Source organism: Nymphaea colorata, chromosome 12, assembly GCF_008831285.2.
Source record: "Nymphaea colorata isolate Beijing-Zhang1983 chromosome 12, ASM883128v2, whole genome shotgun sequence".
In the NCBI taxonomy this organism is placed as follows: Eukaryota; Viridiplantae; Streptophyta; class Magnoliopsida; order Nymphaeales; family Nymphaeaceae; genus Nymphaea; species Nymphaea colorata.
The window spans coordinates 12,483,226-12,625,512 of NC_045149.1; the positions used below are offsets into that span (position 1 = coordinate 12,483,226).

The 142,287-nt window shown below is 40.6% G+C and overlaps 1 protein-coding gene across 4 annotated transcripts; it reads left to right on the top strand.

Moving 5' to 3' along the window:
* Positions 1–9,093: 9,093 nt before the first annotated feature.
* LOC116265646 (tripeptidyl-peptidase 2) lies at positions 9,094–118,106 on the top strand. 4 transcript variants are annotated; one of them, XM_031646393.2, is made up of 35 exons: positions 9,094–9,546; positions 10,870–10,948; positions 11,038–11,111; positions 12,585–12,694; positions 12,782–12,862; positions 15,951–16,037; positions 16,117–16,259; positions 16,917–17,067; positions 17,623–17,745; positions 21,067–21,150; positions 21,251–21,438; positions 34,454–34,628; positions 34,730–34,851; positions 34,960–35,039; positions 35,394–35,452; positions 38,388–38,542; positions 39,614–39,792; positions 39,914–40,026; positions 40,092–40,262; positions 42,520–42,648; positions 42,787–42,887; positions 43,021–43,138; positions 59,842–59,921; positions 63,463–63,535; positions 63,982–64,067; positions 64,193–64,244; positions 64,307–64,361; positions 64,395–64,438; positions 64,551–64,622; positions 84,865–84,957; positions 89,744–89,839; positions 90,723–90,821; positions 90,946–91,029; positions 101,067–101,282; positions 117,613–118,106. In XM_031646393.2, the coding sequence occupies exons 1-35, from the start codon at positions 9,231–9,233 to the stop codon at positions 117,769–117,771; spliced, it is 4,047 nt and encodes a 1,348-aa protein (XP_031502253.1). In that variant the 5' UTR covers positions 9,094–9,230; the 3' UTR covers positions 117,772–118,106. The 4 variants fall into 4 exon arrangements, with proteins under 4 accessions (XP_031502253.1, XP_031502255.1, XP_031502251.1 ...); XM_031646391.2 differs by having other exon boundaries at positions 9,095–9,546; positions 64,307–64,438; XM_031646392.2 differs by having other exon boundaries at positions 9,096–9,546; positions 64,307–64,438; positions 101,085–101,282.
* The last annotated feature ends 24,181 nt before the right edge of the window (positions 118,107–142,287 follow it).

The window sequence follows — 142,287 nt, forward strand, 5'->3', positions numbered from 1 at the left end:
TTGGTGTAACCCATAGCTGCAAATTAATGCATCATAGCAACCTGCTGCTGCTATCAGCACCGCCGCTGCTGGTTCAACAACCAGTCCAAGCAGTGCAAATTGTTTTGATGAAGAGGATGTAAAAAGTGGATGAAAAATCAAACAGTTTGTCTAAGCTACTACTAGGATCCTCCATGGCAATGATGGACAGAAGGGTCTACCAACTGGTTGGGTTGATGCAGGCTCAAGGTCTTCCAATACCCAGTAGAGCAGAAAGTCTTCTAGTTTGTGTACTTTTCCCCGATTAGTTTGGATCAAGAAAATGAAATTCAAACCAGACAATGTGAATTTAAGGAGACGAATTTCAAATAGAAAAGTTGCATATGAAATAGACAGGGCAAGCAGAGCAGGTCCCCAGTATAATACTCCTGTTAGGTCTGTATTGGTCCCAAGTGAAATTCAGACAACTAGTTCTTATAGGACTGCAAGATTGATTGAAAAAAGGAAAAAAAGATAGGTCCTTTACTCCACTGCCAAGAAAGGGAAAAAAAAAGAAAAAAAAATTATTTGGAGCTTGACCAAGAATGTGGCATCAAGTGATTATAAATAGGACGTCTTGGTAGATCACAAAGAACTGTGACGATTACTGCTATGGAATGGTAAGAGCAGGCAGTTTGCATTCGGTAGAATGTTAGAAACAGAGTGAAGAGATAGGCCTCATAAAATATGCATTAAATGAAGGACACCAATGCATCCCTCTGCTCTTTAGCTTGACTCAGTAGATCCATGGAAGTGGTCCATTCTTGTGGCTCACTATGGGCTTGAAGACTCAAGATTTGACTTGGTTCAGGGAAGTAGTGAAGGGAGAAAAATAGAAAAAGATAACAGTGGGGTTGATTCGTTTGGATAAACTTTCCTTTTTCTTCCCTCTCTGTCTCTGCCTCTCTCTCTCTCTACAGTGGCGAAGAAGATCAGAAAACTTAAAAAGAAAAGAGGGCACACAAAAACTAGAGAGGGAGAAAGTGCAAGATCTAGTTTTTGGATGTGGGCTACAACAGCCAACCTTTCATTGCCTCTTCTTCTTTTCTCTTTTGGTGTAAAGCAGGGAGAAAGGCCTGTCGAGCAGGAAGTGGAAGAGTGTAACGCCCGTTATATTTTTGGGCAGGTCGGGTCGGATCGGGACCCAGACCCGGACCCACAGCTTACCCGCGTAAGAGCCCGACGAGGGCTGTTCTCCCTCGTCCTCCTCTCGCTCTCCCCCTTCTGTTGCCTCTCTTGCTGCTAGGGAGCTCCACGCAAAGAAGAAGAAGAAGACAGAGAGGTGGTGCCGACATCGGCGATGACGACGGTGACTGAGGTGGCGGCACTTGGGTAAACTCTTTTTCTCTCTCTCATGCTTTCTTTTCCTTTCTCCGCCACTCTCATGCTCCCTTGCCCTCTCTTCCACACGTTTCTCTTCCTCTCTCTCGCCACTCTCTTTCCCCTTTCCGCTAGCTCCCTCCCGCACGGTCCCTCCCCTCACTCTCCCACCGGCTCTCTCTCTTCTCTCGCGTCCTCTCCCCCTCACTGCCATTCTTCCCCATTTCTGTCTGAACCCTCCTTCCCTCGCTCTCTCTTCTGTCCGCCCCTTTCTGTCAGTGCCTCCCCTTGCCTACAGACTCCTTACGTGAGCTCTCTCCCCATTTTCTCTATTTGTTTTTCCCCTTTTTTCCCAACCGAGCACTCTTTCTCATGGATTTCATCACTGTTTATTAGGATTCTAGTTTGGGGAACGCGTTCTTCCCCTCGTATCAGTGTTTAGGTGGTGTTGGTGGTGGTGGCTTGGCACAATTTCTGCCATTTATGGACCAATTGTACGCTTGAGGTGGCTGTCGGAGGCGTCACAGCAGTTTGGACACTTAGATTGGGGTGAGCAAGGCCTATTTGAGCTTAGATTATTGAATATTATCTATGAGAACATGTATAATTATTGTTTAAGCATGCTAGAATCTAGAATTGATGATTTGGGATGCATGTTAGCGATTTTGTTTTTTGGGGGAAGAGTAGGATTATGTTGGAGAAGCATTGATTCATGGCTATAATGATCATTTGCGCATGATGGGTTAATTTTTGAAGCAATAGGGAAGCATGGTTAGGATTGTAGTGTTGTGAAGAAGTGTAGGACCGTTTTTGTGAACGCTTGGGAGCGTCTTTGTCGACATGGGTAGCATGTGCGGGAAGGAAGAGGGATACCTGTTGGGAAGACACCTTCACTAAGGAAGCAAAAGAGAAATGGATTTGTGATCGATTCAAATCGATTGGTGTGAAGCTTAAGCCTTTGGAGGTAACCTCTAGGGCTGAGGAAAGACCCTGTTGAGGGCTTTGTTGGTCGACACTACCCTTCGATACCCTCTTGAGGCAATGGCGTGTCTCAATGATTTTGTTTTATATTTGTTTTGATTGTGAATCTAAACTAGTGTAGAGTTTAGTCATTTACCACTTGCAGATACATCGGGCACGTCCCGTCGACTTTGAGCGACCAGTTTTGAAGCTCGAGGCATTTTGAAGAGTTTGTGAGCACGCCACAGGTATGGCAGCATTCCAGGCAAATCCCTGCCTGGGGCAAATGTATGAATGTGTGTTCCTAGGATCCACGATCCTAGGATTGTGATGCAATTGATTGACTGTTTAGTGAATGAATGTGGGTATGCATGTAAATCTTTTGATATATGATATGAATTGTTTTAGAAAGACTATGAGAAGTTTGTTTTGAAAATGTTACGTATTTGCATGTGCATGCTAGAATTGGGAACAGTTTAGGACAGATGAGGTGGGGTATCGAGTCGAGTGTCTCCTCGACCCTAATTGTGCATTAAAAAACATCCTAGAATGATAATTGCATAGGACAGCTACAAGCCAATCACAGATCGAGACTACTCTCTGTGGTTTGGCTAAGTTTTTGAAGATGTGATTGATATGATGAATGATGTGAATGTTTTGTTTTGTTGCATACATAGTGCTGCGGGCAATGATGCAAATAATGGAATTGGAGGGTAGTCGTACCCGTATTGTATGACGGCTAGCTATGACTGTTATTGTTATGTGTAGACCTCGTGTGGAGGCAATTGGAGGTGTAGGTGCACTCGTGAAGTGCACCAACCTCATGAGCTAGTCAGTCAGTTTGTGAATGTGTTAATCTAATGATAAGAATGAATGAATAAGAGATGAGATGCCAGTGGGATGTGGCTATGTGTTTGGGAGACATCCCGCTTGTGCCACTGGTCTCGCCTGTTCGGAGTGCAGGCGGTGCAAGGCCCCAGGGTTCTGTTGTGTGTTGTGCTTGGAGCGTTGGGCTCCCGCCTTCCCAACCTGGGTGTCCTAGAGAAGGCTGAGTATCTCTCCTTAGACTCCACACATCCATGGACAAGTGCTCTACCGCTGCAGCGGATGAAATGGATCTATATTGTTCTGGGCCACCACGGGGGTTGTCTCTCAGCTGTAGGCCGCCCGCAGTGTGCACGTGCCTGTGTTGCACCCACAGGAACTGTTAATACACTGAAGTTAATGAAAATGTATTGTATATGATTGATTGTACGTGATTGAGATGCATGTGATCGTTGTGCTTACAAATGCAAGTGAAATGTTTAAGCATGCCTTGAATGTGATTTGAAAGTTAGTTACTGTGGCCATTGAGTGGCTTTTATGTGCCGTGTCCTAATACGACATGATGATAAATGATCTTGATGTTTGTTCTTTTATTTGGGCCCTACCTAAGAGGGTTTGGTATTGTTCTGGCTTGTTGCCATACTGCAAAGGTTAAGCCTTCAGTTGTTTTCTTTTTCAGGTTTGGTGGACCAGGGGCAGCAGGTTGAGTAGATGGCTTCACTCACGTCCTACTGGGGAGGTTTTGGGATGTGTCTTTTGTAGTGCCAGCGCATCTTATTTTGGTTTTATTGATGTCTTGTTTTTGTTAGGCATCAATTATACAGTTTGGGGCATTTTTGTCATACATAGATGTGATTTTGTATGAATTGAAATGATTACATAAATGAAAGTTCGCCCCATTGTTTTGAATGGCATGACTCCTTCATTTTTGAATTGTTGAGTAATCTCACCTCAATGCTTTATGTTTAGAAAAAAAATGTTTGAGTGTCAAAAGGTCGGGGTGTGACAGTTTTGGTATCAGAGCCATGGCAAACCCCACTATGGATGTGAGTTAAAGCCTATCTGTGAAGCCGTGTTGCCCAGGTACGTATTTATTTGATTAGATTGTTATTGTAGTTTTGCTTTTACAAGTATAATTATTTAATGTGATCGATGTTTTGAATTTTGTGTTATGCACGTTGTGATTCGATTTGGGAGATTGGTCATAGACTGAGCTTAAAAATAAGGTTCTTGGTTATACAAATGGAATATCATTGTAGGGGTAAAAAGCGAGCTGGGCCGTCCACAGAGGCACATAGAGAGCCAAGTCTGGCCCATTTTGATGTGCATACCCCACGTGATGACAGTACGTCAGAGTACCAGTATACCCAACTGGGTGGGAGTGCTCAAACCCCACCAAGGCAGACTCCACCAGTGGATCAACAGACTATTTTGTTGACGACGTTGCAAACACTGACCTCGCTAGTACAGTCGATGGTCAATAATCAGAGGAGTAATGCATCTCCTTTAGGAAACACTAGTGCTCCACTCGGGAGAAGACAACGGCAGTGTCGTACCAACAGTTTTTGGCGAAGCAGCCGCCTATCTTTTCAGGAGGGGGTAGTCACGACAAGGCAAAAGAATGGATTAAAGAAGTGGAACGCGTTTTTGGGCTTCTGAAGGTGCCAGAAGAAGATAAAGTGAATTATGGCTCCAATTTGTTGAAGGGTGATGCCAAGAATTAGTGGCAATCGACTAGTGAGATCCGGTTTGTGGGCCAACTGTCAATCTCTTGGAAGCAGTTTAGAGATTCCTTCTTCAACACTTACTTTCCAGTGCATGCCAGGGACAAGAAAATGCAAGAGTTTTTCGATCTGTAGCAAAATCAAATAAGCTTGGAGGAATATATTGCGAGATATCGGCACTTGGAGGTGTATTGCCTGCACCTCTACACTACAGATGAGGCCAGAGCAGGCAAGTTCGTGAGTGGGCTGCGGGACAGACTGCGAAGCAAAGTTTTGACTAGTAGACCTCGTGACTTGGACGAGGCGGTCACCATGGCTAGATCCATAAAAGAAGACTGGGCAAGGACACAGAAGGATCACCACAAGAAGGCAGGCCAGCACTCACAGAGCGGGCGAACACAGGTCAAGCGCCAACACTTTGCAGGCAGGGCAAGGCTCTATGAGAGGTGGGATGACCGGACTTTCAGACGCAACTAGCCAACCCGTAGTGAGGCTACACAGGGGTCAGTGGCCACTCCGACTTCTCAGAGGTGCCCTACTTGTTCACATGTGCACCCTGGGAAGCCGTGCTATCGGGAGATCAGAGCTTGCTTACACTGTGGAAGGATGATGCACTTCATCAATGATTGTCCCTTAAAGAAGAAAAGAGAGTTGAAGAAGTCTGAGGTCGGTCCTTCTAGCGCACGACAGACGTCTGGACGGGTCTACGCTACTACGGTGGAGGAGCTTCAGGCACACGACCTTGTTGAAGGTACTTTACTGGTTGGTTTTCATATTGCTAGAGTGTTATTTGATGCTGGGACGACCCATTCATTTATATCTAGTCGATTTGCTACTTCACTAGAAGTGTCGGCTAGAAAGATGCTGTATGTTTTAAAAGTTGTTAGTCCTATGCATGCTCAAGAGTCGTGTAGTGAGTATCTACCTGATGTCGACGTGGAGATCCATCAACATCACTTACTTACATAGTTGGTGATCATAAGTCTTAGTGAATTCGATGTGATTTTGGGCATAGATTGGTTATATGCACATTATAGATTACAGGAAGAAGCAGATACAATTGTTGACTGATGAGATGCAACCAGTGGAATTCCATGCTCGTAAAGCTAGTCGAACTGACAAGATAATGGTTTCTGCATTGAAGGATAAACGTTTGATAGAAAATGGAAGTGTTGCTTTCTTGGTCAACGTGTTGACCCATGAGGTTGAACCAGTGAGATTGCAGGAGATTGCCGTTGTGAGTGAATATCCCGATGTGTTTCCTGAGGAACTGTCAAGTTTGCCTCCAACGCGAGAAGTGATTCAAGATAGAGTTGTTGCCAGGGACAGCTCCCATTTCTAAGGCACCCTACCGTATGACACCAGCAGAGTTAGGAGAATTGAAGAAGCAACTGCCGGAGCTCTTAGACAAGGGCTTCATCCGACCTAGTGTGTCACCTTGGGGAGCACCGGTGTTGTTTGTTAAGAAGAAGGATGGAACAATGCGCTTATCTATAGATTACTGCATGTTGAATCAAGTCACGATCAAGAATAAGTATTCGCTTTCAAGAATTGAAGACTTGTTTGATCAACTCAAGAATGCAAGGGTATTCTCCAAGATTGATTTGAGGACATGTTATCATCAGAGAAGTTTGTTTGGAATGAAGAGTGTGAGAAGAGTTTTCACACTCTGAAAGACAAGCTTACTACTGCCCCTATTTTGATACTTCCATCGGGTCATTCTGTTTTTGTACTATACATAGATGCATCAGGAATTGGTTATGGTTGTGTATTGATGCAACATGGACGTGTAGTGGCTTATGCATCAAGACAGTTGAAGGCACATGAGCAACACTATCCCACTCATGATTTGAAGTTGGGAGCAGTTGTGTTCGCATTAAAGATGTGGAGACATTATCTCTATGGGGCAACATTTGAGGTGTTTACAGACCACAAGTCATTGAAGTATATATTCTCTCAAAAGGATCTAAATCTGAGGCAACGAAGATGGATTGAATACTTAAAGGACTATGATTTCACGATATCATATCATCCAGGCAAGGCGAATGTGGTGGTTGATGCTTTGAGCAGGCAAGCTAACGTAACAATGTGCAGTATGTTCACTTGTTCTTGAAATTTCTTGCAAGATGCGATAGCGTGGCAGCCTCACCTTTGTGGCGAGAACAAAGCAACGATGAGTGCTGTGATACGACACCCTTTGATGGAAGAGCTTGTATTGAAGGAAAAGGAAGATCCTGATTTTGCTAACAACGTGGAAGAATGTAAAAATGTAGATGCTTTTTGGCATCAAGATGAAGACAGTTCTTTGCGGTTTCGACATAGATTGTGGGTCCCTAGAGATGTAAGGGTGAAGCGACAATTGCTTGACGAAGCTCATAAATCTAAGTTTTTTATACACCCTGGCAGTGCAAAAATGTTTCAGGATATGAGAAGAAATTTTTAGTGGCCTGGAATGAAGCGTGAAATTGCAGAATATGTAGCAAAGTGCTTAATTTGTCAGCGGGTCAAAGCAGAGCATCAACCGCCAGGAAGCTTGTTGCAGAGAATAGACATCCCAGTGTGGAAATGGGAAGACATTACGATGGATTTTGTGGTTGGTTTGCCACACACTAGAAGACAACATGATGCCATATGGGTGATTGTTGATCGACTGACAAAGTCCACTCATTTTCTGCCTATAAGAATCAGTCAGTCTTTGGAAAGTCTCGCAGATCTTTATATTGGAGAGATAGTGAGATTGCATGGAGTGCCAAAGTCTATCATTTCGGATTGAGATCCACATTTTACCTCTAGGTTTTGGGGGCAATTGCAGAGGGCATTAAGTACCAAGCTTAAGCTGAGCACAGCGTTCCACCCTCAAACTGATGGGCAATCTGAGAGGACCATTCAGACCTTAGAGGACATGTTGCGTGCTTGTACCTTAGAGTGAAAAGGAGAATGAGACAAACATGTGAAACTGACAGAATTTGCATATAATAACAGTTACCACTCTAGTATTGGGATGACACCTTTTGAAGCTTTGTATGGAAGGTCATGTAGATCGCCAGCTTGTTGGACCGATTTGGGCGATGGTAAGATTGAGAACCCTTTAGTATTGCAACACTACACCGACCAAGTGCAATTGATAAGGAAAAAGTTGTTGACTGCTAAGAGTAGACAGAAAAGCTATGCCGATATTCGACGTAGAAAGTTGGCTTTTGAGGTTGGTGATCATGTGCTTTTGAAGATTTCACCCACTAAAGGCGTTTTCCATTTTGGTATTAAGGGAAAGTTGAGCCTGAGGTTCGTAGGACCTTTTGAGATATTAGAGAAGATTGGAGATGTGGCATAAAGATTGACACTACTACTTGACTTGAGTCATGTTCATGACGTTTTCCATGTTTCCATGCTTCGAAAGTATATACCAGATCCTACGCATGTGATTGATTTTCAAGGTATTCAAGTGCAAGATGATTTGACAATGAAAGAGAAGCCTATTAGAATTGTGGATCAAAGAGAGCAAGTGCTTCGGACGAAGAAGATTTTTTTAGTGAAAGTGGAATGACAGTACCATGGATTGAAGGAGAGCACATGAGAACTTGAGGAGGATATGCGAAAGAAGTACCCACATCTGTTCTTACACTGAGATATGATCTAAATTTCGAGAATGATTTTTTTTTAGGAGGGTAGGATGTAACGCCCATTATATTTTTGGGCAGGTCAGGTCGGGTCGGGACCTAGACTCGGACCCGCAGCTTACCCGCGTAAGAGCCCAACGAGGGCTGTTCTCCCTCGTCCTCCTTTCACTCTCCCCCTTTCATTGCCTCTCTTGCTGCTAGGGAGCTCCACGCAGAGAAGAAGAAGAAGACAGAGGTGGTGCCGGCGGTGACTGAGGTGGAGGCACTTGGGTAAACTCTTTTTCTCTCTCTCGTGCTTTGTTTTCGTTTCTCCGCCACTCTCATACTCCCTTGCCCTCTCTGCCACACGTTCTCTCTTCCTCTCTCTCGCCACTCTCTTTCCACCCGTTTCGAATCTTTCAAATGTGAATCTCTTATGTGCAAAAAGAAACCATCAACATGCAAGAAAAAACATAACAGAAGCAGCATTTGAGAGCCTCACCAGACAAAAGGGATAAAGAGTTGGGTGAATAGATCCCATTTTAGATCCGGTAGGATGAAAAATTCTCCTGCTCACCAATAATATAATCCACAGTTTCGTACGAACGTCTGGTCCACATGCAAATATCGTGTTATCAGAACTTTCTCTCTGCGTCCACCTCATGCACTACCAGGAGTCGGATGACGGCGGGTTCAACGGAGCCAAAAGGATTCCGTTACAGGGAACCAGGCGCCATCCTGCGGCTCTGGAATAAAATATAACAAATAAGGAAAAAAAATAAACAACATGCCAGCAGCAATCATATATAATCTGGCCCTGCTCTCCACTGACAGCACACTGCCCGCGTCGTCTCCTCTCGTCCATTGTCGTCCGCTCAGAAGAGGAGGCGAAGGACCGGGGCGGTTGGAGCTTCCTGCGAGGGAGATGCCTTCTGCTAAGACCTCTGGGGACCTTCGCGAGGTGAACGGCGCCGTTCGATCGCTCTGCCTGGACGAGTCGACGTTCCTCGCGGCACTCATGCCGAAGGAGGAGATCGGAGCCAAACGGTTCCTCGAGGCGCACCCGGAGTATGACGGGAGAGGAACGCTCATCGCGATCTTCGGTAACTTAGTTTGTTCTTCCTAATGCGTTTTCGAAGAGCGTCATGGTGTCAGAGAAGGCAATGATGCATAAGAAAGGGCGCACGGACGAGCTTTCTACTGTTGTTATCACCTGTTGATATGTATTTCTCCTTGCTAGACCTAAAATTGTAAAAGCTTGAGAAATTTTGATGACGATATATACTCAGTCATCTTCTATTCTATTTTGTGGCCTAGTTTGCAGCTGTTTTGGATGTTAAACTGAAACAGACCGCAAAATGAGTTGGATATGTCATCTCTATCACTCAACTCAGTTTTGAGCTGATTTATTGCAGTTAGTATGTAGAGATTCAACACGAAGTTCAACTTTTGGACCTAGGGTACATCACGCAAGACTTGGGATGGGACTATTTTATTTTCTATTTGAGAAACTTTGATCTGTATATACCTGAATCTTTCAAAAGATTATACTCTATCTCTTACCCTTTTTTAGCTGGAGTGGTTAGCAAAATTCTTAATCATTGCACTGATCATATTGGTGAGTTGCTTGCTATTGGTACTTGAAAATGTCAGAATCCTGTTCTCATAACCAATAGATTAATACCCTCTTCATCTTTATTCTTCAAGGTTTGTAACTAAGGGTGCACAATGAGCCGATCTACTTGAGCTCAACTCATCTAAACTCAGACTCAAGCTTGATTCATTTATTAAAAAAGTCGAGTTTGAGTGAAAATTAAGCTCGTCTTCTTTCATGAGTCAGGCTCAATCCAAGTGAGCATGGCTCACCAAGACACTTGGAGCTCCTCTGTTCTCTTTTTCTTCTTAACAGACTTTTGATGATCACACCGCCAGCTTTGGTTTGGGGGTGGGGGAGGGGGTTTGTGAACAATATATATTTATTGTTTCTGTTCGTATTTTTCCTTTTCTTTTGTATTTTCCACTGTTTTCTTGTGTCTTTTTTTCTCTTCTAAGAGAGTCCGTTGGAGCCCCCAAAGGCTAGATTTCTAGCTGTTGGTGCCTCCAACAGCCCTTTTAGCTGCCTATTTGTAGGACCATTCTGGTCCTTTTTGCAATATGCTTCTTCGAAGCTTTATTGTTGAGGTTTTATGCTATTTTGTGCCTTATTGCACACTGCTTTTCTCATTTGGCTTTGCGAGTTCTCTTTTGAGAAAGTGTATGGTGTGAGCATGTATAGGTTTATATCTATGTCTGGTTTTTTTGCATGAACTTGTGCAGATTCTGATTTTTACTGATTATGTTTTGATCTTAGGGCATGTTCTTTGCGTAAGAATCCATCTAATCAAAATTTTTGGTCCTTATTATAATACCCTCCTCTTATGTGGCAGATTCGGGTGTAGACCCTGCCGCTGCTGGTTTACACGTTACGTCAGATGGAAAACCTAAAATTCTTGACATCCTTGATTGGTAACCTGGTCGCTCTGATTTGCTGGAATATCAAGCTACATTGCTTCTTATTCTGGTAACTAATTTGAAACTTGACATTCCTTTTGCAGCACTGGAAGTGGAGATATTGACACATCAAAGGTAGTTAAGGCTGATGCAGATGGTTGCATCATTGGAGCTTCAGGTTTTGTAAACAAATGTCTTAAGATCCACTCGATTTTATAAGAACAATTTATGAAGAATCAATTGCCAAAATGTTTCCTATTTGTTTGGTCGATAGCATTAAGTCTCTATGCTGACTGCATTCCTTTTCAACATATTTTGCCTTAGTTGTTAGAATCAATGTTGTTAAGTGTATCATGTAGTATTCGGCCGGAAGCCCTTCTCTCTTTCCCAATCTGCTGCAGCAAGGGCTGCCAGCCGGCAGCCCTTGCCCCCATTTTTCTATTTTTTTTTAAAATACTGTCATTAAAGTTGTTAAATCTTGCGGCGCTGTGGAAAATTGAACATTAAATTATTGAATAGCCTCATTAGTTGATTTTGTTCCTTCACCCTCCTGCAAGCAGCATTATGTAAGAAACTCTATCTGTAACCTTGGTGAGGAATGTAAGAATTTAACTTTATGTACGCCATGAAACGTTTTACATTACTCATAAAATAGCTCAGAAAAATATGATATGAAATAGGTTTTGCACGTTGCTTGGATTCTTTATCACTTTCTCACTTTTGATTAACATTGCCACATATACAAATAAATAAATAAATAAATATATACATATATATATATATATTTATATATAGTCGTGATACTAACGCATCACGTCGCCTCATTACGCATCGCCTCACCTCACAGGTTTAATGTTTCGCTTCGCCTCAGCGCATTTAACAATATTGGTCAAAATCCTAACTAGTTGTAGTGTTGTACAACTAGTCCTACTAGTCAATCAAGTTGGTTATCAACCGACTTGAGCTTCAAACCAACAACTACTTGGTCAACCTAGTCAATTTGTCAACCTTGATATTAGTCAGTCAATCAATCTCTTGCTTACATTGTCTACATATACATGTTTCTACATTTATTTTCAAATAAATGTAATGTAGGTTTCTGTACTTATTTATTTATGTACAGTCAATTGACTTTAGCCGAGTTGGACCATGTAGTCCTGATTAGCCTCAGCTGGTCTTTTTATGGTCGTGAACAACTTGTATCCGACTTCTGATTTTGACAGCCTACTATCTTGTACACATTAACATATGTGGATTAGAAGCACAACTTTAACAGTCCTTTTAAGTTTTAAGAAACCGTAAGAACTAGAACACATTGCAAGGACCTAATGTATGTTTAAAAAGGATGGTGTTATGATAACTAAGGTTCTTTGTCTAGTAGAGCTTGCTTCATTTTTCTGTCATTGACAAAAATTATGCTTTTGAGCATGAAGGCTTGGAAGCTAAGCATTTGGGCAGGATGTCATAAACACTGGACTAGTTTTCAATGTATAATTCATCCCGGTTTCAGCGTCTGTTGCTCATGAATAAATGTGGTGCACTTCTCCTCTTAGTTAGTCAATTGAGTTTTACTGAGATGACAATTGAATTTTACTGAGATGATAATGGCTTCATTTATTTGATGAAATATGATAATTTTCATTATCTGTAGGGGTTAAATTATTTATAAATCAGCAGTGGAAAAACCCTTCTGGAGAGTGGCATGTAGGCTGTAAGCTGATTTATGAGCTGTTTACAGATGCATTGATTTCACGTCTGAAGGTATGTGCACATTAGTTGAGAGGCTAGAGTTGACTTTCCAATGTATGTGTATATTTATGAAATAGTTTATTACTATGTTTCTGGCAGAAAGAAAGAAAGAAGAAATGGGATGAGAGAAACCAAGAAGCCATCTCGGATGCCTTGAAAGCGCTCAATGAATTTGATCAGGTTCTTATCAAACTTATGTTGGCCATGATGGGATGTTGAAAGTTGAAACAAGTGGGGTATTAATTAAGTCCATGTTTGTTTGGTTTCTACAACTTTTCTGTTATGCTGCAGTAAGCAAGCTAGCATCCACATTTTTGATTGGCCTTTACTAATTGCTGTTAGTTTATGCAAATTTATTCTGCAAGAAACACTGACAGGATCTTTGCCTGGAAGCATAATGGTCTGCACTTCACCAAAAATGAGTTGGAGACCCTTTCATTATTTAATGACTTTGGCAATGTCTTCTCCTACTATTTCAGTTCTATCCTTTTCTGATTTTCTACTTCACCCTTTTAAATTTGGAGGACAGATTATTTTTTGATGAGTATATAGAAGCTTGCCATTGCGTCCCTGAGTGCTCTTGGCGGTAAAATTATAGCAGAATGTCTCTTATCTCCCTATTAAAGCAATAGAATATTCCGTAGTTATATCACTTATGTTGTGCTTGGGAACATAGTCTGATGCATGCACGAGAATCATGTCTAGCTTTAAATGTAACACCCCAGAAGTATAGTCCCGTATCGAAGATTGTGAGGGATCTTCGAGGACTTATAAAAGGAGGCTTTAATGAGATGATTGTCCTGGTTCCTACCGCCTGCGCTCCGAACAAGCGAGACCAGTGGCGAAAGCGGGACATCTGCCAAACACATTGCCACAACCCACTGGCCTCTCATCTCTTATTCATACTTAGTTAACATTATGGAAACACAATCGACCAGCTAGCTCATGAGGTTGGTTCACTCCTCGAGTGCACCCATACTTCCAAATGCCTCCACACGAGGGCTACACATATAATTTACTTTCTTAGCTAGTCGTCATAGCAATACGGGTACAACTATCCTCTAAATCATTCATTTGCATCACTGCCCATGACAATGTGCATGCAACCAAACACAACATTCACATCAATTATAACATCAATCACATCTTTGAAAACCTTAGCTAAACCACAGAGAGTAGTCTCGATCTATGATTGGCTCGTAGCTGTCCTATGTAGTTATCATTCTAGGATGCTTTCTAATGCACAATTGGGGTCGAGGAGACGCTCAACTCGATACCCCACCTCATCTGTGCTAAACAGTTATCAATTCTAGCATGTACATGCAAATGCATCACATTTTCAAAACAAACTACTAATAGCCTTTCAAAACAATTCATATCATATATCAAATCATGTGCATGCATACATACATTCATTCACAAAACAATCAATCAATTCACATCACAATCCTAGGATCCCACGATCCTAGGAACACACATTCACACATTTGCCATAGGCAGGGATTTGCCTGAAATGCCGCCATACCTGTGGCGCGCTCACAAAACTCTTCACAATGCCTCGAGCTTCGAATATGGTAGCTCAAGGTCGACGGGACGTACTCGGTGTACCTGCAGACGTAAACAAAAGATAAGATTTCTACTAATTAGCTTATCGATCCAAACAAATATAAAACAAAATCATTGAGGCGTATGTCATCGCCTCAAAAAGGTGTCGACGGGTAGTGTCGACCTACAAGCCCTCTAATAGGCCACTTCCCAACATCTTGCCGTTGCTTGCTACCAAATGTCAAAACGCAATGCTTCGATCGATCCATCCTTAATACATTCTTTTGCCTTGTCTGGATTGCCTTCTCCTGTAAAGACATGCGGCTGCATTGCCATAAACTGTTGGTACGACACCGTCGTTGCCTTCTCCTGAAGTGGCGCAGTGGTGTCTCCTGAATGAGATGCATTGCTCCTCTAATTACTGACCATCGACTGTACAAGGGAGGTCGGTGTTTGCAACATTGTCAACATTATGGTCTGTTGATCCACTGGTGGAGTCTGCCTTGGTGGGGTTTGAGCACTCACACTAGTCTGAGCATTCTATTGCCCTGATGTACTGTCATCCACTGGGGTACGTGCATCAGAACGGGCCGGACTTGGCTCTCTTTGATCCACAATTCTAATAGGCTTTTCTTCCATTGTCAAATCATCTTGCACCTGAATACCTTGAAAATCAATCACATGCGTAGGATCTGGTACGTACTTTCGAAGCATGGAAACATGGAAAACGTCATGAACATGACTCAAGTCAGGTGGTAATGCCAATTTGTATGCCACCTCTCCAATCTTTTCTAATATCTCAAAGGTCCTACGAACCTTTGGCTCAACTTTCCCTTCACACCAAAACGAAAAACGCCTTTAGTAGGAGAAATCTTCAAGAACACATGATCACCAACCTCAAAAGCCAACTCTCTACGTCGAATGTCGGCATAGCTTTCTGTCTACTCTGCGCAGTCAACAACTTTTTCCTTATCAATTGGGGCGGGTTGGGATCCGTCGAACCAAGGACCCGAGCTCGGGAGTGGGTCGGGTTGTTACAGTGGTATCAGAGCAGTTTCAACACTCGGACCTGGGGTCCCACACGTGCGGACGCGTGTGCCTTAAGGGGGGTGGATTGTAACACCTCAGAAGTTTAGTCCCGTATTGAAGATTATGAGGGATCTTCAAGGATTTATAAAGGGATGCTTTAATGAGATGATTGTCCTGGTTTCTAGCCTTTTTAGGATTGGGGCCAAAATTGCTAGGGGGCGGGTTGGGATCCGTCGAACCAAGGGCCCGAGCCCGGGAGTGGGTCGGGTTGTTACAGTGGTATCAGAGCAGTTTCAACACTCGGACCTGGGGTCCCACACGCGCGGACGCGTGTGCCTTAAGGGGGGTGGATTGTAACACCCCAGAAGTTTAGTCCCGTATCGAAGATTGTGAGGGATCTTCAAGGACTTATAAAGGGAGACTTTAATGAGATGATTGTCCTGGTTCCTAGCCTTTTTAGGATTGGAACCGAAACTGCTAGGCGGCGGGTTGGGATCCGTCGAACCAAGGACCCGAGCTCGGGAGTGGGTCGGGTTGTTACATTAAAGATCTTAGTTGTTGGAACAATCTGCTGGCAGTAGGGCACTTGTTAGTTTCTGTTATCAGCTTTTAGTTTTTATATTCAATCTATACTTTGTGTGCAGTTTTTTGCTGTTTTCAACTATGTTCTCACCAGATGCCACAAATTTTGCAGAAGCATCCGAAAGCAGATAGTGTAAAGCTAAAAAAAACTAGAGAAGACCTCCAAAACAAAGTTGATTTACTGCGAAAACAGGCTGATGTGAGCTTCATCTTTGTAGTAGTTTATGCCTAGATTAAAAAAATATTCATGCTGCCCATTTCATTTTTTATTTTGCCAGATTTATGATGACAGAGGCCCTGTTATAGATGCTGTTGTCTGGAACGATGGTGATGTTTGGAGAGTTGCTGTTGATACCCAGCAGCTTGAGGAAGATCCGGAGTTTGGAAAACTGGCCAACTTCAATCCTATGACCAACTTTAGGTTGTGCAAGACTTGATGACTCCTCTGTTCTAGTTTGATTTATCCTTTGACCTCGTTGACTATCTCATGCATGGTTGACCTGTTTTAGAGTTGATCCACTTTATTTGTTTTCATTTAGTTTGTTGATTTTTGAAACCCTTTTTTTTTTTAAATTTCTTTCGGGTTTCTGTTTTGGACCCAAGGATCCAAACTGATCAGAGAACTCATATTTGATTGTATTATTGACCTTCTATCATTCATTTATTGAGGTTGATCAATGTGATTAGTCCTAATTTGCTTTATTAATTTCTCTACATTCCCTTCTTTTTCTTTCATTACTCCTGAAGTTCTTTTGAGATGAGTCACCCTAGGTTTACCGTGAGGAAAGCCTTCATATCTTGTGTTGGCGATTGTGTTAAGAAGTTCAGGAGTGCTATCAACAGCCTTCTTATCTTCTATTTGTTTTTTATAGATTAAGGCGTTTCTAAAGTCTCATTCTGGACTATGTCAAAAGCTGTGAAAGTTTCTTCTGTTCGTTATTATATCAAGTAATAGTTTTGTAGATCAGCTCACACGTCCAATGCAATGTCAGAAGCTGCAAAAGTTTCTCTTTTCATTATTATGTCAAAGTGCATGTTTGCCTGGATCAGCCATATTTACTATACCCTATCCTTGCAGGACGGAGCACAAGTATGGTATTTTTAGCAAATTGGATGTGTGTTCCTTTGTCACAAATATTTATGATGAAGGGAACATCTTAAGCATTGTAACCGATTGTTCTCCTCATGCCACCCATGTTGCTGGCATTGCTGCTGCTTTCCATCCTGAGGTACTACTATGCTTCCACACAATTTGCAAAAACAAGAAGCAACCCAAAAAAACTTTTTCGTTTATATATATATATTATCTACAATTTACAAAAACAAGAAGCAACCCAAGGACACCTTTTGGTGTGTGTGTGTGTGTGTGTGTGTGTATATATATATATATATATATAAGTCAATGCTGCCATGTGCCAGATAGTTGCTAGATGAGTAAAATTTAAAAATTCATTGCTAAAGGGATGATAATAAATGGTTGCTCAAACTAGCATAATTTGTTGTGGTATCATAAGCCGTGGCTAATACCAGGTCAGTGATTATTTTTTAGCGACAAATTCCAGTTTTAGCCATTCGGCAACATCAGACACATGGCAGCATTGAATTCCTCATATGTGTGTGTGTGTCTATATAAATGTTTCTGGACTGCTTTTTGTTTCCATAAATTAAGATTTACAATATTATTGGAATGAGTTTTTGAATTTTTGTTCCATTGATGGCTTATTCCACTAATGAGTATGGATTACTATTTTTTGATTTGTAATTGGGACTGAAATATACTGAAGGAACCCTTGCTGAATGGAGTTGCACCTGGCGCACAGTTGATTTCGTGTAAAATTGGTGATTCACGTTTAGGCTCCATGGAGACAGGCACCGGTTTAATACGTGCATTGATAGCTGTTGTTGAGGTATTTATTCATGGGGGATCTGATTGATTTGTAACCTAAAATGCAGCATGCTCCTTTTACATGCATCAGCATATATGCATGGATGACAGGCACTGATAGCAACCTTTTTTCTTGCTGTAGAAGGTATAGTTCTTTGTTGTACTTCTGACTCTTGATAATTTATGATGCAATGGCATATATTAAGAAAATATTGACTTTTACCTGGCCCTTTAACGGCATTTTTCCAAGTTGGACCAGTAAGAAAAAGTGTAGGATTGGCATTTTGTGCATTTGCATGTTCACACTTCACATATGAATGCATGTATATATGCAATTTTTCTACGCATTAAGGCTCCAGTGTTCCCATGTTTAGCAACTGTGAGGGCTCAATACATCTTCTGTTGACTGTTGTAACTCTTTCATGAGCTGAGAACATAAAATCTATGGTCAAAATAGAAGATTCTATACTTTTAACTGTAGGAATATGTGTCATGTATGAAAAGAAGAAAACCCCTCTTCCTTCAACTAATATCAATGTCCGATGTGCAAATCTAGCATTTTATCGACATTTCCATCCAGAAAATGACAAAAGCTCCCTTACACACAACTCCTAAGAGTGTCTGGCAGCTAAATCACATAGATTTGGGTGCAGATATGGCAAGTTTTATAAAATTTGGTTTGCGGTGGCGACAATAGTATGTATCTATATATATATATATATATATATATATATAATATAATATAATATAATCTATTATCTGATCAATTATTTTATAATTTTATTTTGTATATATATTTTGTCAATATTTTTGTGTAAATGAATTTTATGTTTAAATTATTTTAGTTTAAAATTTTATACTAAATAAAATTCTTTATAAAAGTTGTCGTTTTTCACCCTTGTTGTCTTTTCAAAAGGGACTTGGTGTCTTTTTCAAAATGTGACACCTCTCTTGTCCATTTAAAAAGTGCAATAATCAGTTATCATTTAAAAAGAGACTTGTGGTCCTTTCAGGTCTCTTGTTAAAAGATACTTGATTAGGTGAAAGAGACCTGTTTTAGGTCTCTTTAAAAAGACATATCGTCCATGTTTATAAGGATGTTATGAAAGTCAAGGATGTTATGAAAGTCAAAGATGAGAGAGAGAGAGAGAGAGAGAGAGAGAGAAGGTCAGAGGGAAAAAGAAAAGCAAGTGAAAGAATGAAAACGAGAAAGGAGAGAGAAAGATGCATGGAGGGGAAAGGAAAACAGAGAAAAAGATGGAGGAAAGAGAAAAAGGGGGGGGGGTGTTCTTTCTTTGTTCACTTATAGATGAGTTGGGTGCAGTTCTATGTCACACAAATGCACCATTTTAGGCATCACACTTATGTCACACAAATGCACCATTTTAGGTATCGCACCTATGTCACACAAATGCACCATTTTAGGCATCGCACTTGCATCAATGCGATGCTTCTGATTCGAACAAAGAATCGGGTGTCGTTGACCAATATCACTTTGTTTCGTTTTCCTCTCTTTCTCTCATATTTCACTTTTTATATTGTCCTTTTAAACAAGGACGATAAATTCTCTTAAGAGACTAGTCTCTTTTAAAAGGAGACATTGGTCAAAGTTTCTTTTATAAAGAGATTTAAAAGGATGAGAAGTTTCTTTAAAGAGGACAGATTCCTTTTCAAAAGGATAACAAAAGTATCTCATTTTGAAAAAGATACTTTGTCCTTTTTAAAAGGATAAGATGAGTGAAAATCGACAACTTTTTAAAAGAATTTTATCTAGTATAAAATTTTAACTAAAAATAGTTTAACTATAAAATTCATTTAAAATAAAATATTGACAAAAAACTGAAAAAATATACTTCAATAAAATTATAAAATAATTTGATGCTTGTGTTATTAGTTTCTCACTTATTTTATTTTTCACCCATTTTTAGTTTTTTAATTTTTTATAAAATTTATCGTATTTTTCCCTTTTTTTCAAGCTCGCCGTATTATACCCGAGAAAAACCTTACCATTAAAACTCCGAGACGTTGTCTATGACTACGGTTGAATATAACATAAATTTGTTTTATAATATATATAATTATATAAACGTGCTTTATCATTTTTAACATAGGCAATTGCAAAAAACATTAGCGAGAAAGCACACTTCTTGGTTTGATCCTATCAGCTTGGACAACCTTGATGTGCTAGAACCATGGGTTGACGAAGAGCCAACTATAATATTTGGTGATGATGATCTTCAGTGCTTCAATGTTGCAAAAGTTGCTGATGAAGGAGAGTCTGTTGGATATGTTGGTGAAAATGTTCAACTTCATGAAAATGACGATGAGGATGAGGATGAGGATGAGAATGAAGATGATGAAAATTAAAAATGAGAGTCGAGGGTGCTTTCATTATGATATTGTTATGAATTATGATTATGAATGTTTGTGAATGATAGATCATGACTTCATAGCTATAATAAGCCTATCATTCTGGACAACATGCTTTTATAAAGAACATATTTTTCTTAATCTTTCCTTATTTTTTCTTAATTTTTTCTTGTTCTTTTGAATTCAAACAAATTTATGATACATTATGATATTTTCTTTTTCTTTTGAATTCAAACAAATTTATGAAACGTTACGATATTTTATGATACAACGTATCTTAAAGCCGGACTGATACGGTTCACAATATACTTTTTACAACTTTGTATATATATTCTCCTGCCACACCTGCATGCAAAATTTTTTGAAATTGCTGCATCCTGCACCCATACCCACATGATTAAGGTGTAGTTAGCATCACTTGACTCACATCAATTGAGTTGGGTGCTGCACCCAGGGAAAATCCGCACCCAAATACGCGTCGACATGGGTGTGGCATCTAAAATGGCACGTCTGTGTGACATAGTCTAGCAGTCAAGTGCGAGGGGCGTTTCGTAACCCAAAATTGAAAGAACTTTGATTCTTTTTTCTCCACCATTCACGTATTGTACAATATGGAGTGCATCTCAGTGTATTATATGGTCCAGGCCTGCATCATATGATACAGGGTTATAGGGGTATAACCTAACAGTTCTGTCGGCCATTACAGTAGGCAAAACATTGTATCCAGTTGTGTGTGTTTTCATGCTACTCTCATACACATGGTGAGAGCCAAAAGGGATTTTACTTTCCCATTGAAAGCCTTGTCTAGTGCATATGATAACTTTATTGTAGTGGTGATAGAGCGAATGATATTTTTATTTTACATTTTTTAATATCGTTTCAATCTTATGGTTGTTCATGGTCTTATGGTTTCTTTTCTGTATGGTTGTGGTTTATTTTCATTAACTTTTTTTTTTTTTTTGATTCTATGCAGCATAAATGTGATCTTATTAACATGAGTTATGGTGAACCAACATTGCTTCCTGACTATGGGAGATTTGTTGATCTTGTAAATGAGGTGTTATTCTAATTCTGTTCTTTAGTAAGTTGTTTTCTCTATCTCTTGCAAATTGAAATTTTTACCTCTGCAAGACTTATTGGTTCGTTACTGGATGTAGGTTGTGGACAAGCACCGGGTAATTTTCATAAGCAGTGCAGGCAATAATGGTCCAGCATTGACCACTGTTGGGGCTCCTGGTGGGACAAGTTCTAGCATATTTGGTGTTGGTGCTTATGTGTCACCAGCCATGGCTGCAGCAGCCCATTGTGTTGTTGACCCGCCACCAGAGGGGTTAGAATACACTTGGTATGCCTAATTAAAATTCCAACCTTTGTAGTTTAATCTGCTCTAGCATTGAAACTGAAACTTTACATGAGTCCATTTGTCTTTTGCTTCTATCAAAAAGTCCTACCCCTGTGCTTATTGGTTGGTGCTTGAGAGGTCTTTCTGAGCAATATGATCATGCATTATTAATATCACTTGCTTCCTTGTTACGGTCAGGCTTTCTAAATTTTTTTACCTTTTTTGTGCTGGATGTGTTTTGAAGTGTTCCATTCAGCAGATTTTTGAAGAGTAAATGGCATTTTTTTTAATGCATGACTCTTCCCACGAAATCAGTTTTAACTGTTAAGATTTCACCATAACCTGTTCAAAGCAAGAAAAGATAAAAATGCAAGAGAAGAGAATCCAGAAAGTTGCACGTCCCAGGGCTGTGACAAATTGATTGTTTTGTAAAAGAGTGTATCCCTAAACGAGTACATACTAACATCCTTACAAAAATGGGTATTTATAAAACAAGTATACATACAACATATCCAAATCCAAATAATAAAACAAAATGTAATACACAACTTTTAACATTACCCATCAAGTTGTGCATAATTTTGAACCACAAACAACTCTTTTGAAAACCAAAACTTGTTATTGGTGAGACCCATAATAAACAACTATGCAACTTGATTATTTGATTGAATGAGGTGGGGCTTGATAGAAATCTAGCACCAATATCTGTAACCAGAAAACAGTACTCACGCAGGGAGAGAGAGAGAGAGAGAGAGAGAGAGAGAAGAAACTAAGGAGAAGAAGCCGTAGCCAAAATGGTTTGCACGGCCTCTATTTATAATCCCATTTCCAGAATTCCAAGAGTCTCCAATCTTAGAATCCTAAGAGATTTCACAAGCTCCAAGGACATTAATTACATCATAGAAACCTAAGAGACTTCACATATTACAAAGATATTAACTACAACATAGAATCCTAGGATGTTACAAGGACATTAAATATCTTAACACATTCTAAAAGGAGGTGAAATCCTAAGAGACTACTCTTCAACGTGCTGGTGAAATATTTAAATTTTAACACCCTTCCTCAAGTTGTGCATGGTTTTGCACCATGTACAACTTGCCTTTTAAAAACCAGAATCGTTCCTTTGTTAATCCTTTTGTAAATAAGTCTGCAACTTGTTCATCTGTACGAATATAAATAGGCTGAATCTCCTTGTCTTCCACCTTTTGTCTAACAAAGTGTTGATCAATCTCAGTGTGCTTTGTTCGACCATGTTGTATGGGATTAAAGACAATGTTAATAGCGCTTTGATTATCGCACATTAACATTGATGTTTTAATCTTTTCTCCAATGTCTTCTAGCAAATGTCTAACCCATGTAACTTCAACAGTACCTGCAGCCATGCATCTGTATTCAACTTCAGTGCTGGATTTTGCTACTGCCTTTTGCTTTCGACAACTCCAAGACACAAGATTACGTCCAATGAAAATACAAAAACCAGAAATGGACTTTCTTTGATCGGGATCTCCAGCCCAATCTGCATCTGTGAATGTCATAAATTGATGTCCAGTAGTTATATTTTCACTCTTACCAGAAACTAAGCCATCTCCTGTTGTCCCTTTAAGATATCTTAATATTCTTTTGACAGCATCCATGTGAGTATCTCTAGGTGATATTGCGTAGGATCTTCATATAACTCCCCATCCTGAGCACTTAGTCTTTGATTTAGAACACTAGGAGTTCCAACAGGCTTACAATCAGACATACCTGACTTTTTCAGCAGATCCAACGTGTATTTCTGTTGTGTCAATGTGAGGCGATTATTGTGCCTATCAATCTCCACTCCAAGAAAGAATCGTACATCACCAAGCTCTTTCATTTTGAAGTTTTGCATCATCAAAACTTTAGCTTCTTCTATGTGTTTTTCTGAATTGCCTGTGATAACAATATCAACATATATAAGAAGTAAAGTAAATATGTTTTCCTTTCGATAAATGAAAAGAGAGTGATCTAGAGGACATCTCCGAAAACCACATTCTTGAATCTTGCAGGAGAAACTGTCAAACCACGAACGTGAGGCATGTTTAAGTCCATAAATAGATTTTCTTAGTTTGCAAACCCATGCATGAGAGTCTTCTTTCATGTATCCTGGAGGTTGTTCCATATATACTTTCTCCCTTAAATCACCATAAAGAAAACCACGTCCATTTGATGTAGTCTCCATCCATATTCAACTGCCAATGATATAATCACGCGAATTGTTCTCATTTTGATCACAGGGCTGAATGTCTCATCATAATCTTCTCCATATTGTTGTGTAAACCCTTTTGCTACTAACCTTGCTTTGTGTCTTTCTATGCTGCCGTCAGGTTTGTATTTAGTTTTGTATACCCATTTGGAGCCCACTACGTTCTTTTCGTTGGCCTCGGAACGATCTCCCATGTTCCACATTCATGCAAGGCATCCATTTCTTCTTTCATAGCCTTTCTCCAATGATGTGCCTTTCTCCAATGATGTGATTTTGATGCTTGATCAAATGAAGTAGGTTCTTCCTCCTTGCCAACTTTTGCCATGAATAACTGAAAATCAAGTGATAAAGAATCATAGCTAACCCACCTGTGAATGGGATGACGAATGCGTTGGGATCTTCTAAGGTGGGGCATGTTGTCTTCTTCACTGTGAGCATCTCTGTCCCTTAGTCGTCGACTATAGATAAGACCCGAATAACGATGTGCATCGTTGCTCTGTTCTTCATTATTGCTTTCGTGATGACTTGATGACTGTGTTGGATCTTCTTGATTTTCACTTTGAGCCATATCCGACGATTGTATTGCTCTCTTTGGATCTTCATTTTGAGACACATCATTCAGGATCTGCATTGAATAACTGTGTACTGGTCCACAGATCATAAGATTCAATGGTCATAGGCATTTCATTTGTATTATCAAAACTATGTTCATCAAAAATGACATTTCTTGAAGTTTTGATACGTTTAGTTGTTGGATCATAGCATCGAAAACCTTTATATTCATCAGCATATCCAACGAATCTACATTGAATAGCTTTGTCTTGAAACTTGTTCCTCAAGGCAGCATCAACGTGAACATAGCATACACAACAAAAAACCTTCAAGTTCTTGTAATCAGGTTGTTTGCCTAAGAGTGTAAAATATGGCGATTTAGACATCAAGAGTGTCATAAGCAAACAATTTATTATGTATACAGCAGTATGGAAGGCTTCAGTCCACAAGGAAATGGGCACATTAGTATCATGCATCATGCTCATGGCGCTTTCAACTATATGTCGATGTTTTCGCTCAACTGCACCATTTTGTTGTGGTGTGTAAGGGCAGGAAATTTGTCTAGTTATCCCCTTTTCATGTAGAAATTCAATAAAATCAAGCGAGGAATATTCTCCCCCTCCATCACATTGAAAATGCACCACATTGGATGAAAATTTGGTTTGAATCATGGCATAGAAGTTTCGAAATAGGTGAGGTACTTCTGATTTGTGTTTCATGAAGTAAATCCAGGTGAAACGTGAGTAAGAGTCAATGAATAAGACATAATATCTTGACCCAGACATGGAATCAATAGGGGCTGGCCCCCATACATCAGAAAAAATAGTTTCAAAAGGTTTGGAAGCCTTTTGATTTATATTATGGAAAGGTAAAACATGCCTCTTACAAAGTCCACAACTTGAACATTTTTTGACACTTGAAGTAAGAGGTAAGCTTGATCTTGGAATGAGACTATCTGTGACAAATTTTTCAATGAAATGTCGACCACAGTGTCTTAGCCGACTATGCCACAGATCAGACTCCAAAAATTGGTTAGGGCCCCTTACTTTTGGTTGAAAATGGCAAGAACTTGGCCCTGATGACGCATTATGAGAAAGAGAAAATGTCTTCAATCCTATATCAAAAGTGGATGAATCCTTGAGTAGACATTCCTCGAGGACATACATATTCTCTTGACGCTCCCCTCTAGCGAACATTTTCTTCGATTGGAGGTCCTTGACATAGACAGAAGAAGGTGTGAATTCAACAGAAGAGCTTGTATCATCAATTAGTTTAGAAATGGATATGATGTTCTTTTTGATATTGGGAGCAAGAACAACATTAGACAGTGATAGAGAGGAGGATGACAATGGAATATGTGCATTTTCAATATGTGTAATGGGATGAGATTTTCCATCACCTGATATAATGCAACTTCTACCGTAATGAAGGGATAAGTTAGTCAATTTACCTGCATTTCCTGTCACATGGGTAGCTGCACCTGAATCCAAGAACCATTCTCCCTGCTCATTTTGCTTTATAGTCATTATTGAGAATACGGTCATCAATAGCTGTTGCATATCTTCAGCGGTGGATTTAGAACTTTGTCCTCCTTGTTTATAATCATGTCTTACCCCTTTGTTTTTATTTTGAGGATTAAACCAACACTGTGCCTTCATGTGCCCTTTCCTGTTGCACTGAAAACAAATTGGTATTTTTCTTGAAGTATCCAAAGGAGACATACCTTGGTTATGTGGTGTTGGTAGAATGCCACGACGACCATGGTTGGAGTTCCCATGGCTTTTACCAAACTTTACATTCATAGCCAACACATTTTGCGAGTTCCCTTGATCAGTCCTTTCAATGACTCTTTTCATATTCATTTCGTGTTGGAGAAGTTTACCTTGTAGTTCGCTGAAAGAAGGCAGAACAGGAAGGACCTTAAGAGCTGTAATAAAAGCATGATAATCATGCCCAAGTCCATTCAAGGTTTGCTGCACCTTGTCCTTATCAGAAATGTTATTCCCTGAGGCAGCAAGTTGGTCTGCGACGGCCTTAATACGACCCAAATAATCCATGATAGACGTTGAACCTTTGCTCAAATTCTGAAATTCTTTCTTTAAGTACATAATTCGAGCTTCTGATATTTGGGAAAAGGTATCAGCAAGGGTTTCCCATAATTCTTCTGCAGTACAATCATCAGAAACTGAAAGTAACACTTGTTGAGATAAAGTTGACAAAATATACGCAACCAGACTTTGGTCACGTCTCATCCACATAGCATGTTCAGGATTGCTGTCTTCATGAACAACAATAACTTCTCCTTCCTCATTTTTTATTTCCTACAAAACGGATATTGGTGGAGCCTTTGTTGAACCATCGAGATGTCCAAAGAGGCCTTGACTTCTTATGACAGGCATGATTTGCCTTTTCCAGATCAGATAATTCTCATGGTTGAGTTTTTTCGGTAATAAGGTGAGGAAGAAAACTTGAGGACATGCCAGAATGCGAAAGGTTTTCCATGACAGCAGAAAGGAAGGGTATATAGGTAGAAGATGAGAGGGAAAGAAGACACGATATAACAAGATGTGTCCTTACGTAAGCAAGAAGAAAAAGGAACAAGAATTGCGCAAGAGAAAAGTAAATTCAGGATAGAGACAAGATGAGAAAAGAGTTCTAACTAGATCAGACCTGTTTGGGCATTTCGTTTGGTAGAGATAACGTAACCTGGCGTTCTGATACCATGATAGAAATATAGCACCAATATCTATAACCAGAAAACAGTACTCACGCAGGAAGAGAGAGAGAGAGAGAGAGAGAGAGAGAGAGAGAGAGAGAGAGAGAGAGGGAGAGAGAATGAAAACAAGAAGAAACTGAGGAGAAGAAGCCATAGCCAAAATGGTTTGCACGGCCTCTATTTATAATCCCATTTCCAGAATGCTAAGAGTCTCCAATCGTAGAATCCTAGGAGATTTCACAAGCTCCAAGGACATTAATTACATCATAGAAACCTAAGAGACTTCACATATTACAAAGATATTAACTACATAGGAGACTTCACATATAACAAAGATATTAACTACAACATAGAATCCTAGGAGACTCTTTACATGTTATAAGGACATTAAATATCTTAACACATTCTATAAAGAGGTGGAATCCTAAGAGACTCCTCTTAAACATGCTGGGGAAGGATTTATATTTTAATGAGGCTCAATCTCCTTGTCTTTAATTTTCTATATGATGAAGTGCTCATATATCTCAATATGCATAGCCTTACCATGATAAGAATGGGTTTAAAGCATCTAGTAATTGGTTTTCTAACTCACGTAGTTCCCTAACCTTTGTCACTTGTGTAGTGGCAGAAGCCATTGTCCTATATTCTTCTATGCTACATCTGGCGACTGTCTGCTGTTTCTTATTACACCAAGAGAGAATAATTAAGACCAACAAAAACGTACTGACTTCCTATCATCTGCGTTGTAGAACAGGTTTGTGAGAATGTGAGAAAGAGAAGAATCAATTTTCATACCCTAATTTCACATTAATAAGGGATTAGGGGTAGCTACCAAAATCACATAAGCAGTACATAAAGTAAATTGAAAATATTAAAGAGAGCCTCCCATGTCCTATAAATATTTACCAAAAAGCCCATCACAATATGATATTTACTGTCAAGTGTTGACACTCCCTTTCAAGTTGGAGCATAGATGTTCATCATGCTCAGCTTGTTACAATGTCTTATAAAATCGGCTACGGGAAGATGATTCGTAAACACATAAGCTACCGCTTCTTTTGAAGTCAAATGGGCAGTGATGTGACTCATGCCTGAACCATATCATAGATGTAATGGCAATCAACTTTTATTTGCTTGGTTCTCATGAAAAAAGGGATTATTGGTAATATAGGTAGCTGTCTTGTTGTCACATCTCATCTTCATGGGTGACTTCACCTAAATGCATAAAGTGTGATAACTTGACGTTGCCACCAAACGTCAAAACTCAAGACTTCAATCAATCCATCACTAACACATTTCTCATTAGCTTTCTTTAGTTGACGCGTCTTTCCCGCAATTAAGATTCTCAACATACAACACATATGTACATCAATGGAAACATATTTCCCAAGCTCGTTAAAACAGTTCTAAACCTTCACCACAACATCACAATCTCTATTATGCTTCCCTATTGCTTCGAAAATTAACCCAACATGTTAGAGGAACCATTATACACGTAGATACTCGTCTTTCTCAAAATGGGCATAAACTTTCCCCAAAATAGCAACATTTCTAGCATGCACTTTAAATCATCAAATCTTTAGACTACCATGCTCAATCAGTAAATATACATGCTCCAACAACAAATATTCAACAATTCAAGCTCGATTAGGTCTCGCTCACCCCAATCTTAGTGTCCAAACTGTCGCAATGTTCTTGCCAGCCACCTCAAGCATTCGATCAAGTGCCAAAAACCCAAAATTGCTTGCTGCCATCGCCAACCACACGGCCTAATCGCTGAAAAAAGGGGGAAGACAGACTTCCCTAGTTGAAATCTAATCATCCAGCAATAAGTACGATGAATATCAACGAAAGGAAGATGAAAAGAGAGGTCTGCCGTGAGAAGATGTCACACCCCGACCTTTTAACACACAACCATTTTTTTTCTAAACTCCAACATTGAGGTGTGACTACACATCAGTTCAAAAAGAAATGAGCCAAGCAATTCAAAACAATGGGGCAAGCTTTCCATTTTATATAGCCTTTCAGTTCAACTGTACATTTGACCAAAAATGCCCCAAAATCAAAACATCAATGCCTAATAAAAAAACAAGGCATCAGTAAAACCAAAACCCGACGCGCCGGCACTACAAAAACCAAACCCAAAACCTCCCCAGTAGGACGTGAGTGTAGCCATCTGCTCAGCCTGCCGCCCCGGGTCCGCCAAAACCTGAAAAGAGAAACAACTGAAGGCTTAGCCTTCGCAGTATGGCAACAAGCCAGGAAAAGTCCAAACCCTCTTAGGTAGGGCTCAATTATACAATCACACATCAGAACAATCTATCATTATGTCGTGTCAGGACACGACATGCAGAGGTCACTCAATGGCTACAATAACATAATTTCAATCACATGCAAGACATCCTCAAACATGTCACTTGCATTTATAAGCACGACAGTCACATGCACATCAATCCTGTACATTTCCATCACATACATTTCAGTTTCAATACTATCAGTGAATTTACAGTTCCTGTGGATGCAAACACAGGCACGTGCACACCGCGGGCGGCCTACAGCCGAAAGACAACCCCCATGGTGGCCCAGAACAGTATGGATCCATCTATCTGCTTCAGCGGTAGAGCACTCATCCATGGATGTGTGAATTCCAAGGAGAGATACTCAGCCTTCCCTAGGACACCCAGGTTGGGAAGGCGGGAGCCTACGCTCCAAGCACATCACACAGCAGAACTCTGGGGCCTTGCACCGCCTGCGCTCCGAACAGGCGAGACCAGTGGCGAAAGCGGGACAACTCCCGAACACATAGTCACTTCCCACTGGCCTCTCATCTCTTATTCTTTCATTCTTATACTTATACTTGCACAAACACACTTAACTGGCTAGCTCATGGGGTTGATTCACTTCACTAGTGAACCCACACCTCCATTTGCCTTCACACGAGCATTACACATAACAACAACAGTTTTGGCTAGCCGTCATAACAAAATGGGTACAACTACCCTCTGTGCAATCATTTGCATCATTGCCCGCGGCAATGTGCATTCAATAAACATAACATTCACATTCATCATTATAACAATCACATCTTTGAAAACTTAGCCAAACCACAGAGAGTAGTCTCAATCTGTGGTGGGCTCGTAGCTGTCCTATGCAATTATCATTCTAGGATGCCTTCTAATGCACAATTGGGGTTGAGGAGACACTCGACTCGATACCCCGCCTCATCTGTCCTAAACAGTTATCAATTCTAGCATGCACATGCAAATGCGTAACATTTCCAAAACAATTACTATAAGTCTTTCAAAACAATTCATATCATATATCAATTCATGCACATGCATACACACATTCATTCACGGAACAATCAATCAATTAACATCACAAATCCTAGGATCCCATGATCCTAGGAACACACATTCACACCCTTGCCCAGGCAGGGATTTGCCTGGAATGTCGCCATACCTGTGGCGCGCTCACAACACTCTTCAAAATGCCTTGAACTTCGAATCAGGTAGCTCAAGGTCGACGGGACGTGCCCGGTGCACCTGAAAACATAAACAAAAGATAAGATTTCTACTAGTTATCATCACATTCCAAGCAAGTACAAAACAAAAGCATTGAGGCGCGTGTCATCGCCTCAAGAGGGTGTCGAAGAGTAGTGTCGACCTACAAGGTCTCCAATAGGCCACTTCCCAACCTCTTGCCGTTGCATGCCACCAACGTCAAAACACAATGCTTCAATCACTCCATCCTTAACACTTCTTAAATGCTTTCTATAGTTAAAGCGTCTACCCCAAAGATACATCCAATAAACGTATTCCCCCTAAATAACGCCAAAATACATTCATTCACAAAAGCATGCGCCACGTGCTCGCAACAACGGTTCTAAATCTTCCCCACAACATCTCAAATTTTACCATGTTTCCCTATTGCTTCAAAAATTAACCCATCATGCGCAAATGATCATTATAGCCATGAATCAACGCTTCTCCAACATAATCCTACTTTCTCCAAAAACAAAATCTCTAACATGTGTCCCAAATCATCAATTCTAAACTCTAGCATGCTCAAGCAGTAATTATACATGCTCTAATCGATAATATTCAATAGTTTGGGCTTGATTAGATCTTGCTCACCCCAAAACGAGAGTCCGAACTGTTGTAACGTCTCCGACAGCCACCTTAAGCGTCCAATCGATTCCCAACCAACAAAAAAAACGTGCCCAGTCTCCACCACCAACACCCCTAGTCGCTGCTATGAGGAAAAAGAACACTTCCCCCAAGCTGAAAATCGATCAACAGCGATAAGATTAGTGAAAACGAGTGCTCAGTTGGGGAAAAAGGCAAAATCAGATAGAAAATAGGGAGAGAGAGCTCACGAAGGGACCGTGTGGGCTGGGAGAGGCGCTGACAAAAAGGGGAGACAGAGAGAGGAGGGGTTCAGACCAAAAAAAAGGGGAAAACGGTGGTGGGGGTGAGAGAAGAGAGAGAGCAGGTGGGGGAGTGAGAGTGAGTGAGGAGAGGGATCGTGTGAAGAAGAGGGCACGAGAGAAAAGAGGGAGACGGCCAGAGAGAGTCATTCGGTTGAGAGGGGAGATGACAGCCAGTGGGAGAGGGAGGAGGGAAAAGAAAACGGGAAGAAGAAGAGGAGAGAAGAGAGGAAGAGGCAGGGGACGACAGGGTTCACCTCAAGCGCCGCCGTCGCCGTCGCCGTCGCCGCCGTCGTCACCGTCGCTGTCGCCGTCGCCGCCGTCGTCGCCGTCGTCGTCGCCGTCGCCGCCGTCGCCGCCGTCGTCGCCGTCGTCGTCGCCGTCGCCGCCGTCGCCGCCGTCGTCGTCGCCGTCGCCGCCGTCGTCGCCGTCGCCGTCGCCGCCGTCGCTGCCTTCTTCTTCCCTGAGTTCCAGTCGTGGGTAAGAGGCGATACAAGGAAAACGGGGGAGAAGAGAAAGCGAGGGAGGGGAGACGGTGTCGGGCTCCTCGCGCGTGGGGCTAGGGTTCGGGTCTGGACCCTGACCCGACCCGCTCTGCTCAAAACGCCGAGCGTTACAGAAGAAGGCAGTTGGCAAGGCAAAAAGGGAGGCTCGGCACAGGGGTTCGGTTGAAGGAGACTCGCACGGTTAGGGAGAGGGACCGGTCAAAGGGGAAAGACGGGCAGTGAGGGTGAGAGTGCGTGAGAAGGGAGAAGGAGGCGAGAGAAAGCAGGTGCGAGAGAATGAGGGTGCTGACAGTGAGGGGTGAGCGTGGGCTGAGCTTGCCCGAGCAGAGAGCGTGGGTGAGGGAGGAGGAGAAGAAGGAAGAAGGAGAAAGAAGAAGAAAGAAGACGAAAGAGGTAAAGGGAGAGGTCGAGAGGGCTTACCGGGAGCACCGCTGCCCTTCCTCCGCTGGCCCAGTCGTCGTCGTTGCCACTCCTTCCGCTTCCTGATTCTCTAGGTCGTGCGAACCAGCGAGAGACGAAGGAGGGGGAAACGCTGAGGAAGGAGGGGGAGAAGGGGCGTTGGGCTCCTCTACGCACGTGGAGCTCGGGTCCGGGTCTGGACCCTAACCCGACCCGACCTGAAATGACGAGCGTTACAGCTGGAGTCTATTCACACATATCTCCTAGCGTGAATAGACTCCTCCACATGTTCCGTTGCTGGAAATCAGTCAACTAGAACAGACGAGAAGAGAAGGAGAAAGAGACGGAAGAAGGGGGAGGAGAAGGCCTGAGAGCAGAAGGAGGGTCGCCGGCTGGTTGCTTCACGTCGCCAGATTCATGGACGTCCACTGCCTATCGCCGGCTGTTTGCTTAACGTCGCCAGTCACGTCCGCTGCTCTGATACCATGTTGCTGCCTTGACCCCAGGTCCGAGTGCTGAAACCGCTCTGATACCACTATAACACCCGACCCACTTCTGGGCTCGGGTCCCTGGTTCGACGGATCCCAACCCGCCTCCCTAGCAGTTTCGGTTCTAACCCTGAAAAGGCTAGGAACCAAGACAATCATCTCGTTAGTGACCCCCTTTCTAAACCCTTGAAGATTCATCACAATCTTCGATACGAGACTAAACATTTGGGGCGTTACAGAAAGAGTTGAAGTCATGAGAGTTGGGGAGAGAAAACTTACTTGATTCACTAACCCTAATCTCTATTATAAAGAGATTAGGGTAGAAAGGAGATTTACAGATTACATTAATCTAAAATAAAGAAAATATTAAAGAGGTCTTATAACTCTTTAATATTATATAGAACCACCTAGAAACATAAACTCCTCTAATTTCAACATAGGACAAGGCCAATGCTTGACCTCACCATTTCTATGGTATCTTAACTTTCCAAGGTCTTTGAGATCAAACTCTGAAGTTAACATCTTTTTCAGCCCTGTATCCTTTTCTTCATCATCTTGTGTAACTATCATATCATCCACATAAATTAAGAGAAGAGCAACCTTGTCCTCCATTTGTTTCACAAAGAGTGTGTGGTCTCCATTAACTTGATGATATCCATGCTTCTTCATCACAAGTCTGAGGCGCTCAAACCATGCCCAAGGAGGTTGTTTAAGACCATACAAAGCCTTCTTCAGTTTGCAACACTTTTCTCTTGTCTCATAACTAGGGAGCATACTCATATAAACTTCCTCTTCCAAATCACCATTAAGGAAGACAATCGATACATCTGCCACTCCTTTGACACTGTTAAAGCAAGAATCACTCAGACAATCTTAATCTTTGCAACTAGGGTAAACGTCTCTAGGTAGTCTATGATATACTTCTGATTGAAATCTTTTGCGACCAGCCGAACCTTGTATCTTTCTACAGATCCATCAAGTTTATACGGGGCCGTATCTTACGATATGTATCATCATGTTTCAAAAATGCGATACGATACACCACCTGTATCGTAAACAGGTGGTGTATCGTGCTTGTATTGCACGTATCGTACGATAGAGGCACTGTATCGTACGATACAGTTACGATACATTATGTACTTATGTTATGTTCCTTCTTGTGCTTTTTAGATTGATATTGACATATTGTTATGAATTTGATGATTATGAATGATGAAGTAATGAACCGTAACTTTATAGCAATAATAATACATGTTCTTTATGAAGCACATATTTTTCTTGATTTTTACTGTTTTTTTATAATTTTTTTGGACTTTTTTATATTTTTTATATTTTTTTTTAAAATACGATACAATTACGATATTTTACGCTATAACGTATCTTAAAGTCAGACCGATACGACTTACGATACGCTTTTTGCAACATTGCATAAAGTTACAAATAGGATGCACAGTACATGACATGGTCCTTTTTTACAATGAGAGGTACTATCCATCTTGCTTCTTCTTTCGTGCTTGCTTCCACTAATGGTATAGAAAACTGCAAGGCTAACACATTCTGCAGTGACATTCAAAACACTTGTTCTACATCTCTCTAAATTGACAAAATTGTTGCTTTTTCTCTGCCTTTTATCTCTCATTCCTTTCAACTTTTCGTTTCTGTTATTAAATTGGACAACTCTTCTACATGATAATACAGGTCTAGCCGAGGTCCAACAACAGATGGTGACCTGGGTGTCTGTATAAGTGCTCCTGGTGGTGCTGTGGCTCCTGTCCCAACATGGACATTGCAGCGGCGCATGCTTATGAATGGAACTTCCATGGCATCTCCATCTGCATGTGGAGCAGTAGCATTGTTAGTTAGTGCAATGAAGGTGATTTCAAAGTTCACCATCCTTCACTAATGGCCTGAATTCTGCAAGGTCACTGCTCAATCAATAGCCATGTGTTGCAAATTTATTTTTTGTTGTTGTAGGCTGAAGGTATCCCTGTGAGTCCTTATAGTATGCGTAATGCACTTCAAAACACTGCAATTGCAATTGGTAATTCACCGGAAGACAAACTATCTACAGGTGAAGGTCTGATCCAAGTCGACAGGTGGGTGTTTGTTGCCCATTTTTTTCCTTCTCTGGTGTCATATTGTCTGTATAATTTTGTTATGTACAAAAGATAGTTGCAACTCATGAAGTTCATACCTCTGTACAGGGCATATGAATATCTTCAACAGTCAAAAAGTCTTCCTTGTGTTACTTATAAAGCAACAGTCAGTGCATGTGGAAAATCAGGTGATTCCTTCAAAATGCTTCATGATAACATTTCAGTTTTTTTTCATGCTTCAAAAAGGTTTCACGATGTCATTTTGTTTTGTTTTGATATAGTCATGTTTCTGTGTCGCATGTCTACCTTTTTCTGATGTTTCTACTCCTCTTTTCACATTATCTGTTTTTCCTACTCTAACTGGTCTTCAATTTTTTAAAATTTTATTGTTCTTTAGTTCAAAGTTCTAACACGTCACATAAACAGTGTTAAAGTAGCTGCAACGAAAATGGATTATATACATGGCAGTTTAAAATTTCATTCCAACAACTCTTATGGGCTATTTGGTTTTCTTTTTGAACTAATATATTTATTTCTTTTAGGCCCCACTGCAAGAGGAATCTACTTAAGGGAATCTAGTGCCTCTGAACGGGCTACAGAGGTTCGACTTTGTATATTTGACTTGTTGCTTATTTACTCATACAATTCGATTTGTTTAATGTGTCACAATGTAGATACAAATTTTATGATTCATCTTTTTGGAGTTACACATTGCTGGTTTTAAAACCATTGTTGGGATTTTGCATTGAGCTTGTCTTAAAAATGGATGATAGATGGCATACCTTGTATCTCTATGTCTGGTATTGCCTCAAAAAGGTTCAATTGTTCTTTTTATGCCAAATCACTCAAAACTAAATCAGGAATAAATTTAATGGAAGCAAAAGCTTCATAGCTCCTAAGAATATATAAAAGAACAAGTCCCCACCCTAAGTCATAGTTTTATTCATCAAGGGGCTTTAGCTTCAGTCTCTCTTGTTGGAGCATTGATGGCAGAGATTGGAGGAAAAGGAAAGTGAAAAGAAGATTAGAACAGATATTAAGAAGTTGTTAATCTCTTGAGTTCTTGACTAGAAGAACAATTACTTCAGATCTCTCAGAGCATACCTTTCAGTGAAATTCTGGTCTCTTGCTTGATACAATATCATATTTTGACATCTCGTGATCTTGATTTGCAGAAAACAGAGGAATGGAAAAGAGATGTGTACAATGGTCGGGGAGGCAGCAATTGGGCCACCTCCTAACCCTAAATCAATAATATTAAACACATTTTACAGTATGGACAAGTATACCCTTCATCAGACAAACAAAATACAAGCCATTAGTAAAACAGTCCACCACATGTTTAAATAAGGGAAAGTGCACCTGGATTATACGTGTCTGGATCCAGATCCAGACATGTCAACTTCACGTTTTGACACTAGGTACCTTTTGGATTGGGTTTGGGTCAGACCCAGTTTGATCCAAAATTTTAAGTGAAAGGCTCGACCTTTCACTTTATGTTGTCATTGTTTTTAAAATTAATTTTTTGTGATCATTTGTATGAATTAGTGAACTTATAGACCATATTGTTGATGCATATCTGAACTTATAAAATTCTTTTGTTTCAAATTTGTGGGTCACCCATGATTAGTTACAAATATGTGTGTGTGGCCTTACCATACCCCCTTATCCAGACCTGTACCTCTGACCCATGTGACTTAATTTTGATGCACATGTTACACATTAAAATTCAATAAATCAAATGAAGCTTTCATTAACCTTAATTTAACTAACAAAAGTCTATAGTGATATGGAAAAAAGTGAAACCTCTAGCTTTAATAATAAAATTTGTAAGTTGCTAACCAACATGTTCTATGAAAAGAATAAAATTAATCATTTGCTATCTTGTTCTCAATACGACAACTAATTTGTTAGCTTACCATTTTACTCTAATCATATATGTCAAAAGTGCATTGTTTGCCTAATTGCTGCTCTGTGTCAAGCATTCATTGTTTGCTTGCATCAGGACACATCAATTTTTTCTCCTGTTTTTGTTTGAACCTGAAAGGCTTATTTTATTATACTTAAGACAGTTATCAAGCTGCATATGGGCAGACTGTTGCCCTTTGAGTTTTCGAAAAAGAATCTCAGAATTTCAAAAAATTATCTCCTGAATTTTTTATAAAGAATTACTGGTTCTCACGATAGAATTGTCTAGTTTGACCTCTGGGGTTGCCGAAGTTTGGTTACAAACAATCATTGTGCCCCTTCTTGTTCCAGTTTATTATAAGGTTTCACTGACATACCTTGTTTTTTCAGCTGTCCTCATTTGCATTTTTCTAATTTTTTCCCCTATTTGGTTCCATTAAAATGTAAACTATTGAGGTTATGAAGGATTCATTTAGAAACCAATGTTCGGGGTTCAATATGAATGTCAGAAACTGTTTAACAGGTGTGAGATTATGTATCTAAAAATCTAAACTTTATTTAGATTAGCATTATTAAAATTACATTCTGTCACATTTTCTACTTTTTCTCTGGACAGTATTAGTAGGATATTCAACATGAACTATTTGGAAAATGATTTCCTATTCAAGGCAGTCTTTCAACATTAGAATGTGCAAGGCTTCACTTCAAGTTCTATTAAAAACATCATATTGTGGGCGCAATTAATCATTTTTTGGTAGATTTGTGTTCATATCTTGCAGTTGGATTCTCAGATGACTCAATCAACTGGAAGACAACCCATGGTTTAGTCGCTTTTTATTTTAAAAGATTATCTGAATGATTTTATAACCAAGTATTTACGTAGCATGAGAAAAGACACCTCCATAAAATTGATGAAGTTTGGGTTTATTCTTTTCAATATCTGGTAAGTGAGGCAGCTTTTTATGATGACTGTAACCATCTTCATGGTTTAGGTCATAGATGGTGTTCTCCTCTGCCATGTAGTTGTTCAGAAACGTGTTCCAAATTTTCTGCTTTTGCGCTGGTTAGGCCTCATTTTCTCTTAGTATGAACAGAAGTCATAGTACATTTTAATTTATTCTTGTTTTTCAAGTGGTATGGGTTTTGTGAAATCTGCAGTTGTGAACATTATGATTCTTCATTTATTCATTTTTGGATAAACCTGTTGCCTCATATCTGAGCAAATAATTAGTTGATTGTCTGTAAAGGTTTTCCCATATAGTTGGCAGCTTTATAGGCAAGACCACGATAGCAGACAGCAATTTTCTTGGAACTTGTTGCCACAGCCTATGTAGTTCATAGTGCTTGGAGACATCTGAATAATTGACTGAATATGTGAATAATGTCAGACCATCCACTGTATATGTATATACTACTTTTTTTTTGGCTCTATTTTGCGCTTCAGTAAATCTGTTTGTGAGAATGGAAATCTACTCGTTAATTGAAAAGTCATCTTTATTGTGCTTGCATCTAAAAAAATTCTGACATGTTTGAACAAATGGTTCAGTATTTAACAGTTTCAGAAATTTTATGTTGAGAATGTGGAAAAAAGAATAACAGACTTGTAGTTTGCATTTCTTAAATTACAGTGGACAGTGCAAATTCAGCCGAAGTTCCATGAAGATGCGAGCTACATGGACCAGTTAGTTCCTTTTGAGGAATGCATACAGTTACATTCTAGTGAACCATTGGTCGTGCAGGCCCCAGAATATATTCTTCTCACAAACAATGGGCGCACATTCAAGTTAGTACTGTTGACTGAAAGAATCATTGATTTATAGTTTTTTAAAAATTATGACTTGTCCTTTTCCTTTTTCAAAATTTTCCCTGAGTGCACTCTGTTCTGCTGCTCCAGCTGAGTCAAATTTCTAGGAGGGGTTCTGCACCTTTCACGTGTGATTCTCTTCCGAGCATTACTTTGGGACTTTAATTGATCACTGAGTTCAGAAATCTGTTAGAATAGAAAAGCCATTGGGTTTAATACTATACCAAAATTCAAACCTGTTTTTTTGATTGGTTGTTGCTTTCTTTCTGAATCTGACTGATTGCAGTTGGATTCAGGTTTCAAATTGCTTAACATCAAAAGTCGTTGAGATCCCTCTTTGGGAAAGGCTCTTTGGTCACCCCTCAAGTGGAAATAATGGAACCATAGTTACAAAAAACACTTCAAAAAAAAAAAACGCGATAAATAAAATTGCTGTTTAAAACTTTAAAAATGCATTTTTTTCAATTTTATTCATTTTATTCATGTTTTTGTTAATGACAAACAGTTTCCTTTCATTTTATAATTTTTATTTGTTGCAAACCTACTTATTTTTTGATGTTTGTGTTATTACTTTCTCACTTATTTTCATTTTTCTTCATTATTAGTTTTTTTTTAATTTTTAAAAATTTGACGTATTTTTCCCATCTTTTTCGAGCTCACCGTATTATACCTGAGATAAACCTCTCCATTTAAAACTCGAGAAAGTTTTTTGTGACTATGGTTGAAACTATGCACATTATCACCTACCTTAATATGGGAACTTTCTTTACTTTGTACATTTGACAATTTTTTACCTACATTATTACATATTTGTATCTGTTCAAATTGTTGTGCAAAAATACTCAACTTGATTTCCATCAATGATGATGGATGACTTAATGGAGGACCTTGCACTATTAATGAGTGTCCAGGATGCATTATTTAGGATGAGATGTTTTCTACGGGTTCACTTCAACTTTCTTTTCAATAGTCTACTTTAATGCATTTGAATTTATGAAGCCTTTTTAATCTTTCTATCTACCTCTCTAATCCTTTACTGTGTATTTGCAGTATTGTCATAAACCCGACCAACCTCAGTCATGGGCTACACTATTTTGAAGTGTATGGCACAGATTGCAGACTTCCATGGCGTGGATCTCTTTTTAGGGTTCCTATTACTGTAATTAAACCTTTAACTTTGCAAGATAAGCCTCCCATTATTTCCTTTACTGGGATGGCATTTTCACCAGGTTGTGTTTCTATATGAATCTGATCCACATATAAATGTTTTGTCCAATTTAATCCTGCCACTTGTTAATTATGATTGTATAGACATGCCTGTCACTTAGTAATCTTTTACTTCTGGGACAGGTTACATAGAGCGGAAGTTTATCAAAGTGCCCAAGGGTGCTACGTGGGTCGAAGCAACCATGAGAACATCTGGTTTTGATACTGCTCGGCGATTTTTTATTAATGTTGTTCAGGTATGTCTCTCTGAACATCATTCACACCTTTGGTCTAATAGCATTGCTGATGGAATCAATTACAGATTTGTCCTCTGAAGCGTCCGATCAAGTGGGAGAATGTTGTTACATTCTCATCTTCATCTCTTAAGAGATTTAATTTTCCAATTCAAGGAGGTCAGACTATGGAGCTTGCTATTGCTCAATTTTGGTCGAGTGGCGTTGGCAGCAATGATGTTACATTTGTTGATTTTGAGGTATTCTTGTAACTGAAATGGCTGTTCTATTTATAAGCCTGTTTCATTTTTGTCATCATGGTGGGCACCACCTCTTCTCATTTTGTACTTTCTGAGATTTTGGTAAATACTATTGGGCTCCATAAGTAGATTTTCTGGCTGATCAAATGTAATGAAAAATGGGTCATGGTCTATGTCACCAAGGTGCAGGGTGTGGGTGCCGGCGCGGCACATCTCAAAAAATTTAGGTGCGGCGAGAATATTGATTATTATTATTATTAATTTATAATATATATATATATATATATATATATATATATATATAATATGACAAAAAATGGTCTCTAAACCACAAAATTATTAAATAACAAAATCAAAATTACAATTTGTTAATCATGATATCATTATCAATCATCAATTCAACATGATTTTGTTATACAAGATATGAGCATGTAGTATGCACAGTTTATTATAGTATCAGCAAGTCGGAGAATCTAAAAGCTAGAGAAGAATATGGCATTTTACCACTGCAGCAAGAATAAAACTTAAGAAAATTTCACAAGAATCACAACTAATAGAATAGTACAAAGCCACCTAATAATATGAAGTCTCTCTAAGAAAACCTCTCTCGACCGACCACATAAACAAACCACAAGGTTGCATCACTATTCCAGAAACGTAAACAGCACATTAAAATAGAGAACATCACACTAAACCAGAGGAAAATGCACTGCTGCACTAGACGAGACGAGACAGAACACTAGAACAGTAGAGTGAGAACAGCACACTAAAACAGAGACGAGACGAGACGGAACACTAGAACAGAGAGAAATCAAAATTGGAGCGTGATATCAGAATCAAACAATAAAAAGAAAAATACGCTGCAAAGAGTGAGAGAGAGAGAGTTTACCTTCCTAAAATGCAGCGCAGATTGTGAGTGGAAAAGAAGTGGAAAGAATAGAGAGGATGGAGGTAGAAATCGGAGACTGAGAGAGCAGTGGACGCCGGTCGCCAGACGGAGAGCAGCGGACGCCGGTCGCAGCGCCGAGAGAGAGAGAAAGCAGCGTTGCAGCGGAAGGAGAGAGAGAGCAGCGGCAACACGAGAGACGATCATGCCCTATTTGTTAAAAATAAAAAACCCCAAAAAATGGACGGAAGAGGACATGGTGCGGTTTGACTGCACCCAACTCGCGTTCGACGCTCGCGTCGAAAAAAGGCGATTTTAGTCAGCCGCACCCGACTCAACTTTGACCAGGTTGGGTGAGAATCTTGGTCTCGCCCGCACCTGCACCCGCGTCGCGTTGGCGCGGGTGCGAACGCGATGCGGGTGCGGGTCCAGAAATGGTGCACCCAGGTGACTTAGGTCATGCTTTGTCATAAAGTTTGCTGGCTCACTAGATATGCTATGGAACAAGGAGATGTGATGCCGATCTATGTTATCCTTCTATAATGTCTGAATTTGATGGATAATAAAGTCTAATGTGTAAGATGCTGAATTGGGTTATGTAATCTGCTGAACTGCATCTAGGTTCAATTACGCAAATTGTGGTTGACGAGGTGAACTCTTTTACGTGTCTGGAATTACTTAATAATTGAGAGGAGAATGGTTGTTTTCCAATAATGTTCAAGATGAAGTGTTATGACTTGATTTGAGGAGCCTCTTCTTGGACTCTCCACATTTTTCATGTGATTAGAAAGCCTACCGCAAAGAGACATAAGTTGGTTCAAAGCTGTGAATAAAGTACTGATTTTATTAAAAAATAATTTGAAGCATCAGTACAATCTCCCATAATTGAAAGTTGAAACAAAAACCCTGAACACTCATATATGCATATGCACGCTAGTGCATATTTTGCATGCTAACAATATATGGTTAAAGGATTTGTTAAAAGTTCATTTCTGAAGCTAGACGTCAGTTAATGTGACCATCAAAAAGCTGCTATGTGAATTCAAGACAGCTAACCTTACTGATTAGATTACAGAACCTAACCACACGTACGTCAAAATTGTTGAACAACTTAAAAGTTCTCACTTTTATCTTTTTATTTTTTTTTGACGGACCATGTCTTTAATGTTCCGTTCCATGGATGTAAAGTTAGTGCATATGAACATGTCGGCTATAAAGTTTCTCTAATCTAAGAATTTGGATTAAATTTATTGGTTTCTTCTTTGGTTTCGTTTTCTAATGTTTCAGTTTCACATGAAATATTTGTCCACATTTCTTAAAACTGATTATTCTGTTTCGTGTATGTTGTCGACAATGAAATTATGTCACAAGATGGAATTTCATGGGATAGAAGCTGATCAAGAAGCTGTGATGCTTGATGGCAGCGAGGCACCTCTCAGAATTGAAGCTAAAGCTCCATTATCATCCGAACAACTTAGACCAATCGCTGTCTTAAAAAAGGCAAACCTTGTATCCAGTTGACTTTTTCTTTCTTGAGTTTAATTGAGTCTGTTTTGTCTACTTAATACCATCTGAAATTCTGCAGTTCGCATTTGATGAGAAATGCACGTGTAATAATTTTCAAAATTTTACCTTCAGATAAGGACTCCTTACCGGCCAAGTGATTGCAGTCTTTTCCCTCTTCCTGAAAAGCGTGACTTACTGCCTACTGGAAAGCAGATTTTGGCACTTATTCTTACGTGAGTTGTTGCTTCTCCATATTTCTTCCTTTCTTTCTTCATGTGATCATTTATTTGGTTCAAATTCTGTTTATGTATCATCTCCCTTGTTTTATCCATATTCATCTTTTTTGTTGCCCATATACTATTGCAGTTACAAGTTTAAATTGGAAGAGACAGCTGAAATAACTCCCAGATTGCCATTACTCAATAATCGAATCTATGATAATAAATTTGAATCACAGTTCTATATGGTTTCAGACTCAAATAAGGTAAATTTTCTTCTACCTGATAATTTTTTTTCCTAACAATTTTTGTGCTACAGTATTTGTGTCTGCTGGCTTGAGGTTGGGATTCCTTTATTCCTTATGATTGCAAAGATAAATAGGTTGACTTTTAGGTTTCTCTTCTTGACTGTCTAATGTTGCTTTTTCTGGGACCTACACTATGCTATTCTCAACTCTTTTCTTCTCTCCCATCTTCTAATCATGGGTATTTGGACCAGATTTTCAAGGTGGGAATTGTAGTTTATGTTTAGATTGTCTACGAATGCCTATGGGATAGATTTCAATTGCATGACCATTTTAGGTCAAAGACTTGGCTGCGTTATATTTCACCAATGGAAACATATGTTCAAAACTTAAAAATATATGTTTGTTAATTGTTGGGTCAAAATTCTGATAGAAAAGTTCATCAGTGAAGAAAATATTCCTTCAGAGAAAAAATGCTTCTACATTGTTTTTTGTTATGGGCTTGTAGCTTCAACCTGCGCAGTGCGTCACAAGGAAGACATGCAGCCATGGCATTGCACATGTTTGTAGAAGCAATTCGAAAGAAGGCGCCCTTGTGGGCAGACTGTCACAAGAGAACGAGAGTGCAACAAGAGCAAAGAAGACAATGGGTAACTTAAAGCAAGACTTACTAAAACAGTAAAAAGCAAGTACCCTTGGCACAATAGTCAAGAGGGGACTGAGTGTGCTTCTTACCTGCTGCAGGTGGAAGCATGTCAAGGGACTGTACATCTATTTATAAGGCCATAGGCCCTTGTGACACATCCGGGGTTTTAGATAGGCTATGCAAGGGCTAATGACTACAAAATGGTTGGGTGCAATGAATCTCAACCACCTAAGTCATTGATGTCCTTCGCAACATCATAAGCTTTGTGGTAGTCATTGAAATTTTTCTGGTATGACTACAGGTCTCAAGCTTCTTCTCATGTGGCTTCAGACTTTGGTTGGTCTTTCCACTTTGCTAGTCATCGAATAGTCTGGCTTCTACCTTTCCAAAAATGATTGTCTTTAACAAATTTATGGGGCCATTGGAATCCATGGTGTTTGCGGTTGCCTTCTAGTTGCAATCTCTAAGGGTGTTAGAATATGTTGTTGTGGGAACCGGGTCCATATCTGGACCCGGTTCTATGGGGCGCGGGTACCGAGGCGGGCTCGGTAGCCTAGGCGGCCTCTCCTCTCTCCCTCTATATATTGTCACTTATGTGTAAGTGTTGAATTAAGTGAATATAATTTTCTCTCTCCTAGGGTTGCGGTTTGCCCCTAGGTCAGAGCCTCCCCGTGGTTTTTCATCTCTTTCTGAGGTTTTCCACGTATATTGTGTGTTCTTTCTCTGCTCCCTTCTTGTGGTTCGTGTTTCTACATGGTATCAGAGCCACCGCGTGTGAGATCGTTGGTGTGCAAGTAGTGTTTTTTCCACCGTTCTGGTATCGTGCCGCCTCCGTTGCCGTTTCCAGCGCCGCCGCTATTGCTGGTTTCAGTGCTGACGCCGTCCAGGACCGCCGCCGCCGTCCATCGTTCCCAGCGCCGCCGTCGTTTTTTTTCCGCCGCCCAGGAACGTCGCCGCCTGCCTTCCGTCGCCGCTGTCTCACTCCCGTCGCTGCTGCCTCGTTCTCGCCGCTGTGCCTCTTGTTGCTGTGATCAGGAACGCCGCCGCCGTTGTTCCCAGCGCTGCCCTGCCCCGCCGTCGCCGCATGCCTTCCGTCGCCGCTGCCTCATTCCCGTCGCCTCTGCCTCGTTCTCACCGCTGTGCCTCTTGTTGCTGTGTGCGTGTTTGTGATGACAGACGCGATGGGGACTCAAAAAGATGTCGTTCTTGACGCGGGCAACGCTTCCAAGACTGAGAACGTGCCGATCCAGGTCACCTCCATCCGTCTGACCAAGGACAATTACCTATCTTGGTCTGCCGCTCTCGAGATTGGGATTACTAGCCGTGGGCGTCTCTCTTACATCACTGGCGACAAACCTGCGCCCATCAAATCTGATCCTCATTGGGCAACGTGGGCGTTGGAGGACAGCCAAGTGAAGGTATGGATTATCAGCTCCGTGTCCTCTGATATCCAGCCCCTCATTCTGCGGAAGCCGACCTCTTTTGATATGTGGACTGTGCTTGCGAAGATGTATGGTCGCAAGAAGAGACATCTGCGCACCTATCAGATTAAACGCAGTATTTACTCCCTGACACAGGGTGATTTGTCTGTTGCTGCCTTCTATGCTGCCCTGAAGACCAAATGGGAGCAGCTAGATTATCATGTGACTGATGAGTGGAAGTGCGGTTCAGATCATTCCCTCTACTGGGAAAAGGAATGGATGGACCGTACGTTTTTGTTTCTGGGAGGCCTGCGGGATGAATTTGAGTCTATTCGTAGCCAGATTCTTAATGGTGATGAGATTCCGGGGATAGAGGAAGTATATGCTCGAGTTGAGTCTGAAGAACAACGTCGCCAGGTGATGCATCTTGACACCGGTCATGGCCCTTCTGCCTTTGTCAGCCGTGCCTCTGGGACTGGGCAGCGTCCTGCCCGGCATTGCACTCATTGCAACAAGTTGGGGCATTCGGTGGATTTCTGTTGGGATCTTCATCCCGAGAAGAGACTGGTCAGAGGTCGTCCTCCCTCTGGCAAGCGCAGCCCTTCTGTGTCTGATTCCAGTCAAAGCAATTCTTCTAGTGGTGCAAAGTCCAAGCTGTCCCCTGCTCAACTCAAGGAGCTACAGGCGTACATCAGCCTCCTATCTACTACCCCTGAGGAGTCCTCCACGTCTGAAGGGGCTCAGCTAGCCCAAGCCCTCGTTGCCTCGACTGATCAAGGTAACCCTTCTCTTGGTGATTGGATTGTTGATAGTGGAGCCACTCACCACATGACAGGGGACTCTAAACTCTTTCAAGAATATCAACTTTCCTCTGGCAAGCAACGCGTGTCTATGGCAGATGGGTCTTCTATCTCTGTGGCTGGGAAAGGGAGCTTGTCCCTGTTGAACAAATACCGTCTCCACAATGCCCTGCATGTTCCAAATATTCCTGTGAACTTACTCTCTGTCAGCAGTATTACTAAAGAATTAAACTGTAATCTGATTTTCTCTACTGATCACTGTTCCCTGCAGGACTTGGTGACGGGGAAGAAGATTGGGATTGGTTCGGTTACTGATGGGCTCTACAGATTGCCGGTGCAAGTTGCTTCAGCATTGATTTCTGCCACGAGTGGGCACTTGTCTGGGGTGAATGATAGATCTACTGTTCTGCGATGGCACGAGCGTCTTGGACATCTCCCATTCCAGTTAATAAAGAAGTTGTTTCCTCATTTGTTTGCTTCTGTCTCCATTGACTCATTCGCTTGTGAAGTGTGTCAATTGGCTAAACATGTCAGGGCTTCGTACCCTATCTCATTGAATAAAACCACTCATCCGTTTGCCTTAGTTCATTCCGATGTTTGGGGTCCTTCTGGAGTACCCACGTGTGGTGGTTGTCACTATTTTTTGACGCTTATTGATGATTACTCTACATGTACGTTCGTGTACTTGTTGCAAGAACGTAGTCAGGTTCCAGTAGTTGTGAAAAACTTTGTTGCCTTTGTTGAGACTCAATTCCATACAACTGTTCAAGCTTTCCGTACGGATAATGCTAGGGAATATGTCTCTCAATCCCTTGATGATTTCTTGAAAGGCAAGGGTATTGTTCATGAAACCTCTTGTAGTTATACCCCTCCTCAAAATGGTATAGCTGAACATAAAAATCGTCATCTTTTGAATGTTACCCGGGCCATTATGTTCCAACGCCATGTCCCGAAGCGGTATTGGGGTGATGCACTTCTCACTAGTGCACACCTCATTAACCGTATGCCTACTAGGGTGTTGGATGGTCAGTCTCCTTATTCTACCCTGTGGCCCACTCAGAATCCGTGGCCTCTTACTCCTTGTGTCTTTGGGTGCAGTTGTTTTGTGCATAATCATAGCCCTACTCTAAAAAAACTTGATCCCCGGTCTATTAAAGGAGTTTTCTTGGGGTACTCTTCCACTCAGAAAGGGTACAAATGTGTGGATCCTACTACTTCCAAAGTGTATGTTTCGAGGGATGTCACATTTCATGAACATGAGTCGTATTTTTCGGTGAATCCTCTTCAGGGGGAGTGTCTTGGGAACAAAGGGGAAGAGTATTCCTCTAATCAGCTGATTCAGTTTATGGAGTTTTTGGACTACAAGGTTAGTCTTAGTGTGATTGACACGGTCACGGTCAGTAATGAGAAGGGCAGTCATATGGAAGGGGTCACGGTGGATGCTCAGCCCACTGTTGCCAGGGATCACTTGTTTGGCCAGGTTTATGTCAGAAAGGAGAAAGCTACAGTGGAAGATGTTGGTGATGAGGATAGAACCAATCCCAATCCTGTGATCTCCCTGGATGACCCAAGTCCATCGAATGAAGAGCTCCCCATTGCTTTGCGCAAAGGCACCAGGTCATGTACTTCTCACCCTATTCAGAGATTTGTTTCTTATGCTAAGCTCAGTACAAATTACAAATGTTTTATCACAACCTTATCCAAAGTTGTTATTCCCAGGTCGGTGGATGATGCTAAGGATGACCCCAAGTGGTTACATGCTATGACGGAGGAGATGGGTGCGTTAGCTAAGAACAAAACATGGGAAGTTGTTGATATCCCTAAAGGGACACACTTAGTTGGCTCTAAGTGGGTGTACAACGTGAAGTATAAACCTGATGGCACTGTAGATCGATATAAAGCTCGTCTGGTTGCAAAGGGGTTCAGCCAGAAGTATGGGATCGACTATCTTGAGACCTTTGCCCCTGTTGCAAAGTTGAAGACCGTGAGGGTTATTCTTGCTCTTGCTGTGCACAGGAAGTGGCGCATGGACCAGCTTGATGTTAAAAATGCATTCTTGAACGGCCATCTGGAGGAAGAAGTCTATATGAGCATGCCTCCAGGGTATGTTCAAGAGGGAAAATGTTGTCACCTCAAGAAAGCTTTGTATGGCTTGAAGCGGTCGCCTAGAGCTTGGTTTGAGAGACTAAGGATCGTTATGAAGTCTACTGGGTACAAGCAAGGAAATGGAGATCATACCCTATTCATAAAGCAGAGAGATGGTCTGGTGAGTCTTCTCCTTGTCTACGTTGATGATATGATTGTCACTGGCAGTGATGAGGAAGAAAACAGGAAGATGAAGGAGAGATTAGCTAAAGAACTCGACCTCAAGGATCTAGGTAAGCTGAGATACTTTCTGGGGATAGAGATTGCTCGATCAGAGACAGGGCTGGTTATGAATCAAAGGAAGTACACTCTTGACTTACTAAAGGAGACAGGTAAACTTGGTTGTAGGCCCTATCTTACTCCTATGGAATCGGGGACTAAGATAAGTATCAAGACAGGCACTATTCTGGATGAGGAAGGAAAAGGGCGATATCAGAGGCTAGTAGGTAAGCTTATCTATCTTACTCTAACTCGCCCTGATATCACGTATGCGGTAAATGTGCTAAGTCAATTTATGCATGCTCCCACGGATTGTCACTGGAAGAGTGCAGAAAGAGTGTTGGGATATCTAAAGAATGACCCAGGAAAAGGACTGCTGTATACTCGACAAGACAAACTTACTATTGAGGGCTACTCAGATGCAGATTGGGCAGGTTGCACTGACACAAGGAGGTCCACTACAGGGTATTGTATCTTTCTTGGAGGTAACCTAGTTGTTTGGAGAAGTAAGAGGCAAGAAGTTTGTTCGAGGTCTAGTGCTGAGGCTGAGTACAGGGCTGTTGCAATGGGAGTTACAGAGATGCTATGGCTGAAGATCCTTTTGACTGATATTGGTGTGGAACTGGAAGATAAAATGAAGATGTACTGTGACAACAAGTCTGCGATTAATCTTGCCAATAATCCAGTTCTACATGACAGGACCAAACATGTGGAGATTGACCGTCACTTTATCCGGGAACGCATTGACTCAAAGGAGCTGATTCTGCCATATATGAAGTCTGAAGATCAAGTTGCAGACGTCCTAACTAAAGGGCTTTGTACTTCTTCATTCGAAAAGAATGTTAGCAAGCTTGGCATGTTTGACATGTATGCCAAGCTTGAGGGGGAGTGTTAGAATATGTTGTTGTGGGAATCGGGTCCATATCTGGACCCGGTTCTATGGGGCGCGGGTACCGAGGCGGGCTCGGTACCCTAGGCGGCTTCTCCTCTCTCCCTCTATATATTGTCACTTATGTGTAAGTGTTGAATTAAGTGAATATAATTTTCTCTCTCCTAGGGTTGCGGTTTGCCCCTAGGTCAGAGCCTCCCTGTGGTATTTCACCTCTTTCTGAGGTTTTCCACGTATATTGTGTGTTCTTTCTCTGCTCCCTTCTTGTGGTTCGTGTTTCTACAAAGGGAATGCAGCGAGATGATTTGCTCTTTGCTGATTATAAGAGAGTTAAATTGTGTCTCCTGATTCACATTGATGAAATGTTAGAGGTACTCTTTCAATAGAATACTGATCCTCTCGTTTGGACTTGGGTCTGTTGGTGAATAGACAACAATTTGGTCATGGGCAGATGTAAGATGTCTTCTGAAAACCTGCTAGTGAAGTGAGGGTCTAGATGATTGAATATGTTATCTGATTTTCCTTATAGCTTTATCATGTTTTGAACCAGCAGTTTCAAAGCCAGCTTCACATCATATCTCTGTAGTGCTGACATAGAGGTAGCACACTTTGAAAACTGAATGACTACCCATCCAAGATGGCTGTGCTTCCAGCCACCTTGGACAAGCCTATAATGAAGCCCATAGAGATGTTCTCCCATGGATGCTCTATAATGGGAAGAGGTTCTAGCAATTAAGCCAGTTTCTGGTTACTCACATTTTCATGCTAATGAACATGGTAGGTGGAGACATAGCCTTCCACATCGTTCCACATCTATGGCCAGTAATATGCCAGTTCTGAGGGTGCCGTGTTTGATGATTCCCAAGATGGCTAACCATTGAGAGTGATAAGCACATATCTTATAGCTAAGACCTATGGCATAAATGCCCTCTTGTAATCGTCAAAAGATTCCCTTTGCCAACAATATAAGTTTCTGGGTATAAGGTCCCTCTTAATTTCTTCACTAATGTGGTCCATGAGGTCACTCTCTACCTCTGCTTCAAATGCCTCATCTGCCTGAGTAGCAGAAGCCTTATGTCTCAGTGGGTCCGCAACGACATTGGTGCAGCCTAGCTTATGTTCCAAGACCACATTGAACTCTGCCAAGGATTTTTGCCAACACACTTGCTTAGCTGTAATTTTCTTTTGGCTTGGAAATAGCTGGTAGAAATGGCGCTAGAGAAGAATGTAGTGTATGATGGCAGCTATTTCCCTTCTGTGCGTATGATACTATAATTCAGTGTCCTTTAACTCTCTGCTCTCAAAAGCAATGGGGTTGTCTTTTTGCATCAGCACATTACGACTGCAAAGTTAGAGGCATCCATTTGAACCTCCAATGCTTTAAAGAACAAGGTAGCATCAACATTGCTTCTGTAAATCCCCAAAAATTTAGTCTCGGATTGAAGATTGTGAGGGATCTTGAGGAACTTATAAAGGGGGTTGTTAAGTTGTTGGTTGTCCTTGTTCCTAACCTTTTGGGCTAGAACCGAAACTGCTAGGGGCCAGGTTGGGATCCGTTGGACCAGGGGCTGGAGCCCAGGAGTGGGTCGGGTTGTTAGTTGTTACAGGTTCTCCTATGACGACACATTTCAAGGTGATCTTACTATATTCATTTCATTGGTATGACACATACTTCTTTAGAAAATCCATTAGGGGCAGAATTGTCTGTCAATATCCTTCAATAAATTGATGATAGTAATTGGCTTGGCCAACAAGCATCGGATGGCAGCTTCGATTCCACAATTGTTGATATCTTCTTGGAGTCCATTTGCAGCTGTTCAGTGTGCAATGATGTGGCCCAATAATTCCACCTCTGGTCCACCAAATTGACACTTTTCTGATTTCTCATTTCATATATAAGCTATTTTTCATCAAATTCTAGTAAAGTGTATGCAGATGTTGAATGTGCTCTTCTATCATGAAGTTGTACACAACTATGTCATCCAAATTCACTATGCAAACTTGTCAAGGTATAAATAGAATATTATATTCATTAGTGTCGAGAAGGTAGTTGGAGCATTTACGAATACATCTTCCTGCCAACTTGCCAAGTGTATGCAGATGTTGAAGGCATCTTCCTGTCCTTTCTATTCTGCATCACACTACAAACAACTGCCATGTTCTCTTTTCCACTTTCGTGACTGCAACTGCATACATGCTGTTATATATTGCTGTATCTTAATTATGTGTTCAATGTATATGTGTTGTATTGGATTGTAATCTTAATGAATGTATTTTTTTCCATATTATATGTATATATGTTGTACCCGTGATTTTGAATTTTGTCCGCACTCGTACCCATGTGATATAATCTATTAGATAACGAGGTAGAAACAGTTTTCGCCTTTTCGGAGCTCCAAGCGTCACCTTTGTGAATTTCTTCAAGACAATCACAAGCACCTTTAGAACTACACCATGCAACGTGTTAAACTCTTTCTAATTGCCACCAACTACGTCACATTGAAACCTTGCCCTTATCTTTCCTCATAGCTATTGTTGGGACTTGGGACTATGCATAAGAACCTCTTATCTAAAACACCTACTGTTCAAAGGTGTGGCATTCGGACCATCTTTGCTATACTCATGTGCTTCATGACTAGAATCAACTTGAATTCATCCATCAGCGATACTAAGGTTGGTATTTCCCTTCCACCCCTTAATCCAGTGTTATCCATATCAACATCTCGTATAGGTCGGCAAAACCTATATGATGTGCCTATGACACACATTAGGTGTATTGGCCATATCTTAAGATACAATTGTCATATTATATGATACGACTGATACGGCCCATATCTTATGATATAGTGCAACTTTTAAAAAGGTCCTTTTGGTTGATGTTTTTTAAAACAACCTCTTCCTCTTCATTTCTAACACTTTGATGAGCTCTGGGAGGGAGACTTTTTTATTGGTTTTAGGGAGAAATTGCCAAATAAATTGTCGATTTGAGGGAGAGATTGCCGGTTTGAAGGGAGATTTACTATGGGAAACCCATTTGTGTTTTGAAAAAGAGGGCTTGTGTGTTTTTTCTTCTACAAAATGTATAGTCTCTCAATTTCAAGTATATTTCTATTGTTTTGTAAAGTTCACCATATGTTTCCATTTATTTTATGATGTTATTGTTATTTTTTAAATGATGAATCATGAATATTCATTGTGTGATGAATAATGAATTCTTCATACAACACATGTTTTTATGATTTCTCTATTTTTTTTTATTTTTTCTGATTTTTTTTTATTTTTTCATGATTAAAAAAATAATTTTATGATAAGTTTACAATAAATTACCAAACATTATGATACGGCATATAGGCCGGCCCGACCGATGCGCGTTACGATATGCCTTTTACAACATTGCCTTAATCTACACAACCACTCCCCTGGCCACTCTATGAATGGACTTTGCTTATGAGTTCTCGACCTTCATGAATGGCATTTCTTTCTCAAGGGTGAGCTCCAACTTTTTCACCTCATTTCGGGCTAACTTACATGTAGAACTGATAACCACCATTGCAGTTGTGGACTTACCATTTATGGTTATATTTAAGTGCATGAGTTCCTTTATTGGTTCGACCATTGCCTTTACCGCACCGTTCAGCGTGTTGAGCATTTGGAGTGCTCCCATCTTCTTATCATTTGTTTTATCATCCACTAGCATGGTAATAGCAGTTTGGATGGAATCATGGAAGAGTTGTCAGTTCTTAATATCCAAATTCATTCACCTATGAAGGAGAACAAGAGACAAGATGCAAAGGGTTTCCTTAACAGTAAAAGTGGTAGCCTCAATCTGTTTAGGCATGTCCTTACCTCATTAGAACATTAACATATATTTTATATGTTGAAATCAGAAAGTTTATTTTTAAGTATGGTAGTTTTCTGATTATTTAAAAGTTAGAGTCCTCTTTTGTCATTTTACAACTTTATGTGTCTTATGTAACAGCCCCAGCCGATCCCTAATCTCTATTTAAGTAGAGATTAGGGCACAATATGAAATAAAAAAAACTTTTCCGTCCATCAGCTCCTTTGCATGACTGATTGATTATAAATAGGACTATTTTTCTTGTGCCCTAGTTGCTGCACAATTTTATCGTGGTATTCTTGTTCTTAATTCCTGCTGTGGTTCATTATGGCTGAGAGCAACAAACTAGAGGGTGACAATGATACACATAATTGAAGAGGATGAATTTATTAACAAGTCAGGGAAGTACATGACTTGGGAAGAGGACGACAACATGGTTATGTCTTGGATTATGAACAACGTTTAACCACAAATTGCCTCTACTATTACTTACTATACTACTATTAAGGAGATGTAGGAATTCCTTAGGCAGACATATTCACAAGATAAAAATGTAAGTAAAATCCTTCAAGTTGAAGAAAAATTGCACAACCTCCGACAGGGAAATCAGGATCTATCACAATACTTTGCAACAGTTAAAGCTACCTATGAGCGACTGAAATTCCTGCCCCCTTCATGCAAATCTTGTTATAAGTCATACTTTGAACCTACCATGGTTGCAAAGTTTCTTGTTGGTCTCTCTTTTGAGTATGTCGCTGCCAAGGATCAGATGCTCACTGGGACTGAAATTCCTGATCTCTCTGATGCATACAACAGACTTAGTCGTTTGGCTATTAGCTTGTCCTAACCAGTTGGTGTGATGCCAACTTCTGCTCTTGCTGTGGGAGGTGGTCGTGGTCAGGGCACCACCTATAGTGCCAGAGGAAGAGATATAGGTCGTGGAACTCGTCGTCGGGGGAGGTTCCAATGCACCTATTGTGGAAAGATGAGACACTTGGAGGATCGTTGTTGGGATAAACATGGTCGTCCATCCTCTGTCACAGGGGAGAGGTATGGTCATCTGAGAGCCTTACTCATCCTCCTATGGGCTCTGCATAGGTTGCCACTCCCTATAGTGGAGAGCTCTTCATCTAGCACAATACCAGAGAGAGTTACAGTTAGCATTGACAAAGTTGAGTATGAGCAGTTTTTAGCACACAAAGCGTCACAGGCTTTAGCTTCCACAACTTTGATTGATCGAGCCTTCTTAGCGGGTACATCCACGCCTGATTCAGGTATCTCTTGGATTATTGATTCTGGAGCATCGAGTCATTTCTGCAGTAGACCTGGTTCTTTCACTACTTTACATAGATTCTCTCAGCCACATCATGTCAAAATTGCAGATGGTAGAATGTCACCCACATTGGGTTATGGAGATGTGAAGCTTTCTCAGTCTATGACTATTCCTCATGTTTTATATGCTCGTGAAATTCCATCTCATTTGCTCTCTGTCAAACAGTTGACTACTGATTTACACTGGCGCATTATTTTTGACCCTGGTTCATGCTCATTTCAGGACTTGCAAACTAGGAAGATGATTGGTGGTGGGTATGAGAAAGAGGGCGTCTACTATGGGTCTTGCTGCTACCTCCTCTACATCACAGTCTACATTCTTCCAGTGGCATCTCAAGCTTGGTCATCCTTCAGCGCCCAAGCTCCGTTCTATCTTACCTAATTTCTCAGTCCCAAAGTCTTTTCAGTGTGAGGCTTGTCAACTTGGCAAGCACACTTGTAGTAGTTTTCCTTTGAGTCTTAGTCCTTCGAGTCAATGTTTGTTTGATCTTCTCCATGTTGATGTGTGGGGGCCTAGCAAGGTTGCTAGCAGAGCTAAGTTTAAGTATTTTTTGGTCGTTGTTGATGATTACTCTCGAGTCAGTTGGGTATTCCTTTTGAAGGAAAGGTCTGAAGTAATTTGTATTCTCAAAAACTTGATTATTGAAATAAAAAGTCAGTTTGTTTCTGTGGTTAAGTATATTCGCACTGATAATTCTCTCGAGTTCAAATCATCTATCTTAATAACCTTTTATGCTGAAAATGGTATCTCTTCTCAATTTACATGCCCTCACACCTCACAACAAAATGAAGTTGCCGAACGAAAACATAGGCAACTTCTAACTGTTGCTCATACCCTAATGCTTCATAATCATGTACCAGCATACTAGTGGGGTGATGCCATACTCATGGCTTGTTACCTAACAAATCGTTTACCTTCATCTTCTATTGACAACAAAGTGCCTTTTAACCTTGTGTATCCCAATAGAAAATTATTTCTTGTTGCATCAAAACTTTTTCGGTGTACCTGTTTTGTTCACATTCTTGGGCCTAAACGTGATAAACTTTCTGCTCAAGCCATTAAGTGTGTGTTCGTTGGCTATCCTAGAAACCAAAAAGGGTACAAGTGCTTTGATCCGGTAACTCAAAAAGAGTATATCGGTACGGACGTCACTTTTTTCGAGTCTCGGTCTTACTGTAGCCGTACTTTTGTGTCATCTGAGATGTCATGTCCTATTCCTCTACCTATTCCTCCTATCCCGTTGTAATCTTTTCCTTCTCCTACTCCAACTATGAATAGGTTTCAGGACCCTCCATTGGTCTACACTCGCGACAGGATCCCTCTCATGGTTGACCATCTGACTCTCCTCAGGATGTGAGCTCCATTGAAGTAAGTATACCTGAAGTTGATCATTCACATGACTTGCCTATAGCCCTGTGCAAAGGCAAGAGATAGTGTACAATGCATCCTATCTCTCACTTTGTCTCCACTAGCCATCTTGGTGACAACTTACAACAGTTTCTTAAGGCTATGTTAGTCCTTACTATACCAACTAGTCATGAACATATATTACTAGACTGTAAATGGTGGAAAGCTATGCAAAATGAGATGGATGTTCTCGTACAGCGTGGTACATGGGAATTGGTTGATCTACTTGAAAATTGTGACATTGTTGGCTCCAAATGGGTATTTACAGTCAAGTATCGTTCATATGGGTCAGTAGAGCGATATAAGGCTCGATTAGTGTCTGAGGGTTACACTCAAACATACGTAGTTGACCTTTTTGAGACGTTCTCTTTTGTGGCCATGTTGGGCTCAATTCGCCTCATTATTTCTGTTACGGTATACTCTGATTGACTTATGTATCAGCTTGATGTGAATAATGCCTTTCTTTATGGTGATCTTGAGGAGACTGTATATATGCAGCAACCCCCAGGGTTCGAGCGACAGGGGGAGTGTAGTAAAGTGTGTCGTCTGAAGAAGGCTATCTATGGACTCAAACAAAGTCCCAGGGCGTGGTTCCACAAATTATCAGAGGTGGTTTTCACAATGTGGATTTGAAATATCTCATTTGGATCATTCTCTATTCATCAAGAAGACCTCCAAATGTGTAGTTGTTATGGTAGTATATGTTGATGACATTATCTTGACAGGTGATTGTGATCAAGAAATCTCAGCTACAAAAACTTTCCTTCAAAAGCATTTTTTCACGAAAGATCTTGGTCACTTGCGATATTTCCTTGAGATTGAGGTTGCACAGAACAAAAAATGCTTAGTATTGTCTCAGAGGAAGTATGTCCTTGACCTACTGCAGGACACATGGATGCTAGGGACCAAGCCGGCTAATCTCCCTATGAATTCACATCTTCAACTTCATGATAATCAATTAAAACCAGTAGATTTATGATTTTACAAGTCTCTCATTGGCAAACTTCTTTATGTTACTGTAACAAGACCAAACATTAGCTTTGTTGTTGGGAAATTAAGTCAGTTTATGGAAAAACCTAGAAAATTCCACTGGGATACTGCGTTGATGGTGTTGAAATACCTAAAGTCATCCCCGGGTAGAGGCCTCCTCTTTAAGAAAGATGAATCTCTAGAAGTTGTTGCTTACAGTGATGCTGACTATGCAGGGTTTGTTGATGATAGAAAATCCACCACTGGCTTTTGTATCTTGGTTGGGGGCAATCTCATATCATGGAGAAGCAAGAAACAAAATGTAGTCTCTAGATCAAGTGCAAAATCTGAATATAGAGCAATGGCTCAAACAACGGCTGAGATGACGTGGGTTAAATCTATGCTAACAAATATGAGTATTCATGTTCCTCTTCCTATGAAAATGTACTGTGATAACAAGGCTGCCACTTACATTGCAAACAATCCAGTATTTCATGAAAGAACTAAACACATAGAGGTGGATTGTCATTATGTTCGGGATCTTATAAAAGAAGGTGTGGTGTCTACGGTTCATGTAGCTTATGGCAGCAAATATGTTTACTAAGGCTCTTTCGATTGGTGATTTCTCTAGATGTTGTGACAAGTTGAACATGGTTGTTATCTATGCTCCAGCTTGAGGGGGATTGTTGAAATCAGAAAGCTTTGTCACACGGGTGCGGGTACGGGTACGGGGATACATGTACAAACACAACAACTTTCAAAATTTTCGGATACGCGGACATGACAAATTTTATATTCTAAAAAATGATAAAAAAAAAACATGAAATTGAACAAAGAACATATAATGAACATAAAATTGAAGGAATAAAACAATACAAGTATACAACAAATTATAAACATGCAGACTTATTGCACAGGTAAAAAAAAAACACAAAAAAAATCCTGGATGAAAAACATTTGTGCAATGGATGATTTGGGGATGTTCTGTTGAAGCTTTTGCTTCCAAGGGAAAATACCGCAACGACAGAATATATTAGCTCACTTGTAGTTAATATGTAAATCAGAAAAAAATATGTGCACACAGCCTCCATTTACACAAAAACACACACATAAATGTTCACAGATTACACATGAAGATCACTACAAAAGAGAAGTTCATGTTCACAGCATTCAAACGAATGCATACAGCCATAAAAATTCAAACGAACACATACAACCATACACACTCAAACAGAACATCCCCAAATCGGCAAATCCAAAAGAAAAAACCGTCCATAGCATTGAAGAAGAGTTAAGGATGAAGAACGGCGGAAAAAAACCCCAAATCCAAAAAAAAAAAAAAAAAAAAAAAAAAAAAAAAAAAACCCAAATGAAGAACATGAAACCCTAAGTTCTAATATCGAAAAAAAAAACACTTACCTGTCCGTCGCCAGCTGCCACCGGACACCACCCGATGCCGCCGGATGCCATTGCCGTCGCTTGCCATTGTCGCCGAAGTCCTCTGCTGCAACACTCGTCGCTGGTGAAGTGGAGAGAAGTCGAGGGTTGGGCGTAAAGAAATTTTTTGTCGTTAAAAAGTTGGGTAGATTTAACGGTTCGGATCGGGTCTGACCCAAACCCGATCCAAGCCGTATCCTGTCGTGTCCCATGTGGGGATCGCCGTGTCGGCGTGTCGAAGCGGGTACACGGCCTATTTTGCCGTGACCGTATGACAAAGTCAGAAAGTATGGTAGTTTTCTGATTATTTAAAAGTTAGAGTCCTCTTTTGTCATTTTACAACTTTATGTGTCTTACTTATGTAACAGCCCCAGTCGATCCCTAATCTCTATTTAAGTAGAGATTAGGGCACGATATGAAATAAGAAAAATTTTCCGTCTCTGTCTCTCTCTCTCTCTCTCATATTCCTTCCTCCATTGTGTAACATTATATAAGGGTACCCAAGTAATGCACAAAATAACAAGTCTGACGAGTTGGGGACAGGATACAACTTAAATAATGTTGGATCTGAAGCCAGATCCACAAACATGGACTTGGCTTCTTATTCTCTTCATTGTTAACGTCCCTTCACATCCCTCATCACAAGTGAGTAAAGTGCATTGGGAGCAAAGCATGTCAAATAACTGTATATTTATTTACAAGGCCATAGGCCCTTGTGAGCCATCTAGGGCTTTTTACAAATTTGCCTGCAAATGGTTGGCATGTGAACATTTACTACTGTTTTTCGTATGGAAGCTGCAAGCATAATAAATATGAGAAATAATCTCTCCAATATTTTGAAAATATCTTTGATATTACCTACATTTTTAAGCCAACCAAAAATATCGGCAAAAAACATTCCAGTATTTTTAGATATCACCAAAAGTAAATGATGCAATATTGTCACTAGTGTTAGATCATCCTGCGGCATTCTTAATAATTTTTCCTAATTTTTCTTCCTTTTGTCTGTATTCTTTGGGTGCAATTTTTATTTGTTTTCTTTTTATGTTCTTACATATCTTTTCTACTTGTTTATATTTTTTCAAGAAATATATTAGAAAACCTTGTATCTCAGAATTTATTCTTTTTTCTATTAAAATGTCTGAGACTTTCTCAATTAAAGCCTTGCGTAGAAATTGTTGAAAGAATTTCAGCCACTGTGGCTTCCATTGATTGGTGGCTTTGGCAAGTTTACTGGTTATCATTATGTGAATAGAGGAGTTGGAAAAGTGCACCTTTTATGAGATGATATCCTGTAAGTCAATATAGTTGGTTCTGTTGGTTGGGCCAAACTTGTGTCCTTATCTGCCTCATTTGCGAGACCAACCTAGTGAATGGCCAAGGGCCAAGAAAACTTAACAAAGTCTCAGGATTACCTGACACATGAGTATGTATGAACATTTTATAAAAAATGGCTCATTCTGGAAAAAAGTTTCAGTAGAAAGACTTGTAAACATTATCGAAAAGGAGGTAAACTTTAGTTTTTATGTTAAATGCATGAATTGTTTAATAACTCCCTTGTATCTTTGTCCCCCTTAACCCGGAAACTTTTAAGGGAGCTGATTGCTTTCCTGCTTCTAGCGAATATATGGAACAGGAGATGTTTACCCAAAGCCTTTGAAGCTTCCTAAAGGGGACTACACTTTGCGAATGTCTATAAGGTACTATTAAATCATTGATTCTAATGTGGAAAGCTTTTCATGCGTTTCAGTTCTATCTCAGATATTTTCCATGATTATTGCATAACTTTTAACTGCCAAAATTTTGCAAGCCAATAATAGGTTTACATTGATGAATCATGCACAGTTGCACTTAATGAAAATAGGTGATCTGTTAATGTGGCTTGTTATAAAGCTGCTTTCCTATTTTTTTTTCATATTCTGCTGCTATTTTTGCGTTGTATGTATTCCTTAAAATTCTTGTGTCAGGAGGCATTTTTTCATGCAATTAAAAGAATGCAGAGTACCTCTGTTTCATCTAACGCTGTTTGATATGATAAATGGACTGTAAAAGCTGACTGTTCAAAGTTCAAACTGCTTTCTATCAAGCATATGGCTGAAGTCCTTGAGTAGTTCAATTGTTTTTGAGCATTGGGACTTCATTATGTTAAAATGATGCAAGTTTATGTCTTAAATGTTGAGGAGAAAACACTAATCTTGTCTTAATGATATTCATAGCTTACTCTTTCTATTAATGATGATATCCTTGTCTAAATGGGTAAGAATTACATCATTCCTACTTTTGATCTTCTGTTTCATACATGATTTTCTGAAAGTGAGGAGGCTAATATGTTCAATTTGTAGATTTTGACAACATAAAGGGGGTTGTTAAGCCATAATTATGAAGGCTCATTGTTGTTTCTCCTCGTAGTGATTTAACCATGTCCACCTCTTCCCTTCCACTTTCAGTCATTAGATATATTTCTGGCTTCACCGCCAACTTGGTTGAATCCTTCCATGCTGCTTTAAAGGAATGTTTCACGTTAACGTTCTTAGAATGAACACAAATATCTCGAACGTTTTGGACCTAACCCAGGATCTATGTCACATAGGCGCAGGGTTACGGGTGCACAATTTTTCAAAAAATATTAGGTTCTGGTGCGGCGATGATGTATGTATATGTATATAAATCATTTGCTACATAGTTATTTAACAGTTTAGTGGCTGCCTTGTTACCTATATTTATATATAAACTTTTTGTATAGAGATAATTTAGTTATATTCACATTTAAAATGGTCGGTTTTGGCCCGGTTTGGCTAAATGAACCGGATGTGCTATGTCGAACAGACATCATCACCAGCACCAGCATCGACAGGGGTGCGACATGGGTGCAGCAGCCATTAGAAGCACCCATGGTGCAGCTATGGACATTTTGATGACAACTGGTAATATTGTCAAAATGTATCAGTATTTTAAAATATTACCAGAACTAATAATGTCATGATATTATTGCAATATTATTCCAAGTTATTCTCTATTTTCTTGACTTTTCCATGTCTATTTTGTCATATTTTAAGCTGATTAAACATGTGTTCTTTTTCCATCTGGTTTCCTTTTTGGCATTCAAAATGCCTTTATATTTTCTATAAAATTTTGCCAGGAAAAATATTGGAAAACTTATTAGCTCATCATTTCTCTTTTCTTTTTCATATTTTTAAGTTTTAAAAAATTCCAATGGTTCACTAATGTTCTCTGAAGAAAGTCACATCTTGATAAGTACATCAGAAAAAAAGCCTTCTTAGGAAGTTGCAAGAAATGATATTAGCGACTGAGTGGAACATATGCAATCATGGATGTGCAGATGCTTAGATTTGGGCTTGAGAGTGCACGACCGGAACTGAAACTAATCATTTACATCTAATTAATTGAACAAACCTCCTTGAAATATATTATCATTTTTCTAAACCTCCTCTCGATAGAATAATATAAAATATAATAAAATAAGTGATAGAAAATAATAATTTTTTTTTTGTTATAAATAGGGGTTGCCACCCCCTTTGGTGTGCAGCGTGAGGGAGAAGAGGAGCGTGAGGGAGAAGAGGAGAAGGAGAGAGAAGAGGAGAAAGAGAGAGAGAGGAAAGAGAATGAGAGGGTAGAGAGAGAAAAACGAGGAGAGAGAAAGTGTCCATCGGCAACGAAATTTGCCTAATTTTTGATCTCGTGCGTTGTAATCACTTGGAGTAGAGACTTTGCTAAAATATCAGGTATAATAAAAGTTATTGCAGTTTTCCCATTTACATGTAAAATTTTTTATTTTTAACCATAGAATTTTCCTGCCCAAAATTTAGGGTTTCATTTTTTTGTTTTCACATTGTTTATTCTCAGTTTTCACTAGTGCTTTCAAGCCAGACTGAAAATCAGTAATGTAGAACAATAGAAGTCAATGACATGCCTCTATCATAAAAAATTAATGCTGTTTCAAATAACAAATTTATTAATATATAACATCAGAGTTTAACAATTAATATATTTTGGATTTTTAGTATGTTATTTTCATATTTTGCTCAATAATACCTTCGTCGGAATCTATAAATTTTGAATCATGAATGTGTTATTTTGTTTGTTTGAATTCTTATTTTTTGTTTTTATATATATATATATATATATTGTTTGCTAAAACGGCTGTACCCCCATGTCCGAGTTTTTTTTGAAAATAGTCTGAACCGTACCTATGTGACATAGTATTCAAAACAATGTAAGACCTGAAGCAAATCATTATTTGGCAGCACAAAGAGAGAAAAACAGAAGTGTTCAAAGGAATTTTACCAAGCAGTTGGTGAGCAGGCAGTCTTTTCTCAGCAGCAGATAGCACAGATTCTTCAGTAATAAATAGCTTGGAACAACAATAATACAGGCTCTGATACGATGTTATAGCTGTTAATCAGCTAAATAAGATTACAAAACAAAGTACTATGACCCAAAGAAATGCAGTATGACTCTGAATAATATTATTAATCACTCAAAAAGCTGTTCAAAAATAGCTTATTTAAACAGATAATATCTGATATATATATATATATATATATATCTATATATATAAAAGGAGCTAAAAACAAAGCAAGAAAGAGCAGCAAGGAGTTAGCTATTGGGCTGGCTCGAACGGCTCTAAAAGCTTGGTCAAACCCAGCTTTGACCAACCTAGGCTCACACAGAATTAAAAAAAAAAAATACAAATACAAATTGACAGATATATATAACAGTCATATGCATGCAAAACTACAACCATACATGCATTGAAGCATATATAATTATAGATTATACATATACATACATATAGGCTGAATGTGAATTCTATATATATATACAAGATTTACAGTAAGTCTAACCAATCCACACTCCCTGGAAAGATTGCAGCCTTATGCCATGTCCAAGATCTTCTGAATCACAAATTGGAGAGGTTTGAATCTGATGAGGTAAGAAAGCAAGAAGAGAAGAAGATAGTCAGTGAGGATATCTTTCTTGTGACACATTTGTTTGCTACGCTACTTGTTCTTTTGTGCAGCTAGACCTTTTCACTACATAGAATGGAACAATAACACTGGGTTTATGTGATAAAATTCATGTTGAATATGTCTTATTCTGATACCTTTTCTACTTTTCAGGTGTTCTGTTAAAATCTTACCCAATTCATTCAATAATTTTCTCATAGAAAACTGTTCATATTTTGTGCTTATTGCATTAGCTCATCTAATTATTTTGCAGGCACGAAAACATACATTATCTTGAGAAAATGAAGGAACTTGTTTTGTTCATCGAAAGAAACTTGGAAGCCAAGGTACTTGATATTAAATTTCACTATCTCGATCAACCATTTTCTAAAAGAAACTGAACTGAGAAGATGTATTTGCTGTTGCTTTCCTTCCTGCTATGGAGTTTACTTCCTGACTATTCCATCTTTAGCACCTTACTCCTATTCTCCTTTGAAGTCTCATTCTTTCCTAAATCTTTGAGCGATTGCTATGTATTGTTGTTGGCATGACAGTTTTCTAATTCATTGATTATTTTACTTTCTGAGTTATTAGCATTTCTTTCTGTCATGCTTTTTGTTTTTACATTTGCTGGGATAGGAAATTTAAAGAAATTAGGGTACCATCTTATTTTCTGTATTATATAGTAAGAATCCAAATTGTGGTTCCTAAACTAATTTGATGCATTATTTGGAGGCTTTGAAACATCTCTTTTGAACTAAATATTCAACATATCCTTTTTAATTGGTTTCAGGATTTCATACACTTGAGCTGCTTTAGTCAACCAGATGGACCTATAACTGGGAACAGCAGCTTTACATCCTTGGTTTTAGTACCTGGGTAAGTCTATTATAATTGGCAACCTTCATTTTAAGTTGGAGTTGCCTACAGATATTCACATCATATGCTACTCTATGAGTCATGATTTAAGTTGCTTAAGAACACTTGTTTGTGTTTTTCCTCAGCGAAAGGGAGGCCTTTTATGTGGGCCCACCACCCAAGGACAAACTTCCAAAGGTAGGGAGGCATTTAAACTTTATTTGTTTTGTCTCTTTCTTAACCATGTGAGCATGTTACAGTGTTGTTCAGCTGGATCTATACTGCTTGGTGAGATCAGCTATGGGAGCCTCTCCCTTGGAGCAAAGGAAGATGGAAAAAACACTCAGACCTGTCCTGTTTTCTACCCATTATCGTATATGGTTCCACCTAAGGTTGGAAATTTTCTTCATATTGTTCGCTGAACATGCTTCCATTTGAACTATTTGTGAACCAGAATAAAATTGTGACTAGATTAATTTTAACAAATGATACTTCTTCTCTCAGCTTGATGAGAAGGATAAAGAAAAAGATGGTTTTGATAGCAAAAAGAGCTTATCTGAGCGTGTAGACGAAGAGGTATGTTTGTTAAGTAGTTGTGATTTGAGGACATAATGAATATCCAGAAGGAAATGCACATTAAATTCTTGTTGGGTGATTGCAGCTAATCACTGAAACATGGCTGCATATACTGATGACCAGGACCTGCTTACGACTTTCCTATACTAGTTTATAGGAACACAATGTCATGTCATTTTATGTGATCTCTTATGCTTAAGGAATCTTAAACTTCCTTGTATGTGTTTTGAGTTGCTATCCTTGAAGTAAGCCCAAGAGTATTTCACTTTGCCCGCTATCCTTGAAGTAAGCCCAAGAGTATTTCACTTTGCCCTTTTCAGTTCATTATTGCTTTCAAGTTTCACGTTTTTTTAATTTTTGCTCCATCGCTTACTCCTGTTTTCGTGTGAATTCCTATTAGGGGGAATCTGAGTGAACCATTTACACGCAAGATAATCAATGTTTTTCGTGTTTTGGGCTTGTTGCAACTTACACTAAGGAGGGTGAAAATCAATAAATGTTAGACCTTGAAGGAAGTGAGAAGAGAGGAAGGAAAGAGAACAAAGAGTTATATAGGGAGAGAGAGAGAGAGTCACATCCCAACCTTTTTACTCACAAATAATTTTTTTTTTGGTTAAAACTTAAAACGTCGAGGTGCGACGATATAACGATTCAAAAGGAGCTATGCAAATCAAAAGACAATGGGGCAAACTTTTCGTCTATGTCACATATGTATGGGTACAGGTACAGACCATTTTCAAAAAATTTGGGTGCGGGGGTACGGCCATACACACACGCGGACATATATATATATATACATCAAAAAATTTCAAAATGAATAACATATTTATAAATCATGATCCAAAACACAATATGGAAGTAATTAACATACAAATATATCAACTTTCTTGATTCTCCGTCGCATCATCAAGATTAGAAGGAGCAACAGGTCACACTTTTAAGATATATTGACATCGCTATGATTATGGCTCACACTATTATCGAAGAGTCAAGTTATAGAGAAGGGATCGATTTTTGAAACATTGTATGGAAGATTTTAAATGAAAAGTTGTGAGGAACTATGTACAAGAAATGTTTAGAGTGAAAAAGGAAACAAGAAAAGAGAGGGGGATTTTTAATTTTCAACTAAAAAACTGGACAACTTTGGACTCGGTCAAAGTTGACAGAGTCCGAAAATGGACAAAAATGATCCCGAGTACGTTGACCGTACTCGGTGCTGCGTTGACCGCACCTTTGCCACACCTAGGGCCGTACCCGTACCATGCAGGTACTCCTCCTTAAGAGGAGTACCCGTGTGACATAGCTTTTCGTTATATAGTAAATTCAGTTCATACAAAATTCACTTCATATTTCTTAATAACACATATGACAAAAATACCCCAAAACCACAACATTGATGTCTAACAAAAACAAGACATCAATGAGACCAAAACATGACGCGTCGGCACTACAATAGACAAAAAATCTCTCCAGTAGGATGTGAGTTGAGTCATCTAATCAACCTGCTGTCCCGGGTCCGCCAAAACCTGAAAAAGTAAACAACAGAAGGCTTAGCCTTTGCAGTATGACAACAAACCAGATAAATCCCTAACTCTCTCAGGTAAGGGCTTAAATCTGTGATATAACAAATACGAAAATAAAACACTATCATGTCATGATAGGAGCATGTAGTCACATGACTTGTCATGGAAGCTCCTCGCATATACCACAACATGTATAGACCGCTCAATGGCCAGCATATTCATTTCATTCACATACACTTCATTCACATTGTTTTCATTTACATTAGCTTTAGTGAATTAACAGTTCCTGTGAATGCAAACATAGGCACGTGCACACGACAGACTGTGACACCCCGACCCTTTAACCCTCAAACTATTTTTTTTTTTAAACATAAAGCATCGAGGTGTGACTACCCAACAATTCAAAAAGACGATGAGCCAAGCAATTCAAAACAATGGGGCGAACTTTCATTAATATAACCATTTTGTTTCATACAAATTCACATCTATGTGCATGACCAAAATGCCCCAAAATCAATAACATTGATGCCTAACAAAAAGAAGACATCAATAAAACCAAAACATGACGCGCCGGCACTACAAACGACAATCCCAAAACCACCCCAGTAGGACGTGAGTGAAGCCATCCGCTCAACCTGTTGCCCCGGGTCTGCCAAAACCTGAAAAAGAAAACAACTGAAGGCTCAGCCTTCGCAGTATGGCAACAAGCCAGAAAAATGCCAAACCCTCTCAAGTAAGGCTCAAATAAAGGGACAAATATCAACCCATCTATCGTCATGTCGCGTCTGAGTGCGACACGTAAAAGCCACTTGATGGCCACACTAACACAACATCAGTCACATGCGAAGCATGCTTAAACATAACACTTGCATTCATATCAATCACATATACGTCAGTCACATGCATTCTGTCAAACACTTTGCATTTTCATTAACTTTAGTGCATTAACAGTTCCTGTGGGTGCAACACAGGCACGTGCACACCGCGGGCGGCCTACAGCCGAGAGACAACCCCCGTGGTGGCCCATAACAGTATGGATCCATTTCACCCGCTGCAGCGGTAGAGCACTCATCCCTGTATGTGTGACGTCCAAGGTGAGATACTCAGCCTTCCCTAGGACACCCAGGTTGGGAAGGCAGGAGCCCAACGCTCCAAGCACAACACACAACAGAACCCTGGGGCCTTGCACCGCCTGCGCTCTGACAGGCGAGACCAGTGGCAATCAAGGGGGACGTCTCCCAAACACATAGCCACATCCCACTGGTCTCTCATCTCTTAGTTATTCATTCTTATCATTATAGTTACACATTCACAAGATGACTGGCTAGCACACGAGGTTAGTACACTTCCCGAGTGCACCCACACCTCCGATTACCTCCACATGAGGTCTATACATACAGTAACAGTCATTGCTAGCCGTCATACCATACGGGTACAACTACCCTCCAAAACATCCATTTGCATCATTGCCCACGGCAATGCATATGCAACAACATACACATTCATATCAATCATCACATCAATCCTCACATCAATCATGTCAATCACCTCTTCGAAAAACTTAGCCAATCCACAGAGAGTAGTCTCGATCTGCGGTTGGCTCGTAGCTGTCCTATGCAGTTATCATTCTATGATGCTTTCTAATGCACAATTGGGGTCGAGGAGACACTCGACTCGATACCCCACCTCATCTGTCCTAAACAGATATCAATTCTAGCATGCACATACCAATGCGTAACTTTTTTAAATCGAATGACTAATAATCTTTCTAACCCATTCATATCATGTAAGCAACATACACATACTCAATCACAAAACCGTCAATCAATTAACATCACAATCCTAGGATCCCTTGATCCTAGGAGCACCCAATCACACAATTGCCCCAGGCAGGAATTTGCCTGGAAAGTTGCCATACCTGTGGCGCGCTCATCAAATTCTTCAAAATGCCTCAAGCTTCGAACTCAAGGTCGACGGGATGAGCCCGGTGCACCTGCAAACATAAACAAGAATAAGGTTTCTACTAGATACCTACACCAATCAAACAGAAACGAACAGATACAAAAATAAAATCCTTGAGGCACGTGTCAGCGCCTCAAGAGGGTATCGACAGGTAGTGTCGACCAACGGGCTCTCCACAAGGCCTCCTCCTTTACGTCTTGACGTTGCCTTGAATTATCAAAGCCTTCAACCATCAATCAAACCGTCACTAAATCCTTCCTCAATAACGTTCTTTAAGTAAGACATCAACCTCAAGTCACATCCCAAAACGCATATATCCCTAATTAACTTCATGATACACCCGTTCACCGAAGTCTGCGCTACACTCCCTAAGACGGTTCCAAAACTTCCCCACAACCTCACAATCTCTACCATGTTTCCTTAAAGCTTCGAAACTTAATCCATCATGCTTAAACGATCATTAAATACATGAATCATCACTTTCCAACGCAAATCCTAAGTTTCCCTCAAAAACAAAATTACTAACATGCGTCCCAAAATCATCAATTCTAAGCTCTAGCATGCTCGAACCATAATTATACATGCTCTAAAAGATAATAGTCAATAATTTGGGCTTGATTAGGTCTCGCTCACCCTCAATCAAGAATTTGAACTGCTGCAACGCCTCCGGCAGTCACCTCAAACGATCAATTGGTCCCCGAACGGCAAAAATCGTGCTAAACCTCCACCACCAACACTGCCTACTCGCTGCTAGGAGGGGAAAAACACGTTTCCCAAGCTGGAATCCTAACAAACAAGGTTGAAAACCGTGAGGGAGTGCTCGATTGGGATAAGGGAAAAAACAATTTAAAAGAAAATGGGAAGAACGAGCTCACTTAGGATACGTGAGGCAAGGGAAGACAGACAGAGAGAGAGATTCAGACAGAAAAAGGGAAGAAGGGCAGTGAGGGGAGAGGACGAGAGAGAAGAGAGAGTCGGTGGGAGAGTAAGGAGAGGGACCGTGTGGGAGAGGGCTATCGGAAAGGGGGGGAAAAGAGAGGGGCGAGAGAGAGGAAGAGAGAGCATTCGATAGGGAGGGCAAAGGAACATGAGAGTGGTGGAGAAGGGAAACAAAGAACGAGAGAGAGAGAGTTTTACCAAGCCGCCGCCGCTGCCACCTCCGTCGCCGTCGCTGCCGCTGCCCCCTTCAGTCACCTTCGCCGCTGCTCCACCCACCGCCCTCGAGCTTCACCAAGCTACTGTCGTAGCAGACGGAGAGGGGGAAAGGCGGAGAAGAAGGAAAGACGGGGGAGGGGAGGCGGGGTCGGGGTCGGGCTCGCTCACGAGTGAGGGGCTCGGGTCCGGGTCTGGACCCTGACCCGACCCGTCCCGCCAAACAACGAGCGTCACACAGACGACCTATAGTCAGGAGACAACCCCCTTGGTGGCCCGAAACGATACAGATCCGTTCACGCTGTAGTGGTAGAGGAATCATCCGTAGATGTGTGAATTCCAAGGAGAGTTGCTCAGCCTTCCCTTCGACACCCAGGTTGGAAAGGCGAGAACCCAATGCTCCAAGCATATCACACAACGATATCCTGAGGCCTTGCACTGCCTACGCTCCGAGCAAGCGAGACCAGTGGCGAGGGCGGGACATCTCCCAAACACGTTGCCATAACCCACTGGCCTCACATCTATTATTCTTTCTTACTTATTATTATGATAGCATATTAACAAAATGACCGACTAGCACAGGTTCACTTCACGAGTGCACCCATACCTCTATACGCCTCCACACGAGGGCCACACATATAGTCAATACTCTTAGCTAGCTGTCATAACTTTACGGGTACCACTACCCTTCAAATTCATTCAATTGTATCATGCCAACGACAATGCATACAAAACATATTGCAACATTCACATCAATCAAACACATCAATCACATCTTACAAAACTTAGCCGAACCACTGACAGTAGTCTCGATCCGTGATTGGCTCGTAGCTGTCCTATACAATTATCATTCTAGGATGCTTCTTAATGCACAATTGGGATCGAGGAGATACTCGACTCGATACCCCGCCTAATCTGCCTAAGCAGTTATAAGTGCTAGCCTATGACACACGGACACGACAGTTTAGCCCACATACCCATTCCGACACGCAGACACGCGGATCTGGACACGGGACACGGGTGGGACATGCCAAAAAATAAAAGTTATTAATTTAATGTTTTTTTTTCATTTTATCATTTTTTTGCGATGCATCTAATTATTTCCATGAACAATCCTGTCAAATACTGAGCACTTTTGTGATAAACCAACTTTCTTACCAGATTGTAAAAGTGAACTATTAATTTAATGTTTTTTTTCATTTTATCATTTTTGAGAATATAAAATTTTGAAAATTTTGAAAATTGTGGTGTCTGTACCCGTACCCTCACCCATGTGACATAGGTGCTAGCATGCATTTGCAATTGCGTAGTAATTTAAAAAACATTTAACTAATCTCATAATTGTTCCATCACACACATACACTCATATAGAGATAGGAACATTATAACACACAGGAATCAACCAAACACAACATAGGATCCAATAATCCTAAAGAGGACGCACTCCAAATTTGGCACCAGGTAGGGATTCGTGTGGAATGCCGCCATACCTGTCGCGTGTCGCCAAAATATCCAAAACGCCTTGAGCTTAGAATCTTGTTGCTTAAGGTCTACTCGACGTGCCCGGTGTACCTGCAAACATAATCAATCGATAAGTTATCTACTCGCTTCGCTTTACAATCTATACAAGTATAAAATAGAATCATTGAGGCGTAGGTCAGTGCCTCAAGAGGGTGCTGAACAGGTAGTATCGACCCATAAACCCCTCCAATAGGTCTCTTTTCCAACAAGTGATGTAGTATGCACATCAACAATAACATACGACACGAGTTCGCTAAAACGGCTCCACAACATCAAAATCTCTACCATGCTTCCAAACTACTTCAATTATTAGTCTCACCATGCTAAAAGGATAATCATATGCATAAATCATCGTCCCTCCACAACTGTCCTAGACCTTCCCCAAAATAGCAAAGTCGCTAACCTGCATTCTAAATCATTGAATCTTGAGTCTAGCATACTCAAATAATAATTATACTTGCACTAACAGAAAATCTTGGACAATTTAGGCTCGATTTGGCCTCGCTCACCCCACTCTTAGAGTCCTAACTGCTGGAGTGTTCCCGGCAGCCACCTCAAGTGTTCGACTAAGCACCAACACCAAAGATTGTTTGTTGTCGTCGCCTCCAATGCTTTCAGTTCACTAGTATGTGGGGAAAGACGGGTTCCCAAGCTGCAATCCGATCAAACAACACTAAATAGGGTGAGAATGAGCGAAAAAGAGATCAAAAGAGGGGTCTGCCACGAGAAGAGGGCATCCGACAATGAGGAGCTGGTTCAGCTGAGGGAGACATATGCATGGATAGACTGCAATCGCGACGAGACCCAAAACAGAGAGGGAGAAAACTTGAGAAGGGGCGACATGGCTCGGGGGAAGCAGGGAACAACAAGAGAGAGGGAGGTTGAACACGAGAGAGAACATGAAAGATGTGAGTGAGAGGAGGCTGGAGGTAAGGAAAGAGTGCGAGCAGAGAGACGATGAGAGAGGAGGTTGCACGTGAAATGGCTAGCGGTAGAGAGAGAGAGTGCGGGCAGAGGGACGAGAGAGTTGTGAAGGAGGGAGACAGTGTAGGAGAGAGGGGAAATGAGCAAAGAGAATGTTAGAGAAGAAAACAAGGCTTGCGGGAGAGAGAGAGGGACTACCCTCCTTATATAGAATTTCGTTCTCGAAATTTAGATCATACTTCAATGCAAGAACAAGTGTGGATACTTCTTTTGCATATTATTCTCGAGTTCTCATGTGCTTTCCTTCAACCCATGGTGTTGCCATTCCACTTTTACTACAAGAGTTCTCTTAGTGCGAAGTACTTGCTCTCTTTGATCTACAATCCTTGTTGAAACCACAATGAACCATCTTCATCTTGATACCAAGAGGAATCTGTCTTCTTACCTTCTTCCATGTTTTTAGCAAATTCAAGATCCTCCTTTTTCTTCAATAGACCTCTCACATCAATAACTTTCAAGACTCTTCCTCAAGCTAAAGAATAGTTGTCAATCATGGTAAGCTTATTACAATGTCTGATAATTCAACAATAGGAAGGGGTCTCTACCACTTGATCTTCCTAGGAGATATGGATAGTTGATTCAATTCCATCTTGCGCCATATCCCAAAAATAAGGTTAATATATCTCGGTGTGTTTAATCCTTTAATGAAGTATAGGATTTTTAGCGATGTGGGTAACTACCTTGTTATCAATCAACATCTTCATTGGCAGAGAAACTTGCCCAATCTCATAGGGATAGATTTTACCTAAACCATCCCAATCTCATAGGGATAGATTTTACCTAAACCATCATAGCAGCAGGTTGGGCCTTAACCCTATACTCTGGCTTAGCACATGGCCTTGCAATAATTGTTAAACTACAAATCCTCCACCAGCACGTTGAAAGAGGAGTCTCTTAGGATTCCACATCCTTGTAAAATGTGTTAAGATATTTAATGTCCTTCTAACATGTGAAGAGTCTCTTAGGATTCTATGTTGTAGTTAATATCCTTGTAATATGTTAAGTCTTCTAGGATTTTATGTTGTAGTTAATATCCTTGTAATATGTGAAGTCTGCTAGGATTCTATGATATAATTAATGTCTTAGGATTCTACGATTGGAGACTCTTAGAATTCTGGAAATGGGATTATAAATAGAGGCCGTGCAAACCATTTTGGCTACGGCTTCTTCTCCTCAGCTTCTTCTTGTTTTCATTCTCTCTCTCTCTCTCTCTCTCTCTCTCTATCTTTTTGCGTGAGTGCTATTTTCTGGTTACAGATATTGGTGCTAGATTTCTATTTTGGTATGAGAGCCAGGTTACGTTATCTCTACCTAACGAAATGCCCAAACAGGTCTGAGCTGGTTAGAACTCTTTTCTCATCTTATCTCTATCCTGAATTTACTTTTCTCTTGCGTAATTCTTGTTCCTTTTTTTCTTCTTGCTTACCTAAGGACACATCTTGTTATATTGTATTTTCTTTTCTGCTGTGATGGAAAACCTTTCGCATTTTGGCATGTCCTCAAGTTTTCTTCCTCACCTTATTACCAAAAATCTCAACCATGAGAATTATCTGAACTGGAAAACGCAAATCATGCCTTTCATAAGAAGTCAAGGCCTCTTTGGACATCTCGATGGTTCAACAAAGGCTCCACCAATATCCGTTTTGCAGGAAATAAAAAATGAGGCAGGAGAAGTTATTGCTGTTCATGAAGACAGCAACCCTGAACATGCTGTGTGGATGAGACGTGACCAAAGTCTGGTTGCGTATATTTTGTCCACTCTATCTCAACAAGTGTTACTTTTAGTTTCTAATGACTGTACTGCAGGAAAATTATGGGAAACCCTTGCTGATACCTTTTCCCAAATATCAGAAGCTCGAATTATGTACTTAAAAAAAGAATTTCAGAATTTGAGCAAAGGTTCAACGTCTATCATGGATTATTTGGGGCGTATTAAAGCCGTCGTGTTAAGACGTGTTTATACTCAGTATTAGGCTTGAGAGGGCACTTGTGTAATAATGTTTCTTTTAATGACTTTCTTGTAACTTATCCCTCTCCTCTAGTCTATATAAAGAGGAGTTAGGGATTCTTTCGAGGTGAATAAAACATTAGTTCTCTTAACTTTATCATGGTATCAGAGCTCCAGCCGTCTCCTCCTCAGCGAGTTGTCGCCGACTGAGCGGCGCCGCCGCCGCCTCATCGGCGTCAGTCGCCGCCGTCGCCCTTTGCCGCCCTGTCCATTGCCGCCTGATCCATCCCTGCTGCCCCTCGTCGCCCTACCCATCGTCCGCCTGCGCCGCCGCCTCCGCCTGTGCCTCCTGCGCCCGTCTGCCTGCGCCCGTCCTCCTGCGCCCGTCCGCCTGCGCCGCCGCCGCCCGTCTGCCTTCGCCGCCGCCTCAACGCTGATTTTTCCTCTCTGCGTCTTTCCGCTGCATGCTGCTCCGCCGCTGCTCTGCACGCTGCTCCTCCGCTGCACGCTGCTCCGCCGCTGTTCCGCCGCTGCTCTGCCCGTGGTTCTGCACGCTGATTTTCTTCTCACCGTCGTCTCTGGTATCTCTCTTCGTTCAGCTCTGCTGTTGCCTCTTCTCGCCGATCGGACTTCTGGATTGCTACCTGCGTTAACTGCATATTGCTTCATGATCAGCATGTTGTCTTTCGATATGTGATTGTATTCTTTTGCCTGCACTTCCTATTCCGTGGCTCGGTTTCCTCCTTTGTGTTGAAAGATGTCTGAAATTAGTAGTGGCGCTAATACCTCTTCCTTTGTATCGTCGGGAGAGATGAAGAGTTCCCCATTTTCCAGCATTATCACCAAAATGGATGGGGGTAATTACGAGATGTGGGCCATGCAAGTAAAAAGAACTTTGATCGCCCATGAGAAGGAACATCTCATATTGGAGCCCGAGCCCGTACAGAAGGTAGGAAAATATACTACTTGGTTTAAAGATAATTCATTGGTTATGGTATGGATTGTTGGTACTCTCTCACAAGAAATTGCAAATGAAGTCTTGCACAAGGACAGTGCAAAGGATATGTGGGACTCCCTTGCTGCCACTTATTCACAGGCAAGAAATGAAACGCGCATTATGCAGCTTCATCATGATATCCATCAGATGCGCCAAGATGGCAGACCTCTTCACACTTATTATTCTAGTCTCAAGTCCATGTTTGAGAGACTGAATAGCTACTTTCCCGCATGCAAGTGTGAACAACAAAAGGCATACAGAGATATGCTTATGGTAGGGGTCTTTCTTTCTGGTTTAGACTCTGTTTATGAATCCGCAAAGAACCAAATGCTTACTAGTCCCTCGATTCCTCCTATTGATGAGGCTTACAGTAGGCTCAGCAGAATTCCGATCTCTGCATCGACTGTTCCTGATACCACTTCTGCTATGCTTGCTACTCGTGGCAGAGGAGGACCCTTTTTTGCTAGAGGAAGAGGAAGCCGTGGCCGTGGCAATACCCCTTCGCGCCCTATATGTCAGTTTTGTCACCGCATTGGTCATACTGTGGATAAGTGTTGGCAGAAACATGGTCGTCCAGCTTTTGCAAATCAGACTGTATCTACTGATTCTCCTGAGCAGCCTAAGCCTCAGCACACTGCCTCCTCCAGTGAGTTGCATGTAGATGACATTCTCTCTCAGTTGAGGCACTTGATTGGCGACAGCGCCCATCCATCCCCTGGTCCGACCACTTCTACTGTTCCTACCGCTGCGAGTGCTTCTTCATCTGGTATGTATTCTGCTTGTACAGTCTGCTCTCCTCCTGACACTACAGATTGGCTTATTGATTCTGGTGCATCGACACATCTCTGTGGGGATAAGATGCAATTCACCTCTTACGTCCCTACTCCACCGGGTCGTTCGGTTATTCTAGCAGATGGAAAAGATTCACCAGTTGTTGGACATGGAGAGGTCCAACTTACTTCATCATTGCCGCTGCAGCACGTTCTTCATGCACCAGAATTCCCCCATAGCCTACTTTCTATCAGTCAGATTACCAGAGAATTAAATTGTCGTGCTATATTTGACTCTTCCTCTCTTGTGTTTCAGGATATACTGACGGGCAGGGTGATTGGCAGTGGCCGTGAACAGGGAGGTCTCTACAGGCTAGTGCACTCCTTTCCCTTTGCTGGATCTACCTCGTCGGGGTCGTCCTCATCCTCGGCTTATACTTGGCATTTACGTTTTGGACATCTCCCGTTTCAGAAACTGCTGCATGTTCTCCCTCAGCTGTCTCATAAGTCGTCTTTTCAATGTGAGTCTTGTCAGTTAGGCAAACACCATCGGTCATCCTTTCCTCCGCGGTCTAGTAGAAGTAGCCACTCTGTGTTTGAGTTACTTCATTTTGATGTTTGGGGCCCGAGTCGTACTCCTGACCTTCAGGGTCATCGGTATTATCTTGTTGCTGTTGATGATTACAGTCGTGTTAGTTGGGTTTTTCTTATGAAACACAAATCTGAAGCGGGTCATGTAATCAAAAATTTTATCAATGAAATTCTGACTCAGTTTGATACTTGTGTCAAGATTGTGCGCTCTGACAATGCTCTTGAGTTCTGTGCTTCCTCTTTAGAACAATTTTTCAGGGATAAGGGTATCATTCACCAAACTTCTTGTGCCTATACCTCTCAACAAAACGGGGTTGCTGAAAGAAAACACCGCCATATTCTTGATGTCGCCAGAACCATTATCATACACAGCCATGTTCCCCATTCTTATTGGGGAGATGCTGTTCTTACAGCATGCTATCTTATTAATCGCATGCCGTCATCCGTGTTGGGAGATCTTATTCCTTTCTCTGTTCTTTTTCCTGACAGAGAATTGTTTTCTGTTGCACCTCGTATTTTTGGATGTGTTGCCTTTGTTCAGTTACTTGGTCCTGGGCGAGATAAGTTATCCCCTCGGGCTATCAAAACGATCTTTGTTGGTTATTCCCGCACTCAAAAGGGATATCGTTGTTATGATCCTTCTACTCGTCGATATTATGTGAGTGCTGATGTTACATTTTTTGAGTCCACCTCTTATTTCTCTCCCAATGGAACTCAATTAAGGGTGCCTGAATTTAGTGATGAAGTCCACCTTCCTTTACCTCTCATGAGTTATCCACAACCCGTTGCTTCGCGTTTTGGGGCTATCTACCAACGTCGCACTAAACCTGTTCAACCTGCCCCCTGTGCTCCTGTGCCTTCACCCAGCATGCCCAAGGTACTTCCTGAACACACAAATCCTGCTGACCATTCTTTATGTGATGATGCCACAGGGGACTCTCCAGAGCATGCTACTGGTCCTCATATTAATGAACTTGATATGCCTATTGCTCAAAGGAAAGGCAAACGCAGTTGCACTATGCATCCTCTCTCTGGTCATTTGTCCATGGCTCGACTCACTCCTACTTACCGCCAGTTTGTCAAGGGACTGTCGGCTGTAGCTCTTCCACAGACTCCTATGGACGCTCTTTCTGATCCCAAATGGGCCGCAGCTATGCAAGAAGAGATGGATGCCCTTCAGTCTAGAGGCACCTGGACACTAGTTACTCCTTCATCTGATGCAGCTATTGTTGGTTGTCGATGGGTATTTACTGTTAAATACAGAGCAGATGGCAGCATTGAGAGATATAAGGCTCGCTTGGTTGCAAAAGGCTATACTCAGACTTATGGGGTTGATTATTATGATACCTTCTCTCCTGTGGCACGACATGCTTCTTTACGGGTTCTTCTCGCTGTTGCCGTCAGCAAGAATTGGTCTCTATCACAGCTTGATGTCAAAAATGCCTTTCTGTATGGTGACCTACATGAAGAAGTGTATATGCAGCAACCACCAGGGTTTGTTGCTGAGGGGGAGTGTCAGAAAGTGTGTAGATTGAGAAAGGCAATTTATGGTCTGAAACAAAGTCCTCGAGCTTGGTTTCAAAAATTATCAGAGAATATTGAGTATGAGGGCTTCAGACGTTCTTCGGCTGATCATTCCCTTTTTGTCAAGAAAACTTCTACAGGTACAGTGATAGTTCTTGTCTATGTTGATGATATCATTGTTACAGGGGATGATATTCAGGGGATTTCCAACATCAAGGGCGTCCTTGGACGACACTTTGTCACCAAGGATCTTGGTGAGCTACGCTATTTCCTAGGTATTGAGTTTGCCAGAAATCAGAAGGGTCTTATCATGTGCCAAAGGAAATACGTTACTGATGTCTTGCAAGAGACAGGTATGCTAGGATGTCGACCTGCCTCTACACCCATGGACATCAATACTCGCTTGTATGATGATGATACTGAAGATGTTGATGCTAGACAATATAGAGGGATTGTTGGGAAGCTCCTATATATCACTGTTACTCGACCTGATATTGCCTATGCTGTCAGCAGAGTGAGTCAATTTATGGATAAGCCCAAGAAAGTCCATTGGGATGCTGCCATGATGATTCTCAGGTATCTGAAAAATTCACCAGGAATGGGACTCTTCTTTCAAAATGGTACATCTCTCACTATATCTGTGTATGTTGATGCTGATTATGCGGGATGTCACCTTGACAGAAAATCCACTACTGGGTTTTGTGTGTTTATTGGATCCAACTTGGTTACATGGAAGAGTAAGAAGCAGACAGTGGTTGCCAGATCAAGTGCAGAATCTGAGTATAGAGCTATGGCTCAGGCTACTGCTGAAGTTATGTGGGTTAGATCTCTGATGTTGGATCTTACTGTGGAAGTGCCTCTTCCTATGCAATTGTTAGGTGATAACAAAGCTGCTCTGTTTATTGCTAATAATCCTGCTTTCCATGAGAGAACCAAGCATGTTGAAGTAGATTGTCACTATACCAGAGACATGATTCAAAAGGGGTTTGTAAGCACCTCCCATATTTCAACTACAGGGCAAACTGCTGATATTTTTACTAAAGCTCTTGCAAGAGGACCATTCCAAAGTTGTTGTTCCAAGTTGAGCTTGTTTGACATATACGCTCCAACTTGAGGGGGAGTGTTAAGACGTGTTTATACTCAGTATTAGGCTTGAGAGGGCACTTGTGTAATAATGTTTCTTTTAATGACTTTCTTGTAACTTATCCCTCTCCTCTAGTCTATATAAAGAGGAGTTAGGGATTCTTTCGAGGTGAATAAAACATTAGTTCTCTTAACTTTATCACGTCGCAGACCAACTTGTTGCCTCAGGGAATAACATTTCTGATAAGGAAAAGGTGCAGCAAATCTTGAATGGACTTGGGCATGATTATCATGCTTTTATTACAGCTCTTGAGGTCCTTCCTGTTCTGCCTTCCTTCAACGAACTACAAGGTAAACTTCTCCAACACGAAATGAATATGAAAAGAGTCATTGAAATGACTGATCAAGGGAACTCCCAAAATGTGTTGGCTATGAATGTAAAGTTTGGTGAGAGCCATTAGAACTCCAATCATGGTGGTCGTGGCATTCTACCAACACCACATAACCAAGGTATGTCTCTTTTGGATACTTCAAGAAAATACCAATTTGTTTTCGGTGCAACAAGAAAGGGCACATGAAGGCACAGTGCTGGTTTAATCCTCAAAATAAAAATAAAGGGGTAAGACATGATTATAAACAAGGAGGACAAAGTTCTAAATCCACCACTGAAGATATGCTGCAACTATTGATGACCGCATTCTCAAAGATGACTATAAAGCAAAATGAGCAGGGAGAATGGTTTCTGGATTCAGGTGCAGCTACCCATGTGACAGGAAATGCAGGTAAATTGACTAACTGATCCCCTCATTACGATAGAAGTTGCATTATAACAGGTGATGGAAAATCTCATCCCATTACACATTGGAAATGCACATATTCCATTGTCATCCTCGTCTCTATCACTGTCTAATGTTGTTCTTGCTCCTAATATAAAAAAGAACATCATATCCATTTCTAAACTCATTGATGATACAAGCTCTTCTGTTGAATTCACACCTTCTTCTGTCTATGTCAAGGACCTCCAAACGAAGAAAATGTTCGCTAGAGGGAAGCGTCAAGGGAATATGTACGTCCTCAAGGAATGTCTACTCAAGGATTCATCCACTTTTGATATAGGATTGACGACATTTTCTCTTTCTCATAATGCGTAATCAGGGCCAAGTTCTTGCCATTTTCAACCAAAAGTAAGGGGCCCTAACCAATTTTTGGAGTCTGATCTGTGGCATAGTCGGCTAGGACACTGTGGTCGACATTTCATTGAAAAACTTGTCACAGATAGTCTCATTTCAAGATCAAGCTTACCTCTTACTTCAAGTGTCAAAAAATGTTCAAGTTGTGGACTTTGTAAGAGTCATGTTTTACCTTTCCATAATATAAATCAAAGGGCTTCTAAACCTTCTGAAACTATTTTTTCTGATGTATGGGGGCCAACCCCTATTGATTCCATGTCTGGATCAAGATATTATGTCTTATTCATTGACTCTTACTCACGTTTCACCTGGATTTACTTCATGAAACAAAAATCAGAAGTACCCCACATATTTCGAAACTTCTATGCCATGATCCAAACCAAATTTTCATCCAATGTGGTGCATTTTCAATGTGATGGTCGGGGAGAATATTCTTCGCTTGATTTTATTGAATTTCTACATGAAAAAGGGATAACTAGACAAATCTCATGCCCTTACACACCACAACAAAATGGTGTAGTTGAGTGGAAACATCGACATATAGTTGAAAGCATTGTCACAAAAAACGCCGTTTTTTAAAAAAAAACGCGTATTTAACGCCAAAAACAGTCCTGCCGTATAATACCCGTACTATTCCCGTTTTTTTTAAAAAAACGTCAAAAAACAAAAAACGCGTATAATACCCGTTTAATACCCGTATAATACCCGTTTTTTACCGTTATTTTTCGTTATTTTCCCGTTTTTTGCCGTTTTTTTATTAATTATTATTTTTTATAATTTTTAAGATGTAATAAATGTTTAATTTTTTAAAAAAATTTGCCGAACTTTTCCCGTTTTATTCCCGATATATAAAACTTTGCCGTATTATACCCGTTTTTTACCTCGCCGTTTAATACCCGTCCCCGTTTTTTGTGACAATGGTTGAAAGCGCCATGAGCATGATGCATGATACTAATGTGCCCATTTCCTTCTGGACTGAAGCCTTCCATACTGCTGTATACATAATAAATTGTTTGCCTATGAAACTCTTTATGTCTAAGTCGCCATATTTTACACTCTTAGGCAAACAACCTGATTACAAGAACTTGAAGGTTTTTGGTTGTGTATGCTATGTTCACGTTAATGCTGCCTTGAGGAACAAGTTTCAAGACAAAGCTATTCAATGTAGATTCGTTGGATATGCTAATGAATATAAATGTTTTCGATGCTATGATCCAACAACTAAACGTATCAAAACTTCAAGAAATGTCATTTTTGATGAACATAGTTTTGATGATACAAATGAAATGCCTATGTCCATTGAATCTTATGATCCCTGGACTAGTACACAGTTATTCAATGCAGATCCTGTTATAGAAAATGTTGTGCTTCAAGGTGAAGATCCAGAGAGAGCAATACAACCGTCGGATATGGCTCAAAGTGAAAATCAAGAAGATCCAACACAGTCATCAAGTCATCACGAAAGCAATAATGAAGAACAGAGCAACGATTCACATCGGTTTTTGGGTCTTATCTACAGTCGACGACTAAGGGACAGAGATGCTCACAGTGAAGAAGACAACATGCCCCACCTTAGAAGATCCCAACGCATTCGTCATCCCATTCACAGGTGGGTTAGCTATGATTCTTTATCACTTGATTTTTAATTATTCATGGCAAAAGTTGGCAAGGAGGAAGAACCTACTTCATTTGATCAAGCATCAAAATCACATCATTAGAGAAAGGCTATGAAAGAAGAAATGGATGCCTTGCAGGAATGTGGAACATGGGAGATCGTTCCAAGGCCACACGGAAAAAACGTAGTGGGCTCCAAATGGGTGTACAAAATTAAATACAAACCTGACGGCAGCATAGAAAGACACAAAGCAAGAGTAGCAAAAGGGTTTACACAACAATATGAAGAAGATTATGATGAGACATTCAACCCTGTGATCAAAATGGGAACAATTCGCGTGATTATATCATTGGCAGTTGAATATGAATGGAGACTACATCAAATGGACGTGAAGAATGCTTTTCTTCATGGTGATTTGAGGGAGGAATTATATATGGAACAACTTCTCATGCATGAGTTTGTAAACTAAGAAAATTTATTTATGGACTTAAACAGGCCTCATGCTCGTGGTTTGACAGTTTCTCCTGCAAGATTCAAGAATGTGGTTTTCGGAGATGTCCTCTAGATCACTCTCTTTTCATTTATCGAAAAGAAAACATATTTACTTTACTTCTCATATATGTTGATGATATTGTTATCACAGACAATTTAGAAAAACACATAGAAGAAGCTTAAGTTTTAATGATGCAAAACTTCAAATGAAAGAGCTTGGAGATTAACGATTCTTTCTTGGAGTGGAGATTGATAGGCACAATAATTGCCTTACATTGACACAACAGAAATACACGTTGGATCTGCTAAAAAAGTCAGGTATGTTTGATTGTAAGTCTGTTGGAACTCCTAGTGTTCTAAATCAAAGACTAAGTGCTCAGGATGGGGAGTTATATGAAGATCCTACGCGATATCGAAGTATTGTTGGGGCACTTCAATATCCTACATTTACTAGACCAGATATTATATATGCTGTGAATCAAGTATCTCAATTTATGCATGCACCTAGAGATACTCACATGGATGCTGTCAAAAGAATATTAAGATATCTTAAAGGGACAGTAGGAGATGGCTTAGTTTATGGTAAGAGTGAAAATATAACTACTGGACATCAACTTATAACATTCATAAATGCAGATTGGGCTGGAGACCCCGATCAAAGAAAGTCCATTTTTGGTTTTTGTATTTTCATTGGACGTAATCTTGTGTCTTGGAGTCAATGTTGTAAAAAGCGTATCGTAAGCCGTATCGGTCTGGCTTTAAGATACGCTGTATCGTAAAATATCGTAACGTATCGTAACCGTATCGTTTTTTTTTTAATAAATCAGAAAAAATAGGAAAAAAAATCAAAAAATTTATAAAAAAATCAGTAAAAAACAAGAATAATATGTTCTTCATGAAAAACACATAGATTTAGAAGTCATAAGGTCCATAAGTCTATGAGATACCACATCAAAAAACAAGTTTTAGATGTTATGTATTACATCAGAAGATGATAATGAAATTGTGAAAATGTTCAATGTCAATACATATAAAATGAAAGCACTCTCGACTCTCATTCATAATCTTCATCATATTCATTCTCATCCTCATCTCCATCTTCTTCTTCATTTTCATGTTCACGATTTAAAAAAACTTCTTTCCTCCCAACGAGAATCAACCACCCATGCACAAATCCATGGTTTAATCGATGATTTCATTTTGAAAATCGATGATTTCCCTCCACGGCGGCACAATCTCTAAGTTAAAAATGAGGAAGGGCCGGGTTTTTATAAAAAAAACTCAAAAAGGGGGTTTCCAGCCCCCATTTTTTGAAATCAGCCCGTATCGTACGATACAGGGTGTGTATCATATCGTATTTTGTAAAAGATACGTATCGTATCGTACGTATCGGCCCCGTATCGTATAACATTGCTTGGAGTTGTCGAAAGCAAAAGGTAGTAGCAAGATCCAGCACTGAAGCTGAATACAGATGCATGACTGCAGGTACTGCTGAAGTTACATGGGTTAGACATTTGCTAGAAGACATTGGAGAAAAGATTAAAACGTTAATGTTAATGTGCGATAATCAAAGCGCTATTAACATTGCCTTTAATTTTCCAACTAATGATATATCAAGTATAGTTGTAGTCACATAGAGAAGCTTACCAACCAGTGACTGAGAGGACTTATTGCCAATTTGCTCAGATTGCTCATCATTAGACTTGGGCATCGGGCCAGGCGCAATGTCCGAAATCCGAGCTCGGGCCTGACCCGGCCAGGCCCAGTTATAATTTTTTTTGAATATAAAATATATTTTTAATAATAAAATATATATCTTATTAATAAAATAAAATTAACATTTAAAAGTTGTCGGGCCAGTTCGGGCCCCCGTCGGGCCGATCCGGGCTGGTTTTTTCGGGCCCGCGCCGGGGCCCGATTGGGCCGCGTATCAGGTACCCGTTGGGTACCCAGGTCTACTCATCATACGTGTGTAGGTGTAGGATTCATGAAATACAATTCATTTTTGGACCAACCATCCTAATCTCCTACAGCAAGTCAAGTACATACTTTCTTTGTGAAAGAACCATATACCGTCTTTGGCTATTGCCATTTCTATTCCCAAGAAGTACTTGTGGGAAATACGATCCTTTGTAATGAAGTGCTTCTGAAGGATTGCATTGGTGTCTAAATTCTCCTTAATTATCACCAATTAAATTATGTCCGTCAACATAAACAACTATAATTTCAATACCCTTTGGCACTATTCTTTATGAACAAGGAGTGGTCTGTGGAGATTTTTGGAAGCCAAACTAAGACATCACTTCAACTAATTTGTGAAACTGTCCGCATAGGGTCTGCTTCATGCCATATATCGTGTTTTTTGATTTGAATAATTTACCACATTCCTCCCGTTTCTCGAACCTAGGAGATTGTTGCGTTTATACTAGCGGTATAGTTCCCTACCTAGTTGCGATGGAACAGGTCTCAAAAAGTCCATACCATACATGTAGGTGTAATCTTTAGCAAACCAGACATGCTTTATATCACTTCACATACCAATCCAAATGATATTCAATAGTGTACACCCACCTATAGCCAACAATGCCCACTTTAGAAGGAAGATCCACGGGTTCCCAAGTGTCCCTAGGATTCAGCTTGCATAGCTTGCTTCCATTTGGAGTCCAATAGAGCCTGTTGATGTTTGATTGGTCTGGAGATGGTAGATAAATCAGACATGAAGCTTTGCATGCTCTTACCAACTGTTGCAGGATGTTATGGCTTTGTCTACTGCAATCTGGCTTAGTTCCATGTTTCTAATGATATAACTCTATTCACGTTTTATTCTTTGAATGTTTTTGTGATCCTTTCCTTAATTCTGCAACTGTGAAGAACATACATTCTTTTGTAGGTTCGATATGCAAAGCTGAATATACTTTCAAGCCTAAAGCAGGGAACAGAAGATGAAGTGTGCAAATGGAAGGACTTTTGTCATTCATTGAAGGTAGCTCCTTATGTAGATTAGGTACTTTTAAGTTTTAACCATGTTTTTTCTTAAGGTTGGCATCATGTTACACTCTATTGATGTGGAAAAGTTAACATAGAAATTTCCCGAAAGGCAAAAGCTGTTAGTCAAGGCTCAAATGCCCTAGGCAATGTCTAGGTCATGGAATTGCACAGGGGCTCTAAAACATATAAATCCAATAAAGAAAAGATTGGATTTTAAAATAATTGATAAACAATGTTTTTCAATAGAAAAACATGTATATATGTAATTATATAACTGAAGTAATCAAAAGCAGTAATCAATCCTAAAAAGAATAGTTGGGACTAGTGGGTTTGAATTGGTCCAAGTTAATCTCCAAAAAAGAAAACAATCAATAAAACTATTGAGAAGACATATGAACTGCTCACATATTGAAAGTATAGCTGAATCTCTCCCCTTCTAAGCATATTGAAAGAAAAAGCAAAAACATTCCAAAAGGAGATGATCAACTTTCAGTGAATGAAAATGACTAGGTTGACTACAAAACCAAGTTGGTTGACTTGTTCATTCTCGGACAAAGAATTTGTCCGACAAGAGAGTGACTGTTTCCTCAATGGCTTGGCCAAATAGTCAGTCAACTAGTTGACAGGTTGACAACTAATTATCTACTATGGCATATGAAACACAACACATTGAGCTGCCTGTAGGAAATGACCTAACCATTTACTAGATAGTAGGTATATCTGTAAAAAAAGGTGTTCAAGATTGAAGATTGATGTGTTACACGATGGAGGAAGGAACGAGAGAGAGAGAGAGAGACGAAAAAATCTCATTCAATATCGTGCCCTAATCTCTACTTAAATAGAGATTAGGGATCGGCTGGGGCTGTTACATAAGTAAGACACATAAAATTGTAAAATGACAAAAGAGGACTTTCACTTTTGAATAATTAGAAAACTACCGTACTTAAAAATAAACTTTTTGATTTCAACACTCCCCTTCATGCTAGAGCATGGATATCAACCATGCTCAGCTTGTCACAACATCTAGAGAAATCACCAATCGGAAGAACCTTAGTAAACATATTTGCTGCCTGATCTTCAGAAGCTACATGAACCGTAAACACCGCACCTTATTTTATAAGATCTTGAACATAATAACAATCCACCTCTATGTGCTTAGTTCTTTCATGAAATACTGGATTGTTTGCAATATAAGTGGCAGCCTTTTTATCACAGTACATTTTCATAGGAAAAGGAACATGAATACTCATATTTGTTAGCATAGATTTGACCAACGTCATCTCAGTAGTTGTTTGAGTCATTGCACTATATTCAGATTCTGCACTTGATCTAGAGGCTACATTTTGTTTCTTGCTTCTCCATGATATGAGATTGCCCCCAACAAAGATACAGAAGCCAGTGGTGGATTTTCTATCATCAATAGACTTTGCATAGTCAGCATCACTGTAAGCAACAACTTCTAGAGATTCACCTTTCTTAAAGCAGAGGCCTCTGCCTGGGGATGACTAGGTATTTCAACACCATCAACGCAGCATCCCAGTGGACTTTTCTAAGTTTTTCCATAAACTGTCTTAATTTCCAACAGCAAAACTAATGTCTGGTCTTGTTACAGTAACATAAAGAAGTTTGCCAATGAGAGACCTATAAGATCGTTAATCTACTAGTTTCGATCTATGTCACATGGGTGCGGGTACGATACTAGTACGGGGACATGACAATTTTCAAATTTTTTGGATATGCGAACACGGCGAATTTTATATTCTAAAAATTGAAAAAATAAAAAAAAACATTAAATTAATAGTTCACTCTTACAATCTCATAAAAACGAAAGTCTCAAACGAAACATTGTTTATCACAAAACATTGTTTATCGCAAAACATTGTTTATCACAACACATTGTTTATCATCATTCTAGTCATTGTCAATGCCCAAATCGTTCTCTTCTTCCTCAATAGAAGATGTTGATGGAATAGCAGGTTCTTCGAATCTTGAATTAACAGCTTCAAGTTCATTACTTTGTTCTAAGTTAAAGTCCTCAACATTCACGTCTCAATTGGAGAAGAATTAAGGATCAAGATCAACGGATTAACTGTCCAATCTTCAATCAAGAACATGAAACCCTAAGTTCTAATATTGAAAAGAAAAAAAAACCACTTACCTGTCTGTCGCCGGCTGTCGCCGGCTGCCGCCACATCCCACTGGCCTCTCATCTCTTAATCATTTGTTATTATCATTAGAATAATGCATTCACAAACTGACTGGCTAGCTCATGAGGTTGGTACACTCCACGAGTGCACTCACACCTTCAGTTGCCTCCACACGAGGTCTACACATAACACTAACAGTCATAGCTAGCCGTCATACAATATGGGTACAATTACCCTTCAATCCATTCATTTGCATTATTGCCCACAACAATGAATATGCAACAAAACACAACATTCGTATCAATTATCACATCAATCATATCTTTGAAAAACTTAGCCAAACCACAGAGAGTAGTCTCGATCTGCGATTGACTCGTAGCTGTCCTATGCAGTTATCATTCTATGATGCTTTCTAATGCATAATTGGGGTCGAGGAGACACTCGATTCGATATCCCGCCTCATCTGTCCTAGACAGATATCAATTCTAGCATGCACATGCAAATGCGTAACCTTTTCAAAACAACTACTAATAACCTTTCAAAACAATTCATATCGTATATCAACGCATGAACAAACATAAATATACTCATTCATAAGACAATCAATCAAGTCACATTACAATCCTAGGATCCCATGATCCTAGGAGCACACGGTCACACATTTGCCCAGGCATGGATTTGCCTGGAATGTCGCCATACCTGTGGTGCGCTCACAAAACTCCTTAAAATTCCTCGAGCTTCGAACTCAAGGTCGACGGGATGCGCCCGGTGTACCTGCAGACATAAACAAAAGGTAAGACCTCTACTAGTTACCTTGACATTCCAAATAAATACCAAACAAAATCATTGAGGCATATGTCATCGCCTCAAGAGGGTGTTGACAGGTAGTGTCGACCTACAAGCCCTCTAATAGGCCACTACGCAACTTCTTGCCGTTCCCACCCAACGTCAAAACCCCAAAGATTCGATCAATCCATTCTTCACGCATTTCTCATAACCTTTCCTTTAGTCGAGACGTCTTCCCAACATGCACGCCCTCTTCCTACTACACATACCACCCACGACATCAAGGGTGCTCCAAGCATTCCCCAAAGGCGGTCCTACGCTTCTCCACAACTTCTCTAACTCTACCATCCTTCCCTATTGCATCGAAAATCAACTCATCATGCTTAAATGATCATTATAGGCATTAATCAACGCTTTCTAACATAATCTTAAACTTTCCCCCAAAAACAAAATCGCTAACATGCGTCCCAAAACATCAATTCTAAGCCCTAGCATGCTCAAACAATAATTATACATGCTCTAATAGATAAAATTCAAGAATCTAAGCTCAAATAGGCCTTGCTCACCCCAATCCAAGTGTCCAAACTGCTGTAACGCCTCCGACAGCCCCCTTCAAACGTTCAATCAAACTTCAGCGGCACCAATCGTGCAGTGCCGCTACCACCAACACCGCCTAATCGCTGCTAAGAGGGGAAAAACACGTTCCCCAAGGTGGAAACCTAACAAACCATGCTGAAAACAGTGAGGAAGAGTGCTCGATTGGGGAAAAATGGAAAAACAAATAGGAAATGGAGAGAAAAACTCAAGTAGGAAACGTGAGGGCAGGGGGAGGGCGCTGTCAAAAAGGGGTGGACAGAAGAGAGAGTGAGGAAAGGAGGGTTCGGACTGAAAGGGAAAGACGGTAGAGGGGAGGGAAAATCAAGTGGCCAAGGGAAGAGACGGTGAAGAGAAGACAGGCGGAACGAGTAGGGAGCTCTAGCAGAGAGGGAGAAGAAAAAAAATCATGCGGTAGGGGGAAGCTGACGAAGGGGGAAGAGGCTGCGTGGGAGGGAGGAGAAGAAACGAACAGAGAGGGCGAGAGAGAGAGAGAGAGCTCACCCACGCTGCCACCGCCGCCACCTCTGCCACTGTCGTCGCCGCCGCCGGTCCAGCCACTGCCCCTTCTTCTCTGCACTGGCACGGGAGACCACCAGGAGAACGACAAAGGAGAATAGGGAAAGGCGAGGGAGGAGCCCTCGCGTCGGGCTTCGTCACGACAAAGGGGTTCGGGTCTGGATCTGGACCCTGACCTGATCCAACCTGCAAGAACGTCGCACATTACAAATATGATATTGTGCTGTCATCTAAAATTCAACCAAGTGTTCCTAATGTTGAAAAAAGACCATAAAAATTCCCAATCAGGAAGAGATTAATATCTTTTTGAGAAACATCAGTTAAGCTATTTACTTTTAAATAGGAACTATCTTCTGTAAGTAATGTAATGGAAGATGATGCATATGCATGTGATGGAAAGCATGATTAAATGAAAGCCCTCTTTAAGTATATTAAAAATCTTGACCGTGATTAGTACAAGATACACATGCTTTATCTGATTTTCCGATTCAATTTTGTGCTTTTGAGTGTGCACTGTCTTGGATTAATTTGAGCTGACATGCAATAGGCCATATATTTCCTATGATATGGTTTAAGCACTTTAGTTTCTCTTGGATAACGTGCAACACATTTATCTTTCCTAATTGTTTATCATGCATGACATCTGAACTTTGATGCCAGATCCTTGGCATCTTTTCAAATTTTCTAATTATTAAGACTGCGGGCTTTGTTGTCTAAGTTGGTCTTCTTTTATAGATGGAGTACCCAAACTGTACACCATTACTTGTCAAAATCCTGGAGGGCTTGTTATCTAGGGATTATAATTGTGGCAAGGCAAGCTACCACCATGAGGTAATATATCATCCTTTTCTTTCTTAGATTCGATATTCACTTTTTGAAGAGACACAGTTGTCCCAAATTCTCTGCATCACTGTTAAGGCTGTTTATGAGCTAACTGAGCCATTTATTGAAAAATCATTTTTAATATAAATGGAGGTTTTCAGGTTTGAACTCTAAATGTCAAGTTGTAGCCACTAAGGAAACCCATTGGGGTACTTTTTCGCTCGCAAGAATATCATGAAGTATCTTTTGCATATTCCTTCTCCACAAGTCAAGTTTAATGGAGCCAAGCCTGCCTAGCTTGAGCTTGACTCATTAAATCCAGCGACTTTATTTCTTTACCTGAGCTCAACTTGTTTACTAAATGAAGTTCGAGTCGCAGCCGTGTTAGCTCGACTCATTGAACCATCCCTAATCAGCATTTTCAGAAGTAGCAATCAAGATTTGTTATCATTTATCACAAAGTAGGATAACAATATTATGTTAATTCTGATACATGTTTTTGGAATTCTTCGTTTTGTTTCTAGTGCGTCTGCTTGATTGAATCTCTTTCCTTTGTCTTGGACCTCACAAGGTCTTGACATGCCTTTCACTTGGCATTTGAAAAGCGATTTTTCTTGATTTTTTTAATTGTTTTCCACTAAAAAGAACTGGAAGAGCTTTAGAGCACACATCGTGGTATGCTCTGCATTATTTTCTGTTTTCTCAAAATTTCCTTTTGAATATTTTATCCTGTTAATATTGATGGAAAATAAAAATTTCTTTTCCTTTTCCTGTTTGCTATAAGGAGTTGCTTATCCAAAAGCCTTTGATATAGGTATTGGCAACTACTGATCAATTGCTAACTGCTATCTAAAATCTCATATTTCACTCATAAAATGCTTCCTTCATGCAGGTTATAAATGCTGCCAATGAAGTTATTAGCAGCATTGACAAAGATGAGTTGGCAAAATATTTCTCAGAAAAAAGTGAACCGGAGGATGAGGAGGGCATGGTCAGCACTGTTTGTCAATTTGAGACATTCTGGCTTTTTATAGTTCATAATCTGTTTGAGAATCAGGTTGTCATAATTCAAAAGGTTTGCTGATCATAGTTTTCAAAAACTATCCAATTTGCAGAAACTCAAGAAAAAGATGGAGGCAACACGTGACCAGTTAGTAGAGGCACTTTACAGAAAGGGACTGGCACTTCTATCCTTGCAGGTATCTATACGAAGGATCCTTCGGTTTTCTTCAATGTGTTTCCCATGAAGGCTGACCTTTTTCTTGGCTTTTCTTTGTTAAGCGTGGACTCATTGTAATGAAACAGTGACAAAAGAATACTGGGCAATTCTCTAATCAATGACTATACACATAAAGAGCTTATAAAACGCTCACAAAGTGTGAAGAAAATATGCACAACAATTAAATGAATTAATATTATTAACAAAAAATGCTTGGAAGAGCATATACACAGAAAGGGTAAAAGGAGAGAAGGAGCAATGGCTAGCTCACTGGTTGTCATCAATGACACAAAAATATTAGTTTCTATAGCCAAACAAGGAAAAAACTATAAAAGTGTAGGCACACACACACACACAAATATATGTGTGTCTGTGTGTGCGCATGTGTGTATGTGTGTCTATATATATATATATATATATATATATATATATATATATATATATATATATGTTGAAATTAGGAAGTTTATATTTAAGTGTGGTAGTTTTTTTATTATTTAAAAGTTAGAGTCTTCTTGAGTCATTTATATCTTTTTGTGTCTCTCTTGTGTAAAGACACTAGCAGACCCCTATTCTCTCTTTAAATAAAAGATTAGGGTTAGCAATGAAAGGACGTTTTGTTTGTTCTCACTCTCTCTCTCTCCCTCTCGTTCTCTTCTCTTGAGTTCCCTCTCTTTTCCCCATCTTTTGCAACATGGTATCAGAGCTTGTTATCTCCATCCTTCTCCGGTGACGGCTGATGTGATTTTCCGGCGATCTCTTCTCCTATTCTCTCTTCCTATTTCTTTCCTTTTCTTTCTCTACCCTTCGTTTCTCTCTTCTCTCTGCTGATCGAGAAATAGTGGACAATGTGGAAGGGGAACCTAATCACACGTGAGAGGTATGTGTGATTAGGTCCCTAACATGGATGTAGTGCAGCATAAGCAACTACGTGGAAGTTGCGGGTGGGAGTTGCTGTGGAACAGTTTTTCTTTCTCTCTTTGATCTGGAACGTGGAAGACTGAAAAGGGTTGTATCAGAGGCTTCTTAGTTGCTGCTGTTGAAGAAGAAATTCAGGCCAGATCACATTGGCCGTTGCTGTGTGGGAGACGACAAGATCAGCTCTGAAATGTGGATCATATCAGATCTGATAAATATATATATATATATATATATATATATATATATATATCAATCTCTGGAAGTGGATACATTGAAGCTGTGGACATCAACAGAAATTTATATGCACAGCTGTGAGGGAGTCTACATTGGTTAATGTCTTAAGGACATTTCTCTCTCAAGACTGTCGGCTGTAACATGAACATTTGGGGACCTACACAATCTATTGGTACTTTCTTTCTACTCTCTCACATCTGATTTTCTAGGGCAGACTTCTGTGAGCAAGTCTGCTCACATCTTGGGCAGATTTGTTTGCTCAAGTTAGGGTTTCTTAAAACCCTAAGTCGATGCATTCTTGAATTCGTGTGGAGGAAACCAATGTCGTGCAGGCAATTCTGATTGTTTTTGTAGGAGTCGTGGAATGACGCACAACACTGTTTTCTTATGTCGTTGAAGTTTGAGGTCACGTTGGAAGGTCTGAAGTTGTCTGAAAATAAGTTTTTTTTGTTGGCTGTCGTTAGAAGATGTTGGCATAATCATCGTTGTGACATTAGTGGCATGTGGCAGTGGTGCTGCGAGAGTTCTGTGTTGTTGATCAGCCCCTTACCTGACTGATTAATTATAAGTTGGATGTTCTTTTGTGTGTTCAAACTGCTACAAAATTGTTTTGGTGCTCCCTACTGTGTTTAATATGGCTGAGATTAGCAAACCAGATGGTGGGAATGATTATAAAGGAACTGGGAATCCCTTCTTTTTTGGATCTATAGTCACAGTTAGCATTGACAGATCTGAGTATGAGCAGTTTTTGGCACACAGAGTCTCACAGGCTTCAACTTCCACTGTTTTGATTGATTGAGCTCTTTCTACGGGTACATCCACGCCTGATTCAAGTATCTCTTGGATTATTGACTCAGGAGCATCGAGACATTTCTGCAGTAGACCTTGTTTGTTCACTGTGTTGCATAGATTCTCTCAACCACATCATGTTAAAATTGCGAATGGCAGAATGTCACCTATATTGAGTTATGGAGATGTGAAGCTTTCTCAGTCTATGACCATTCCACATGTCTTATACGTTCCTGAGTTTCCTTCCAATTTGCTCTCTGTTAAACAGTTGACTACTGATTTACACTGTCACATTATTTTTGACCCTGGTGCATGCTCATTTCAGGACTTACAAACTGGGAAGACTATTGGTGGTGGCTATGATAAAGGGGGTGTCTACATTCTGTCGGTCCCTATGGGCCTTGCTGCTACCTCTTCTACATCAGATTCTACACCCTTTCAGTGGCATCTCAGACTTGGCCATCCTTCGGGGTCCAAGCTTCGTTCCATCCTACCTCACATTTCAGTCCCAGAGTCATTTCAATGTGAGGCCTGTCAATTTGACAAGCATACTCGTAGTAGTTTCCTTCGAGTCTTAGTCCATCAAGTCAAGGGTTGTTTGATCTTCTTCATGTTGATGTGTGGGGCCCTAGCAGGGTTGCTAGCCGATCTAAGTTTAGGTATTTTCTGGTTGTTGTTGATGATTACTCTCGAGTTAGTTGGGTATTTCTTTTGAAAGAAAGGTCTGAAGTAGTACCTATCCTCAAAAACTTGATTATTGAAATAAAAACTCAGTTTGGTTCTCTGGTTAAGTGTATTCGCACTGTAATACTCTTGAGTTCAAATCCTCTATCTTAATGACCTTTTATGCTGAAAATGGTATCTCTCCCCAATTTACATGTCCCCACACCTCACAACTGAAAGAAAACATAGACAACTTCTAACTGTTGCTCGTACCCTAATGCTTCATAATCATGTACCTGCATACTTATGGGGTGATGCCATACTCATGGCTTGTTACCTAATAAATCGTTTACCATCATCCTCCATTGACAACAAAGTACCGATTAAACTTGTTTATCCCAATCGAAGCTTATTTCCTGTTGCACCTAAAGTATTTGGTTGTACTTGTTTTGTTCACATTCTGGGGCCCTGTTGCGAGAGAGAGAGAGAGGCGGCAAAAAGTTGAAGTTCATTACGTGACCCTAATCTCTATTAAGAGATTAGGGTTAGGGAAAATTACAAGAGAAGTCCACTAAAAATAACAAAACATTTAAAGAGATCCTCCCTAACTTCCTAATATTTCAGAAAACCCCTTTTTGTATCTTTAACACTCTCCCTCAAGCTGGAGCATATATATCAATCATGCTCAGCTTGTTACAACATCTCAGGAAATCGCCTATGGGAAGAGCTTTAGTGAGAATATCTGCTGCCTGATCTTCTGAGGAGACATGAATAGTGCTAACAATTCCTCCTTGAACTAAGTCCCGAATATAGTGGCAATCCACTTCAATGTGTTTCGTCGTCTCATGGAAGACAGGATTGTTAGTGATATATGTAGCTGCCTTGTTGTCACAATACATCTTCATTGGGAGATTCACTGAGACACCCAACTCTACAAGTAGTGATCTAACCCACGACATTTCAGCCGCAGTTTGAGCCATAGCCCTATATTCCGACTCAGCACTAGAACGAGCCACAACATTCTGCTTCTTGCTCCTCCAGGAAATAAGATTACCGCCCACAAAGACACAAAAACCGGTAGTAGACTTCCTGTCATCTACAGATCCAGCATAATCAGCATCACTATACGCCTCGATGTCAACGCATTCTCCTTTCTTGAACCATAGCCTCTTTCCCGGGGCTGATTTCAAGTATCTTACAATCATTAGAGCTGCATCCCAGTGAACTTTTCGGGGTTTTTCCATGAATTGGCTCAACTTATTCACAGCAAAGCTAATGTCGGGACAAGTGACAGTCAAATATAACAGTTTCCCTATCAGAGATCTGTAAGATCTAGAGTCAAACGGCTCTGAGTCATCATCATGTATATGAATGCGAGGATTCATGGGAAGTATGGCAGGTTTAGCCCCCAATAGTCCCGTTTCCTGTAGAAGATCAAAAACATATTTCCTTTGAGACACTACAACTCCTTTATTACTACGAGCCACCTCAATACCAAGAAAATAACGAAGTTGTCCAAGGTCTTTCGTAACAAAGTGTTGCTGTAAAAACTCCTTTGTTTGAGCTATCTCTTGATCATTTTCCCCTGTAAGAACAATATCATCCACGTAGACAATCAATATTACAAGTCCTGCTGAGCCTCGCTTGATAAACAATGAGTGATCAAGCTGGGATCGGCGAAATCCACACTTAGATAACACTTCAGTAAGCTTTTGGAACCATGCACGGGGGGACTCTGTTTGAGTCCATAAATAGCCTTCTTTAACTTGCATACCTTGGAACACTCCCCTTGTCGCTCAAAACCAGGTGGTTGCTGCATATAAACGATTTCAGAAAGGTCTCCATACAGAAAGACATTTTTTACATCCAATTGAAAAACAGGCCACTCTCGTTGGACAGCAAGAGATATAATCAGTCGAATAGTGCCCAACCGGGCCACAGGCGAAAAGGTCTCAAAGAAGTCAACACCATAAGTCTGAGTATACCCTTTTGCGACAAGACGGGCCTTGAACCTTTCAACTGACCCATCAGAATGATACTTGATGGTGAATACCCATCGTGAGCCAACCACATCACAGCGTGTTGGGGGGTCTACCAAATCCCAAGTCTCCCGAGAAAGAAGAGCATCCATTTCCTCCTGCATAGCTTGTCGCCAACGTGGATCTAACAGGGCGTGATGGTGCGAGTACGGGATAACATGACTAGATAGAGCTTGATCAAACTGTACTAAGCGTGTACTCAGATTTACTTGGATCCATTTCAGAAGTACTTGGAACCGATATACTTGGATCCATTTCATGAAACACAAATCAGAAGTTTTCCGCTTGTTCACTCAATTTCATGCCTTGGTTCGAAATAAATACTACAGTGATATTGTGCATTTTCAATGTGATGGTGGTGATGAATTTATTTCAAATGAATTTACTGAGTACTTACTAAATCATGGGATCACTAGACAAATCTCATGCCCGCATACACCTCAGCAAAACGGAATTGCTGAAAGGAAACATAGGCATATCGTTGAAAGTGTGCTTAGCATGATGCATGACACAGATTTACCTATGACGTTGTGGACCGAGGCTTTTCATACGGCTGTCCATGTTATAAACCGGCTGCCATTGGCTTTGCTTGATGGAAAATCACCATTCTTTCTATTACATCAAGAACAGCCAGATTATGAGGAATTGCGTGTTTTCGGATGTGTGTGCTACGTGCATATTGATGTTTCCTTAAGGAACAAATTTCAAGATCATGTTGTTTTATGCAGATTTATGGGGTATGCAGAAAATTACAAGGGCTATAGATGTTACAATCCTAAAACTGGGCGTGTGCATATTTCACGGCATGTTGTTTTTTATGAAAGCAGGTTATAGGATCCAAAGGCGCCTTCTGTGACACTCAATGACAAAAATGAGGTATATGATACTTGGTTACATGCTGAAATTTTAAGACAAGGGGCAGAAATGTTGCCTGATCAGAGAGAGCAAGTTGTTGATGAGCCCGAAAAAGTTGTCATTAGTTCCTTGGACAGCACCACTTTCTTGGACAACCTGCCTTCATCCTCTCAGCCCAATGATCCACCTATAGATAACCGCTTCTCAGGCCTGGTGTATTCTTGGCGGTCAGTCCCTACCGCAGCTCCACGTAAGTCACAACGCGTACGGCATCCTATTGATAGATGGGTGAGCTATAACAATTTTTCCTTGGATTTTCAACTTTTTATGACAGAAGTCAGTAAAAAGGTGGAACCAAAATGTTATCAACATGCGAGTAAGGAAAAATGTTGGGTTGAAGCTATGAATAAGTGTCAGACTTGGCAGATTGTTCTTCGTCCAGACGGTAAGAATGTTGTGGGCTCCAAATGGGTTTACAAACTGAAATATAAGCCTGATGGTAGCATTGATCAATATAAAGCTCGCCTTGTGGCGCGAGGCTTCACTCAACAATACGGGGAAGATTATGATGAAACATTCAGTCCGGTCATCAAGATGGGAACGATCTGCGTAATTATTTCTCTTGCAGTCTCATATGGATGGACTCTCTATCAGTTGGATGTCAAAAATGCCTTCTTTCATGGGATTCTAAAGGAAGAAGTATACATGGAGCAACCTCCCGGCTATGTTACACATGATCCTCAAAAATGGGTATGTAAGTTACACAAGTCTCTATATGAGTTGAAGCAGGCTTCTAGGTCATGGTTCGATCGGTTTTCTCATCATATACAACAAGTTGGTTTTCTTCGAAGCTCTCTCGATCACTCTTTATTTATCTACCATACCGGGGAAGCTACCACTTGGTTACTTATCTATGTTGATGATATTCTTATTACTGGAAATTCTTCTTCACATATATCTTATGTTAAAGATATGTTGAAGCAAGAATTCAAGATGAAAGATCTCGGCGAATTACGATACTTCTTGGGTGTTGAACTTGACAGGACAGATGATAGATTGACTCTTACGCAACACAAGTATACTCTTGATATTTTGGACAGGGCAGACATGATTAATTGTAAACCTATAACTACTCCTAGTGTTCTCAACACTAAATTGACTGCCTCTGATGGAACTGCTGCATATCACAATCCTACATTCTATCACAGCATTGTTGGTATGTTACAATACCTCACTTTTACACGCCCAGACATAGTATATGCTGTAAATCAGATCTCTCAATTTATGCATGCACCCACGGAAGGACATATGGATGCCACTAAGCGAATCTTACGGTATCTCAAAGCTACTCTTGGAGATGGACTAGTCTACTCAAGAGGCCCCAATGTTACGCTTGGACATTGCATTTATACCTATACCGATGCAGACTGGGCAGGAGATCCAGATGATCGACGATCAGTTTCAGGTTTCTGTCTTTTTCTTGGTTCTAATCTCATTTGTTGGAGCAGTAAGAAGCAGCGCGCGGTTGTTTGATCTAGCACTGAGGCAGAATATAGAGCAATGGCTGCTAGGACAGCTGAAGCGTCATGGTTACGCCATTTGCTTGGAGAACTCAGCCTTCCTATTGTTCAGTCATCCTTACTATGTGACAACCAAAGTGCGATAAAAATTGCCTTCAACCCCGTTCCACATAATCGCACCAAACACATAGAGATTGATCAACATTTCATCCGTCAGAAGGTTGAAGAAGCCGAGATCTTGCCTACTTATGTACCCACCAGTGAACAAGTAGCTGACCTCTTCACCAAAGGACTCACAGGACAACACTTTTGGGAATTAAAGAACAAGTTATGCATGATCAAATCTCATGCACAACTTGAGGGGGGCTGTTAAGTTTGTGCACCTAGGATCGGGTCTGTCCAGACCCGATCCAATTCTTTTATATCCACACGCCCCAATATACTAGGTGGTGGCATACGCCAACTGCACCTTCTCTTCCATCGGCTTCTATCTTCTCTACTCAATCACTCTTGTTTCATTCCGGAGAGACACAGATTTCTGGAAAATCTTACACATATAACACATGCAACACTTTTTCTTTATCTATATTTTACTATACAGCAAACAAAATAATCCCAGACACAATGGATAATGATGATAGCAGTGAAGACTGATAACAATGTCAAAAACAGGCTACAATCGACTGGCCTTCCAACACTTACAACAACTGATATCAAACCAGACTTGTTGACACTAAAACAATACACAACAGCAGCATGATCGAGAAGAAATAAACACTTAACAAGATTCAGCAGCATAATACTTCTCCACAGTTGTCCCAAAACAAACTTTAATTCAACTCCAAGGATACTTCCAGAAGAAGCATTTGGCAGCAAAAAAGAAGGCGGAATGCGGTCGATCAAGGGAAAAGTCATGCATGGTCTGTCACTGATCTGCCTCGGGCCTGTTGGACAGTCTTCTTGTGGAGAACTTGGTCAAAAAAGGGGTGTTCCTCTTGCATCAAGATGTTTTTTTGTGTCATGCTGCTTCTGAGGATGAGAATCACATCTTCTTTAAATGTTATTGTGCTAGGCAGATCTGGAGCTCTATTCTGTCCCATTTTGGGCATCAGAAATTCCCTACAGCTAACGTCAACCAAAGCATCCAATGGTAGCACAAAAAAAAGTTTAAGGTCCTGGATAGATGCTGGAAAAACTGCTTTTACCTAGCAATATGGTTTTTGTGGAAGTTAAGAAATGATCGTAAGCATAAGGGGAGAAGCAAACAAAAGAATTTTGGTGAGCAGTTCTGGATTATGTGTCAGGTATCCCTCTCTAACAGGTCATGGGATAAGTTTAGCTCCATTAAAATGAACAATTGGCTCAACTCATGTATCTTGTGGGGTTCCTGGCCTCAGCTCTGTGATAATTGAAGGAATATAAGGGGAAAGAGTTGCTGGTTTGGTTGGAGATTGTGATGGAAGGTACGGTTTTGGTATTGTTTGCTGGTGTGATCTCCCTGCTATCGACTTGAAGGATTTGGTGCTCACACAATCTCTGTAGCATTCTAGCGATGAGCGAAGGTTGCATGGGTATAATTCTGCTAGCTAACAATGGTGAATGGAAAAAATGCGTGGGCAGTAAAATCAAAGACTTCATGACCATCCTTGGCCAAGGTTCTGAACCAGTAGATGATTACAACATCTGAATTCTCAGAGGCTGTCCTGCTGCTGAAACCAAACATCTGCTGACATAGTTCCGGACAATACATTGGATGGGGGCCTTCAGCCCATACACATACCTTCAACACACAATATTCCTGTGTCAATGAAGGGGAAGCTTTGATTTGATGAATACGAACAATCACTTCACCAAAATGCACAGCAAATGACTAATCTAAACAAAAGTGCACCTTCTGTCTTAGATACCACGTTGAAACTGTTACGATCTAGCATCTGCTTTTCAAACTTGTAGCATTTCAACCAAAGTTTATCACAGAAAAAGTAAGAGGAAAATAAGAAAAAACGTTTGTAATGAAAGTCTACAAACTGATATCAGAAAAGATAAAAAGGTGGAAGAATAGTCTTCACAAAGTATGTTTCTCAAACATAGTGATCTTCCAACCTAACGTGCTCATTGTATAAAGTATACAGCAGCTTCCTCTACTCTCACATGGATGCAGGGTGCAGGTGTAACACTTTTCAAAGGAAATTGGATGTGGTTCGCTGCAGTATATGTGTGTGTGTGTGTGAAAGTTAAAGTTAGTTGTTAATCCACCTCTATCTTGATACAATTACCTTTTGTGCTGATGCTATTCAAGCTCTTGGTTATCTTCAATTTGCCCAAACTGCATTTAAGCTTGGACTTGGTCGTGCATGAACTGAAAACAGAAGCCAGAGTCTAACTCAAATTTAGCTTTGAGCCTGTGTTTCTCTGAAAGCTTGTGCTTAATGTATTACTGTGTGAGTAGGATATTAGAGTTTACTTCATCTTCATGCTTCTGCTGATTCACGTAGACCATAATGGCTTTATGCCTTATGGCATTTTTCAGATGATAACCTGTTATGAACATGAATGTCTGTGCAACATGGGCCCACAATATCTTAACAGCATTTTTTACAATTACTTGTATAACCTTCTCAGTAACTTCTCAACAGCTTCAATTCAACTGCTGCTTAACTATGAGTTTTACCAAAAATGTTTCTAATCATGTCTTAAAAAAAATAATAATAAAAAAATACGAAAAAAACGTGTATCATACGTGTTTTTTTCACGTTTTTTTTAAAAAAAAAACGCATCTAATTGCCGTTTGATATGGCTGACTAAATGTTCGCATATTTAACGTTTTTTTTCAAAAAAGATGTGTTTTTTGTGACAGCGATCTTAATATATCTCAATTACGTGCCTATTTTGCCATGCTTTAAGATCAATTCATTGTCACTCTAGTATCTCATGGTCACTGCTTGTCATTTCTTCTGATTTGTGGAAGTTGGTTTGCTGATTGTTTTGATCTTCAGTTTCCACTTCTGTTTCAGGTTGAGAAGCAGCCAGCAGCAGTTGAAAATCTAGAGCAATCTCTTGATCTATCCAGCCCCATGTCAGGGAATGGTCCAGATTTATTTGAACAGAACTTCAAAGAACTAAGAAGATGGGTTGAGGTTAAATCACCCAAGTATGTAGAGCTTCTGGTGTTCAATGAAAGGCGTTGTGGAAGACCTGGAACAGCATTGAAGGTAATTTATACGCTAATAAACTACTTTATGTTTGTCTCCTAGTGCATGACTTATGTTTGCATGATGGAGCATGATACTGAGGTTGTAGGTCATTTTTTTCGTCTAATTTGGTGTGTTATAGTTTTTCATTTCCTTATAGTTCAAGGGCCTGTAATTTTTTTTTTCACAAATCCGATATAAAGCAGGGATTAGATTGATGGAGGCAACAAAGGTTCTTCTCTTGTTTTTTCCCTCTCTTCTCTCTCTATCTCTCTCTGGTTCTCTTCCTCTTTCTTTCTCTCTTGTTTTCTTTTTCTTTCTCTCGCTGTCAGCAGTCTTAGGCAGACAAATCAAGAGATTTCAAGAACATTGTATCTTTAGGACAATAAACAAGAAAATTTTACGAGTGTCTTTCACCGTGTATCAGTCCATCCATCTGCTATAATGGTGAACTGGTTTCTTCCAGCTTAATTTCAATTCCTCACAATGTTTGTTACTTGTTTCACCATAGCATCATGAAATTTGCCCTTTAACTGATGATATGATGGCATTTTAAATCCAAGGCCTATAGAAGCAATTACATCTGTCATGGCCTGGAATTGAAAGGAATTATTTGCATTGAAGGGAATACATGCATCACAGAACTATTTCCCTACCGTCAGTTATGCTTGATGTAGCATTTCTTTGGATGTCATAACAACATGAATATGGGGCTGAGAACATGGGTCAGTATAAGAGGAGAAAAAGTTCTTAATGGAACCAATACTAGACCTGCCACTAGAAACTCTACCACCAGGTCCACGACCATGCCTAATATCTGGTGTACATCTTCTCTTCCTCCTAGATGGGCCAGATCTCCCTCCTTCATACATGATTTCTTTCCCTTTACCTCTTGCACTCTCCACATCTGTTCTTAAACTAAATGTCATATTCATCATTTTCGACGTTTTCATCATCATCTTCTTCCTCTTCTCAAGGCTCACCATAGCCCTGATCTGCCTCTTCCATTTGTTTTTGTACTTCCTTTGATGTGAAGCATTAAGCATATCTAAGCATTGGCTGACTGACATACAAATGGAGGCAAAGGTTTCTCTGGTTTTCTAATGCATGGGACTACATCACATGTCCCTAAAAAATTGTGCTTCATTCCAATGATCCCCTCTTGAAAATATGTTGTTACAAAAGCTACATTGGATTCTTAGTTGGTTGTTCTCCTTCACCCTTTTGCACCACTGCCATGTGGGATCAGATGATGCCATATCTTCACAAAAAAATGAAAACCTATGGTAAACTTAACAAAAAGTAGTCGAAATCTATGAATCTATGGTAAAAATATATGAATCTAGGGTAAAAATGAGAGATTTCATACCTTATGGAGAAGAAATCAAGAAAACATTTTTTCTCTGTTGAAACAGTAAAACAAGAAAAACAAAGAACAAACACGAATTTAACATGGAAAACCCCTCAACTAGAGGGAAAAAACCACGGGTGAGAAGGACTGGTGCCCACTAGCAGCCAGACAGTCTCTCTCTCAGATTTTCATTCACACTCAGAAAATTAGTGTTTACACAGGTTAAGTAGGGCCATAACATAACACACTGGATTGGGTCCAGATCCAGACCTGGATAGGTGACCCAAATACAACATATGTTAACACTCCCCCTCAAGTTGGGCATATATATCGAACATGCCCAACTTGGATACATTCCTTTCAAACTGAGTCAAAGGTAAGGCTTTAGTCAGAACATCAGCAGCTTGGTCTTCAGACTTCATCTAAGGTAGATTCAACTCTCTGGCATCAATCCTCTCCCGGATGAAGTGACGGTCAATCTCGACATGTTTTGTTCGGTCACGTAACACATGGTTGTTGGCTAGATTGATAGCTGACTTGTTATCACAATACATCTTCATAGGTCCTTCAGTCTTTATTCCAATGTCAGACAACAGCACTTTCAGCCACAGTAATTCTGACACACCTATAGCAACAGCCCTATATTCAGCCTCTGCACTTGAACGGGAACAAACATATTATCTCTTGTTCCTCCAAACAACAAGATTTCCTCCCAAGTAGACACAGTACCCTGAAGTAGATCTTTTAGTATCAACACAGTCTGCCCAGTCTGCATCTGAATACCCCTCAATCTCAATAGGCATTTTTTTTACATATAGAAGCCCCTTGTCAGGATTCCTTTTCAAGTAGCACAAGATTCTGTTGATAGCCTTCCAGTGAGCATCTGTAGGTGCATGCATGAACTGACTCATCACATTTACCGCAAAGGTGATATCAGGTCTAGTAAGAGTGAGGTAGATCAATCTTCCAACCTGACGTTGATACCTCCCCTTAGCCTCTTCACAAAGAGGTTTTCCATCCTTAATGCTGAGTTTGTGTCCAACATCTAGAGGAGTAGAAGCCGGTCTATACCTTAGTTTTCATGTCTCCTTCAGTAAATCTAAGGTATCCTTCCTTTGATTTAATACAAGGGTTGTTTCTGACCTAGCAATTTCAATACCCAGAAAATATCTTAGTTTGCCAAGGTCCTTGAGATCAAATTTGGCAGCCAGTAAATGTAACACTCCAGAAGTTTAGTCCTGTATCGAAAATTGTGAGATATCTTCAAAAGGAGGTCATTAATGAGATCATTATCCTGGTTCCTAGCCTTTTTAGGATTGGAACCGAAACTGTTAGGGGGCGGGTTGGGATCCGTCGAATCAGGGGCCCGAGCTCGGGAGTGGGTCGGGTTGTTATAGTGGTATCAGATGTCACACCCCGACCTTTTGACACCCAAACATTTTTTTTTTCTAAACATAAAGCATCGAGGTGCGACTACTCTACAATTCAAAAGTGAAGGAGCCATGTCATTCAAAACAATGGGGCGAACTTTCATTTATATAATCATTTCAATTCATACAAAATCACATCTATGTATAACAAAAATGCCCCAAACTATATAATTGATGCCTAACAAAAACAAGACATCAATAAAACCAAAATAAGACGCCCCGGCACTACAAAAGATGTAAGAATCTTCACAAAGTACTTGTCTCTCCGTATGCAAAACAGATATGTTGAGAAGAGAGGATGAAAGAAGACGATGGAGGAAAGGGAGCAGCCGGCTTAACTCAGCCTTGCGTTCCTTAATCTTTAATTAAAGAATAACCCTAATAGGGTACAACAGATTTGTACATAAAAAGATAAAAAATTACAAGAGAGCCACCGCCTAGTAACTTTAGGCGTGTGGATATAAGGAGAATGGATCGGGTCTGAACAGACCCGATCCCCATACGCTAACAGCTACCCTCAAGTTGTGCATGAGATTTGATCATGCACAACTTGTTCTTCAAATCCCAAAAATGCTGCCCTGTGAGACCTTTGGTAAAAAGATCAGCTATCTGTTCATTGGTAGATATATAAGTAGGCAAGATCTCGGCTTCTTCAACCTTCTGTCGAATGAAATGTTGATCAATCTCTATATGTTTGCTTCAACCCATATAGAGACTTGTGTAATTTGCAAACCCATTTTTGAGAATCATGAGTAGTGTAGCCGGGAGGTTGCTCCATGTATACCTCTTCCTTAAGAATTCCATGAAGAAAAGCATTTTTGACATCTAACTGATAGAGAGGCCATCCATACGAGACTGCAAGAGAAATAATGACACGGATTGTTCCCATCTTGATGACTGGACTGAATGTTTCATCATAATCTTCCCCATATTGCTGAGTGAAACCGCGCGCCACAAGTCGTGCTTTATACCGATCAATGCTACCATCTGGTTTATATTTCAGTTTATAAACTCATTTGGATCCCACAACATTCTTATCAACTGGACGAGGGACAATCTGCCAAGTCTGACATTCATGCAAGGCTGCCATTTCCTCATTCATAGCTTCAACCCAACATTTTTCCTTACTCGCATTGTGATAAGATGTTGGTTCCACCTTTTTGCTGACTTCTGTCATAAACAGCTGAAAATCCAAAGAAAAACTGTTATAGCTCACCCATCTATCAATAGGATGTCGCACGCGTTGTGATTGGCGTAGAACTGCAGTAGGAACTGATCGCCTAGAATACACCAGGCCTGAGAACCGATTATGCATAGGTGGCTCACTGGGCTGAGAAGATGAAGGCATGCTGTCCAAGGAAGTAGTGCTGCTCAAGGAACTACTTACAGATGTCTCGGGCTCATTAACAACTTGCTCATTGTGCTCAGTCAACATTGCTGCCCCTTGTCTTAAGATTTCAGCATGAAGCCAAGTATCATAAATTTCATTTTTGTCCTTGAGTGTCACAGAAGTAGCCTTGGGATCCTGTAACCTGTTCTCATCAAATACAACATGCCGTGAAATATGTACACGCCCAGTTTTAGGATTGTAACACCTATAACCCTTGTAATTTTCAGCATACCCTATAAATCTACATAAAACAGCACGATCTTGAAATTTGTTTCGCAAGGAAACATCAACATGCACATAGCACACACATCCAAAAACACGCAACTCCTCATAACGTGGCTGCTCTTGGTGTAAAAGAAAAAATGGTGATTTTCCATCAAGCAAAGCCAATGGCAATCGATTTATAACATGTACAGCCGTATGGAAAGCCTCGGTCCACAATGTCATAGGTAAGTCTGTTTCATGCATCATGCTAAGTGCACTTTCAACAATATGCCTATGTTTCCTTTCAGCAATTCCGTTTTGCTGAGGTGTATGCGGACATGAAATTTGTCTAGTGATCCCATTATCTAGTAAGTACTCAGTAAATTCATTAGAAATAAATTCACCACCACCATCACATTGAAAATGCACAATATTACTGGAATATTTATTTTGAACTAAGGCATGAAATTGAGTGAATAGGCGAAAAACTTCTTATTTGTGTTTCATGAAATGGATCCAAGTATATCGGGAATATGAGTCAACAAAAATGACATAGTATCTACTCCCAGAAGAAGAAGGAACTGGAGCAGGCCCCCAAACATCAGAATATATGGTGTCAAAAACCTTTGGAGCTCTTTTATTTATTAATTGAAAAGGAAGGGCATGGCTCTTACAGATATGACAACTCGAGCACATGCTGGACTCACTGACAGAACTCAGACTGGACTTATCTAAGAGCCCGTCTGCAACAAGACTTCGAACAAAAGATTGACTACAATGAGCTAACCGACCATGCCAAATGGATGGTTTATTATACTCTGTGACATTGACTTCACTATGACTTGGAAAACATGAATCGGAAGGGTGAGATTTTGACATCTGTGGAGCTCCTTCAAGGACATACATATCTCCTTTGCGAGTGCCCTCAGCGAATGTCTTCTTGGTTCGAGCATCCTTGACATAAACAGAAGAGGGTGTGAATTCAACAGAGGATTGAGTATCATCAATAAGCTTAGACACTGAAATAATATTTTTCTTGACACTTGGAACAACAAGAACATTCTTTAATGGAATCGAAGAAGAGCCCATAGAAATTTGTACATTTCCAATGTGTGATATTGTGTGATGGGAACCATCTCCCGTGACAACTGAGCCTTTATCTAAATAAGGGAGAGCACTAGAGAGATTACCTGCGTCATCAGTAACATGGGCTGCTGCTCCAGAGTCCACATACCATTCTCCTTGCTCGTTTTGTTTCAAATGAAGCTTAGACAGGGCTGTCATGAGGAGTTGTTGTACGTCTGCTGAAACATTAGATCCAGATGATGATGAAGCTGACCCTGCTGCTGCCTTGTTCTCACGTCTAATCTGATTATTTTTGTTCTGCGGGTTGTGCCAACATTCTGACTTTACATGCCCCCTCTTGTTGCAATAGAAACAAGTCGGAACCCTTCTAGATGTGGCAGATGTAGTATTCATGCCCTGTGGTGTTGGGAGAATCCCTCTTCCCATTCCTGCCTGAGGAATCCAAGTACGAGTGCGATTCCCTTGCAATGCATGTGTCCCTGTGATCAGTACATTGTGACTGTTGGAAGGAATCAAATTCTGTCGCTGAACACGACTAGCTTCGTGTTGAAATAACTTAGCCTTGAGATCTTCGAAAGATGGAAGAATAGGTAGGACTTCCAAGGCTGTGCAAAAAATATCAAAATCTGTTCCCAATCCACTCAAGGCTTGTTGCACTTTGTCCTTGTCGCTGACGGGATGTCCAATGGCAGCAAGTTGATCACTTACACTTTTAATTTCATTCAAATATTCTAAAACAGTACGCGTCCCACGCTTGTTGTCCTGAAATTGCCTTCTTAACTGCAGAAAACGTGCTTCGGATACTTGAGAATACGTGGTGGCAAGGGTAGACCACAACTCTAGGGCTGTTAAATCATCATCAATACCTCCTAATACTTCCTCTGACAAAGTAGAAGTAATATAGGCAACAAGAGACTGGTCGTGAGCCAGCCAAGCTTCATACTCAGGATTATTTTCAGTAATGGTTTCATATTCAAATCTGATTTCACTCATAGCCGCAGCCCCAGCAGCTTGATCTCCCACTACGGTTTTCTTCACTTCACGGTCAATATACATAGGAGGTGCTGGAGTGGTCCCATCGATATGCCCGTAGAGTCTATGACTTTTGATAAAAGGGACTATTTGATGTTTCCAAGTCAAATAGTTACTATGATTCAGCTTTTGTGAAATAAGTTGGGAGAGAAAGCTGGAAGATAGAAGAGAGGGGGTCGGCTGATCCATAATTGATTTAGGGCAACGACAAAAATTAGGGCAAAACGATGAGAAGATTAGGGCACAACGATTAGGGCAAATCAATTAGGGCAAATCACGCAAGATTTAGGGCAGAAACTGAAAAGAGGGATGATCACGCCAGAAAAGAAAGAATTTAGGGCAGATTAGGGCTAATCACATCAAACTGAAATCACTCACCGGAGGACGATGCAACCTGGCTCTGATACCATGTAAGAATCTTCACAAAGTACTTGTCTCTCCGTATGCAAAACAGATATGTTGAGAAGAGAGGATGAAAGAAGACGATGGAGGAAAGGGAGCAGCCGGCTTAACTCAGCCCTGCGTTCCTTAATCTTTAATTAAAGAATAACCCTAATAGGGTACAACAGATTTGTACATAAAAAGATAAAAAATTACAAGAGAGCCACCGCCTAGTAACTTTAGGCGTGTGGATATAAGGAGAATGGATCGGGTCTGAACAGACCCGATCCCCATACGCTAACAAAAGACACATCTCAAAACCTCCCCAGTAGGACGTGAGTGAAGCCATCTGCTCAACCTGCTGCCCCGGATCTGCCAAAACCTGAAAAAGAACAACTGACAGTATGGCAACAAGCCAGGAAAATATCAAACCCTCTCAGTTAGGGCTCAAATCAGAAAACAATTCTCAAAATCATTCATCATTATGTCGTGTCAGAGCACGACACGTACAAGCCATTCAATGGCCACAGTACACAATTCAATCACATGCTTTCATATCCTTCACATGCACATCAGTCACATATACAATCATATACATTACATTTTCATTAACTTTAGTGAATTAACAGTTCCTGTGGGTGCAACACAGGCACGTGCACACCATGGGCAGCCTACAACCGAGAGACAACCCTCGTGGTGGCCCATAACAGTATGAATCCATTTCATCCGCTGCAGCGGTGGAGCACTCATCCCTGGATGTGTGAATTCCAAGGAGAGATACTCAACCTTCCCTAGGATACCCAGGTTGGGAAGGCGGGAGCCCACGCTCCAAGCACAACACACAACAGTACCCTGGGGCCTTGCACTGCCTGCGCTCCGAACAGCGAGACCAGTGGCGAAAACGGGACGTCTCCCAAACACATAGCCACATCCCACTGGCCTCTCATCTCTTAATCATTTGTTATTATCATTAGAATAATGCATTCACAAACTGACTGGCTAGCTCATGAGGTTGGTACACTCCACGAGTGCACTCACACCTCCAGTTGCCTCCACACGAGGTCTACACATAACACTAACAGTCATAGCTAGCCGTCATACAATATGGGTACAATTACCCTTCAATCCATTCATTTGCATTATTGCCCACAACAATGAATATGCAACAAAACACAACATTCGTATCAATTATCACATCAATCATATCTTTGAAAAACTTAGCCAAACCATAGAGAGTAGTCTCGATCTGCGATTGATTCGTAGTTGTCCTATGCAGTTATCATTCTATGATGCTTTCTAATACATAATTGGGGTCGAGGAGACACTCGACTCGATATCCCGCCTCATCTGTCCTAAACAGATATCAATTCTAGCATGCACATGCAAATGCGTAACCTTTTCAAAACAACTACTAATAACCTTTCAAAACAATTCATATCGTATATCAACGCATGAACAAACATACATATACTCATTCACAAGACAATCAATCAAGTCACATTACAATCCTAGGATCCCATGATCCTAGGAGCACACAATCACCCATTTGCCCAAGCATGGATTTGCCTGGAATGTCGCCATACCTGTGGCGCGCTCACAAAACTCTTCAAAATTCCTCGAGCTTCGAACTCAAGGTCGACGGGACAAGCCCGGTGTACCTGCAGACATAAACAAAAGGTAAGACTTCTACTAGATACATAAACAATTCAAACAAATAGAAAACAAAATCCTTGTGGCACGTGTCATTGCTTCAAGAGAGTGTCGACGGGTAGTGTCGACCAACAAGCTCTCCAAAAGACCTCCTCCTTACATCTCGACGTTGCCACCAACATTAAGACCCAAAGTCATCAATCCATCCACCACTAATGCCTTTCTCGCAACTTTCTTTAATCAAGGCGTCAACCCCGAAGGCACCTCCAACTTACGTACACTTTCCTTACTTAACTCCAAGATGCACCCGTTCACAAAAACGTGTGCTACAAGCTCACTAAAACAGTCCTAAATCTTCCCCACAACCACACAATCTCTACCATGCTTCCCTATTACCTTGAAAATCAACATCATGCTTAAATGGTCATTATAGGCATTAATCAACGCTTTCCAACATAATCCTAAACTTTCCTCCAAAAACAAAATCGCTAACATGCGTCTCAAAACATCAATTCTAAGCCCTAGCATGCTCAAACAATAATTATACTAGCTCTAATAGGTAATATTCAATAAGTTGAGCTTAATTAGGCCTTGCTCACCCCAATCTAAGCGTCCAAACTGCTGCAACGCTTCTAGCAGCCACTTCACGCGTCCGGTCAAGTGCCAATGCCCAAGATTGCTTGCTGTCGCTGCTCACCACACGCCCTACATGCTGGTAAGAGAGGAAAAAGCGTCCCCAACAGCAATCCGACCCAAAAAGCCATAAATGAGTCAACAATCGTCCAAATGAAGTTCAAAACAGAATCTGTCATTAGGAGAGACCCACGGTAGTAGTGGGAAAAGCTGAAATGAAAGAGAGAAAGGGGCGCTGACAGAGAGGGGAGACAACGAGAGAGGGAGGGTTCGGATAAAAAAGGGGTAAAACGGCAGAGGAAAGGGGAAATCAAGCGGGGCAATGGAAGAGATGGTGAAGAGGAGGCGGACGGGACGAGGAGGGGGCTTTAGCAGAGAGGGAGAGGAAGAAGACGTGCAGCAGGGGGGGTGCTGTCGAAGGAGGGAGAGGCTGCGTGGGAGGGAGGAGAAGAAGCAGACAGAGAGGGCGAGAGAGAGAGCTTACCACGCTGCCGCCGTTGCCACCGCCGCCGTTGTCGTCACCGTCGCCGCTGCTCCACCCACCGTCCTCGATCTTCATTGTGTTGGTCGTAGCAGGCAAAGAGGGGAAACGACGGAGAAAAGGGGAAACGAGGAAGGGGAGACGAGCTGCAGCGTCGGGGCCCTTTATGCGAGTGGGGCTCGGGTCCGGGTCTGGACCCTGACCCGACCCGCTCTGCCAAAATAACGAGCGTTACATCAGAGCCTGGTTCAACACTCGGACCTGGGGTCCCACACGCACGAACGCGTGTGCCTTAAGGGGGGTGGATTGTAACACCCCATAAGTTTAGTCCTGTATCGAAGATTGTGAGAGATCTTCAATGACTTATAAAAGGAGGTCATTAATGAGATCATTATCTTGGTTCCTAGCTTTTTTAGGATTGGAACCAAAACTGCTAGGGGGCGGGTTGGGATCCATCGAACCAGGGGCCCGAGCCCGGGAGTGGGTCGGGTTGTTATAGTAAACCTTTTAATCTAGTTATCTCATCTTCGTCATCACCTGTAACAATCATTTCATCAACATAGACTAATAGAAGAGTAACCTTACCTTCCTTCCTTTTTACAAACAGAATGTGATCTCCATTTCCTTGATTGTAGCCGTGTTGTCTCATCACTAGTCTAAGACGTTCAAACCATACTTGGGGAGACTGCTTGAGCCCATATAAAGCTTTCTTTGGTAGCATTTTCCTGGTTTCTCATATCCTAGGGGCATACACATATACACTTCTTTTTCAAGATTTCCGTTGAAAAATGCATTTCTAACGTCAAGTTGGTACATCTTCCACTCCTTCAACACTGCTACAGAAATGATAACTCTAACAGTCTTCATCTTTGCAACTGGAGCAAAAGTCTCAAAGTAGTCAGTCCCATATTTCTGACTAAACCCCTTGGCAACTAGGCGAGCTTTTTACCTCTCAACATTCCTATCTGTTTGTACTTAATGGTGTAGACCCACTTGGATCCAACCAGATGAGCCACTTCAAGGATCTCTACCACTTCCCATGCCCGGTTTTTGCTCAAGGCTTCTATCTCTTCTTGCATAGCATGAGTCCACTTGGGATCACTCTGAGCTTCTTTTGGGAATCACAACCAAAGAAAGAGATGATACAAAACATTTATAATTCGTGCTCAGTTTTGAACAATGTTGTAAAAAGCGTATCGTAAGGTGTATCGGTCGGGCTTTAAGATACGCCGTATCGTAACGTATCGTAACCGTATCGTAAATTTTTTAAAAATAATAATAATAAATCAGAAAAAATTTAAAAAAAAATCAAAAAATTCATAAAAAATCAGAAAAAATTAAAAATAATAAATTCTTCATAGAAAACATGGTTTAGTCTTTTAGATAATGATAGACTTATTATTTTGCTAAATGCTATAAACTTACACGTTCACGGTTCATCATTCATACTTCATAGACATCAAAATTCATAACAATATCATTCTTTTTCATCTTTATCTTCATGGTTTAAAAAAAAAACCATTTCCTCTCAATGGGAATCAGCCACCCATGCACAAATCCATGGTTTAATAGATGATTTCATGGTGACAATCGATGATTTCACAATGGAAATCGATGATTTCACAATGGAAATCAATGATTTTCCTCTAAAACGGTACAATCTATAGATTAGAAATGAGGAAGGGGTGGGTTTTTATAAAAAAAAACTCGAAAAAATGAGTTTCAAGTCTCCTTTTAGAAATCAGCCCGTATCGTACGATACGGGCCGTATCGCACCGTATCGTACGATACGGGGGCCCGTATCGCACGTATCGTACGATACAGGTACGATACACCCCCATTTGCGATACAGGGGGTGTATCGTATCGTATTTTGCAAACGATACGATACGTATCGTACGATACGGCCCCGTATCGTACGATACGTACAACACTGGTTTTGAATATGACACAAAGTTTCCAATAGGGAGTTGAGTACATGACCTCACACTCTTTCTCGGGCAATGGGAAGCTCTTCGTTTTCAGTTTCTATCTGAATGTCTTCCTTAACAAGTTCCTTCTGAGCACGACTTGGGTCATCCAGGGAAGAAGTGGCATTAGGATTAGGAGTAGAATTCTCACCATCAGTCACCTTATCTATACGAACTCTTCGCCTAGAGTACACCTGCCCAAACAAGCGATTACATTCCTCTTCCGTCCCAATGGAACACCCTTCATTCCTCTCATGTTCAAGTACCTCAACAATCTGTGGACACTCTTTCCGCTTGTACTCCAAGAAATCTGTAAATTGAATTTCCTAACTCGGAGAATACTCTTCTCCTGACACAGACTTCTCTCCCTGAAGAGGATTCTCACCAAAATAAGAGACATGTTCCAAGAATGTGACATTCTTGGTAACGTAAACACAACCAGTGGTAGGATCAAGACATTTATACCCCTTTTGAGTAGGAGGATACCCAACAAATATTCCCCTAATTGACCTTGGATCAAGTTTTTTAACATTACGGTTGTGATCATGAATAAAGCAAACACATCCAAAAACATGAGGAGAGAGGTGAAAGGGTTGACGATTCTTTGGAAGCATAGAGTGGGGGGTCCGCCCATTTAGCACACGATTAGGCATACGATTAATCAAGTATGCACTAGTGAGAACATCATCTCCCCAATAATGTTTTGGAAGATTCCTTTGAAACAAGAGGGTCGTGGTGACATTAAGCAACTGACGATTTTTCCTCTCAGCGACCCCATTTTGAGGAGGGGTATAGCTGCAAGATGTCTCATGAACAATCCCCTTTTTTCGAAGGAAATCCTCAACAACTTGACACACATACTCATGAGCATTATCAGACCGAAAGGCTTTAACAAAACTATTGGTTCTCCACAAGAAAAATGAAGGTCTCTATGACATGAGGCACTTCGCTATGATCTTTTAACAGGTAAACAAAGGTATTCCTTGAGTAATCATCTATAGAGGTTATAAAATACTGAAAACTACAACGGATATGAATTCTCGAAGGCCCCCACACATCAGAATGGGTCAAGGAAAAAACTTCATTAGCACGACTGTTGGAAACAATGTATGAAGCCCTAACATGTTTAGCAAACTGATATACATCACAAGATATCATAGATATGTCCAAATTAGAACATAACTCTAGAAATAACTGTTTCAAAACTCCCAAAGGGAGATGTCCAACGCGTTCTTGCCAATACAAAATAACTGAAGACAATCTTCTCTCTTCTTTTCGGTCCTGCCAACTACTGTCATGTGGCCACACGGATGGGAAGTTGATATAAGCCTTCAGACACCAAACCAATCTCAATCCTCTTCCCTGTCACCAAGTCCTGCAAAACACAATGATTTGCAGAAAATATGAGTTCACAATTCAACTCCTTTGTAATCTTGTTGACAGATAAAAGATTCAAGGGAAGATGAGGAACATGTAAGGTACCATGCACTAAAAATTTATTTAACAAAGAAAGACTCTTTTTCTGCCACAGAGGTAAAAGAACCCTCGGCAAGAGAAACACGTTCCTTTCCAGAAGATAGTTTATACTCATGAAAGAGCTTAGGATTGCCAGTCATGTGATGGGTGGCACCACTGTCAACCATCCATTCTCCCATACAAAAATTACCTTTTTCACTAGAGATGGCTAGAGCATGGTTAACTTTCACATCATCTGACACTTCGGCCTAACCAACATCAATCTGACTTAGATAAGCACGGAGCTCACGAATCTGTTCAGTTGAGATAGAGGCTTTCCCACCACTAGAGTTGGTAGCATCAGAAATAGATTTCTTCCCACTGGAAGGTTTCCCTCGACTATTCTTCTTTTTTGGATGGAGGTCCCAACAAAATCCACTGTATGACCAGCCTTCTTGCAGTCAGTGCACTTGCGAGGAGGTCGAGCAGCTCCTACAGGACCACGGCTAACAAGGGCAGACCCCTCATTATACGAGATGTGATCCCTCTTTTTCCTAGTAATAACAAGGCGTCGTTGCTCTTTATCCTCTACACGGGAGTAAATATCTTCAATACTAGGTAATCCGTCAGAAATAAGGATTTGACTCCGTCTACCTTCAAAGTCATCATTCAACCTTGCTAAAAATAGGAACACCCTATTCTCCCATTCTTTGGCTAAAAGACACTCCTGATCTTGGGGACAATCCCAAGTGTCATCAGAATAGTAGTCAAGTTCCTTCCACATAGATTTCAAGGCAGCATAGAAATCTGCTACAGACTGTTCACCTTGCCGTAGAGAATAGACATCCTTCATCAATTGATACACTCGAACAACTTTCTTCTTTTGGCCATACATCTGCTTAAGTATAACCCACATATTCCTCGCAGTCCTCTTGCGAAGAATAAGGGGTTGAATCTTGGGGGACACAGAGTTGACACTCCAAGTCTTAACTTGGTTGTCCTCAAGAAACCATGTATCCTAAGCAACATTCGTCTCAGCCGGTTCAATCTTCCTTCCATTTATATAAGCAATTCTGCCTCGACCTGCGATCCCCATGGTGATAGCAACAGACCATTGAAGGTAGTTTTCTTTGGTAAGACGAATAGCGGTGACTTGAACAGGTATATTTTCAATTCTAACACCCCCAACCTTAGTCTGACCAGGGTTGACAGTAGAGGAGGATGATTCAGCCATGATCACGAATCAACACTGCAGAGAGAGAAGAAACAGGCGAACAAGAACAACTATGCAGGAGCTTTGGCAAGCAAGGCAGTGGCAGGCGTCCTCCAGCACGGCCCAAAGAACCAACGACAGAAGAAGACAGACGACACTAGAAACCAGCGGGCGGTGCTAGACGGCAGGACGGTAACACCAACACGGGCGGCGCTAGACGGGACGAGAGCAGCGGCAAGCTGGTGGGATTTCAGGTGCAAGGCGACACTAGAAACCAGCGGCAGAGCTGGCGGTGATGCTGGTGGCGACAGAGACCGTCGGGCGAGCAGCTGGTCGGCGAAGCTGGGTGGCAGATGAGAAGCAGGGAGCGTCGGGCAATAGCAGCAGGTTAGGTGAGCGAGACAGAGGCTACCAAGGAGTCGGGCGACAGAGGTCGGGCAACGTCTCAGGGAACTGCAGGGGAATCACCAACTTCACGCCGATGAAGAAGTCGAGCACCGTCGGAACTCACGACAAGACTCCAAGACACCACACAGAGCTCCACGGCAACCTTTCAACATTGGACGTTGGAGCGAACAGGCAGGCGACACTGGATGTGCTGACGTTGGGTGTTGGAGTAGCGTCAGGCGTCCAGGCAACGGCAACAAGCAACAAAAACACGAACTATCGCCAGTGAGTGGAAACACAATGGACGCTCGGAAGCTAGAGGTCACGACACAATGCTTGATCAAAGTAAATCCCAACAGCTCGTCAGCTCTGATACCATGTTAAAATAGTAAAACAAGAAGAACAAAGAACAAACACGGATTTAACGTGGAAAACCCCTCAACTAGAGGGAAAAACCTTGGTTCAGGAGGACTGGTGCCCACTAGCAACCAGACACTCTCTCTTAGATTTTCATTCACACAAAAAATTAGGGTTTAGACAGGTTAAGTAGGGCCATAACATAACACACTGGATCGGGTCCAGATCCAGACCTGGATAGGTGACCCAAATACAACATATGTCAATATCTCCCAACAAGAATCGGCCACTCACGCACAAATCTATGGTTCAATCAATGATTTCATGGTGAAAATCAATGATTCCCCTCCAAAGTGGCACAGTCTCTCTCCCATCCAACTCTATAATAGGGTTAGAAATGAAGAAGGGTCGAATTTTGAAAAAGCTTTTGTAAAAGAAGGGGTAAAATGAAGCTAAGCTGTTGGCTAGTCCCAACAGCCAGCTCCTGTCTCTGTTTCTATGTCTCTTGTTATAAGTAAGGGACTGATGGGCCGTGTTTTTATGTGGTTTTTTAGTTTATATTCAGCTTTTACCTGGTTTTATAGTTTTCTGTGTGAGATTTTTGGTGGACATTGTTAGTATTTTATTGACTATTTTCTTCATTATTCGCTGCTCTTCTAGCTCAGATTTACAAGTATGACTGGCAATTCTTAACAGGAAGACCTGAAAAGCGAACCTAAATATACATCCATGTGGCGACATAGATGCCCTCAAATTAATTTCACGCATGTGCCCACATCCTTGTGACGTAGCCCCTTGTGCATTTATTTGCATAAAAAACAAAAGGTTGAATCTTTCATTCTTCTAAAAATGGACATAAATCACATTCACATGGATGTTGACTGACAAATTGGTCGTGTCAATACATTACCGGCAGCTAAACTTCTTTAAGAACAGCAAGATTTTTTGAAGATTCTTGAAATATACAGTGTGATATTTTCTGTTCTGCATAATCCTGAAGGGTCGTTTGGCAGCAAAGATACTTTGAGTGTCCCATGAATTTACCCCAAAGATTAGGGCCCATTCATGGAACAATAATTCTAGTATTTCTTGAATCTTGAATCTGCTTTAAAATCTGAGGCAGATTCATAGAACCCTCACAAAGTGTCTCTGTCTCTACAACCAAACGACTTGAAGGAACCGTGTTTCCTTGTTAAGTTCCCTTTTGTTTCCCCTTTTGGCAATTTTGATTCCCGAATATGACGTTTTGATTGGGTGGGTGTTCTGTAGAACGTGTTTTTATAGTCCATCAGTTGCATTCATTGCTTCTCAAGATGCCGCACTTTTTTGCAGATATTGGGCGACCTCCTGCAGGATGGTGCTGAACCACCAAACAAGAAATTTTACGAACTGAAGATTGATCTTCTCGATGATCTTGGCTGGGCCCACATTGCATCATATGAAAGGAGATGGATGTTTGTGCGGTTCCCACCATGTATGCCTTTATTTTAAAATTCTTGATGGATGGTGTCGAGGAATAACTTGCGGACTATCATGGGTAGAATGACATACCATGACGCTTCCTTTGCGATACGAATTTGTTGGTTGGCAACTGAAGAATGAGGAAGACTAAGAAGTGAGACTGTAATTGCTTTGAGGATGTGGTGGTCATAAAGTTATCAAAGGAACCAGCCATTTCATTTAATAATATATGCTTACTCAATATGAAGCTTATTAAGAGCGTGGTATTTGCTGTTGAGGGACTGTTTGATGTGATTTTATTGTGAAGTACATTTAAAAGATATTTTCATTGCCAATCAATGGGAGTTATCTACCAATTCTAAATATTCAACCTCCACATCATGGTGACACGGGTTGGACCCTAGGAAGCGGGGTCAAAAGCACATGCACATTAGAAGAGAAGATTCTTGTTTTGTTGCGATGGAAATAAAATTAAACACTAAAGGTATGAGAATTATAGCCGTGCTTCCGGTCAAGGACTGCGGAGGGTTAGGCCCCCTACCGTTTATTGAGCAAAAATGGGGATTGTACAAAAGAACATGCAACCTCAGCGGGTTCTAGTCAGCTGTTATCTGTTTACTGAATGGGTTCCAACCAAGCATGCTGGAACCCATCTTTTACAAAAATTAGTGTCTGGGGTAACAAAAAGCAAGTGGAGAGCTTCAGCATTAGGCCAGCCTTTGTGAGGCTTGATGAGACTTGAGAGCTTCGTTACAGGTAAATCTTGCTGCAAAACTAAGCCAAGCTTTCTGAGGTCCCCTTCAACCGTGCTCCTCTAGGTCCCATTGTTAGCTTTCAAGAGAATGATACCGTTGTTCCAGTCCACACTTCCCAAAAGTTGGGAGCATTCTGATAACATTCAGTCTTCTTGGGTGGCATGGGCCACTTCTGACCAACGTGAAGCACCGAAAATGCACTCCCCCTACTTGTTCTTAATGATGCCAGCAACCCCTATCTTGTCACCTCTCCACCACCACATGATGTGCAGAGACTGGCAGTTTCTCTAGTGGCCGAATTGCCATTTCCCCATAAAATGCCCTTCTCAAGCCAATGCTTGACGATGATCGCATTGCAAGACCTCCATTTGTAGTTCCTTAGATGCTTACAAAATTCTAAAAGCTAACTTTTAATGTTAAGGTTTCAAGTTCTTTGTGTTTGCTGTTGCTTCTGAGTCTCCAAAGAAACCAGTTTCCAACACTTGTCCAAGGCCTTATCTTTGAATTTCATTTATATGTCACCATTCTACGCCTTGGATGAGATTAGCCGGGGGGGGGAGGGAGTCTCTGTCTGCAAAATGCTCGAGCACTGTCCGCCATACTTAATTGGCAGCCGGATAATGGAAGAATGCATGGCTTTCATCTTCTATACCTGCTTGACACGTAGCATTTGGAGGCTAGTTGCATGCTTTGTTTCTGAACATACTTGTCCAGGGGGAGATGCCCTTTAACGCCCACATATAGTGTCCAGCAAGCTCCCTTCTGCCTTTTCAAACCAGGTCGCCCCATCTAACTGTTTGCCCTCTCCTGCTCGTGTTTAACCATAAAGGCTTCCGAGAAATCTCCTGATGACTGCAGCCTTTCCACACTAATCTGTCACGATCAAAAGGGGCAAGATTGGGGATAGAAGTCTAAATGACAACGAGGTTAAGAAAATTACAAACAAAGGTGAGAGGTTCCTCGCAGACCTCTTTGAAACAAAGATTGATAACGGGCTCCACAAGATAGAAGAGCTGACTACGAATCATGTCTACAATAGGAGCGTCATGCCAGCAATCTTTCCAAAATTTGACGATCTCACCATTGCCGATTCTGCAGATGGTCATGTCTTTGATGCTTTTCCAAGCCTGGACAGTTTTCCCCTAGGAATTTGAAGTCCTAACTCCATGTTGGCTTTCGTCGCATATAGACTTCATCTGGATCAATACCTTTCTCACACTAGAATGGACCAAGGTGTGTCCTCTGCAGTCAAGGAGTGCCAAATTAGCAGAGTTCACCTCCCTAATGGATCGCAGACCTACACCCCTGATCCTTGGGGAGACACAGGTCTGACCAACTGATCCTATGACACCCCTTAGTGTCTTCAGAATCCTGCCAAAGAAAGGTAGGGCAGAGCCTCTCAAATTTTTAACAAGTGCTGAAAGGGATTTTAACAACCAAACTCCAGTACCCTACAAGTGCTGCAATGCTATGCTTAATTAGGTAGAGTCTTCTCTAGAAGGAGAGGACTAGCTTCTTCAATTTAGCCAGTTTCAAGTCAGCTTTCAGTATGAGGTTACGACATTGCTTCTCGGTGAGGGCTTCACCTAAAGGGGAATCCCCAAATATTTAGTAGGAAGACACTCTCACTTCCAGCCTAGCTCGTGCTCAATCTGGACCATTTGCTATTCATCCATATTAAAGCAAAAAATTGAGCTTTTATCAGTGTTAACTCTGAGCCTCGACCCCTCCTCAAGCTCATTCAAACAAGCATTAGGCGTTCGCATGCTCTTTAAACTTCGACAAAAAACATAGCGCCATCTGCGTAGAATGTGGAGAACGGAGGCCTTGTTTTCGTTCCCAGAGCTGGAACAAGGATTTTTTTAATCTTACCTTCTCCTTCACACAACAGGACAACATTTTCATAACTATTATAGGTAAGAGGAGAGGGGATCCCCTTGCCTGAGCCCCCGATTAATTGCAAACCAGTCACCTTCTCTGCCATTTAAGAGAAGCGAAGACTTAACTGTGCAAGTGATGGTCATCACTCACGAAATCCAGTCTTCATTGCCTCATCGCGTTCTTCAGGAACTTCCAATTAACACGGTCATACGCTTTGGCTGAGAATGTGAATTACTTTCTAGCTGAGAAGAAAGCTATCTTGGATACACCGACCCTGCAAAAAGGCATTCTAGTTTTTTGAGATGATGTGACTGAGAAAATCAGTTGCATTCTTTTCACCATGATTCTAGTAATGAATTTAGGAAACAATTACATGGAGAGAGAGGCATGAATTCTTCCATCTGGTTAGCCCCTTGCTCCTTGGGGGTAAGCACCATGTGAATTTTGTTAATTTTCTTAACAATTCTTCCCAAGGAAAAAAAAAATCAGTGATTGTTCTGCAGATATCATGTTTCACATGCCAGTTCTTTTGGAAGAACCCATTACCAAAGCCATCCGCCTACCGAATCGAGTCCTTCGTTGCCTTTAAGGACTGCCCATTCAATTCCCTGTAGAGAGAGAAACATTCTCACTGTTAGACACCTTGGGCTGTCTGCCGGAAGACAAGGGAGACGGCCAGTCCCCTGGCTGGAGCCTAGGAGATCAATAAAGTATTTAGTGCACGCTTGAAAATTTTCAAGCATCTCATATAGCAAGGAGTCGCCTTGCATGACTGCTACTATTTTGTTTCTCCGCCTTCTTTTGGCCATCCCTTGAAAGTAACTTGGTGTTCAGGTCTCTCTCTTGAATTCAACTGATCCTAGATTTCTGTCTCCATAACTTTTCTTCCAACAAAAGCAGCTAGTTAAATCACTCTTTAGTCACAGTTCGTGGGAAGCAGCGTCATCATTCTCGGCCTCTGCAAGTCTCTGGGCATCTCTAATCTGCTTCTTAAGGGAGTCAATCCAAGCAGACAGGCTACTCGGCCCTGGCTTAAACCAGTTTCTAAGATTGTCCATCGACGCTTCTAATTTGTTAAGCAACTGGATCATCGTGCAACCTGGGAAATCTGCGTTGAAATCCCTATTTGATTTGGTTTTCATAACCAGCAACTTCTTCCCATTATTGGAAATGACAAAACGGAACTTTCCCCCAGATTGCATACTGTCGCTTAACTGCTTGGAAAATCAATGCGTTATGGTTAGAGATAGATCTACCCAACATTTCCAAACCGAAGCTAAAAGAATGATCATCCGCCAAAAGTTTGAAACGAAGCATCGGTCTGGTCTGCTCGTGACATTATGCGGCCGTCTGTTGTTTGTCCACCAGTCTGCGCAGCACATTTCTTTCAAAGTCAAACTGGTAATGAACTGAAAGAAAGCAAGGCAAGCAGCTAGTGCTGGAGCCCTGCCTGATTTCTCTTCCTCCTCTTGAACATAATTAAAATCGCCTAAATAGACATAAGGGATTTCAATCTACGCGAGCATGCTGCAAAGCTCATGACACAAACGATGTCTAATTCAGATCTCCCGCCGTCAGGATAAACCATACACTCCAAATCTTTCTCATCCATTTCCGCATCCTCTAGGATCACATTGGATTCCAAGGACTGTTGCAAAGGAATGACTGACCTCCCTTTCTTGATATTCCCATCTGTTCAATCGTGGCAACAGGGGCCGAACGGATTTTTGGGGGGACTGCATTTATTTCTTTGCACTCGAGTGAACACCTCTTGACATAAATCTTCATCGCATCATAGAGGGATTCCCTTGTGAAGCTGTTGTGTTGTAGCCCTTCACTCTCCGCTGGGACTCCGTGCTCAACTTCCGGGTTGGATTTTTCTAGAGACACAGGAAGACTGTGTGTCTCTTTGCAAAACTCTACTGCTTCTTTTCTGAGCCGGTTTTGTCCGCCTCTTCCGAGACGTTGAAAGATCGAGGGCGCAATTCCTGGGGAGTCTTTCGCTCCCCTTGACTTATGGAATTCTCGCTGGAAGGAAGGCCCTCTTTGGCTAGAGACCCTGAGGGGACCACTTTTTTCAGGCGCGACCTTGCCTGAACTGTCTTTTTCCTGAAGCACGTCGAATCTGCTCGCGTTTACATCGGTGCTGTGAGGAAAGTTCGCTGGTTTATGCTTCCTTTTGGAGGTCTTGACCACTTGCCAAGCATTGGGAGTCGCCTCTAGAGATCCACGGCCTTGCTTTCTGGCCTTCACAGGAATTGCCAAATGGCTTGTGGATCTGCCTTTTCTGCAAACCTAGACCTTAGTTTCATACTCAATAACTTGCTCTATGATCCGTCCCTCCTCAACTTCTAGTTCAACGTCTGGGATGGGTTGAAAGCCAAGAGGAAACACGGATGCGTGAAAATCCATACCGCGCGAAACCGTTGGTGTATTCATCCGCTTCCACAAAGGAAGCACCAATGGTGTCAGCAATGTGCTGGAAGACATGGGGAATCCATAGTTCTGCAAGCAAGTCTGGAAAAGCCTGATCCATATGCAAACTTTGTTGGAGCTTTCGACTTTCATGGACATGCCGCATACCGGGCCCCTACCTATTTGCAATAAGAAAACGACCCCCAACATACCAACCTCCAGGGAAGGTGATCAATGTGATATCTTCCTCGCTGGTTGCTCTTATGAGGAAGAAGAAACCCTTGCCAACCGACGTAAACCTGACTTGAGGGATTCCGTTCCAGAAACCTTTGACCTCTAGGAAGATGTAGGAGTAATCAAGCCTCCCCTTCCATGTTAACATTCACGATTTCTCTTTTCTTATTTATTTGGAAACCATGAAAAATGGTAGATTAAATTATTGAAGCTGTCAAGGGAAAGTGTTGGAAAGAAACAAATGTGTTAGAATAAACCTGACTGAGATTTAATTCAAAAGATTAAATGGCAAGAGGGAAAACTGAAAGATCATTCCTTTACATGACAGGAAGATTTCAAAACTAGTATGGCAATTTTGGGGAGGCTTGAAAAGGGCATATTTAACCACATTTAAGAGCAAGGAAACCATTTTTTATTGCAGCAATAGAGGAACAAGTCCAGCACTAGAGAGATTGAGAGAGAAAGAGAGTAAGAGGGAGAAGGGTTTTCAATTCTGCTCTCTTATTGGAGAAGATCAAGGAAATGGGCTGGTTGACAGATTTTGATTTTTACAGGTATGGAGATTTTTAGTTATGAATGTATGATGAAGACTGTATTTTTTATTTCTTATAGATACATATACATGAGAATCTACGTATTTATACATCTATGGATGAATCCATGAATGATGTGCCGTATGATGGGAATGATATGTGGTGTTTTTAGATCTAGTTATATCTGAGTTCTTAGAAACAATGCATGTTAGATACAAATATGAAGTGTAAGGCATGTAAATCATAGTTTTGATAGAACGTAATAACATAGTTGCGAAAACAAAAATTAAGGGGTCTGATTTATACCCGTGAGATTCGGTCGTGTCCCCGAATCTCCAAAGCTAGACTGAAATCCCCGTTTAGTCATCCCTTCCACGGAGAACCAAACCCTCGATTTCCTCTACTTTTGCCATAGACGCCGACAACAGGGACATTTTCTTCAATCTTCCTGTTGCTGGAGAGCTCCAAGAGAAGGGAATACCGTGAGAGTTGCAGTAGAGGCGATTTGGGGATGAATGAATAACACGATATTGAAGACGCAGGCTTCCTCCTGTCGCTCCTCCTTGCTGCCAGTTCATTCTCGCCACAAAGAAAGTGGCAGCCGAGAGAGACACACCTGGTTTGGGAGGTCGTCTTCCTCACGTTGGCTACGCTGGAAGAACGAGAGCAGAGGAGGTGGCGGCAACTGAAAGCGTCGGACAGTGGGCGGCGACGTGGAAACCGAGCGTCAGAGGTTGCGAGAGGAAGACGATCTCTCCCTCTGGTCCCGTTTTCTTTGGTTTTGGGTTGTTGAAGACGATGGAAGCTCCACCGTCGGGCGAATTAGTACTTTGTTGGGTGATGTTCATTCATGATTGGATTTTTTTCCATACTCAGAGGAGTTCTGACCCTTCTTTCTATCTCTACAGGTAGTTATTGAGAGATTTTGACTCATGAAGTGACATCCTCAAGCTTGTGATGGACGGGTATTGGCAATCTGGACACTGCATCGGTTTTGGGCATTGTGGTTATTTTAGTTGTTTTGGTCTAAGTGTTTTATGGTTGACATAAATCAGAATGCCTTTTAATACAATGTATTTGATTTAGTTTTAGTCATGACTCGATGTCACTTCTGCTATTATACAAAAAAAAATTGGTGTCAAAAACTTGGGTCGTGACAACTTTAGTATCAGAGCACAGTGTCCAGAGTCCATGTCCAATGCCAATGTCGATCACAAGTAGAGCAAAGGTCATCCGAGCAAGTTAAAGAAGGGTGTTTTTGATTTTTTGTGAATATTGAGTTTTAAAGTTTTATAGTAGTCCTAACGGATTGCTTTAGAATACAACTGTTATTTTTTTTGTTTTCCTCTATGCAGTGTAGTTCAATGGCACACACTAGAGGAGGGAGTGTTAGTGGAAGAGGGAGAACTTCTCGCAACACCAGGAGCCGAAACGTCGAAACTCATCCTACTTGTCCTAGGATGCCTATTAAAAACATCCAACAACAGCAAGTGTTCATTATGAACACCTTGCATATGATTACGGGGTTGATGCATGGCCTGACGCAGACTGTTCCTTCAAGAGGAACTAGTACAGATACGATCGGGACAACGAATGGTGAGGCAAGGGGCGTAACTCACCAACAATTTATGAGCTTGCATCTTCCAAAGCTTTTTGGGAAAGGCACTACTGACGATGCAGAAGAGTGAATAAAAGAAACCGAGAAGATCTTTACCACCCTGGATGTGCTTGACAACAAGAATGTTCGGTATGACACATTTATGCTCAAAGGAGATGTTGAGGAATGGTAGCAGACACAACGTGAAGTGAAGTTCACAAATCACGAAGCGACTTGGGAAAAATTCAAGGAAGCCTTCACACATGCTTACATCTCATCCTTCATACGAGAAAAACGCATGTAAGAATTCTTGGAGCTTCAACAGAGGAGTATGAGCCTACACGAATATGTCGTCAAATTTAGACACTTGGAAAGGTACTGCCCCCATGTGTATACTGCTGACGCGGATAGAGCAAATAAGTTCATTAGATGACTTAAAGACGGGTTGCGGAGCAAAGTAATGGGTAGTCGTCCAAAAGATCTAGATGACGCAATCGACATGCCTACACGTTTCGAAGAAGACTCAGACAAGACACATGGGACAGATTGGAGGAGTGAATTTCTGCGGCCTAAGTCGAGGCCAAACATATTCAAGAGGAGGCGCAGTGACAGGATAAACCAAGAGGACAAGTTCAAGAGACAGAGGCCATCAGCATCCAGGCGAGATGAGGAATGCCTCAAATGTCATCGCCAACACCCCGGCAAACCATGTTACTGGGATATCGGGGTATGTCTTTACTGCGGAACGAAAGGTCATTTTATTCGTGAGTGTCTAAAGAAGAAATAGGCTGAACAGAGGCATGGGACAGCAAACCAGCCAGCAGAAAAGAAAGTGCTTGGGAGAGTCTATGCGACCACTGTTGAAAATTCGAGATCCACCGACCTGATTGAAGGTACTCTTCTTGTACATTCTTATTGGGCTCATATTTTGTTTGACTCTGGTGCATTACATTCCTTTGTTTCTAAGAGATTTGCTGAACTTTTAAAGTTAGAAGGAAAGAATATATCTTATGAATTATTAGTTGCTACAGCCATGGGAAACAAAGACAAATGCAAAACGTATTTAGAAATTGTGAAAATAAAAATACATGGACATTTATTACCAGCACAACTTGTGGTAATAAATATGATGGGGTATGATGTAATCTTAGGAATGGATTGGTTATACCATCACTATGCGATGATAGATTGCAGAAGGAAAAAGTTGAAGATTCAGTTGGAGAATGCTCAAAAGATTGAATTTGAGGTAAAAATGCTCCAATATCAAAGAAAGTTGGTTGTCTCAGTAGTTAAGGCAAGGAAATACATGGAAAATGGGTGCACTGCCTATTTGGTTAGCATGGATGCAATCAACCAGCAATTGAAACCCATCAGTGAGATGTGTACGGTGAAGGATTTTGCAGACGCATTCCCTGAAGATTTACCTGGATTACCTCCTGTACGAGAGGTGGAGTTTGACATCGAGTTGATACTAGGAACTGCCCCTATTTATAAAGCTCTATATAGGATGGCACCAGTAGAACTGGAAGAATTAAAGAAACAGATTCAAGATTTAGCCGGCAAGGGATTCATCCGTCCAAGTGTGTCACCTTGGGGAGCACCGGTCCTGTTTGTGAAGAAGAATGATGTGTCAATGCGGTTATGTATTGATTACCGAATGTTGAATCAGGTTACAATTAAGAACAGATATCCATTGCCTAGTAGGGGTGAACAACGAGCCGAGTAACTCGAACTCGGCTCGTTAAAGCTCGGCTCGAACTCAAGTTAACGAGCCAAGTTCGAGTTTATTGTTCGGCTCGTTCATTTTATCAAGTCGAGCTCAAGTTTGTTTAACGAAGCTCGTTTAACCCAACTTGGCTTGATAGATCGGATATTTATTGTTTTCATCTTGATTCATCTTCATTTTTCATTTTTTTTTCTCTCTCTTCACTTTCTTTCTCTTCATCCTCGACCTCCAGCCTCTGCCGCTGCCCTTGGCACACCCTCTCTCTATCTACTGGGTTCTTCTACTTCTTCTTCCTCCTCTTTTCCCACCCAGAGATGTCGCTACTTCTTCTTTCTCCTCCTCTTCTCCCACCCAAAGATGGTCGCTTGAGTCAGACATCTCCTTTCCATCCCAAACCCTAACCTTACTCCTTCGCTCCGGCCACCGTTGCTGACCTCGGTCCCGTCCTCCTTCAGTTAGCACCGACATCCAGTTGATGGCAACCAACAATGGTACTCTTCTCTCTCTCTCTCTATCTCCCTTTCTAAATCAAAGAAAACAAGGTTTCTGAAACCCTTTCTCCCTCAAGCGAGAGAGGGTATCAAAAACCCAACAAACTCTACTCAAGCGAGAGAGGGCCTTCTTCCCCTTTCCACAGAGAATCTGCTACTGCCATCTTCTTCCCCCTTCCACGGCAAAAGCATCTAGAACAGGCATGTAATCGAGTTAAACGAGTCGGTCGAGTCAATCTCGAGCTCAAACACAATTGATCGAGTCAAGTTCGAGCTGCCATTGTAAAGCTCAACTCGAGCTCGAGCTGACCAAAACAAGAGTCGAGTTGAGTTCGAGCTGGCTGAGCTCGAGTTCGACTCGGCTCGTGTTCAGCTCTATTGCCTAGAATTGAAGATTTATTCGATCAATTAAAGAAAACAAAAGTGTTTTCTAAGATAGACTTGAGGTCGGGATACCATCAATTACGAATTAAGGAAAAAGATATTCCCAAAACAACATTTTGCACATGTTATGAGCATTATGAGTTTCGAGTGATGCCTTTTAAATTCACAAATGCACCAACAACTTTTATGGATCTCATGAATCGTATATTCCATGAGTACTTAGACCGATTCGTTATAGTGTTCATTAACGATGTGTTAGTATACTCAGAGTGTGAAGCATCACATGCAGTACATCTCGAGCTGGTGATGAAAATATTGAGACAAAATCAACTGTATGTCAAGTATTCCAAGTGCGAGTTTTGGCTAGATAAAGTAAACTTCTTGGGACACATAATCTCTAAGGAGGGAGTGGCAGTTGATCCGGCCAAAGTAGAAGTTGTACAACAATGGAATGCGCCAACTAATGTAACAGAAATAAGAAGTTTTCTTGGTTTGGCAGGTTACTACAGGAAGTTCATTAAGGATTTCTCAAAAATTGCAATCCCAATAACTAAATTGTTACTAAAGGGTGTCAAATTTACGTGGACGGAAGACTTTCAGAAGAGTTTCCAAACGTTGAAGGGCAATTTGACAAACACCCCAATTCTAGCACTGCCAAAGGGGAGGCAAGGATTTGTGGTATATACTGATGCGTCAGGAACATGTTATGGAGCAGTGCCTATGCAAAGAGACAACGTCATAGCATATGCCTCTAGGCAACTGAAACCACATGAGAAAAACTATCCAACGCATGATCTGAAATTAGGAGTTGTGGTATTTGCACTAAAAATATGAAGACATTATCTCTATGGTGTGGAATTTGAAGTATTTTCTGACCACAAATCTCCCAAATATTTGTTCTCACAGAAGGAATTGAATCTAAGACAGAGGAGATGGCTGGAATATCTCAAATATTACGACTTTGAAATAATGTATCATCCAGGAAATGCTAATGTGGTAGCTGATGCACTCAGCAGAAAGGCGTCTGCTAAAGCTGGTGGATTGTTAATGCAGACATGGAATTTGGTGGAAGACTTTAAACAATAGTATGCATTGCGAGATGACAATGGAAAAGTGAAGTGTGTTGGAATAATTAGGGATAGATTCCTTGAGGAAATTATTGAGAAAAAAAAATAGAGCCCTCAATATGCAAAGTTAATACCTGAGTGTCAAGAAGGAAGAAACTCCTTATTCTGAAGATGATGATGAATTTGTATGGTTCAACGGTAGATTGTGGGTTCCGAATGATCCATAGGTGAAAGACAAGTTGCTAGAAGAGGCACACAAAACAAGATACACCATACATCCGGGAAACACGAAGATGTATCAAAATTTAACAATAAACTTTTGGTGGCCAGGAATGAAGAAAAAGATTGTTGAGTTTGTCTCACAATGTTTGGTGTGTCAACAGGTTAAAATGGAACATCAGAAACTGGGTGGTTTGATGCAACAAATAGAGATCCCTAAATGAAAATGGGAAGACATCACCATGGATTTCATAGTGGGGTTACCACGTACTCGACGACAACACGATACTAATTGGGTAGTGATAGACCGCCTAACTAAATCTACACATTTCTTTCCTATCAAGATTTCACAATCACTTGAAAGTCTGGCTGATTTGTATGTTGATGAAATTATGAGACTTCATTGAATTCTTAAATCACTCATCTCCGACAGAGATCCAAGATTTACATCCAAGTTCTAGGGAAGGTTACAGGAAGCATTGAGAACAAAATTGAAAATCAGTATAGCATTTCATCCGCAAACAGATGGGCAATTTGAGCGAACCATTCAGACTCTTGAGGATATGTTAAGAGCTTGTGTTTTGCAATGGAAGGATGAAAGAGATAAACATGTAAAGTTGGTTGAATTTGCCTACAACAACAGTTATCATTCTAGCATTGGAATGACTCCGTTTGAAGCTCTCTATGGCCGACCTTGTAGATCATCATCATATTGGACTGAGATAGGAGACAACAAGATTGAGGACCCCTTGGTAATCCAACACTACACTGATCAAGTCAGCATGATTAGAAAGAAACTTTTTGCTGCTCAGAGTCGACAAAAGAGTTATGCAGATCAACGACGAAGAGAGCTGGCTTTTGAAGTAGGAGATCATGTATTTGTCAAGATATCACCCACCAAAAGTGTTTTTCGATTCGGAAAGAAAGGAAAATTGAGCTCAAGATACATTGGTCCATTCAAGATTCTAGAAAAAGTTGGAGAGGTTGCATATCGAATTACACTTCCACCGCAATATAGTCATGTTCATCCAGTATTTCACATGTCGATGCTAAGGAAGTATATACATGATCCCTCGCATGTGATAGACTACGAAGAAGATTTGCAAGATGACATGACAACAGAAAAAAAGCCGCTTCGGATCGTAAACCGGAAGGAGCATGTGTTGCGAAAGAAGACCATCCCACTAATTCAAGTAGAATGATAGCATCATGGCATCAAAGAATGTACGTGGGAGCCAGAAGAGGACATGAGAAAGAGTTATCCTCAACTGTTTCAATAAGGTACGCTTAAATTTCGAGGATGAAATTTCTTTCTAGGGGGGAAGGATGTAAGACCCACAATTTCTCTTTCCTTATTTATTTGGTAAAAAATGGTAGATTAAATGATTAAAACTGTCAAGGGGAAAGTGTTGGAAAGAAACGAATATGTTGCCTAGAATAAACCTGATTGATAGTAAGTAACTGAAATGATTAAATGGCAAGATGGAAAACTAAAGATCATTCCGTTCCTTGAGAGGGAGATTTCAAAACTCGTATGGCAATTTTGGGGAGGCTTGAAAAGGGCATATTTAACCACATTTTACAGAGGAACCATTCTTTTATTGCAGCAATAGAGGAACACGTCCAGCAATAGAGAAATTGAGAGAGAAAGAGAGTAAGAGGGAGAAGGGTTTTCAATTCTGCTCTCTTCTTGGAGAAGATCAAGGAAAGAGGCTGCGGAAGAGAAACAAGAAGACGGTTGTTGACGGATTCTTATTCTTACAGGTATGGGGATTTTTAGTTATGAATGTATCATGAAGCCTATGTATTTTTTATTTCTTATAGAGATACATATACATGAGAATCTATGTATTTATACATCTAGAGACGAATCCATGAATTATGTGTCGTATGATGGGAATGATATGTGGTGTTTTTAGATCTAGTTATCTCTGAGTTCTTAGAAACAATGCATGCTAGATACAAATATGAAGTGCAATGCATGTAAATCATAGTTTTGATAGAACATAATAACATAGTTGCGAAAACAAAAATTAAGGGGTCTGATTTATACCCGTGAGATTCGGTCGTGTCCCCGAATCTCCAAAGCTAGACTGAAACCCCCATTTAGTCATTCCCTTCCACGGAGAACCAAACCCTCGATTTCCTCTTCTTTTGCCACGGACACGGACAGCAGGGACATTTTCTTCAATCTTCCTATTGCTAGAGAGCTCCAGGAGAAGGGAATACCGTGAGAGTTGCAGTAGAGGCGATTTGGGGGAAAATGAATAACACGATATTGAAGACGCAGGCTTCCTCTTGTAGCTCCTCCTTGCTGCTAGTTCATTCTCGCTGCAAAGAAAGTGGCAGTCGAGAGAGACGCACCTGGTTTGGGAGGTCGTCTTCCTCACGTTGGCTACGCTGGAATAACGAGAGCAGAGGATGCGGTGGTGTAATCACCCCAAAATTTTTTCTAAAAGATTATGATGTTTTATCCAAGCACGAAACTCAAATTTAGATCCAAATTAAATCTAAAATACAACTTCCATATCCAAATTAGATCCAAAACCCAAGTTCATATCCAAATCGATCATTTAAGACCCACTTGCCCCTCCTTTTAACCAAAAAATCTCCTTTCAGAGGGTGATTTTAGTCTTTTTGGGTGGACAAGACCAATTTGTCCTTCGTTTTGACAAAAAAATTTCCATTTAGAGGGTGATTTTAGTCTTTTTGGGTGGACAAGACCCATTTACCCTTCCTTTTTACCAAAAAATCTCTTTTTAGAGGGTGATTTTAGTCGTTTTGAGTGGACAAGACCAATTTGCCCTTTTTTTGACAAAAAAACTACTTTTAGAGGGTGATTTTAGTCTTTTTGGGTGGACAAGACCCATTTGCCTTTCCTTTTGACCAAAAAACCTTCCTTTAGAGGGTAATTTTAGTTTTTTTGAGTGGACAAGACTCATTTGCCCTTCCTTTTGACAAAAAAACCTCCTTTTAGAGGGAAATTTTAGTCTTTTTGGGTGGACAATACCCATTTGCCCTTCTTTTGACCAAAAAATCTCTTTTTAGAGGGTGATTTTAGTCTTTTTATGTCAAAAAATTCAAATTTAGGGTTTTGGCTCCAAAATCTTCTATAAATACCCCTCATTTTCCCTTCTCTTGGGTAAGATTGGCCCTTGGGAGAAACTCTAATGTACTCTCACTTGAAGACTTAGAGTTTCTCTTGAGCTCTCTCTCTCTCTCCCTCTTCCTCTCTTCATTTTCCTCTCCAACTTGGAGCAAGCTACAACCCTCTTAGAGGCATCATCTTGGAGCTTCACTCAAAGGGGATTTCAAGTGAAGGTGTTTATCTTCCTTAGGTCATTTCTCATTAGAGGTATGTAATCATCATCCCTTTCATTTTTTTTTTTTCTCATCTTCATCTCCCCATGGCCAAAGGAGATAGCACTCAACCTCTTTTTAGAGACAAGAGGCTATGTTCAAGTGCACCGGAAGCATGAGAAGATGAAATGATATTTTATTTCATGATTAAATCATGTTCTTTTAAGTATTCTTGTTGTTGTTATTTTTCATTAATATGTTCTTATTATTATGCTATTCCTTTTTCTTGAATATAGATTTGTTGATTGTTTTCATTTTTTCTTTTCATCTTCATCTCCACATGACCAAAGGAGATAGCACTCAACCACTTTTTAGAGACAAGAGGCTACGCTCAAGTGCACCGAGAGCATGAGAAGATAAGATGATATTTTATTTTATGATTAAATCATGCTCTTTCAAGTATTTTTGTTGTTGTTGTTGTTGTTCTTTCCCTTCATGAATATATCTTTGTTGTTATTGTTATTTCCTTTCTTCAATATAGCATTATTCTTGTTATTTTCTTTTCTCTCTTTCTCATCTCCCCATGGCCAAAAGAGATAGCACTCAATCTCTTTTTAGAGACAAGAGGCTATGCTCAAGTGCATTGGGAGCATGGAAAGATGAGATGCTCTTTCATTTCGTGATTGAATCATGTTTTCTCTTTTATTAAATATGGCATTGTTTTTCTTTCTATATTTTCTCCTCATCTTTATCTACCTATGGCTAAAGGAGGTAGCACTCAATCTCTTTTTATAGACAAGAGGCTATGCTCAAGTGTACCGGGAGCATGGAAAGATGAGATGATCTTTCATTTTAATCATGTTCTTTCTTTTCATTACTACATTCTTATTGTTCTTTTGCTTCCTCTTATTTTCCTCTATTCCTTATTTTCCCATGGCCGAGATGGCTCTCAATCTCTATTTTAGAGTCAAGAGGCTATACTCAAGTGCACCGGGAACATGAGAAGATGAGGAGACATATCATTTCATAGTTACATCATGTCCTCCCTCTTAATTGAACCTTGCACTTTCCGTCATCCTCTTTTTCTTTTTCCCTCTTTGAATGTTGTCTATATATTTTCCACGCATAGTTGCTTGGTTTTCTACTTATATGTGAATGTATGGTGGGAATGAGAGTGTGGTTTGGGGACTCTTTATTTTCATATTAATTTTTGAGATTGGGACTTGTCCAGCCCAGGATAAACCCTCACGAAAATGTACATGTTAATATGCATTTGCATACCATTTTGTGCTAGTTTCCTTCTTAATCATCTCATTAAAAACCGTAACGAGTGTCTCGTTATGTTGCTTGTTTTCTTCCATACCCAACAGTGAAAGAAATATATCCCTTACAACAAACTAAATAATATCATTCTATGCTTATATTCCAAAACATTTTCAAAAGGAACCTTCTAACATTGCCCTAGGGACTTAGCTTAGACTCTTGTATGAGTCCAAGCTAACATCCGGCCCACATTAAACTTGAAGTTGGTAATTTTAAGTTATTCCTTGATTTCTAATATTGTGAAGGTATGGATGTATACACATGTTATATACATTTATGCCAACATGATGACCCCGCATCTTTCTCTCTCTATGCTTTCACTTTCTATTTTATAAATTTTTATATGTGCATGAATACGTATGTACATGTGCTCCATTTCCTCTCTTTCAAATATTTATTTCTCTTTTCAAAACAAATATATTCTCTTATAAAATTTATCAAACCCATATATACGTATGATATTTTTCTTTTCCTCTAAAATTTCTCTTTCTCTTCAAATCAATACATCTTTCTATCGTAAGCTTTCATATATGTGTATATGTGATGGTATGTACAAATGTACGCATGTCTTTCTCTATCTCTTTCTCTTTCTTTTCATAAGAGTATTTTATCTCTTGTATTCTTTTTAACATTTTCCTCTCATGATATTTTTATCTACCAACTTCATTAAGACCACAAACCAAGTAATGTCTCAACATTGGAGTCATGCTTGATGGTCTACAATCTCAATCCCCTTTCAAAAATTTTCTCTTCTTATATACAACAAGAAAAACCTTAGATGTTTGTTGTGGTAGGAATGACTTTAGATGAATGTTGTGGTAGGAATGTTTTACATTCATATAGGATAAATACATTCATGCATTCTCACCCTCTTTATTTCACTTATGATCACAAACATCTCTCCAAAAGAACTTAAGCAAGATGGGATGGAGCTCTAACTAGGTGGTAATCGAATTAGAGCAAAATCTCAAACCTACTTAAAGTTTTAAGAGAACACTAAAGTGATTTCAAGATGATTTCACAAGCTTTTCAAATGGTACTTATTAATTCCACTTTTTCCTCAAAACATTTCACATTTTCAAGCAACCCTTCAAGAGTCTTTTCAAAAATTTGAACATCAAACTTTCAATATTTTCTACACTTCATATAGAATCAAAAGGATGTTTAAGTTAAAATGAAATGCATCAATGATGAACATAGCCCTTGGATCGATTACCCCTGGTAAAGGCACCGGGAACGGTCAATTCTTGTACCGACGGGCGAGTCCGTTTTCTTTTTTATTTCAAACCAAAATTCAATTTTTTTGAAACACTCCAAAACCAATAAAATTTTGGGATGCAAACAGATGGCGACCGTGATGGGACCCGTCATCGTTTGGCTATGATTATAATTGATGCATTTCTACAAATTTGAACATCTCATATATTGCCAATGATAAAGCATGTCCCCTATTTTGGCCTCGACCCCATTGGCATTTCATTGCATTGTTTGGTGATTGTGATTGTGATTGTTTTCTTGCACATAGGACAAATTGAGCAGGATCAATCATGTTCACATATATCTATGATCACATACCACCCTTCTCAATTTAAGAGTTGTTTGAAAACCATGTTTGCTCTTCTATTTTAATCATCAAACTTAGGCAACATTGCATTAGAGACAACTTATTTTTTATGATTTCTCATATTTCAAAATTCCTCATACCTATTTGTCCTGGTCATTATGTTGTTGGGCTTGGTCTTTGGCGGTAGCACAAGACTAAGCCTTACAACTAGACCACACCTTGGGCGGGAAAGCCCCCTCGTTAGTACCATGAGTGGTAATTTATGGTATATCGACGAGTGATCAAGAAGAAGTTGATGAACCCTACACTTAGTTGCCTAAGGAAGAATCTATGATCGTACTAAGCCATTTGGCTAAGGTATATAAGCATAACTTGACATCAGATTATCGTGACACAAAATTATCTCAATTAGGTTCCTATACCCAATTTTCTAAAAAAAAAAATTATTTCATGATAGATGTTGATGTGCGTGAAACCTTATGTGATGATTTACAACCTCATTCCACACATCTACTTCATATTGTCTTTGTCAACCTAGTCAATGTTTTCTACTAATTCAATCTTTATCTTTTAGAGTCATCATTCAAGATGTATTTTTTCCAATGTGGTGTCACATTCTCTTATGATCACATCCTCTTTGGAGAAGGTCCCGAATGATCCACCTACTTTTCTCTTGAGTCTAAACCTTTGGCTCCCGAATGATATCGGACTTGGCATCCCACCTTCTCTCGGATGTTTCCTTCTTACTTTGAAGAATGTGGGCTAGAGACAGTGGCAGCTGTAGGAATGCAGTCAGTTGATGGAAATTTGGTACATGCAATCGTCGAGCGTTGAAACCCAAGGACCTCCTCTTTTTAGTTTCCATGAGGAGAAATGACAATATTACTAGATAAATTTACCGAAATACTAGACCTCCCTACCCCAACTTGCGACCCAAATGATCTATTGGAAAAACAATTCATTATGAACCCAACCAAAGTCAATGCAAATGACCTCATTGCTCACTTTACTAGACGAAAAACTTGGCCTTTAGTAGAAAACCATGAAAATCAAAGCATCAACATGAAAATTTTGTATGAAGAATTTGAAACCTATGTTGAACCTTCTACCCTACCTCGAAAAGCCATAAGGAGAATTAAACATGTATGATGCTCTGCACAGTAGGAGTGACCCTTTTTACCGATGGAAGTGACCTTTTAGATGTCTGTATTGCCCAACTTTTCCGGATATGGGGGCATAGAGGGACCTGACACTTGTCAGTAACAATGACAGCCTTAGCCTTCCTTTACCGAAGACTCACCTGCTTTACCATTGGAGATATCGACTTCATAGAAGGATGCACATATGCTTTACAATTGTGGTTCCTCAAGCATGCGGGACCCCAAGCCAGTCTATTCAGAAACACTGATGGATCATTGACAACCTTGGAGCAATATCGTTGTTTGATCGAGCAATTGAATGAAGGAGAGATCATTTGAGATTATTGTGATCGTCGACAGAGCCTACCCCGATACACTCACCATCATCATGGGTGTACCACACTCTTGGGCCCTTACTTCATAGTTGATTATTGTGCTGATAGATATATGAGGCAATTCTCTCAAAGGCAGAAGATGGTCTCTGTGCATGCACCAATTGGAGCTATTCCCGAATTCGACTTTAGTTCTCCTCAAAGGACGGCATTGCTTGTAGTAGCTCAACAAGAATGGAAGACATAGATAAATTGGGGCTATTCCCGAATTCGACCTTAGTTCTCCTCAAAGGACGGCATTGCTTGTAGTAGCTCAACAAGAATGGAAGACATAGATATCATACACTTGGTTCACAGGCCCCGTGGTGAAGAAGGAATATGCTGAGTGGTGGGATGCCAACCGACCACCATCCATCCTTAAAAGTTTTATGTTGTCAACTTTGTATTCCTTCTGTCGTTGTATCTTTATTAGTATTTTTGGATGTAACTTTTAAAACTTGTAATACAATATGAACCTTCAATTTGTCATCATTTTCGTCCAATAACTCTATTTTCTTGTGTCATAAGGTGAATACTTGAAAGCCAACAAGATGGTTGAAACTAGATCGCAAGTTAAGCACACTCCTCAAAACGAGGCTTCATCCTCTAAACTCAGTCCAGAAACACTTGGCCTTCCAGCAATCGAGCCAGAAGCTTACCATATGTTCCGTTTGTTCATGGAGCGATTCATGAAAGAGTAAGAAGAGCAAAAGGCCTTGATGGTTACTCCAGAGCCGGATAATGAAAACTGCCAAGCAGAAAAGAAAGAAGAAAAACAATAAGTCTTCTCTTGAAAATCAGGATGAAGACTATTTGGGTTCAGATTCGACAACTAGTAAGGAAGAAAAACCCGAACTGTTTTCTCTCAAAAAGAAAAAGACAACAAAGAAAAGCAAAAAGGGAAAAGATGTTATGATAGAAAGCAACTCACCCAGTCCTATCACCATTGAAAGTTCGAAAGAGAAGCCCAAAAGAAAGAGAAAGCCTACCAAGAAAGTAAAAAAGACAAAGAAGTACATCACTAACACTAGCTCAGACAGTGAGAGTTCTGAAGAAAAAGTGAAGGGGATCAAGGGCAAGAAGAAAAGGACTAAGCCAGAATTGGTCGAATCAAGTGATGATGAAAGTCTAACTAAGCGCAGATTCTATGAAATGGAGAAAAGAATGAACAATCTTGAGCTTAGGGGGAAGGGGAAACGTTCATACTCATGTGAGGACTACTACCTTGGCATTGAAGGGGACGAAGACGTCAAAGGCTTACCCAGAGAATTCATCAGATATGATGGAATCACTTGCCCGCATGTTCATCTTTCAACGTTTTTCAATGATTGCTACAAAATTCGGACAAATAACAGAGCTTTGTTCTGATATTTTTCAAGAAGTCTTGAAGGCATTGCCACACAATGGTACAAACAAAATATCAATCCAATCGAGCTAAATGAATTTGACAAATTGATTAACATGTTTGTCGAAATATTTGAACAAAATGCTCCTATGGCTCCAACCCTCAGTATCATTTGCAGTCTTCATCAGAAACAGGGAGAAAAGACTCGAGAATTCATTCAAAAATGGAGAATTCAATGCAATAAGATGAAGGAGCCCATTTCTAAGACACAAGCCTTGTCACTCATCAGGAAACATCTTGCCCAACCCTTGAAAAGTCTCATCTGCAACACCCCGATCAAAACCTTTGCTGAGTTGATTGAACAAGCAAACTCGATAGAAGAAGGAATTGAGGAAGGAGATTTTGATGGAATTATTGCTCCTAAATATAAAGAAGATGGAAAGAAAGGAGGAAGGGCACAGTTGCCCACACATTTCATAGCCAATGTTGGCATTAGAAAGATCATGACAACAACTACAAGCATGACAAGGAAGTCAGTTTCAAGAAGAACTCGCAGTTTCTCAAAGGCGACGATGAAAGGAAAAACAAACACCCAGGTTGGAGCTACGACCGAAAATTCACTCCTCTCAGCCAGTCTCGTGAGAAGATCCTCGAATACTTTTTCGCCAAAGGGACTATCGTCTTGCCAAAAGTATCTGAGCCTCCGAGAATGATGGGAAGAAATAAAGAAAAACTGTGTAAGTTTCATCGTGCCCCTGGTATGACACTGATGATTGTTTTGTCCTCAAAAATATTATTCAAGACTTCATCAACAAGGATCTCAAGATTGGTGATGATAGCGTCCTTGAGGTGTTGAGGAATCCATTTCCTGACCATGGGAAGGCGGCAGTGGCCATGATCACCACAGACACTCCACTTCCATATCATCTGCAGGAACACATCCGACCTTGTGGTGGAAGTAGTTCACATAAAGTCATGGTGACAGATCAAGGTGGGAGACCTTTGGATTTTATTGCTCTGATGAATGAAAAATAGAAGGTTCATCCGAAAAACTTCCAATAATCCCAAAGACTTTTATCTTACAAAGCGGTGATGATGAATCATCAAATGATTCTCTGGATGAAGATTCATGCTACTGGGGTAAGGTCCTCCCCTTGAAAGAACGTATAGTTGAAGGAGATTGGATTCGACCCTCTAAGGACCAGTCAATTACCTTTTCAGAGAAGGACCTCTCAAAATGGAGATATTTTCATGAAGATGCTCTTTACATCATCGTCCAAGTCAATGGAATGATTGTGCCACAAGTATTGATTGACGGAGGAAGTGGCTTAAATATTTGCCCCGATCTCACGGCCAAAGCTTTGGGATTTCGTGAAGACAAATATCGTTCTGATAATACCAAGATCTATGGATACGATGGCCGAGACATGAACAGCAAAGGTACCCTCGACATGAATGTGATCATTGAAAATACTAGCCATTGCATTATATTTCACATGGTAGATGTACCACCATCATACAACTTGCTTTTGGGACGACCTTGGATCCATCAAGTACGAGGGATCCCATCCACTCTTCATCAATGCCTGAAATGGAATTTTGGTCCATCAATCATCACTATCAGTGTTGAGGATCCGGTCGAGAGGTTGATACAACCCATGCTCCCCAGGCCAATTGATCCGGTAGATGTACCGAGCATAAGAACAACAAATGACAGACCTTTGTAAGAATGGATGCAGAACATGGAGATAGGTGAACCATTCAGGAATTCTTATACTATTTTAAGCAATCGTGCAAGTTACCAAGAACACCCATTGTATGTTCATTTCATGAAAAACCCTAAGGGTTTTCAGTTGCTTTTAAAAGGTGGCTACCGTCCATTCACTGGCATCGGAAAAAATGAAGATGGCATCTTGCAAGCTATTAGCATCTCTTTTCAGATGAACATGAGAGGACTGGGATATCATAAAGGAATTTGAAGAAGATCTTGGGGGCTAACAGTGTTCACTTTTGTTTCAAAATCCTCCCATGAATTTTGTAATTTTAAACATCTTTTTGTTTGGTCTCATGAGAGGACCCATTCTATGAACTAAGAACCTTTTTTATACATATATATATATATATATACGCAAATGCAAGTAATCTTTTATTGTTGATTTTAATTTCGTCTAACTCTTTCCTTTATCCTCTTTACAGGATGTCGGAACTCAATATGTCTCAGTTTATTCTTTTTCCTCGAAAGTACCCCCAGAAAGCATTTATCTTTCATCCTTTGTTAATGATCCAATTGAAGAAATTAATATTGGAACCAGTAAAGATCCTAAAATTCTTCAAATTGGCACCAGTTTGTCAGTAGATGAGAAGAAAAGATTGGTGGACTTTCTTATAAGTAACCAAGAAGCTTTTGCTTGGACTTATGAAGATATGTCAGGCTTAGACTCCCAGTTGGTCGAACATCGTTTGCCCTTAAATCCTAACTGCAAGCCGATTAAGCAAAAATTGTGCAAGCTTGACCCTCGACTAGAAGGCACTGTAAAAGAAGGACTAGAAGACTTGCTAAAGGCAAAATTCATTTGTGCCATTGATTACCTCGAATGGTTGGCAAACATCGTGGTGGTCCCTAAGAAAAATGGCAAAGTTAGGTTGTGCATTGACTTTCGAGACTTGAACAAAGCCACACCGAAGGATGATTATCCTCTTCCAAACATTGATCTGTTGGTAGACAGTACTACAGGCCATGCAATGTTATCTTTCATGGATGGATATTCGGGATATAACCAGATTAAATTAGCAGCCAAAGATCAACCTAAGACCGCTTTTACTACACCCTTGGACACTTTTTGTTACACGGTAATGCCATTTGGGTTGAAGAATGCTGGAGCAACCTATCAAAGGGCCATGGCTGTCATCTTTCATGACCAAATGCACAAAATCATGGATGCGTATATCGATGACATATTGATCAAATCCAGGACGAGAGAAGATCACATTAAAACTCTTGCCCAAGTATTCGAGAGGTTTTTACAGTACAAACTTTGCCTAAATCCTCAAAAGTGTGTGTTGGGGTTGAGTCAGGAAAACACTTGGGTTTCATGGTCAGTAAGAAGGGGATTAGAATGGATCTTACCAAAGCTAAGGCAATAATCGATATGCCACCACCTACCAATATCAAGGAGTTGCGAAGCTTGCAAGGACGAATCCAATCCATCAGACGATTCATTTCCAATCTGGCTATGAGATGCGAGCCATTCAACCAGTTGCTGAGGAAAAGTGTCAAGTTTGAATGGGGTTTTTAATGCCAACAGTCATTCGAAAGGATCAAGAAATACCTTCCAAATCCACCAATTCTAAAACCACCAATGTTGGGTAGACCATTGCTGCTTTACATCACAGTGAATGAGTCAGCATGTGGTGGCTTTTTGGCACAATATGAAGAAGGAAGTCGCATCAAACATGCAATCTATTACATTAGCAAGACTTTTGTTCAGTACGAAAAGAAGTACTCTCCAATAGAAAAAACTTGTCTGGCATTGGTTTGGATGTATCAGAAGTTGAGACATTATTTATTAGCTTGTGAGGTCAAGATACTCTCCAAACTAAATCCTCTCAAGTACATCTTGAAACAACCATTCCTTAATGGGCGTATCGCCAAATGGCAAGTCCTGTTGATGCAATATGATCTTGAATATGTGTCTCAAAAGTCAATCAAAAGACAAGCAATTGCAGATCAGTTAGCAGACTTCCCTCAGTACGAAGAAATCAGAACAAATGATGAGTTTTCAGATGAACATGTACTAAGATTGGAAACGGTTCCGACACAGAAGATGTACTTTGATGGGTCCAGAAATGTGATGGGAGCAGGCATAGGCATCTTACTCATTACTCCAGAAGAAAGTGAAATGATCTCGTACTCTTTGAAACTTGATTTTCCATGTACCCATAACATGGCTGAATATGAAGCCCTCATACAAAGACTTCATTCTTTATTGAGTTTTCAAGTGAAAAGAGTGCATGCCTTCGACGACTCTCTGCTTATTATAAACCAAGTGAATGGAGAATGGCAAGTCAAAGATGAAAAGTTGGTGCCATATCAAGAAATTGCTACCTCCTTAATCTGTCAATTCGAAGAAGTACAATTGGCTCACGTAAAGAGAGAAGGTAGCCCTATTGCGGATGGCCTCGCGAGCTTAGGATCGACCATC

Coding starts and splice junctions, on each gene's coding strand:
- LOC116265646 (XM_031646391.2), top strand. CDS start 9,231: ATGCCAGCAGCAATCATATATAATCTGGCCCTGCTCTCCACTGACAGC. Junction 38,543..39,613: donor AACAATGGGCGCACATTCAA/GTTAGTACTGTT, acceptor GTGTATTTGCAG/TATTGTCATAAACCCGACCA. Junction 40,263..42,519: donor TTACATTTGTTGATTTTGAG/GTATTCTTGTAA, acceptor TTATGTCACAAG/ATGGAATTTCATGGGATAGA.